Raw genomic sequence first — 144,179 nt, forward strand, 5'->3', positions numbered from 1 at the left:
CATTGATGGACTATACTAAAGTAGGGTCACCACCGATCAGTCACACAAGCACTTTGGGGGAGATTTACTAAGCAAAATGTGCCAAAAAAGAGGCGTACATGGTGTATGACAAATTGAAAATGTGTATTAGACACTTTTTGCACCTTTGGAGACAGTTTTTAAAAGTGTTTAGAAAAAGGGGCGTGGCTGAGAGGAGTCCTAAAATGCGCGTGTGACATTTATTTGCCGCAAATTATTAATGTAAAGGGAATAGAAAAGTGTCACACGTTTCCCAGGATGCGCCAAATTTATCATCCGGCTTCAGTGATGAATCCAGCGCAGGTTCTGCCAGTCTGATCTCGTTTTATCCTCTAATAAATCTCACTTTTTGTGTTTTGTGACCTGCTCCTCATACACGTCACCAGCGGTTCTCTAAATCAGGCAAGATTTCTACATGGAACCTGCTGTGACTGATAATTCTCCAACCAATCTGATGTGAATATATCCAGAAAGGGACAAGGAGAGTAATTTCCCCAGGGACTCACCGCCCCCCCCCCCCCCCCGTTCCTCATCTCGTAACTTCTCCCCGTACTTTATCACAGACTTATATAATACTTCACTAATGCTACAACTATTATACACAGCTCAGTTACATAGCCAACATTTGTTGTTTTTTTTCAGGGACTCTTAGGGTGTGGCTTATCTGGTGGGTGTATCTAATGGGTGTGGTTTATTTAATGGGAGTGGCTAACGGGGCGTGGCTTATTTACCAGAAACCTGTGTACAAATAAACGAACAAAAATGGCTGCTCTAGTTTGGCTGACAATTACTATGGTGGCCGGTGTGTCTGGTTATCTGGTTGTTTACAGGCAGGAGATGTCTCACTTTATCACTAGGGCGAGGTGATATGTGCTGACCACTACTGGCAGCGTAAAAACCAAGTAGATGGTGCCGCACTCAGTGCCCCTTGTAGATGGTGCTTGTAGATATTACCACACACAGCCCCCTGCAGATGGTACCACACTTAGACCCCCTGTAAATAGCGCCACACACACCCCCTTGTAGATCGTGCCACACACAGCCCCCTGTAGATATTGTCACACACAGCCCCCTGTAGATAGTGCCACCCACAGCCCCCCTTGTAGATAGTACCACACCCCCCAAGTATATAGTGCCAACCCCCCGTTGATAGTGCCAAACATTGCTGTAGTTAGCGCCACACACAGCCGCCCTGCAAATAGTGCCACACACTGCTCCCTGTAGATAGTGCCACACAAAGCCCCCCTGTAGATAGCGCCACACTCAGCCCCCTGTAGAAAGCAGCATCCCCTGTAGATAGTGCCACACACAGCCCCATGTAGATAGCGCCACACAGCCCCCCCCTGTAGATAGTGTAACGCAGCCTACCTGTAGAAAGCAGCATCCCCCTGTAGATAGTGCCACACACAACCGCCTGTAGATAGCACCACACACACATCCCCTGTAGATAGAGCCACACACAGCCCCTTGTAGATAGTGCTACACAGTCCCCTGTGGATAGTGCCACACAGCCCCCCCTGTAGATATTGCCACACACAGCCCCCCTGTAGATAGAGCCACACACAGCCCCTTGTAGATAGTGCTACACAGTCCCCTGTAGATAGTGCCACACAGCCCCCCCTGTAGATATCGCCACACACAGCCCCTGTAGATAGCGCCACACACTCGCCCTCTATAAAAGGTGCCACACTCCCCCCTCTGTAGATAGTGGCACACACAGCCCATCTTTAAAAAGTGCCACACACTCCGCCTCTATAGATAGTGCCACACAGCCCCCCTGTAGATAGTGCCCGGGTACCACCCAAACAAATAAAAAAAAACTTATACTTACCTAGCCCCATTCCCGCGAAGAACGGAGCTCTACAGCCTCCTTAGTCCTGCAGCCTAATAGTCGCCGAGACAGGATCCTTGCGTAGGCCGGAATGATCAAGTGACTTCATTGCGACGGCATGCGCAGGGATCCTGTCCCGGCTTCTTATAGGCTGCAGGACTAACGTGGCCTGTAGCCTAGTGAATGGCAGAGCAGGGAGCGGAATGTTTCCTGCTCTGTCATAGTTTTCAAATGTATCTGCGTCCTGAGGACACGTCTGAGACAGTAATTTGCTGGGATTGTCCCTGTAAATTTGGGACAGTCCCATCAAATTCTGGACTTTTGTCAACTATGCTGTTATTTGTGCACTGTACGGCCGTATTATACAGTGTGTGGCAATACTACATGGCACTTTAAAGAAAAAAAATATACAACACAGTATCAGTTTTTTGAAGGATGACTCTACATAGAAAACGTTACTTGGCTTCACTCTTCTATACATCGTAAAAAAAAGGCATAACTACTATTGGCCACTGCATTTTCGGGTGTATATGAAGCTGAAGTATTATAATCTTATTTTCTTTATAAGCGATGCTTCTTTCCATGATGATTTCTCCGTTTTCTGTCGTATTATGCACTTTTTATAGGTGGTGATGTTCACCCTTTTGTTTTGGCTGTGCCCTTATTTGTCATGTTCTTTTACTTCGGGGACACATCGTCCCCACCTGTGTTTGTACTTGTTTGTATTAAAAGCAATAAAAATCTTGAATAAGAAAAAAAAAAAAAAGGCATAACAAATCTGTGTCGGGTGAATGCAGCCCTATGGATAATATATATACCAAACATGTGGCTGAATCGTGATGTAAACAGAGCCATACGTGTACAAAAAGAAAAGCTGTGTACTCACATCATCCAAATCCTCTACTCATTATCCAGAAACTGAGTAAGGAAATAATTGTTTACTTAGGTTATCACTCAATTATAGTAATTTATTACATATATCAGTGATGTCAGTAACAGGGGGCGGGGCTGTGACAACCTCTCACACATGATATACAGGCTGGTTGTCAGTAGTAATAGATGAATAGCTGTTACTGTATATAAGATGTGTGGATCTCATGTCTGATCACAGTGTAATTATATTATGTATCAGTGATGTCAGTAACAGGGGGCGGGGCTGTGACAACCTCTCACACATGATATACAGGCTGGTTGTCAGTAGTAATAGATGAATAGCTGTCACTGTATATAAGATGCGTGGATCTCATGTCTGATCACAATGTAATTATATTATATATTAGTGATGTCAGTACGGGGGCGGGGCTGTGACAACCTCTCACACATGATATACAGGCTGGTTGTCAGTAGTAATAGATGAATAGCTGTTACTGTATATAAGATGTGTGGATCTCATGTCTGATCACAGTGCAATTATATTATATATCAGTGATGTCAGTAACAGGGGGCGGGGCTGTGACAACCTCTCACACATGATATACAGGCTGGTTGTCAGTAGTAATAGATGAATAGCTGTGACTGTATATAAGATGTGTGGATCTCATGTCTGATCACAGTGTAATTATATTATATATCGGTGATGTCAGTAACAGGGGGCGGGGCTGTGACAACCTCTCACACATGATATACAGGCTGGTTGTCAGTAGTAATAGATGAATAGCTGTTACTGTATATAAGATGTGTGGATCTCATGTCTGATCACAATGTAATTATATTATATATCAGTGATGTCAGTAACAGGGGGCGGGGCTGTGACAACCTCTCACACATGATATACAGGCTGGTTGTCAGTAGTAATAGATGAATAGCTGTTACTGTATATAAGATGTGTGGATCTCATGTCTGATCACAATGTAATTATATTATATATCAGTGATGTCAGTAACAGGGGGCGGGGCTGTGACAACCTCTCACACATGATATACAGGCTGGTTGTCAGTAGTAATAGATGAATAGCTGTTACTGTAGTATAAGGAGTGTGGATGTCATGTCTGATCACAATGTAATTATATTATATATCAGTGATGTCAGTAACAGGGGGCGGGGCTGTGACAACCTCTCACACATGATATACAGGCTGGTTGTCAGTAGTAATAGATGAATAGCTGTTACTGTATATAAGATGTGTGGATCTCATGTCTGATCACAATGTAATTATATTATATATCAGTGATGTCAGTAACAGGGGGCGGGGCTGTGACAACCTCTCACACATGATATACAGGCTGGTTGTCAGTAGTAATAGATGAATAGCTGTCACTGTATATAAGATGTGTGGATCTCATGTCTGATCACAATTTAATTATATTATATATCAGCGATGTCAGTAACAGGGGGCGGAGCTGTGACAACCTCTCACACATGATATACAGGCTGGTTGTCAGTGGTAATAGATGAATAGCTGTTACTGTATATAAGATGTGTGGATCTCATGTCTGATCACAATGTAATTATATTATATATCAGTGATGTCAGTAACAGGGGGCGGGGCTGTGACAACCCCTCACACATGATATACAGGCTGGATGTCAGTAGTAATAGATGAATAGCAGTTACTGTATATAAGATGTGTGGATCTCATGTCTGATCACAATGTAATTATATTATATATCAGTGATGTCAGTAACAGGGGGCGGGGCTGTGACAACCTCTCACACATGATATACAGGCTGGTTGTCAGTAGTAATAGATGAATAGCTGTTACTGTATATAAGATGTGTGGATCTCATGTCTGATCACAGTGTAATTATATGATATATCAGTGATGTAAGTAACAGGGGGCGGAGCTGTGACAACCTCTCACACATGATATACAGGCTGGTTGTCAGTAGTAATAGATGAATAGCAGTTACTGTATATAAGATGTGTGGATCTCATGTCTGATCACAGTGTAATTATACTATATATCAGTGATGTCAGTAATAGGGGGCGGAGCTGTGACAACCTCTCACACATGATATACAGGCTGGTTGTCAGTAGTAATAGATGAATAGCTGTTACTGTATATAAGATGTGTGGATCTCATGTCTGATCACAATGTAATTATATTATATATCAGTGATGTCAGTAACAGGGGGCGGGGCTGTGACAACCTCTCACACATGATATACAGGCTGGTTGTCAGTAGTAATAGATGAATAGCTGTCACTGTATATAAGATGTGTGGATCTCATGTCTGATCACATGTAATTATATTATATATCAGTGATGTCAGTAACAGGGGGCGGGGCTGTGACAACCTCTCACACATGATATACAGGCTGGTTGTCAGTAGTAATAGATGAATAGCTGTTACTGTATATAAGATGTGTGGATCTCATGTCTGATCACAGTGTAATTATATTATATATCAGTGATGTCAGTAACAGGGGGCGGGGCTGTGACAACCTCTCACACATGATATACAGGCTGGTTGTCAGTAGTAATAGATGAATAGCTGTGACTGTATATAAGATGTGTGGATCTCATGTCTGATCACAGTGTAATTATATTATATATCAGTGATGTCAGTAACAGGGGGCGGGGCTGTGACAACCTCTCACACATGATATACAGACTGGTTGTCAGTAGTAATAGATGAATAGCTGTTACTGTATATAAGATGTGTGGATCTCATGTCTGATCACAGTGTAATTATATTATATATCAGTCATGTCAGTAACAGGGGGCAGGGCTGTGACAACCTCTCACACATGATATACAGGCTGGTTGTCTGTAATGATAGATGAATAGCTGTTACTGTATATAAGATGTGTGGATCTCATGTCTGATCACAGTGTAATTATATTATATATCAGTGATGTCAGTAACAGGGGGCGGGGCTGTGACAACCTCTCACACATGATATACAGGCTGGTTGTCAGTAGTAATAGATGAATAGCTGTTACTGTATATAAGATGTGTGGGTCTCATGTCTGATCACAATGTAATTATATTATATATCAGTGATGTCAGTAACAGGGGGCGGGGCTGTGACAACCTCTCACACATGATATACAGGCTGGTTGTCAGTAGTAATAGATGAATAGCTGTTACTGTATATAAGATGTGTGGATCTCATGTCTGATCACAGTGTAACTATATTATATATCAGTCATGTCAGTAACAGGGGGCAGGGCTGTGACAACCTCTCACACATGATATACAGGCTGGTTGTCGGTAGTAATAGATGAATAGCTGTGACTGTATATAAGATGTGTGGATCTCATGTCTGATCACAATGTAATTATATTATATATCAGTGATGTCAGTAACAGGGGGCGGGGCTGTGACAACCTCTCACACATGATATACAGGCTGGTTGTCAGTAGTAATAGATGAATAGCTGTTACTGTATATAAGATGTGTGGATCTCATGTCTGATCACAGTGTAATTATATTATATATCAGTGATGTCAGTAACAGGGGGCGGGGCTGTGACAACCTCTCACACATGATACACAGGCTGGTTGTCAGTAGTAATAGATGAATAGCTGTTACTGTATATAAGATGTGTGGATCTCATGTCTGATCACAGTGTAATTATATTATATATCAGTGATGTCAGTAACAGGGGGCGGGGCTGTGACAACCTCTCACACATGATATACAGGCTGGTTGTCAGTAGTAATAGATGAATAGCTGTGACTGTATATAAGATGTGTGGATCTCATGTCTGATCACAATGTAATTATATTATATATCAGTGATGTCAGTAACAGGGGGCGGGGCTGTGACAACCTCTCACACATGTAAATTTTGTCTGTTATGGAATAATTCAATACCATGAGGATTGTACACAATGGACGACATTGATCTATGGGGCGTCCTGCAGCGTGGCCACAGCCTCCAGCTTATGTTGGGGGAAGCATCACAGTCAGCTAAGTTGAATTTTTTTGGTTCATTGCTACTTCCCTTTGGATCAGTCACCCATAGACATGTGACCGCCACATGACCGTCCACTACAGATTACAGCATGCTGTAAATAGTGTCTGTATTCTGCTGATGGCACCAGAATTATAGCTCCAGGTCTTTCCAGTGCAGAAATCCGCAGTAACTCCTCGATATAATAAGAATGAAGCTGTTTGGAAAACCCCGTTCACACCTACTGGAATTGTATTGATGCTTTTTGGTGCAGGACCCGCACTGAATATTTACACATATGAATGTGACCTGACGATGGTTTAATCCACTTTCGTGTCTGCTACAAATACATTGCGGAGATCAATTAACTTCTCTGATGAAGACGCTGGTTCAGCGTTGAAACGCGTCGTCTTTTACAATAAATTATTATTTTTCTGTATTTCAAAACACTGGAACTGCTTCTACTTTTATTACCAGCAGCGCCGTTTATGGTCCACCAAGTTTTTCTTCCTGCAAATGGTCAGCAGATGGCAGTGTCAGTTGATACACAATATACAAGTCGTAAGGTGGCACCTAAACACAACTTTTACCTTAAAGACTATGTACACCATTGAAAACGTTTTTTGTTTTTTTTTAAATAAAAAAGTCTATCAGTGTGTTTGGTGCAACTTTATAATTACTTTTTATTAAAAAATATTTTTAGAATATGGCAGCCTGCTAGCTCCTACACTGTTGGTTTTTATGTGTTTTCCTTCCTCACTGATTGCGGAATCTTCCCCACTCCCATATTTTACAGTTTTTTTATATGCAAGTCTGAAAAATGGTTAAATAAAGAAAAAAAAAGGAACAAAATATTTTTACTTTTTGAGATACAGCTGCTTTATATCCTGTATATAGAGCAGCTGTATCTAGCACAGAGACCTGAATCCGTCATATCCACCTGTTATTAATCACATCTAAGTTATGAACTATCAGAGACACGCAGGACCCGCTGACACTGAACCCGTCAGTGTTACTGACACTGATGGATTCAGGTCTCAGTGCTAGTTACAGCTGCTCTGTATACAGGATATAAAGCAGCTGTAGCTCAAAAAGTAAAAATAATTTTTAATAAAATGTAATTAGAAAGTTGCACCAATCACACTGATAGACATTTATAGTTGAAAAGTTTTCAATGACGTACATAGGATCATAAATATATTAAGTTAAGACGGTGACCGCCCTGCATGAGCCTTTTATGTCAGAGCTACATATTGAATCCAGTTTCAGGAGTTTTCAGTTACGCCTCTGATTATATGGACAGACGTCTGATGGTTCAGAACATTTGAAGTAATAAATTTGTACGTGTCTTTTCCGGCACATTTCAGGTACTGCGACATTCTGCGGACGTCCTGGCTCCGGGATTCTGGTAATATAATCAGCTCAAGCACTTTATCACTTCAGAGCTTCTCATCCCAGCATTAAACAAAGTTCCTTGAAGTTCCCTGGAGATTAATGAGGCCCGACTGGAGTCTATAATCCCCCACCACCATTTATAACAGGACACCCCCTGTGCAGCCATTCAGCTTCCTAATTGAACAGTTTCTACTGCCTCACTGCGAGAGGGATTGTTTTTTTTGGGTTTCAGTTTACATTTTATGGTCAGAGCCCTGGAGGAGACCGGAGTTACATCACTGCTGATCATATACGGACTGACCAACGGAGTATAATACAGGATAAATAATGCAATGTATGTACACAGTGACTCCACCAGCAGAATAGTGAGTGCAGCTCTGGAGTATAATACAGGGTGTAACTCAGGATCAGTACAGGCTAAGTAATGTAATGTACACAGTGACTCCACCAGCAGAATAGTGAGTGCAGCTCTGGAGTATAATACAGGATGTAACTCAGGATCAGTACAGGATAAGTAATGTATGTACACAGTGACTCCACCAGCAGAATAGTGAGTGCAGCTCTGGTGTATAATACAGGATGTAACTCAGGATCAGTACAGGATAAGTAATGTAATGTATGTACACAATGACTCCACCTGCAGAATAGTGAGTGCAGCTCTGGAGTATAATACAGGATATAACTCAGGATCAGTACATGATAAGTAATGTAATGTATGTACACAGTAACTCCACCAGCAGAATAGTGAGTGCAGCTCTGGAGTATAATACAGGATAAGTAATGTAATGTATGTACACAGTGACTCCACCAGCAGAATAGTGAGTGCAGCTCTGGAGTATAATACAGGATGTAACTCAGGATCAGTACAGGATAAGTAATGTAATGTACACAGTGACTCCACCAGCAGAATAGTGAGTGCAGCTCTGGAGTATAATACCAGATGTAACTCATGATCAGTACAGGATAAGTAATGTAATGTATGTACACAGTAACTCCACCAGCAGAATAGTGAGTGCAGCTCTGGGGTATAATACAGGATATAACTCCGGATCAGTACAGGATAAGTAATGTAATGTATGTACACAGTGACTGCACCAGCAGAATAGTGAGTGCAGCTCTGGAGTATAATACAGGATGTAACTCAGGATCAGTACAGGATAAGTAATGTAATGTATGTACAGTGACTCCACCAGCAGAATAGTGAGTGCAGCTCTGGAGTATAATACTGGATGTAACTCAGGATCAGTACAGGATAAGTAATGTGTGTACACAGTGACTCCACCAGCAGAATAGTGAGTGCAGCTCTGGAGTATAACACAGGATGTAACTCAGGATCAGTACAGGAGAGGTAATGTACATGTCTGCCGTTTGCAGCGTGTTTTTCCGTCTCCAATTGATTTCAATGGAGTTTTTGAGGCGGAAAACACCTAAGGACAGGGAATGTCGCTTCTTTTTCCCGTGAGTGTTTTTTTACGCTCACGGGGAAAAAACGCCTCCACCTCGCATTGGAAACAATGGGAGGCAATTTCGGACGCTTTTTGCCGCGGCAAGAAAACTCTGTGTGAACAGAGCCTAATGATGAAAATCTAGATCAGGTTTTAGCACGATACGCTCCTCTAATATCTGAGGACAAGGTGGATTGCAGGACAGGGAAGACCGCTCTCCAATTCTCCCAGCAGATGTGATGGCTACTGCGTCTTAATAGAGAAAGAATTAATCGGCTCAAATGGGTCTTTGGTCGTAGCATCTAAGACTATAGACAGGTCCCATGGTGGAGTCCTTGACACATTACTAGGAATAAACCTGCTCGCTGCCTCAATAAATCTACCCACCCAGGGACGATAAAATAATCTACAATAAAAAAAGAAATAAAGAGCAGATAGTTTAACTTTTAGGGTATGTTCACACGGCCAAATTTCAGACGTATACGAGGCGTATTATGCCTCGTTTTACGTCTGAAAATACGGCTCCAATACGTCGGCAAACATCTGCCCATTCATTTGAATGGGTTTGCCGACGTACTGTGCAGACGACCTGTTATTTACACGTCGTCGTTTGACAGCTGTCAAAAGACGACGCGTAAAAATACAGCCTCGTCAAAAGAAGTGCAGGACACTTCTTGGGACGTTTTTGGAGCTGTTTTCTCATAGACTCCAATGAAAACAGCTCCAAAAACGGACGTAAAAAACGCAGCGAAAACGGCGTGAAAACGCCGCGAAAAATGCGAGTTGGTAAAAAAACGTCTGAAAAGCAGGGTCTGTTTTCCCTTGAAAACAGCTCTGGATTTTCAGACGTTTTTGTTGACTACGTGTGAACATACCCTTAGGGTGGCTGGTTTATATTTGAAACACTTTTCTAGACCTCGCTGGAGAACATCCAATGTGTGAAAAATATTAGAAAAATTTATATCCAGATTTAGGTCTTCTAACTTTTTTAAAAGTTTCCCGAACAAGGAAGTAAATTTGCGACGTTACTAATTTTCTGCTTTTTTGAAAAGTATCAATTAGCGGATCTGATAGACCGTCACTTTGTCATGTCAGCTTTTCACAAGCCAGGCCGTCAGATAGAGATTTTTTTATTTCCAGATGAAACACCAGACCCTGATGGGGAAGGTTTTTGCTTTCCGGGAATACTCATGGGTCTGAGTTAGGGTATGTTCGCACGAGGTCATTACATCCGTAATTGACGGACGTATTTCGGCCGCAAGTACCGGACCGAACACAGTGCAGGGAGCCGGGCTCCTAGCATCATACTTATGTACGACGCTAGGAGTCCCTGCCTCGCTGCAGGACAACTGTCCCTGTAATCATGTTTTCGGTACGGGACAGGTGTCCGGCAGCGAGGCAGGGACTCCTAGCGTCGTACATAACTATGATGTTAGGAGCCCGGGTCCCTGCACTGTGTTCGGTCCGGGACTTCCGGCCGAAATACATTGGTCAATTACGGACGTAATGACCTCGTGTGAACATACCCTTAGAGAGTTCTCAGACAGGAAAACCAAGCTCTCTGCAGCGAAAATGGACCTAGTAATTATACTTGTCCTTGTCCCCCCTGATCTCTCTCCTTGCCAGGGCTAGGGACCAGTGCCGTGTTTGGGGCTAAGCATCGACTACTAGGGGTGATCTGACAGACCTAGCGAGTGACAATTCTCTACCTCATTATTTTCCCTTGTCGCAAACAAATCTATTAATGGGGTTGCCCACTAACCCGATATCATGTGGAAAACCTGTAAAAAGTAGCATCATTCTCTTTGTCGACCTGAGGACCCCTGTACATGACTGTGCCCGTAATCACGGGCCGTGATTATGGGCACGGCCGGCCGCTGACAGCCACCCACATTTGTGGGACGTGCTTCCATATAAAGTATGGGAGCACGGTCCATAAAAGGCAATAAATAGGAAAAAAACTGTGCGGAGGCTTTCTACGGACCGGACAACTTCCCGTAAACATACAGGAAGGTGTCCGTGGGCAATAGAAATGAATGGGTCCATAATTATAGACCGTAATTACGAAGGAATTCTACGGTCGTGTGCATGGGGCCTGAGATTATCTTTTCCTTCCAGGTGGTTATTGAGGTTGTGAAATCCTGTTCTGCCAGGGCAAAAATCTGAAAGTTGAAGCTCATCAGGGACGGGTTTTTGGTCCTCCCGGGCTGTTTAATGGGGCTAATGATGTAGAGTTGTCTGGCAGAATCTTTAGATGTGACTCTCTCAGATTGGGCCCGCTGCCTCAAGACCCCAGAAGACATCAGCTCTTCATAATTCGAGGACCTCTCTCTGATGTTTTGTTCCCAAGAATCCTAAAAATCTAAATCCTTCAAATTGGCTCCCCACCGCCCGGGCCTGGCATGTGTCGTTTGTCAGTATCTGAGGGGTTTCTTGCTTCCAGGTAAGTGCCCTTTTCAGGTTTTGGGTTTTATCCATGGTAGATTCAAATTTTTGCAGACAGGACAATATTTTTGTCTAATCCTAGATTTGACCTATGACCAGTGTGGAAGCACAAATTGACTAATTGAATTCAATTGACCCTTTTTTTTATCAAAGCAAAAAAGGATTTCTAGACCATGGAGTCCAGAAAAAAAATCCTAAGTCGTTTCAGACTTGGGAAGGGTCAGGAAAACCCTTCCCAAGAAAACCTCTCTGAATTTTTAATGTACGAGAGTTCAGACTGGACTAGATCTGGTGACTCCACCAGTAGACAATGGTCTAGATATAGAATAAAAATTCCTTCCCCCTCTCACGTGTCCCACCATCTCTGCGACTACTTTCAAAAAAATCAGAGGGGGGTATGGAGATCCAAAATAGTAGAGGCCTGAACGGAAGGGGCATTATATGGAGTGATACTGAACAGCCGCCCGGGGGAACGTTTGGAAGTCGGGATGAACGGGTACACGCAGGTCAGAGTCTTTTACCATTCAATCGATGCTACAACACCTTTTGGAGAGAGGAGGTTGACAGTAGATTTTAGTGCTTCCTTCTGGAATTTTGAACAGAGCAGAAACTTGTTTAGGGGTTTGAGATTGAGAATTGTCCTGAAAGACCCATTTGGCCTTTTTTTTTTTTAAATCAGGAACAGGGAAGAATAAAATCCCTCATCTGCTGGAACACCTTTCCCTATGAGGGAGTCTACCTCTAATTCCAGAGCAAACCGACCTGGACAAGAGGACTTCACTTTTGTGATTGAGTAAGGGAGGAGTCGCCGCTCTCTTATATTTTATGACTTTGCGACTTCTAGTGATGTTTTCCCAAGCTGGGAGAAAGGTTGCCTGGCGTCTTACGAGCGCTCTTAGGGCTGCTTAACCACAAGAACCATTTATTCTCCTGGGAGAATCTCCATCTCCCACCATCGTATCTCCCTTTAGGCCTTTTCAGAGAGTTGTATACACCCGTGTGCTGTCCGCTACAAAAAATAGACAGCACACAGACCTATGCAATTCAAAATTACGGCCAGCACACGGATGTCACCCGAGCGCTGTCCATGTTTCACGCACAAGTTGCTAAGCAAATGCTGAGGAAAAAAAATAAATGTGCACCAATTATCTCACGAACCCAACATCATCGAATAGAAGTCTTGCAAGAAACCGTGGCGATGGGATCATCAATTTTTAGGGCTTTGTCCCAGAAGACAATCTACACCCCCCCCAGGTATTTTCTGCTTACTGCTCCCGGATGGAAAAGCAAATAGGGTTTTTTCCCATTCTTTGTAAACTAGAGAACAAATATTTTCAGGAATACAAAAATAACTTGTTTATTCTAGACCCCCAACCCCTCAAACATGATTTCCTGCATTGATCAATCCTCCCTTCGATCTCCCACCTTAGTGTAGCTCTGACTGCCTGAAGCAATTGTTCAGTTTCTTTAGGGGGAGAAAACAGGTTTTGCAGTTATTGTCTGAGGAAAAGGAGTCAGAATCTAAAGAGCACGGGCCCGTCATCCAACAGATTCTTATCTTCAGAACCAGATCCTAGAGACCTTAAAGAGGCTCTATCACCAGATTCTCAAACCCCTATCTCCTATTGCATGTGATCGGCGCTGCAATGTAGAGAACAGTAACATTTTTTTTTTTTTTTTGAAAAACGATCATTTTTGACCAAGTTATGAGCAATTTTATATTTATGCAAATGAGCCTTTCTAATGGACAACTGGGCGTGTCTTGTGTTTGTAACATCGGGGCGTGTTTACTTGTTTTACTAGCTGGGCGTTGTGAATAGAAGTGGATGATGCTGACAAACCAGTCTATTCACAACGCCCAGCTAGTAAAACAAGTAAACACGCCCCAATGTTACAAACACAAGACACGCCCAGTTGTCCATTAGAAAGGCTCATTTGCATAAATATAAAATTGCTCATAACTTGGTCAAAAATGATCGTTTTTCCAAAAAATTAAAATGTTACTGTTCTCTACATTGCAGCGCCGATCACATGCAATACGAGATAGGGATTTGAGAATCTGGTGACAGAGCCTCTTTAAAGAGTCTGTGTCACCACATTATAAGTGGCCTATCTTGCACACGATGTGATCGGCGCTGTAATGTAGATTACAGGAGTGTTTTTGATTTAGAAAAACAATCATTTTTGACGGAGTTATGACCTATTTTAGATTTATGCGGAGGAGTTTCTTAATGTACAACTGGGCGTGTTTTACTTTAGACCAAGTGGGCGTTGTACAGAGGAGCGTATGACGCTGACCAATCAGCATCATGCACTCCTCTCCATTCATTTACACAGCACTAGCGATATAGATATATCGTTATGTACACACACACACACACACACACACAGACAGACACACAGTGTTTCCTGACAGTGAATATACATTACCTCCAGCCAGGACGTCATGTCTATTCAGAATCCTGACACTTCTGTAGCGTCTGTGAGATTTACAGCAAGGCAAGTGTAATGTCATTTTAAATGACAGGTTACATCATAATCTCACGAGATAACGCTTGCCTTGCTGTAAATCTCAAACAAACGCTACAGAAGTGGTCAGGATTCTGAATAGACATGACGTCCTGGCTGGACGTAATGTATATTCACCGTCAGGAAACAGTGTCTGTCTGTGTGTACATAACGATATAGCTATATCGCTAGTGCTGTGTAAATGAATGGAGAGGAGTGCATGACGCTGATTGGTCAGTATCATACGCTCCTCTGTACAACGCCTACTTGGTCAAAAAGTAAAACACGCCCAGTTGTACATTAAGAAACTCATTAGCATAAATCTAAAATAGGTCATAACTCCGTCAAAAATGATTGTTTTTCTAAATAAACCACTCCTGTAATCTACATTACAGCGCCGATCACATCGTGTGCAAGATAGGCCACTTATAATGTGGTGAGAGACTCTCACAGCTGGAGGAACCAGGGCGGTCAGAGCGTTTATGGAAAGACTTAGGGGAAGAAGTGTGCAACTCCCTTATCATAAACCTCAGACATTAAATGGACAGGAGACGCTCCAAAAACTGTTTGTTTTTTCTCAAAACAGGCCGAACAGTCGCTCCAGCCCTGGTCAGCGCAACGCCTAAAAATCTTTCTGCCCAACACAGAAGCAGCGGCTACTGCAGACTGCCAGTTCCCCTGTAGCCTACAACACATGGCAGCATTGGCTGGACCGCCAGACACCCTTACTGCCCCAGATGGAGTGCCATGAGGGATCTACGTGATGGGGAGACAGAGTCCACACCAGAATCAACCAATTTGGAGTCATTGATTAACCGCAAACTCACAGCAACAGACATAGGGACAGAAAGCGGGTAAGACTCCCAGTTACAGAACCAGAATTATTTTTATCTCCAGGTTTTCGGACACTGGAAGCAGACCCTCTATCCAGTGGTAGTCATGGCAAGGGGGAAAATAACGTATGTACACAGTGACTGCACCAGCAGAATAGTGAGTGCAGCTCTGGAGTATAATACAGGATGTAACTCAGGATCAGTACAGGATAAGTAATGTAATGTATGTACACAGTGACTCCACCAGCAGAATAGTGAGTGCAGCTCTGGAGTATAACACAGGATATAACTCAGGATCAGTACAGGATAAGTAATGTAATGTATGTACACAGTGACTCCACCAGCAGAATAGTGAGTGCAGCTCTGGAGTATAATACAGGATGTAACTCAGGATCAGTACAGGATAAGTAATGTATGTACACAGTGACTCCACCAGCAGAATAGTGAGTGCAGCTCTGGAGTATAATACAGGATATAACTCAGGATCAGCACAGGATAAGTAATGTAATGTATGTACACAGTGACTCCACCAGCAGAATAGTGAGTGCAGCTCTGGAGTATAATACAGGATGTAACTCAGGATCAGTACAGGATAAGTAATGTATGTACACAGTGACTCCACCAGCAGAATAGTGAGTGCAGCTCTGGAGTATAATACAGGATATAACTCAGGATCAGTACAGGATAAGTAATGTATGTACACAGTGACTCCACCAGCAGAATAGTGAGTGCAGCTCTGGAGTATAATACAGGATATAACTCAGGATCAGTACAGGATAAGTAATGTAATGTATGTACACAGTGACTCCACCAGCAGAATAGTGAGTGCAGCTCTGGAGTATAATACAGGATGTAACTCAGGATCAGTACAGGATAAGTAATGTAATGTATGTACACAGTGACTCCACCAGCAGAATAGTGAGTGCAGCTCTGGAGTATAATACAGGATGTAACTCAGGATCAGTGCAGGAGAAGTAATGTAATGTATGTACACAGTGACTCCTCCAGCAGAATAGTGAGTGCAGCTCTGGAGTGTAATACAGGATATAACTCAGGATCAGTACAGGATAAGTAATGTAATGTATGTACACAGTGACTCCACCAGCAGAATAGTGAGTGCAGCTCTGGAGTATAATACAGGATGTAACTCAGGATCAGTACAGGATAAGTAATGTAATGTATGTACACAGTGACTCCACCAGCAGAATAGTGAGTGCAGCTCTGGAGTATAATACAGGATGTAACTCAGGATCAGTACAGGATAAGTAATGTAATGTATGTACACAGTGACTCCACCAGCAGAATAGTGAGTGCAGCTCTGGAGAATAATTAGTGTGGACTTTGCCCACTATTTTACGGGTTATAAAGAAAATGTACAAAGGATAACTATAACCTTTAAAAGGGAGACATGAAGTGCTTTGGCAAGGGTTAATAGTGGATATATATAACAAGTTTGCGTTTACTACAGGTTTTCAACCTTATGTCATTTACAGAGGTCGTGTTTAGTATCTCAGCTCATCTCTCATTAGCTTCAATGAAGCGGAGCTGAAACACCGTACACAACTTACAGACCGGAATGGCGCCGTTTCTGGAAAAATGCAGCCATATTTTTTAAATCTTGTTTAACTCCTTTAAGCGGAACTGAAGAGTAAAGCCCATTCACATTTAGGACACAACAAATAAACCAACAATTGATGACGTCAATGATCACAGGAGCAAAGGGGCTGCAATTCATTACTGAGCTGAAATATTATGGTCTTAAATGTGTATCCGCATCTGACATTTATGGCATATCCACAGTATAGAGGCTTGTAGGGGCGCAGGTCCCAGAGGTGGTCGCCTCTCCCCACCTGCGTGCAGCTCTCTATTTACTTCTATGGGAGTAACGGAAACAGCCGAGCTAGCCAGGGGGATGGGTGCCACCTGCTCTCCAGATAGGTACACGTCCCAGAGATCCTGTAGAAATGCCGCAAATGTTTGAGATGGGATTACCCCTTTAACCCTAATGGATAGGAACAGTCCCAGTGAATTGTAGAGTAGCAGAGCCGGTCACCACACGGAGAACGCTACAACTGGCAAGAACTGAAGATGCTGGACATAAACCCCCCCATAGACAACGTAAACCGACCACTGAATGAACAAGACCAGAGAGAGTAATGGAGGAAGGCACAGGAACTTTATTTACAGAGTCATCCAGATTTACATAATCGCCTCAGAAGCGGAATGCCGGCATGAGATCTGCAATTATAGCGCGACACACCGGGAGACTCCGCATAGATGAAGTTTGGGGATCCATGTACAAAATGACAACAGGAACGAACAGACGTTTTCCAAATAAGCATTTCAAGGGGTTTTCCGGGGTGATCAAAAATCTGGCCAAGTGAAATAAAACTACAAGAGCCATTATTCACCCGGCAGAGCCGCTCCAGCTCCCCCTGCTGTTTGTAGACAAGGCTGCAGCGATGACGTGCCCGTATACCCACATAACCGTAGCCAATCACTGGCCTCAGTGCTATAAGGTACAGGAACACTGAAGCCAGCGATCATGTAAGAGTACGACCATGTCATCGCTGCAGCTGCAATGCAGGGGAATCTGTGAGCGGAGTAATGGCTCTTATTGTTTTATTGCCTCCCCCCAGACAGATTTCTGATCAACTCTGAAACCTCCTATAATCAACCTGGAAATGATCACAATCTAATTTATTCAGAACTCAATGAGTCGGGAGGATTTTGTAGAATTGGAGATATTGTATGGGTCTAATGTATACACCTCAATGGATCACTGCCCGGGATACAGCAAATGTCACAATGTAAATCTATATAGCATAGTGGCACCTGCACACCCAGCTCTACCCCCCTGTGCAGGTACGGACACCCCAGGAAGACCCAATCTGGGGCTGAGATTCCAACCAAACCATTTAAATGGTAATCCATTTACAATGCGAGACTCAAGTGCAATTGTGCCACACACAGCTCACAGCTAAGCATAGTGCCACAAAGCAACACAACACCCCTGTGATAACGTCAGCACATGGAGAGATCACATCCCCGAGGCCTCGAGCCAATACATTGCAATGGTTCACAATACTGTGAGCTGGAAGCCCCTCCGACGCGGCTGCCAAAGCTGCGGGCTCTCACCCTAATACAAGCAAAGTAGCGGCAAGAACTAATGTGCAGAGAGATCCAACCAATCAGATAAAACCTGGATTTTATAGTTTTGGGGTCAGATGAAGGCAGAGCAGGGTCACTGTACAACACAACACATAGGACGCACACGACTTACATTTCCAGTATGAACGAGACCGTACAAAAATGGTACAAAAAAGGTGCATGGGACAGCCGAGAGAAGTTGATGTTTGCGCCTCCGCAGTTGTGTCAATCAATCTTCCCCACTAGGAGGCAGCCACGTGTCACTAGCATGGGGTTACTAACAATGATTGTTTAATGCTACAATTTGTACAGCGAAATACAAAAAAAAAAAACCCTAATAGCAGCAAATGTCACATGGTAAATACAAGGATTCACCCGGTGCAGAGAAAGTGCTCAAAGTCAAATATACAAGTTTGAGAAAAAAAATAATTATATACAATAAAAATGTACCGAGGTACAAGACCAACAACTGCTGGTGCCAATGTTTCTGCTCTACAGACTCCACTTATCATACAGGGTAACTTACCAGAAAGCAAAAATTTATAATACACATTTACAAGGGGAAAAAAAAAAAAATGTGAAATACCGTATTATTACAATCCGTTGAATTTCAACTAAAGGAACGGTAAACTACAGTAATATCAAGAAGTGTCACATTATATAGAGCGGGCAGCTTTCTCCGGTGCGCCGCTGTCAGCTGGCGAGCGTCTGTTCCGCTAATGACTCCACTTAACTTCATTTCAGAACTTTACCCCTATAGAGGCTAACGAAATGTGGATCCCAAACGGACATCCATTAAATGCTACTTCAACCACGTCACGCCCAGAATGCCACGCATGTGGCATCACAATCTTAGGCCAGTACAAAGCAGCATTCTCCTGGTGCCAAGCTGGAAATGGTGGCAGGAATGGGAGCTGCTGGCCGGGCGACTCATTTTACTACATTCGTCTAAAAAGGTCCTGGAGCAAAAATCGACTGGACCATCATTTCTGATGTATTAAAAATAAGAATTTAAGTCAGCAGGAATACTCCGGATCAGCCCCAGCAGCCGGTCATCACGAGCTACACTAGTATGCAGTCACCAGTCTATATACACATCAATATATAGTTAAGCTGACGGAGCGGTTCATCTTCTTTCCTATCAGGCGGGTGGTTCTGTTCTGTGATGTGGATCGCGTGGTCATTCGGTCAGGAAACAGCGCTCGCTCCTCTGCCGCAGCTTTTGCTATCTGCGCTTTCTTCAGTTCCCTGAAGAGAAAAGATCAGAATGAAAAGGTCTCTTAACATCCGAGTGTTACATACAGAGGCGCAAATACTGACTATAGCACTGCAGACTGTCCACGGATGTATCATTATAGGGGGCAGAATAGTCCTTGGGGTACACAGAGAATGGTAATGAGCCTTACTTCTGTAGAAGGGCATTCTTAAACTTCTCCGCATTGAGCTCTATCCTCAACTGCTCGGCACTCTTTCGTGATGCAGACAGGAGAACAGAATGTCTGACGAGGGCCACGGCTGACGGCCTTTTCTCTGGATCTGGAGAAACCATGAGCTGGAAGGAAAAGAAAAATCCACATATAAAGCGCAGCACATAAGACATCACCAACGACACAGCAGTGGCATCGAGCAAGTCACCCCAATGGATGACACTTGTATCAGAGGACTGCATATCCGTGTATTACCCAGCAGCCTCCACATCTGCATGCTTTTCCCATACACTACAAACAGATTTGCCTTTCTAGGACACCGGCCCTGTTTTGGGGCATTGTGAATCCACCGGGGACTGACCGTACATTCTCTGTAGAGTGCTGTATATATAACAGACATCATAGACACTTACCTTTATTAGGTCCATGAACTCCTGGGACAGCACCTGTGGCACAGTTGGCAGCTTGCCTTGCCTAATTTCATGCCACTGATCCCCATTGGATGGAAGCGGTTCAGCCCCCGCAGCGCACCAGACCGTCAAGGCAAGGGCAAAAATGTCGGCTTTCGGTAATTGAGAATAATCCTAGAAACAAGTGGAAACAAATGATTATTTTACGGTGTGATCCAGACGTAACAGATCTTAAAGAATACCTAACATTTTAGAATAAGAGGTCACGTGGGTACATGAGGAAGAATTTCTGGCCAGTATATGACACTATTTAGCAGTTTTCACCTCTGCAGGTTCTTGCTCTATTTCTCAGTTGTCTGTGAGCTAGCGTGCGGATCCTAAAGGCCATTATGTCTTCTATACACTGCACAGAGATAGGAGAGCAGGATTTTTTTTTTTATCTATCACTTATATAGAAGCTGCATCAGAATGGAGATTATATAGCAGTACTGACTAGTGTAGTTGAGAATCCAGCATTGGTGTGACATAGAAATCTTACCAGCAGCCTGTGTCTTTCTTACTCTGCTCCCTCCTCCAGCTCAACTCTCTCCTCTCCATAGACTTGTATGGGCAGCGTCTGTGTGACTTGCTCACTCTGCTCCTGCCTCCCCTTCCTCTCCCCATAGACTTGTATGGTCTGTATCTGTTGCAGACTTACTCTGCTCCCCTATTCATAAACTTGAATAAGCAAGCAGAGGGTCCCCCCTCCACTTTCTGCAGTAAGTCTAACCAGGGACAGACTTTGCTTAACAGGGGGTGGGCAGCAGTTTACAGGAAGCGAGGCACATAGTGGCAGTAACGTCACACAGACTTTACATGGATAAAACACCTGAAATTGAACAGTAAGTCAATGACATAGTTGATCTAGATCAGGTGTACTATTAGATCAGAATATGTGGTTTGAAAAGTTAGTGTCCATTTAAAGCTTGAGGTTTTTGAAAGCACACTTAAGAGGTATTCCCAACTCAGATATTTATGGCATATCCAATGGATACGCCATAAATATCTGATAGGTGTAAATTGCAGAGGTGGGTCCTGCATCTATCTCCAGAACGGGGTACTGAAAGTAGCACAAAGAGATACCACTAGCTACATGCACTCAAGATATTTAAAACAGGAGTTGTCCGGTTTCCACAAATTAAAGTTTTTCGTATAATTAAAAGTCATACATTTTCCCAATATACTTTCTGTATTAATTCCGCATGGTTTTCAAGATCTCTGCTTATTGTTATTCAGTAGGGACAGTTAGTGTTTACTTCTGGTCAATTCAATTTTGTCCATGGTCATGTAACGGACACGGGTGCTGGGATCGTTCGAATACACAGCTCTGATACATATATTGTAATGAGCCGTGCACCTGTGTGTACATCACATGACCCTGTAACGAGCCATGCACCTGTGTGTACATCACATGACCCTGTAACGAGTCATGCACCTGTGTGTACATCACATGACCCTGTAACGAGCCTTGCACCTGTGTGTACATCACATGACCCTGTAACGAGCCATGCACCTGTGTGTACATCACATGACCCTGTAAGGAGCCTTGCACCCGTGTGTACATCACATGACCCTGTAACGAGTCATGCACCTGTGTGTACATCACATGACCCTGTAACGAGCGCCATGCACCTGTGTGTACATCACATGGCCATGAACAGAATTTCATCCACTGGAAGTAAACAATGAATGTTCCTTCTGAATAACAGCAAGCAGAGATTTTGAAAACCTGTGGGGAATTAATGCAGAAAGTATATTAGAGAATTGTATAACTTTTCATTATACGAAAAATAACATTAATTTGCTGAAACCGGACAACCCCTTCTCAGAGGCATCGCATACATTCTCTCCTAAAAAAGAACAGAATGACAATATACTTGGTCTAAAACTTGGAGGCTTTTATATCCCGAGATTTCTCAAATACTCACCTCCTGTAACACTTCATTGGCCAGAAAACGACTATCACCTTCTTCTACCTGTGGACTGGACATCCGGGTCACATGACCTAGGTCACCTGTTCAAAAGGGCAATTACACTGGTTATTTTTCAAAAAGAACCACAGATATTTCTATGAGCCCATCCACCTAACACTATCGCGTGGGATTGTCTATCCAGCAGTACCACGGGATGCAGTTACCTATTTTATAGGTCACTTTTCGGGGTCCACCATCCTCATCATCAGCTTCATCCATCGTCATGCTGGGAACCTCGGTCCGAGATATGAATATGTTGCCTGGAGGTAAAAACAACGCATGTAATCTCCAGTGACCGAATGAGAAAGCGCATACATAGACGAGGCCGCCGTCACGCAGAGGTAGATTACTCACTTGGCTTTATATCCATGTGCACCAGAGACATGGAATGAATGTACTTCAGACCACGGGCCACTTGGAGCAGCAGGTCCTTCAGTTCTGGCTCTGTCAAGTAGCGCATTGTACGGTAGTTTTCACTAATGGCGTCTCCTAAACTGCCGCCTGGAGATCAAAAAGGTATAGAAAAAAAAAAAAAAGAAGTGGTCAGGCTTAATTTACAAACACCCTTTTAGCTAGAACTTTTTTTTGGGGGGGGGGGGGGGGGGGGGTAGGAAGGGAGAGGTTAAAGGCTATGGACACCTGCGCAGGTTTTTTATTGTATGAATTATATTTAATATAGGATTTTTAAAATATGTATTAAAAAGTTTGCACTGTTGGTCTTCTGCCGCTCGCAGGCACCTCTTCTCGCTCTCTGCGATTCCTGAACACTATTTTGTATAGTTCTAAAGATGTCGGCTTAGAAAAGCGCCAGGAGAGCGGAGAGAGCGGCTAGAGATAGAACAGACAACAGTGTCAGCCTGAGCGGCATCCAGCAGCTTGTATTGTATGACACACAAAAGAAAAACGGTGCAATATTTTTTATTACAACTAATTGTAATGATGTTTTAGTTAATAAAATACAAAGAACGCAAAAACAAAAATCTGCAAAAAGGTTTCCTTAGCCTTTATGGGCCCCCCCATTTCTTGCTAGCGGCTTCTTCTTTCCATCGTCTTCGCTGCAGCAACAATTTCAAAGATGCAGTTTATGCACCAAATCATAATGGGAGGAGAGTGCTGTATATAGTAAGCGGTTATATCCATATAATACTACAGCAGCACATTAATATGAAGGCAATGACCCCTACCAATACAACTCATCATAACGGAGGGTCTTTTCAAACTGCGTTCATAATGCATATTGAGGTAGATGTTGGGAGGATTTCCCAGCATTTACCTTTGATTGAAGCCTCCAATGTATGCCACTCTATAGGCAATACGTCGCTCAAAGGGTCCCATGTTATAAAAAAAAATAAAAATAAAGACCCCGTATACAGCGCTAGGTATTTAGTTCTGCAATGCTATTCCACAGTTGAAAAAATATAAAAATAAAATAAAAGTATGCTGGAAAGGACACTTAGCATCTGTCAGGTCAATGGGGCCCTATAGATAAGTTTGGTGTATGCAGTAAATACACCGCACACAGCAGTGTGTGAGAATAGAGCCCAGCATGGAAGTATCTACAGTGAAGAGCGCTGCCACATAAGCGAATGTTAGGTGGCGACACTGCTGTCAGATGCGCGGCAGCGCTGTCCCCTCCTACATATTTCCACAAGTGCCGCAGCCACGTTTACTCACCATTACAATACTCGTTCTGGATAAGCATGTGATCATCTTCTGCCCACGCTGAATAATAGCGCACCACATGAGGATGTTGTCCCAGTACAGCATGTGCATACACTTCCCGCAACGCATTCTGCCTGAAAAAACAAACAGCATTTACTGGGAATCCCGGCACCCAGTGACGCCCAACTGATGACATTACCCAGCCTTACCAATCACCAAAGTGGCTTGTCACATTGTCGCTCCCGGTCTGGATTAACCCCTAGATACTTACAGCTGTTCCGCACATTCAGTGTCTCTGTTGCACGGATTACTTTGAATGTTAAGAGTTTTCAGAACTTCCAATTAAATTAGATTCACCAGTCCAACAGGAGACAGTGAATGTCGTCATTGCCAGTCCCATTGAAGCCACCAGCAACACTTACTCATCAACTGAGCCGGCCATGGGCTTCTTGGAGCGTTTAATGGCGTAGATGCAGCCGTCGAGCCTCTTGACACATTTATATACGGCTCCAAACTCTCCAGATCCGACCTTCTCCAGCTCATGAAACTCAATGGCGTATCTGGATTTCATGTTACTTTCTGTAATTGTGATTCTCTGTGGAAGGAACAAGACAATTATTCTTCAGTCTGTTTCACGTAACCAAGGATCTCCTAATAGAAGATAAGACGGAGTGGTACCTTAGCGGGCCGGATGCTTTCCTCCAGCAGTTCACAATCACTACCTTCCATATCTTCACCACAGGAGCTAAATAACAAAACCAGTGTGTTATATAGACAGTAAGCATAGACCTAAAACTGCAACGAGGAAAGAGAACGATCCAACCAAAAGACAAATTACCCATCATTAGGTTTATGGGAACTATAGGCGATGCGGCCTAAGACAGGATATAAGCTGCCATCAAAACTAGCTTCCATGGGGAAAATCATTGAAGATATTAGAACGCTGCTCATATATACGAAGCACACTGACCAATACATATAGCCATTTTAAGGGTACTGACTCTTTAGCGCCCCGTCTGGCCAAGGTGCGGCTGTGATGCTACCAAAAACTGTGCCGACGTGTGTTTTTTCCTAATGATAATGAACTGCTGTTTATTTGCAAAATCCGTGCAGATATGATCATGTAAAAACGACATCGTTTTGCGGTAACATGAAGACCGCACTTTGGCCGCTAACTGCATCGTAACTGTATGAAGCGCAATTACATCCCATTTATGGGTCACCAATTCTGCTCTACAAGGACAATTACAAACAGGTGGCATCTTGCAAAATTTCTTACCGTGAAATCGCGACAAAACACTGCGGTTTATCTTTTCTTGCAAACTCATGGCAGAACCGCAGCGTTTGGCTGAGATTTTGCAGTAAATGTAGAAATGAAAAAAAAAGCCCAAAACCCACAACATTAGAACCCAGCAAAAGGGAAAATCCTCACTCATTCCAGTGTGCCCTCTTCCTCCTCTGGTAAGATTCACTGGAGGCCTGTAGATCCACCGATACTGGGGTGAAGGGGTTGATGTTCACTTGGGGGGCTCTGTACACAGAGTTTTGTTTTTCAGATTTTTCTACGTCTTGGAACAGAGAGACTCCTCTATTCCTTAACCCGCTGAAGCCGAGGCCACGAGCTTTGGACAGCAAACTCTAGAGGGGGAAATAAAATACATGATGAGATCTCTGTATATGTCACAGCACACTTATGTACAATGCAAGCTCCTGTAGAAGTCTGAAATACTGCCCCCTACTGGTGAAGAATAAACTGCGCACACCCCATATGTAAATACAGGTGGAATAAACCTATTCTGTACATCATAGCAGTTAACAATAAGGATTATTTATGGGGTAACCGTCCACAAAGTCAGTACATGACTCCTATTATAGCCATAGATCAGCACAATAGGTCCAACGCTTCACAGGCTGCAATGGCAAAGCTTTAGTGGACGCCCTCAGTCTTTGAGATAGGAAACGAGCCCCTTCCCCCATCAAATTCCAGGAGACGAGAGTGGGGGAAGGGGCACAGGAGCCTCGCAAACAAGGTCCTCTAGTCACTGGATTGACTCAGCGAAGGCTGAACAGAGACCCCCCCCCCCCACCCAGTTATATCACCGCCGTGCATTCAAGAGGATTAGAAATGACTGCACAAGTACCGTTTTTGTCCCCTTCCCAATTTCTTAATTTCTGCATCTTTGTCACACTTGAAGGTTTCACATTGAACTGCTTTTAAAGCGGATCTTATCCTAGATTCATCCCATGTGAGCGCAGCATGAAGTGAGCGCACGCTGAAATCACAGTCAGTGTCACTTATTAATGTTCTGTGGTTTAGGACTATTCACAACTTTATACGCCGGCCACACGCAGTGACTATACGGAGGAGTCCAAGTATATTCATGCAGGGAGAAAAGTGTCAGGCAGCGGGACAAAGGTGAACATACCTGACTGGGGTTATCTTTATCATAGTATGAGGTATCAAACACAGAACGCCGTTTCCAAAAAACAATTTCATTTATTGATGGAAAATGCTGTTCAGCTCGACCTGGCCCGATGTGAAGTCGTAATTGCCTCCTTAGCAACTAAATCAACCCGTAAGGCAGGGTTTTCTCAGCACGATTTTGCCACAAATTGTAGCAAAAAAAACACATTTTAACCACGTGTGAACCCAGCCTCAACCAAATTCAATTGGGTTAAATTTCACTAGACGCCCCCAGAAATAAATACTGCCAGACCTGTTGAATCTATACATCATATAGATAAATAGAAGCCGTCCGCAACACGAACCCGGCGAAAAAGGTTCAAACAGCCGCACACGATGCCACGACGCCAAAGTAAGTCACTGGCATCTACCGGTCCGGACAATAGGAATTCCCTATTTGTAGGTTTTAAACAGAGAACATACAGAATGAACCCAGGACCCCAGCGCTGCCAGACAATAGTGCAAACCACTGAGCCACCTACATCATCTACACATGGAGAGAAGCAGCGGTGACCCCTCCAGGAGGCCCCGGCCAAGATGTTACCGAGACTCATCAAGGAGGTCACAAAAGAACAGGGACCAAGATCTGAAGAACCGCCGGCCGCACTCCACTCAGGTCAATGTAGACAAAGACGACACTGAGCAAATATAACGCAAACCACCGCTCACCAAAAACACCACAAGGGGTCGTCTCACAAACATATCTAGATGACCCCAAGACTTGGGATAATATTCTGTGGACTGACTAGGAACTTTTTTTGAAGTGAAGGCGTCTTGTTACATAGTAAAGCCAACGCTGCACTCCACCATAAGAACATCAGAAAAGTCACATGGTGGTGCTAGTGTTTGACGGCGCGACGGGGTGGGGGTCGCAGGGCGCTGTCTGGGGCGGCTTTGCTTCTGCAAGACCTGGACGTAAAAATTGATGGAACAATGAATTCCGCAGAACATCCTGAAGATGAACGTCCACCCGTCAGTTCGTGACTTAGAGCTCTAGCGCAGTTGGGTGATGCCGCAGGACAACGATCCGAAACACACAAGTCCACCTATGAACGGTGCAAAAGAAAATTAATGAAGGTTTTGGAGCAGCCGATGTCCAGATGTGAATCCCATTGAGATGCGGTGGGAAGACTCGGCTGTTATTGCCAAGAGACGCAAGCGGTTACTAGGTTTAGGGACAATTACTTTTCACACGGGTGATCTGGACGGAAAGATCATGTAAAAGCCGCATCTTGTGACTCCTCAGGTCGCCATTAAAATTAGAAAAGATCTGAAACATTTCAATGTGAAAAATAAGTAAAAATAGAAGAAATTAGGAACAACCAAAATGCATACACAAACTATAAATACACACACACACACACACACACGGCAGTATACAGCTATATATACACACACACACTATATTCCTGTACACAGCCGGCAGTATACAGCTATATATATATATACACACACACACGGCAGTATACAGCTATATATACACACACACACTATATTCCTGTACACAGCCGGCAGTATACAGCTATATATATATATACACACACACACGGCAGTATACAGCTATATATACACACACACTACATTCCTGTACACAGCCGGCAGTATACAGCTATATATATATATACACACACACACACACACGGCAGTATACAGCTATATATACACACACACTACATTCCTGTACACAGCCGGCAGTATACAGCTCTATATATATATATATATACACACACACACACTACATTCCTGTACACAGCCGGCAGTATACAGCTATATACACACACACACTACATTCCTGTACACAGCCGGCAGTATACAGCTATATACACACACACTACATTACACAGCCGGCAGCACAGATTTAAAGTGATATAAACCTGTTATTTTCTTGCAGTATATAGCTATAGTCACATACTCCTGTATTCTGTACCGTACAGCAAGGAGCATCTATATTATACACATGTAAACTACGCAACTTGTACATGTCGGGGCCACGACCCGAGAACAAGCGTCCGGTCTATAGTAAACAGTCAGTGGAGATCATCTTCCAGGGACCAAGGCTCAGATGTGAAGATCAAGACAAACTGCCTATGTCCATATACAGGACCCACAATCCACCCACAAGCCCGCCTGACCCTGTACACACCCGCTGAAAGGTGAAGAAAGCCTGTGCCCTCCCCCATGCAACCAGCTGTGTGTACAGTGACCACCACCGACCTCCGCAAATACACCCCCCCCCCTGCAGATGACACGTATCAGTGCTGATCACCAATAGATCAGCGGCGCCATCTCAATGTTGCTGACCTAAAAGCTGCAGAAATACAAGCCAGCAGCGACTTCTACCTATACGCACCGCCCGGAGGTCTCCGGCATCACATATTATACAACCAGACATTATATAAGATCCAGACATCTCCCCCTGCAGCTCTGTGCTGACGTGAACAGGCACATGGCCGCCCCCCCCCCCCCTCCCAGGGACTGGAAACTCCCGTTATTTATATACTACAGCTGAGAAATTCCCACATACAGCTCAACACGACGTATGGCAGGGCGAGAAAATACCAATCAGCACCTCCAGGAGCCGGACAGGAAGAACGGTCATAGGCAGAAAACAACCCGAAAACACTCCAGGCAAACTAATCCACTGTTATTTTTAGTGCACAACCTGAGGGGCGGAGCATGACTGAGTATCTGGTGATCTTTGAATCCGTGTCAGGCACCGCCCCCTCAGGTCCTGTAATAGACATAACAGCGGATCAGCTCTGCCTGGAGCGTTCCTTTAAGATGTGGCCAGCTTCTGCCCTGTGTGTTGAGGTGGCTTCAGACTCCAGCAGTTTTACCATGAATATACCGATCCTCCGCCTCATACAGGTAGTGCGTCCCATGCCAGGCGCCGCTTATTACAGGGGAGGGTCATCATGTTACATCCCTCTGGCCAATCAGGGATCCTCTCATACATTAATGTGATATAAGCTCCAGAGAAAAACAAAACCGACAACAACGTTGAACAAATTCCCATCAGCCACCACAGCACGCGCACCATAATCATTAGTGATCGCCATTCATTGTAGGATCATAACCACAGCAATAGCTTCATACACAGCCAGGACCCCGGTGTCAGTTGGTTGTGTCTCGGCTTATAGGCGACCTCTCCGGTGTATCACGCTGCCCCCCGGGTGTTATTGTAGAGGGACACCCTGGGTCTGGGGTATAAGTAGTACTTGGCGTCATGTAGCAAAGCAGGGAGTTCACTTGAAATGTGGGTGAGCAATACTTGGGTGTCAGGTCCTACTCTGTGGTATCATAGGGGGTCATACACCATTATGGGGTGTCCGTAGTATTCGGGTGTTATACAATTATGGTGCATCTGTAGCTCTCAGGTGTCATGTCCTACAACTGGGTGTCAGTGACTCTGGGGCTTCATTTCTCCCTGGGTGTCAGTAATATACAGGTGATAGGGTGTCATGTATTTCCGGGTGTCTGTAATATACAGGTGATGGGGTGTCATGTGTGGTGGGGTGTCCGTAATATACAGGTGATGGGGTGTCATGTGTGGTGGGGTGTCCGTAATATACAGGTGATGGGGTTGTGGTATTCCCGGGTGTCAGTAATACACAGGTGATAGGGTGTGATGTATTCCCGGGTGTCAGTAATACACAGGTGATAGGGTGTGATGTATTCCCGGGTGTCCGTAATATACAGCTGATGGGGTTGTGGTATTCCCGGGTGTCTGTAATACACAGGTGATGGGGTGTCTTGTATTCCCGGGTGTCAGTGATACACAGGTGATGGGGTGTCAGTGATACACAGGTGATGGGGTGTCAGTGATACACAGGTGATGGGGTGTCAGTGATACACAGGTGATGGGGTGTCAGTAATACACAGGCGATGGGGTGTCAGTAATACACAGGCGATGGGGTGTCAGTAATACACAGGCGATGGGGTGTCAGTAATACACAGGCGATGGGGTGTCAGTAATACACAGGCGATGGGGTGTCAGTAATACACAGGCGATGGGGTGTCAGTAATACACAGGCGATGGGGTGTCAGTAATACACAGGCGATGGGGTGTCAGTAATACACAGGCGATGGGGTGTCAGTAATACACAGGCGATGGGGTGTCAGTAATACACAGGCGATGGGGTGTCAGTAATACACAGGCGATGGGGTGTCAGTAATACACAGGCGATGGGGTGTCAGTAATACACAGGTGATGGGGTGCGTTGTATTCCCGGGTGTCAGTAATATACAGGTGTTGGGGTGTGTTATATCCTCGGATTTCAGTAATATACAGGTGATGGGGTGTCATGTATTCCCGGATGTCTGTAATATACGGGTGATGGGGTGTCAGTAATATCCGGGAACACATGACACCCCATCACCTGGATGTCTGTAATATACGGGTGATGGGGTGTCTTGTATTCCCGGGTGTCAGTAATATACGGGTGATGGGGTGTCCGTAATATACAGGTGATGGGGTGTCATGTGTTCCCGGATGTCTGTAATATACGGGTGATGGGGTGCGTTGTATCCTCGGGCGTCAGTGTGGGCCTCTTACCTTGGGGGTGTGCGGGGTATCGAAGAGTCGAAGCTTGCGGAAGGTCTTGTGGGGCGGGGTGCCAGGACAGTCCGGTATTGGGGAGCTGGAGCCCTCCCGCTGCTGTGTCCGGTACGGGGACGGGGAGCCGCACATGAAGAAGTCTCCGGGTGATTTGACAGGAGAGGAGCCGATACCCTCCTCGTCCTCCTCATCGTCCCAGGGCCGGATCCCGGGGCTCTCGTGAGGTTGCTGTCCGCTAGGGGAGTCAGACTCCTGGAAGGCCGAGTCCTCGCCCGTGCTGTTGCCGTCCTCTTCCTCACAGTCGCTGGCGGAGAATACCAGCTTCTGCCGGAGGTCCGGGAAACTCATGACCGCGGCGCTGTCACCACAAGAACCTGCGGATCACCAGGAGAACCGGGTCACCCTCCTCGCGCGGTGCGTCAGAACACGCCCTGAGGCGCTCACCATGATCCAGGGCCCTAGCGGGTGTGTCCGGTGCGCTGTCCGTACGTCTCCGGAGCTCCGTGCGTCACTCGGGTTTAGATTTAGCGTAATCCGGGTGTTTAGTCAGCCTGGCGCGACCGTTAGTCACAGGGGGTGGAGGACGGGGCGGGGCGGACCAAGGCAGAGAGCGCAGGCGCCTGACGTCAGGAGGCGGGGCCAGGACTGCCCAATGTGAGCGCGCAGTGTTCTGACGATGTGAGGCGGGGCTAGGACTAGCCAATAACCGCGCCCCACTGGTTTCAAAATGTCTACGGCAACAGCCGACTCAGAGCCTCGTGCTCGGCCAGCGGGATTTGGCGCGAAGTGTATGCGAGGAGGGCGTGCCCTAGGGAGTCATGTGACATTGATGATAAACATTCACTACCCCTCCCCCACCGGGACGCGTAGACTGTGACGAACGAGGGAGCCTCCTCCCGACCCTTCCCCCACCGCAAAGTCCAAGTGAGTGACCCGGGGGCAGATGTCACCCCATCCACAGAATGTCCCATTATGCCCTCCCTGAGCCCAGTGTACACCATCTGGAAGGACTTCGGTGTAAACCTTAGCACCCCTTTTATTTTTACGAGCATGGATGTGAAGCCACCCTATAAAACTGGGCGTACGCCCTCTTATTTTACCTCCTGACATTTGGGTGTTCACGCTCAGGTTTGACCTCAGTGTACACATTTATGCCTACGCCCTGTTTTTACCTTCGTTTACACGTTTGAGCGTACACCCTCTTTTTACCTCAGTGTACACATTTGGGTGTACGCCCTCTTTTTTCCTCAGTGTATATATTTGGGTGTACGCCCTCTTTTTACCTCAGAATACACGTTTGAGCGTACGCCCTCTTTTTACCTCAGTGTACACATTTGGGTGTACACCCTCTTTACCTCGGTGTATATATTTGGGTGTTTTCCCTCTTTTTACCTCAGAATACACGTTTGAGCGTACTCCCTCTTTTTACCTCCGTGTATATATTTGGGTGTACGCCCTCTTTTTACCTCAGTGAATATATTTGGGTGTACGCCCTCTTTTTACCTCAGTGAATATATTTGGGTGTACGCCCTCTTTTTACCTCCGTGTATATATTTGGGTGTACGCCCTCTTTTTACCTCAGTGAATATATTTGGGTGTACGCCCTCTTTTTACCTCCGTGTATATATTTGGGTGTACGCCCTCTTTTTACCTCCGTGTATATATTTGGGTGTACGCCCTCTTTTTACCTCAGTGAATATATTTGGGTGTACGCCCTCTTTTTACCTCAGTGAATATATTTGGGTGTTTTCCCTCTTTTTACCTCAGTGAATATATTTGGGTGTACGCCCTCTTTTTACCTCCGTGTATATATTTGGGTGTACGCCCTCTTTTTACCTCCGTGTATATATTTGGGTGTACGCCCTCTTTTTACCTCTGTATATATTTGGGTGTACGCCCTCTTTTTACCTCCGTGTATATATTTGGGTGTACGCCCTCTTTTTACCTCTGTATATATTTGGGTGTACGCCCTCTTTTTACCTCTGACTGGCTCCGTACGGGTGACCCCTGTTCCATCAGGTTTCCGCGTTGCGCCTGCTGACATTTTATCACCCAGTTATAAGCAGATACAATCTTCCTCGTGTCACCCGCTTTTCTTGATTGTTGGGGTGTTTACCCCTGTCATGTTCTCCACCCTCCCCCCATTATTTGCTGACAATCTCTTATGTAACGTGGGGGCCTTGTACCCCGATAATACTGTGAAGAATAAAATATCAGGACCCCTCAGAAAATCCACAGCCCAGACCTGCCCCATTACACCCCGCCGGGGGTCTCGCTCTAATCTCGTATCTGACATCATTATGAGAATTGGACGGAGCCGCTTATGGAAATGATGTCATCAGGGATCCCGTCCGGACACACCCCCTCCTCCCCTCACACCAGCGTCTACAGCGGACCCCATCACTCGTCAGATGGTATCACCCGCTGGTATCAGTCCTGGGGGGGGGGGGACGGTTTACACTGAATTTCTAAGTAAGCGCCATTTTCTACCAGTCACTCCGGTTACGTTTATATAAAGGGGGGGGGGGTCGTCACAGCCTGTTTATAGGATTCTACACAACCATTTCATTGACTCCAATCTAATTTTCAGCAAATATTTTTTGGGGATCTGACAAGGTCGACACGTTCTTCTTCTACATTTTCAAATCATCAACCAAAGCCGGGTGGTGGGCGAGCCGGGTGGTGGGATCCTGCGCCAGACTCACCCTCCAGGGGTGGCACACACAATTGTCACCCTGTGCTCCCTGCCATGCTCTCCTACATGGGGCATTGGGACAAACTAGTGACCGACCCCACTAACCCATAATGGGGGGGGGGGGGCTGTTTTGATTTTTACTATAAGCCCCATTCCCTGTCTCTACACACCTGAAAACCCCTATTTTTTATGGCAGTGGCCCCAACCTATAAAGGTCCTTTACCCAGAAGAGCGGAGTAATGGGAGATCATGACTAAGCAATTCCATAGTGGAGGGTCACTGCAAAATCCGACCTCAGGCCTGTGCCAGTGGAGATGACAGGGGTGATTGTTCCAGCAGTGACCGTCGCAGCATGTTGAGGGTAAGGCTCTGTTCACACGCAGTAGCAAAATACGTCTGAAATGACGGAGCTGTTTTCGCCTGAAAACAGCTCCTGATTTTAAGAAGTTTTTTAACCACTCGCGTTTTTCGCGGCGTATTTTACGGACGTTGTTGTAGCGGTTTTTCAATGGAGTCAATGAGAAACGGCTCCAAAAACGTCCCAAGAAGTGACCTGCACTTCTTTTTCGCGGGCGTCTTTTTACGCGCCGTATTTTGACAGCGACACATAAAATAACACCTCGTGGGAACAGAACATCGTAATTCCCATTGAAAGCAACGGGCAGATGTTTGTAGACGTAAAACGCCCAAATTACGTCTGAAAACAGTGCGTGTGACCATCCCCTTATATCATCCCTTCGGTGTATTACCGGCTCACAGATTCAGTGTTTGACATTTCCAGCTCCTTCATCACCTCCATCTCCCAGATATCTGTGCAAGTCAATGTTCTCGTCACAGGAGCCGCGTCAATTTATGGAGGTCACACCCCCCCCCCCCCCCACAGCAGCAATTCTTCACGTTTCGTTCATGAACAATCCAGAGAAGCGCTCGTCTTTCGGGTTTGTTCACACACTTTTTTTTTTTTCAGGCGTATTTCGGAGACTAAAATCGTCGCATTATGCTGTAAGGGTACGTGCACACACAAAAGTAAGAATGTGTGAAAATACGGAGCGGTTTTCAAGGGAAAACTGCTCCTGATTTTCAGAAGTTTTTTTAAGCCACTCGCATTTTTCGCTGCGTTTTTTACGGCTATTTTTGGATCTGTTTTTCTATAGAGTCAATGAAAAACGGCTCCAAAAATGGCCCAAGAAGTGACATGCACTTCTTTTTCGCGGGCGTCTTTTTACGTGCCATTTTTGGAAAACGAGGTGTAAAAAAAAAAAACACCCCGTCGGATCAGAACGCCGTATTTCCCATTGAAATCAATGGGCAGATGTTTGAAGAAACACTTCAAAAGCGTTTTGCAAATCTGCCTCAAAAACGCCTGGTTTCTGGGAGCAGTTTTTATCCGTATTTTGGGGCGTATTACGAGGTGTAAAATACACCTGCAATATGCCCGTGTGAACATACCCTAAGGGTATATTCACATGTAGTGTTTTCACCCGTTGTTCAGGCCGTAAACGTCCCAAAAAACGGCTGAAAAATCAGAAGCAGAACGCCTCCAAATATCTTCCCATTGATTTAAATGGCAAAAACGACGTTCTGTTCCAACAAGGCATTTTTTACGCGGCTGTTTTTCGAAAAAACAGCAGCGTAAAAGAAGTGCATGTCACTTCTTCAGCTGTTTCTGGAGCCGCTTTTCATAGACTATAGAAAAACAGCTCCAAAAACGGGCGTAAAAACTTCCCTTGAAAACCGCTCCGTATTTTCAGACGTTTTTTATTTTGTGTGTGCACATACCCTAAGGGGTAATCCAGCCTCAAGCGTTTTTCACCTATCCACTGGATACGTTTTCGGTGGGGGTCCGACTGTTGGGACCCCCGATCGTCAGAACGGGGGACGAAAACCCCGGTCCCATCAACCGCAAGATGACGGCTAGGCGGAGTTTGAATGGAGCGGAGGCTGAGCATGTGCTGTCCCACTCCATTCAAACTCTATGGGGCTGACGGAAAACAGCCGAGTGCTACATTTTGCTTTCACAGATACATTGCAGCAAAGCACAGGGCAGGAGAGAGACTTTGTCACAAACCCTCAGCTGTGAGAAGTATTAGGTCTGCACACTTTTTTAGCCTCTGGATGTAAATATGAATGTTCCCAGTCGCTGACAGCAAACAGAGATCTTTAAAATAGTGCCGAATTGATACAAAGTCTATTATAAAGTGTCAGTAGAAAAATTTATTGTGTTTTAGTCATTTCTTTATGTTTTGAAATTTATACATTTGATCAGAAAACGTCATTTTTTTAACAGCTCGTTGTGTCGCAGGGACAGAAGATTCACCTCCTCGTAGTTCAGGGAGCGGCCCCGTCAGTCTCTGGAGATTTTTCCTGACTGATATCAACCACCACAGTAAGTTACCTCCTTTGTGTCCTACTTTATTCCTGATTCCCGGCGTTCCTACAAAAATTATTTGAATGCAAAGTAAGAATTTCCGCGTCGCTCTCCCAGATCATTCCCGCCATGTTTCAGGGTGACGCCTCTTGTAACGAAGGTTCATCTCATCAGTCATAATAATATTATTGTTACATAGACGTATAGGATTGAGCAATGGTCGCGTCTTCTGCAGGCTGGTCATATTAACTCTTGTGTCACCCTGGACTTAGTCATGACCTGCTGCTGTGAGTCACCTGTCTGAGGCTGCGAAGGAGGGGAATTCTATTTATATCTTACTACATTTCCTGTCAACATGACAGTGCAGCTCCGTACAGTCACTATCTCACCTGCCGGCGGTCTACCTGTGTGCACTGGAGCAGCCATTAGTAGGACCCCCTTACGCACGCACGCACGCTTCTGGGAGGCGCACAGCAGACCCTTCAGTGCTACATAAAGGGTCCTTTACACGGGATAATTATCGATGTATATTAAGCAAAGTAAAAACGATCAGCGGGAATTTGTTTGCAGTTAAGCGTGTAAAACGTATGTTTTCCTTATATCCCCTCGTCTAATCAGACACCTGGCAGTCGTAAGGAGAGGAAATAAGAAAATATAGTGATCTCAAAGTCATCTAAATTACAAAAAAGCCATATAAGTTTATTGTTACATATAAATGCATGTCTTTTGAAGGTCAACAACTCGCTATATCGTCTATCGTTTTTACAAATTTCTCTTCACGTGTAAAAGGACCCTAGGGCCCCATGCACACGACCGTAAAAAAAAATCTCTAATTGCGCACCCATTCTGTTCTATTGGCCGCGGACACCTTTCCGTATCGCTACGGATAGGTGTCCGTGCTGTAGAACTGTACCGCAAAAGATAGAAGGTTTTACGGGCCGTGCTCCCATAACGGGCTGAAAATGTGGGCTGCGGCCGGCCACTGAGTGACACCCGCGAGCCGCCCGCAAATCGCGAGCTGTGCACATGGCCGCTTGCATTATTTCCTAGGATGTACCTATAAACAAAGGTCAATTAACACTCAGATAATTAATGGAAAAATTACAAAGCTTTATTAAGACATAAATACACACATAATGAATAGTAAAAGTAGAACCATGCTATGCAGAGAGTGTCCTGCAGTTGGAAGCAAAATGGGAAGACAAAGATCAAAAAGTGTCGTGCAGTGCAGAGATCCGGCGTTTTATAATGAACATATATTTATAGCAGAAGTCAAGTGACACATGTATTATCGCCCAAGGTTGCCTGCATGTAACATTGTGGAGTCTAAACACAGGCCAGATGTAAGGCCAAGAAAAGACTTACCCATGAGTGGTTGCTCCTACAACTGCAGAGACACCAAACCCGACGCGCGTTTCGGCGGAAATGCCTTCGTCCGGGGGTGGCGTCTCTCCAGCGGAACAAGGTATTTAAACAGCCAATATCCAATGAAAATGTTAAGGGCACATACGGAGAGGCAATCAATGTGATTAGCCACTATAGAGCGGCACACGTGAGGTACAGAGCGAACCCGTGACGTACTTCCGGTACCGCGTCATCAGGGAGGACGGAACAGGAGCGCACATGGCGCACATGCTCCGCCCCTCCAGATAAAGACACATGAGCGAAAGACGCCCGAGACACTCCCCCCTGACGTGAGCGCTGGGCTAGTCATCTGTCAAAATGCAGTATGTATATAAGCTCCGCCCTACATGGGATACACGGCTGTTAATGGAAAAGAAATGAGACAGAATAGAAGATGAGGCTAAAAATAGGATATCGACACATATGGATGGAACAGGTATTGAAAAACAATACCGATCATAATGAGACATGGTACAGCATATTATATATAGATCAAAGATCACCTATAAAAAGGTGTTCTTAAAGCTGTAAATAAACAAAATGATAACAAAAAGCAAAAAAGAAAATAGGCATTACATATGCCACAAATGTTCTATATATATATATATATATATATACTGTGATAAACAATAAATATATAGATTCAAATATTTGCCGTACAAAACATTGGTATAATCATAAACAAATAAATACATATATATACAGACCTGTATTGCTGACAGGTGAAAAACATAATACAAGTAAGAGAATTTGATAACAATGATAGTGAAAAATAATGAAAATAAATGTAAAAATGAATAAATAAGATGAATGAAAATGATAACAAATATATATATACATACGCAAAACATATATATACATATATATACACATATAAAAGTATGGAAAAATTATGTATGAAGAATAAATAAATACATAAATAAATAAAAAATGAAAGCCAATGAAAATAAAAATAAAGAAATATATATATAAAATATATAATATAAATATGATACTAAAATACATAAGAAATGTATGTTGTTGTGTATAAATATAAAAATAAAACAGTTATTGCATAGGTGTTATATCCCAAAGTTGCGTGGTGTGAGGCATTGTGAGGTTTAAACAATAATGAAATATAAATATATGTGTGACAAAGTGATATTGTGAAATGAAATGTGCAACATATATATATATAAGCGATATAAATAAAAATACATAAACATGCATATGTGCATAAGTATACAAATTAACTAAATGTGTTTAATAAACAAACATGTTGATAAGAACAATTCTTGTTGTATATAATAGTGAAGTGAAACTGAAATATGTGCCTATGAAAAATTTCATTGGTTTCAAAAAAGTCAGCTATTACAAACAATATGTAACCAATAGTGATTACATAAATAATAATAATGTTTACATTCATATTCCAAAGAAAATACATAAATAGATAAATAAATGAATATAGCAGCTGATCCATATTGTACGTCTTCAACGGGTTGTGTTCCAATATATCATCTCCATCTTTCCAGAAGGAATACAAATCTATGGTGCCTCAACCATTCATCTGTCTGTATATAGGAGATACAAAAAAGTACCATTAAAAATAGATTAAGAACAATTAAAAATGGGACCGCTGGGGATACCATAGGTCAAAGAAACGGCGCAAAGCTGAGAACTTCATTTAAACCTTGTGGACAAAGGGTGTTGAGAGTCCAAATCCATTTCGACTCGCATTGAGCCAACTTTTGGCCAATGTCTCCCATTCGAATGCCCATCCTAATGCAATCAATGCCCTTAACTCTTAAATCTTTTGGATTGCACGCATGGTGTGTTTTGAAGTGACGGGCTATGGGTTTTAGTTTAAGTTGGTCCATAGAGTCCATATTCTCTGCCCCAGCAATATCACGCATATGTTCCCTGACTCTCACTTTCAATTCTCTAGACGTTAGACCGATGTATATTTTTGGGCAGGGACATGTAGCGTAATATACGACAGCTTTTGTGGAGCAATTAATATGTTGCGTGATTTTGTATGTTTTTTCCCCTTTTGCGTCAACAAATGTAGTGGCCCGGTCAATGTTTGGACATGCCACACAATGTCCACATGGGGTGCAGCCCCATTTTGGTCCTTTTGTCCCAAAGGGAAATTTTAAATTTTTCGGTTGATAGTGGCTTCTCACTAAATGGTCTCGCAAATTGCGAGAACGACGAGCCGATACACATGGGAATTGTGTGACATGTCTTTCGATGTTAGGGTCTGCCAGGAGAATGGGCCAGAATTGTCTCAAAATAGCGTTCATCTGAGGCCATCTTGAGTGATAGTTTGTGGTGAACCTTACTCGGGGATCGATTTGTTGTATTTTTTTGGAGAATAGCAGATTCTCCCTTGGGGTTGTTTTTGCACGATGGTATGCTGTTTTAATACACCTTTTGCTATACCCTCGACTCAAGAAACGTTCTGTTAGTTCAAACGCCTGTTTTTCAAAAATTTCTTCTGATGAACAAATTCTTTTGATTCTAAGAAATTGTCCAATGGGTACAGCTCTTATAATATGTGTCGGATGGGAAGACGACGCATGGAGTAATGCGTTGACAGAAGTCGATTTTCTGAAAACGTCTGTAGAAACCCTTGTTGGTCCTTGAACAATTTAACATCCAGAAAGTCTATCTGATCTTTATGATACTGATAGGTAAGTTTGATGTTCAGATTGTTAATGTTTAAACTGTCCATGAAGTGCTTCAAAGAGTCTGGGGTACCCCTCCAGATGATCAGGATGTCATCTATGTACCTGGCCCAAAATGTGACCTGGTCCATAGAGACATCCCGACCACCATCCAACAGGTCCCTCTCCCACAGCCCCAGGAACAAGTTGGCATATGAGGGTGCACATGCAGCCCCCATTGCTGTACCCTGAAGCTGTAGGAAGAAGGACCCGTTGAAGGTGAAAAAATTATGCGTGAGAATATATTCGAGAAGACTCAATAGAAATTCTCTGAAAGATGTTTCCATATTTTCCATCAATAGAAAATAGGACACTGCTCGCAAACCATCAGTGTGTCGAATGCTCGTGTAAAGCGACTCGACATCACAGGTTACGAGCAGCATATCATCCTCCATATTGATGCCATTGATCTTTTGTAGTAGATCTGTTGTATCGCGAGTGTACGATGGTAAATTTTTAACAATGTCCTTCAGATAATGATCAATAAACAGACATGTTTTTTCCGTGAGACTACCCTTGCCTGAAATAATTGGGCGACCAGGTGGAATTGTGGCATTCTTATGGATTTTAGGTAACAGATATAGAGTTGGAATAGTCGGCTCAGAGACGGTAAGTGCTATATTTACGTCCTTTGATATGATATTCCTCTGTACCGCTGTGTTCAGAAGTTTCTGAAGGTCAAGTCTGTAAGCAGAGAGAGGATTGTAGGTCATTTTTTTGTAGCATTCAGCGTTATGTAGCTGGCGATAGGCCTCTGCCTCATACATTTTGCAGGGCCACACAACTATGTTGCCACCTTTGTCGGCCGCTTTGAATACTATGTCGTCCATTTTGGCAATTTGCCGAAGACTTTGACGTTCTATATTTGTGAGATTGTCACATCTTACACTCCTAGATATTTTTTCAAATTCTCTGCTTACAGACTTGACAAACATATCAACAGCCGGGCAAACAGCCAAAGAAGGAAATCGTTTGGACTTTATTTTCAGATGTGCAGGTATTTTACCTGTTGTATCCGTATCTTGTTCATTAAGAAGCTCTTCCAGGGCACGTAAGGTTAGTTGTTCTTCCATGGTGGTAAAGGTTTCCTCAGAAACGGGCCTATAGAAAAATTTCTTGTATATTAAAGACCTGCCAAATATATGCAAGTCCTTGATAGCAGAAAAAACGTCAAAGTTAGCAGAGGGGGAGAACGTTAGCCCCTTCTTAAGAATCTCCAAGTCAGATGTGGAAAAAACATGAGAGGACAGGTTAATTACCTTTAAACTGTTGGATGGTTCCTCCCTTACTGGTTTTCTTTTATTGAAACCTTGTTTTTGTGTGAGTTTTCTTTTTGATCTGGTGCTATATGGTTGATATGGACGTTGTCGGGGTATATCCTCTGATTCACTTTGAGAAGAAAATGATGTTGCCGAAGAGGAACATGAGTGACACCCGCGAGCCGCCCGCAAATCGCGAGCTGTGCACATGGCCGCTTGCATTATTTCCTAGGAGCCTGAAACCACGGTCGTGTGCAAGGACCCATAGGAATGAATGGGGCCGCAATTCTCCCGTGGATTTTCGGGGGAATTGAGGCCGCAAAAGCACGTTCATGTGCATGGGGCCTTAGGCCTCATGCACACGACCGTAGCCATGTGCACGGCCGTGATTTTCGGGTTGGCCGGCAGCGGACTGTCAGCCGCAAGCAGCCCGCAAATCGCAGGCAATGCACATGGCCTCGGCCATTGTTTTCAATGAGCCCGGACCGCAGAAGACGGCCACAATAAGACATGTCCGTTCTTTCTGCGGTGCGGGCTCCCGGGCCATGCACAGACCGTGAAAACTACTAAGTGCAGAGGTGCCACACAAAAAGTGCAGAAGGATGCAGTCTATCACAGCCCTTCTCTTAAAAGAGAGAGGCTCCGCATAACCATGCCCCGACCATCCAAACCATAGGCCTAGAGGATCAATGAACCTCCCTTGCCAAAGCTTAGGGAGACCCAACAACACTCCAAGGCTTCTACCTGGGCTGCCACCCCAGTGTCCACCTTGGAGCCTGCATCTGGTTGCACCTCCCCTCCGAAGAAGGGAGGCCGGGTTGCAGTGGAAAAAGGAACCAGAAAGCCACACATTTTCCCCCTAGACCTTGGAAGGGTCCCAAAAGGCACCGCATCCGAAAATCCTGTGACAAACATACAGTGAAAAACAAAATTAAATAAGTGGATGTGCGCTGTGATACAGCCTGGACATCCGCCAGGTATAAAAATTCCTCATCTCCCAGCCAGAAGATCCCACCCCCAGTGAGTTAGGGCACCCCAGGGTCACCAGCCCTGGGGCACATAGCAACTCGGGCTTCCAAACTACCCGACCTCCTGACCGCGATCCGGCGGTCGCTCGGTCACCTACAAATGGTACCTTAAAACCAAGTCCGAACACTAGAGCGATGACCGTTGTGGTTCCCTGCCCTCACCTCGGTGTTCTGTCATCCCTCCACGATGGTGTCCTATCCACCGGCAGGGATGATTACTGACCTCAGCATGAGCAGATACTACACTTGATCTTAGCCAAAAGGCCGAGAAGCGAGAACTCTTTCCCTATGTATTTCCCAAAATGCATCTGTCGCCCAGGATGCTGCGTGGCGGGCTACTTGCTGGGTCTTAAATATATCACTGCAAGATCAATTTATCTCAATGAGAATTCCATATGAATAAGTGACAATAATGTTCAAATAAAAGGCCAAACTCCTATAGTTTGTAATGAGATTATCATGTAATCCTCTGATGTTAATCCACTGAGTAAAGAAAGAAAATCTAATCCCGATGTGTTGCATTGATAGAAGTAACATCATTGAGACAGTAGAAATCCAGACGCTGCTGCTGATGGCGGAAATTATAGGATCCTAAATCCGTTTCACTCCATTTTCATTGTTTTGTGAATCCACTACTGTGCGACTCAGGGGATAATGAGCCTGTATTGTCTAATTACCGACGACATTAACCCTGGACAGTCATTACAGAGATTAAAGGGCCCTAATAAACCTCCTTCCCCTTCCAATGAGTCCATTCTATACAACGGAGCTGAGCATTGTGCGCAATCAGAATATTGTAACTTAATAAACACTTACAGGAGATAATCAGATCATTTGGGAAGTTTCTGCTGAGGCCGTTACCACAAACTCATTATTATTCAGCTGTGAACAGTCATGTATGAATGAGAAAACTTCACGTTAATGTCTTAAAAACCACTGTGTGGGTGCTATACGCGTGGTATTCCTGTGTGGGTGCTATACGCGTGGTATTCCTGTGTGGGTGCTATACGCGTGGTATTCCTGTGTGGGTGCTATACGCGTGGTATTCCTGTGTGGGTTCTATACGCGTGGTATTACTGTGTGGGTGCTATACGCGTGGTATTCCGGTGTGGCTGCTATACGCGTGGTATTCCGGTGTGGCTGCTATACGCGTGGTATTCCTGTGTGGCTGCTATACGCGTGGTATTCCTGTGTGGGTGCTATACGCGTGGTATTCCTGTGTGGGTGCTATACGCGTGGTATTCCTGTGTGGGTGCTATACGCGTGGTATTCCTGTGTGGGTGCTATACGCGTGGTATTCCTGTGTGGGTGCTATACGCGTGGTATTCCTGTGTGGGTGCTATACGCGTGGTATTCCTGTGTGGGTGCTATACGCGTGGTATTCCTGTGTGGCTGCTATACGCGTGGTATTCCTGTGTGGCTGCTATACGCGTGGTATTCCTGTGTGGGTGCTATACGCGTGGTATTCCTGTGTGGGTGCTATACGCGTGGTATTACTGTGTGGGTGCTATACGCGTGGTATTACTGTGTGGGTGCTATACGCGTGGTATTACTGTGTGGGTGCTATACGCGTGGTATTACTGTGTGGGTGCTATACGCGTGGTATTACTGTGTGGGTGCTATACGCGTGGTATTACTGTGTGGGTGCTATACGCGTGGTATTACTGTGTGGGTGCTATACGCGTGGTATTACTGTGTGGGTGCTATACGCGTGGTATTACTGTGTGGGTGCTATACGCGTGGTATTCCGGTGTGGCTGTTATACGCGTGGTATTCCGGTGTGGCTGCTATACGCGTGGTATTCCGGTGTGGCTGCTATACGCGTGGTATTCCGGTGTGGCTGCTATACGCGTGGTATTCCGGTGTGGCTGCTATACGCGTGGTATTCCGGTGTGGCTGCTATACGCGTGGTATTACTGTGTGGCTGCTATACGCGTGGTATTACTGTGTGGCTGCTATACGCGTGGTATTACTGTGTGGCTGCTATACGCGTGGTATTACTGTGTGGCTGCTATACGCGTGGTATTACTGTGTGGCTGCTATACGCGTGGTATTACTGTGTGGCTGCTATACGCGTGGTATTACTGTGTGGCTGCTATACGCGTGGTATTACTGTGTGGCTGCTATACGCGTGGTATTCCTGTGGGTGCTATACGCGTGGTATTCCTGTGTGGGTGCTATACGCGTGGTATTCCTGTGTGGGTGCTATACGCGTGGTATTCCTGTGTGGGTGCTATACGCGTGGTATTCCTGTGTGGGTGCGATACGCGTGGTATTCCTGTGTGGGTGCGATACACATGGTATCACTAATTGCCTATTACCCTATTAGGAACGCTCATCATATCAGGGGAGAACCTTCACATCTGTGGTCGGCTTTAGTCATGCCAGTTTTGTTTCTTCGCTAATGTGTCATTGGTCTGAGGTGACGACGAGGACGCCTGAGAATGTGACAGTGAAAGGAAACTGCCCCCGTCCTCTGTTCTGCTCATTCAGACATTTCCTGGAATCCGCCTCCATTGTGTCATTTCCTACCTCCTGCTCGTGTGACGGGAGGAAGTTCTGGTTTCATGACCACGGCGACGACATCATAGCCAAAAAGACATAAAGGAATCACGGTGCACAGCTATAGTAAACAATGACAGCAAGCAGAGATCTTAAAAATTTAGAAGAATTGCTACAGAACTTTTCATTATACAGTGATTCAGCTTTATTTCCAGAGGTCTGCAGCGGCCTGTATTCTGTAAGCAGCGGGTGTTTGTATGTCTATGGCGCAGTCTTCAGGCTGCAGCGAGGAGCGGTACATGGCGGTATTCACATTATTCCAGGCTCCTGGGTGCAGACAGAGCATTCCTCAGAGGGGCCGGGTGCTGCCTCGGGCCTCACAATCCATCTTTTTATTTAGCAGATATTAATATTCAGGGATCGCTTCCAGAGTTTGATTTTGTTTCCCCTCCGGCTTTTATTTCACTTCTAATCCAGGACATTCCGCTGCCACGTCCACAAAACTCACCTGCAGCCTCCGATAATCAGACCAGACAAACCGGTTCTGCAGATTCCTGTCGCACATTCTCCTCCATTTACACGACAAACACGGAGACAAAGGAACAACAAAAACCAAAACCACCAAATAATGTCCAGGGAGAGCACACTGATGAGCTGTGTATCTAATCCTAACATGTGTGATACTGTCTGCTTAGCTGTGTATCTAATCCTAATGTGTGAAACTGTCTGCTGAGCTGTGTATCTAACCCTGTCATGTGGGATACTGTCTGCTGATCTGTGTATCTAATCCTATCATGTGTGATACTGTCTGCTGAGCTGCTGTATCTAATCCTAACATGTGTGATACTGTCTGCTTAGCTGTGTATCTAATCCTATCATGTGGGATACTGTCAGCTGTATTTAATCTCATCATTTGTGATACTGTCTGGTCAGCCGCTGTATCTAATCCTACCATGTGTGATACTGTCTGCTGATTTGGTGTATCTGGGCCTGTTATTTGTGACCTAGGGTGTAATAAAACACACAATATACACTACGCGTCTTCCTGGGGGATGGTGTTGCGAGGTTCTCGTTCTCTCTCGTTCTCTCTCGTTCTCTCTCGTTCTCTCTCGTTCTCTCTCGTTCTCTCTCGTTCTCTCTCGTTCTCTCTCGTTCTCTCTCGTTCTCTCTCGTTCTCTCTCGTTCTCTCTCGTTCTCTCTCGTTCTCTCTCGTTCTCGTTCTCTCTCTCGTTCTCGTTCTCTCTCTCGTTCTCGTTCTCTCTCTCGTTCTATCGTTCTCGTTCTCTCTCTCTCGTTCTATCGTTCTCGTTCTCTCTCTCTCGTTCTCTCTCTTGTTCTATCGTTCTCTCTCTCTCGTTCTCTCTCTCTCGTTCTCTCTCTCGTTCTCTCTCTCGTTCTCTCTCTCGTTCTCTCTCTCGTTCTCTCTCTCTCGTTCTCTCTCTCTCGTTCTCTCTCTCTCGTTCTCTCTCTCTCGTTCTCTCTCTCTCGTTCTCTCTCTCTCGTTCTCTCTCTCTCGTTCTCTCTCTCTCGTTCTCTCTCTCTCGTTCTCTCTCTCTCGTTCTCTCTCTCTCGTTCTCTCTCTCTCGTTCTCTCTCTCTCGTTCTCTCTCTCTCGTTCTCTCTCTCTCGTTCTCTCTCTCTCGTTCTCTCTCTCTCGTTCTCTCTCTCTCGTTCTCTCTCTCTCGTTCTCTCTCTCTCGTTCTCTCTCTCTCGTTCTCTCTCTCTCGTTCTCTCTCTCTCGTTCTCTCTCTCTCGTTCTCTCTCTCGTTCTCTCTCTCTCTCGTTCTCTCTCTCTCTCGTTCTCTCTCTCTCTCGTTCTCTCTCTCTCTCGTTCTCTCTCTCTCTCGTTCTCTCTCTCTCTCGTTCGCTCTCTCTCTCGTTCGCTCTCTCTCTCGTTCGCTCTCTCTCTCGTTCGCTCTCTCGTTCGCGCTCTCGTTCGCGCTCTCGTTCGCGCTCTCGTTCGCGCTCTCGTTCGCTCTCTCGTTCGCGCTCTCGTTCGCGCTCTCGTTCGCTCTCTCGTTCGCTCTCTCGTTCGCTCTCTCGTTCGCTCTCTCGTTCGCTCTCTCGTTCGCTCTCTCGTTCGCTCTCTCGTTCGCTCTCGCTCTCTCTCTCGCTCTCTCTCTCGTTCGCTCTCGCTCTCTCTCTCGTTCGCTCTCGCTCTCTCGTTCGCTCTCGCTCTCGCTCTCTCTCTCTCGTTCGCTCTCGCTCTCGCTCTCTCTCGTTCGCTCTCGCTCTCTCTCTCTCGTTCGCTCTCGCTCTCTCTCTCGTTCGCTCTCTCTCTCTCGTTCGCTCTCTCTCTCTCGTTCGCTCTCTCGTTCGCTCTCTCTCTCTCTCTCGTTCGCTCTCTCGTTCGCTCTCACTCTCTCGTTCGCTCTCTCGTTCGCTCTCTCGTTCGCTCTCTCGTTCGCTCTCTCGTTCGCTCTCTCGTTCGCTCTCTCGTTCGCTCTCTCGTTCGCTCTCTCGTTCGCTCTCTCGTTCGCTCTCTCGTTCGCTCTCTCTCTCGTTCGCTCTCTCGTTCGCTCTCTCGTTCGCTCTCTCTCTCGCTCTCTCTCTCGTTCGCTCTCTCTCTCGTTCGCTCTCTCTCTCGTTCGCTCTCTCTCTCGCGCTCTCGTTCGCTCTCTCTCTCGCGCTCTCGTTCGCTCTCTCGTTCGCTCTCTCGTTCGCTCTCTCGTTCGCTCTCTCGTTCGCGCTCTCGTTCGCGCTCTCGTTCGCGCTCTCGTTCGCGCTCTCGTTCGCGCTCTCGTTCGCGCTCTCGTTCGCGCTCTCGTTCGCGCTCTCGTTCGCTCTCTCGTTCGCTCTCTCGTTCGCTCTCTCGTTCGCTCTCTCGTTCGCTCTCTCGTTCGCTCTCTCGTTCGCTCTCTCGTTCGCTCTCTCGTTCGCTCTCTCGTTCGCTCTCTCGTTCGCTCTCTCGTTCGCTCTCTCGTTCGCTCTCGCTCTCTCTCTCGTTCGCTCTCGCTCTCTCTCTCGTTCGCTCTCGCTCGTTCGCTCTCGCTCTCTCTCTCTCGTTCGCTCTCGCTCTCTCTCTCTCGTTCGCTCTCGCTCTCTCTCTCTCGTTCGCTCTCGCTCTCTCTCTCTCGTTCGCTCTCGCTCTCTCTCTCGTTCGCTCTCTCGTTCGCTCTCTCGTTCGCTCTCACTCTCTCGTTCGCTCTCTCGTTCGCTCTCTCTCGTTCGCTCTCTCGTTCGCTCTCTCGTTCGCTCTCTCGTTCGCTCTCTCGTTCGCTCTCTCGTTCGCTCTCTCTCTCGTTCGCTCTCTCTCTCGCTCTCTCTCTCGTTCGCTCTCTCTCTCGTTCGCTCTCTCTCTCGTTCGCTCTCTCTCTCGTTCGCTCTCTCTCTCGTTCGCTCTCTCTCTCGTTCGCTCTCTCTCTCGTTCGCTCGCTCTCTCGTTCGCTCTCTCTCTCGTTCGCTCTCTCTCTCGTTCGCTCTCTCTCTCGTTCGCTCTCTCTCTCGTTCGCTCGCTCTCTCGTTAGCTCGCTCTCTCGTTCGCTCTCTCGTTCGCTCTCTCGTTCGCTCTCTCGTTCGCGCTCTCGTTCGCGCTCTCGTTCGCGCTCTCGTTCGCGCTCTCGTTCGCGCTCTCGTTCGCGCTCTCGTTCGCGCTCTCGTTCGCGCTCTCGTTCGCGCTCTCGTTCGCGCTCTCGTTCGCGCTCTCGTTCGCGCTCTCGTTCGCGCTCTCGTTCGCGCTCTCGTTCGCGCTCTCGTTCGCTCTCTCGTTCGCTCTCTCGTTCGCTCTCTCGTTCGCTCTCTCGTTCGCTCTCTCGTTCGCTCTCTCGTTCGCTCTCTCGTTCGCTCTCTCGTTCGCTCTCTCGTTCGCTCTCTCGTTCGCTCTCTCGTTCGCTCTCTCGTTCGCTCTCTCGCTCTCTCGCTCTCTCGCTCTCTCGCTCTCTCGCTCTCTCGCTCTCTCTCTCTCGTTCGCTCTCGCTCTCTCTCTCTCGTTCGCTCTCGCTCTCTCTCTCTCGTTCGCTCTCGCTCTCTCTCTCTCGTTCGCTCTCGCTCTCTCTCTCTCGTTCGCTCTCGCTCTCTCTCTCTCGTTCGCTCTCGCTCTCTCTCTCTCTCGTTCGCTCTCGCTCTCTCTCTCTCTCGTTCGCTCTCGCTCTCTCTCTCTCTCGTTCGCTCTCGCTCTCTCTCTCTCTCGTTCGCTCTCGCTCTCTCTCTCTCGTTCGCTCTCGCTCTCTCTCGTTCGCTCTCGCTCTCTCTCGTTCGCTCTCGCTCTCTCTCTCTCGTTCGCTCTCGCTCTCTCTCTCTCGTTCGCTCTCGCTCTCTCTCTCTCGTTCGCTCTCGCTCTCTCTCTCTCGTTCGCTCTCGCTCTCTCTCTCTCGTTCGCTCTCGCTCTCTCTCTCTCGTTCGCTCTCGCTCTCTCTCTCTCATATGACCGAGCTCCTCCAGTGTTTATGATTGAAGTGACTTCTTGTGATGTGATAGTTTCATGTCTGTATTTTTAGCCTTTCTGATGTGCACCCTGGGCACAGCTTAGATACGCCGTTTCCTCGCGCTGGCGTGTTGTATGTAACATCCGTGGTCAGTGAGAGTTCCCCGCACATTTCATGGTCTGTAGCTGCAGATGTGAAACCTCCTGCAGGCGACTGATAAGAGTCATTGAAACCAGACAAGCTGCAGGACTGGGGGATGGGGACAATGCACAATGTAAAACAAGCACAGATAACAGGACAATGGCGTCTTCTCAGGACGTTAATCAGCGTTTGTCATCCCAGGAGAATACACAAAACGCGTGTCATTAGCTTTATTACACTAAACAAACAGCTTTCCCTTAATATCCTGAATGACCATTATTTTAAAGATACAAGAAGCAGCATTTACGTCTCCGCTCTGGGGTCATGTGACTGGCTTGTGCCCGCGGTCGTACGGCTGAAGCCGCCATGCACTTCTGTACAAGTCACGCAACTTTCTGAGTCGTTCCCTATTCAGAATGAACAGTAAATGGCACTGGACGGTAAAGGTCACTATTTAGGCCTGGGCCTCACGGTGATAATACGTAATGTTATTATCGCTCTGTCCGTTCGCGGTAGATTGCTGTGCGATATTGTGCATTATCTACCGCTTTTAGACCGGGTTATTTTCACAGTGCGTATTATAATTGTGAACCCGCCACGCTACGACGTCGGATCATTTGTGTCATCCAACCATCAACTTGACGCACTGAATGGCCAGATCAATAACGTGGTAAAAAAAGACAAAAGTCTGTAAAGTAGTGAATGATCAGCTGTTAATCAGCCAATTACAGCAGAAACTTATAGCATCAGCCAATAACCAGAATAAAAAATCCAACCTGACCAATCATGGGAGACGTTGGTCGATTGTCAGCCGTTGCGATTATTTGTTCGTGTAAAATTTTAAAGAGATGATCGCAGAAATAGACAAAATAATTTTCTGAGGAGATTTGTTGGGTGTCGGCATTGTTAAAAATCAGAGGAAAAATTTCTTAAAAAGATAAAAATAAAATCTATATGTTGTTCGCTGTATAATGAAATGTTCTGCCACTTTCTAATAGACTTTGGGAGGAATTTATTAAGCCATTTGCGCCAGTTCTGCATCTTACAAAAGTCAGAAATGATGTCGCACGTCCTATTTGTACATAAATTTGCAACTTTTCTCTCCTCTCGACGCTCCTGAAAAGTGGGCGGATTTAACCTGGTGGGGGTGTGGCCCGCAAGTTTCCAGCAGATTTATCGTTTTTAAAAGACCGAGAAATTGTAGCGCAAATCAACGCGTGATCGTAGCAGACAGATTTAATTTTCTGTTTTTAGAACTTCCCCAGTTGCGCGCACCTCTTAATATATTTGGCGCATTTCACTCTGAGGAACCTCCGTTTAAGACCGGCATGTAAAAAAATGGTCTTAATAAATCTCCCCAATAGTTTATCAATTCCTCCACAGTTTCAAGATTTTTGTTGTGCTTACTGTCAGTGAATGGAACGATTCTTGTTTACATCTAGAGGCTAAAAAACCTGTCCTGATCTAGTCGTGCTCACAGCTGAGGGTTGGTTACATTTGCATCCAGTCTATACAATCCTCTATGATCTATTCTAAACAGGGTGAACATTTAACCTGGACTATCGGGACAGGGAGAGATCTGTGCTGCTGCTGTGTTTACCTCACAAAGCATCGTTCAGACTGGATCCAATTGTAACAAGCCCTCAGCTGTCATACTTTCCACGTGTCTGCTCGGTGGAGCTCTTGTCGCACCCCTCTGACTCACATTAAAAGTATAATCTCCTTCCTTGTGCTGCAGGGTTTTTAACTTTCCCTCTTATTTCTAGACGCTGTGACTCGTTGTTCTTGTTTTTTGGGAATTTTCCAAACCAGTAAAATCCTCTTATTGCTGTTTCCTTGATGATGTCGTGTTCTCATCATGCTGGGTGTGTTGTGTTTCCAGGTGCAGATTTTGCTGCAGAAATGTCTGTGTCTGAAAATCCGTTCCATTCACCTGTATTTGTTGTTTCTGCTGCAGGTGCCGGAATTTCTGCACGTTTTATTTCGATGAATGGAACTGATTTTCAGCTGCAGAAATTTCTACAACAAAATCTGCCGTGTCTGATGGCAACCTAAGGGCGGATTCACACGAAAGTGATTTTCGTCCGTGCAGCCCGCCTGGTTTTCACGCGGGTCACACGGACCTATACAAGTCTATGGGGCAGTGCAGACAGTCCGTGAGTTTTGCGCTTCGTGAGTCCGCTGCGTAAAACTCACGACATGTTCTATATTTCTGCGTTTTTCGCGCATCACGCACCCATTGAAGTCAATGGGTGCGTGAAAATCACGCATGCCCCACGGAAGCACTTCCATTGGAGAAGCGTTTTTCGCGCAACAGCTATAAAAGAATGAATGTAAATAGAAAAGCACCACGTTCTTTATTGTTTACAAACATCCAAATGGAGTGTCATAACGATGGCGGCTGCGCGAAAAGCACGCAGCCGTGCATCCATATGGACAGGACACACGGAGCTGTCACGCTGCTGCCACGCGCGCAAAATGCTCACGTTCGTCTGAATCCGCCCTAAGAATAATGCCACAACACGTAGCAGCGCTAGCTCGGCCGCAACGCATCCAACAACCGCGCTGCCACCATGTTTGGCTCAGCTGTAAAAATAGCTCCATGTGGCCTTCCCCTTACAGTAGGGACGGTATCAGGGTGAACCAGGTGCGAGCTTCGATGTAGACCGGCAGCTGCCGGTTCAGGATGAGAAGCATTCTTCTCCGATGACTAGCAGCCATTGCTGTATTATAATGGTAAAGCTGGACGACGACGACGACAAGTGTGTTTATAAATGGACCATCGAAGACTGAAAGCAGCCCGGACATGTTTATCACCACTTAACATCTATGACCTCCTGTGATCTTCATGACTTCTAAGGACATTGAGTATTTGCTGATGAGAGTGACGAAGAATTATCCTCTCTGGTCCTCGGGAGACCTTCTATCCGGACACATTTTCTTGATCTGCCATGTCTGTACTACGATTTGATTGGTGGAATATGTGACACAACCAATTCAAGGCTTATCATCAAGTTTAAAGGACCAGTCATGGTGACTGCCCCTTTAAATGCTGACCTTTGTAAATGTCCTAATGCAGATAAACTAGCTGGGATTGTCTCCGCTGCAGGGGCATGAATTTCTGCAAGCCTCACTCAGATGAATGAGAAAGTGGCAGAAATAACTGCAGCACATCTGCCGCTTGTGAATACACCCAAGATATTAGTCACTGGATTGCGCTGATTTCCATATTCCTGGGATCCACCTCTATGAGGCAGCCATTGTGGGAAGGTGCCGGCAGTTAATGCGACATGAAATGACTGTGACGTATGGAAGACTACAGCCTCCGGGGGATACCACCATATGCGTTTTTCCTATTGATGCGGAAAGTTGTTTATTGGCGCCATTTTGGCATTGGGTGCAATCCACACATATAGGATATGTTCACACAGGGCGGACGCACTGCGTAAAGGTACACAGCGTATCCATCCTGGTTGCCGCAGGGAATTCCGGCCGAAAAACCACACCAAATTGTGGTGCAGTTTTTCATCCCGAATGTGGAAAACTGCGCACACAAAAAACAACAACACATACTTACCCTCTGACATCCTGCAGGCCGGTCTCCTGGGATGACGTGTTATACCATGTGACCTGGCAGCCAGTGATTGGCTGCAGTGGTCACGTGTTATAAAACGTCATCTCAGGACGAAGAAGCACTTTTTTTTTCTGAGTTGCGCTTTTTGCAGAAAAATCAGTCTCTTTGCCGCAAAAAATACAACATCTGCTATTTGTTGAAGGTTTTACCTCTCATTTGAAGTCCAACCCCGCAACAAAAAGCAGCGATTACACAAATACAATTGACCTGCTGCAGATTAAAAATAACGCACCGCAGGTCAATTTTTTAGTGTTTTTTTCCGCTCCTTATTTACGCGGCGTGTGGATGAGATTTGTTCAGATCTCGTCCACTCTCTGCTATGCTGCAGATTTTCCGCAACAAAATCCGTTACGGATAATCTGCAGTATTTCCGCTATGTGTGAACTTACAGGAAGGACATAGGTGTTTACTGTGAACAAAAAAAGTGGAAAAAAAACGTGAACAATTGAAGTTGTGTGGATATAAGGGTATGTTCACAAGCTTAGGGTATATTCACATGGGCTATTTTTAGCCGTTTTTCGGGCCGTAAACGTTCCGAAAAACGGCTAAAAAAATCGGAAGCAGAACGCCTACAAACATCTGCCCATTGATTTCAATGGGAAATACGTCATTCTGTTCCGACGGGGCGTTATTTTACGCCTCATTTTCAAATAACGGCGCATAAAAAGACACCCCGTAAAAAGAAGTGCATGTCGCTTCTTGAGCCATTTTTGGAGCCGTTTTTGATTGACTCAATAGAAAAACCGCTCCAAAAACGGCCGTAAAAAATGCTAGTTTGATTAAAAAACGACAGAAAATCCGGACTGTTTTCAGCCGTATTTTGTTAAGAGTGTGAACAGACCTTAACAAAATACTACTGAAAATACGGAGCTGTTTTCAAGGGTAAATAGCTCCTAATTTTCAGCCGTTTTTTCACGGCCGTTTTGGAGTTGTTTTTCTATTGAGTCAATGAAAAACGGCTCAAGAAGTGAAATGCATTTCTTTTTACGGGGTGTCTTTTTACGTACCGTTATTGAGGCGTAAAGTAACGCTCTGTCAGAACAGAATGCCGTATTTCCCATTGAAATCAATGGGCAGATGTTTGTAGGCGGTCTGATTCCAAATTTTTCAGCCATTTTTCGGGACGTTTAGGGCTGAAAATAGCCCATGTGAACATATCCTCAGGCTGGGTTCACACTACCTATTTTCAGACGTAATGGAAACGTTGTACGCCTCGAATTACGTCTGAAAAAACGGCTCCAATACGTCGGCAAACATCTGCCCATTACTTTCAATGGGCTTTACGATGTTCTGTGCCGACGACCTGTCATTTTACGCGTCGCTGTCAAAAGGCGGCGCGTAAAATTACAGCCTCATTAAAAGAAGTGCAGGACACTTCTTGGGATGTAATTGGAGCAGTTTTTGATTGACTCCAATGAAGAACAGCTCCAAATTACGTCCGTAAAAGACTCCCTGCAAAACTCGAGTACTTGCAATTACGTCTGAAATTCAGGAGCTGTCTTCTCCTGAAAACAGCTCCGTAATGTCAGACGTAATTGCAGTTATCGTGTGAACATACCCTTACAGCGTGATGAGTCAGGCCTCTCCGGGTGTTGTGCTAAACAACCACCTGGCGATAGTCTGAGAGGACGGATGTAAAGCTTATATGTTCAGAGTCTGAGGCTCCTCTGCTGGATGTGGGAAAGTCTCTGCCCCGGGCCGTGTATTAGACACTCGTATAATTATACTGTAGACGTCACCGCTGAAGACGCTGAGCGCAGCACATCCCTGACTGATGAAGATCACAGGTTATATTATCCAACCGATGAACCTTATATAATGTATATCCGGTTGTAATCATTGTATAAGAAAGTCTGCACTGAGCTGGTTTCACTGTGAAAACCGCATTGCAAACCAAGGTAATTTATGTAGAAACCGCACATTTTTATGTTTTTTTTTTTATTGCACGGCCAAAAACTTCCCATGGAAATGCACCCAAAAGCTCCACCAACAGCAGCTCGTTGATCATTTCTATATAGTCTTAGGGTTTGTTTGCAGTCTGTTACCATGGTGACGTATAGCTCTGCATAGGAGCTGTAGATATAAAACGCTGAGAGATTTTGAATCAAGACTATTGGCAAAGTTGCTTCATTTTTTTTATTTTAAAGGCATTGGAGCAATAAAACAAATTGGTTAAAAAGGCCCAAACACCTCAAAATACCACGGGAATAAAGCGTATATCTCCTCTTAAATTTCTTTCTTCTTGCGGACTAGCTGCCAGAATGGGTGAACTGCTTCACGAAGCTCCAAATGTTATGTATGCTCTCATTTCTTATTTGTTTTATGTATTGTTTTGATGTGTTAGTTAGGCAGTTACGTGAGTTTATGTAACTATGTTTACAGGACTATCCGACATGTGGGGTTAACCCCTTAAGGACACGGCCAATTTTAGCCTTGAGGACAGAGCAATTTTTTTTAAATTTCCCTCTTTGCATCCCGACGCTCATAATGCTTTTATTTTTTGTACGACGTAGTTGTATGAGACTTTGTTTTTGGCGGGACGAGTTGTACTTTATGTACGTACCATTTTTTGGTACAAATACATTATCGTTTAATTTCTATAAATTTTTAATTAGATTAAAATGCAGAAAAAAAGCAGTCGCGCAGCAGTTTTAATATTTATTTTTTTTACACCATACACCGATCATCATAAATAATGTTATACATTTGTTGTACAGGTTGTTACGGTCGTGGCGATACCAAATATGTCTATTATTTCATGTTTTGGGACTTATATTTTAAAAAGTTGATTTATTATAAAAAATGTGTATTTCTGTGTATTTTATTTACTTTTTATTTATTTATTTACCATTATTTTTTTTTTACATTCATTTAACTTTTTTTTTAATCCCATAAAGGGATTTATCATTTAGATTTTTATTTTGTAACTGCAATGTACTGGGATAGATCTATATGCCAGTACATTAGCCTGTTACTGATCGTACACAGGCAGTTGTTAGGGCATACCTCAGCATGCCCTAACAACAGGAAATATGTTCAGACAGCCCTGGGGTCCTTCACTGGACCCTGGGCTGCCTGGCCATATGAGTTGTGGGCATTGATCGCGTCACAGTTATTTTCTGTGACGCGATCAATGTGCAGTCCCTTCTCCTTGAACGCCGCGATCAGCTGTCATCGCGGCGTTCAAAGGGTTAACAGCGGAGAGAAGATGTTTCTCTCCTCTCCGCTGTCAGAGCGGGGCCGTGGCTGTGTATTACAGCCGTTGCCCCGCTCTCGATCGCGCGCAGGGACGGCTGTCACACAGGACGAGTATGCTCGTCCTAATGCGCGAAGTGCTCGCCGCTCAGGACGAGCATACTCGTCCTGTGTCGGCAACCAGTTAAAGGATGGGAAGGACAGCGGAGATGAAGGAGGGTTGATAGCCTCTGGGGAATACCATCCAAGATTAAACCTATTTTGCTAGGAAGCATTTACTATCTCATGCTCATTTGTACATTTTTTTGTAATGCTGATTATTATGGCAATGCATTACTGTATGATTTGTGTTTTTTTTTTGGAAAAATGTAATAAAAATGTTATAAAAAAAAAAAAAAGGCCCAAACACGTTTCATGTGTATGGCCTTATAGGGGTTATTCACTAAGGACATTCATCACCTACCTGCAGGATAGCTGTATGATCACTGCGGGCCCCAACATGGGACCCCCAGCGATCACTAGAAGGGGGCCCGAACCTCGCTTCAAGGATTTTGAATTGAGCGCCAGGGACCATTGTCCGCTGCAGCTCCATTGAACGACTATGGCGCTGACGGAAATAGCTGAGCTTCCTACAGACCCTAAATGGCGCGTACAGCTGTCTTGTTGTGAAGAGCCAACCTTGTCACCAGACCCCAAAAATAAAAAATTCTCTTCTACTCCTCTGTTCCTGTATGTCAGTATTCACTGTAATTCTGGTATTCTATTCATGCACCAGTAGGCTGTTCTATTATCCTAGATGGCAAACAAAAGCCATGACCCAAAAAGTGACCTGCACCCCTGTCAGCATCTGGGGTTGTCTCCCATTGGTCTCCATGGGCACTGCAGTGTTGGGGGCCCTCGGAGGATGGTCTGCTGGACACTGCTCATGACGTGTGTTCTCTGGGTGTCGGGATCCGCTGTTTTCTGAGGGATTATCTCCTTATTGTATGTTTGCTCTGGAGAAGGACGATTTATCTGAGGATTTCACAGTAAATAAACGCAGTCAGATAAGAATCCGATGTGTCCGGCGTGGACCAGTTCACAGACAAAGAGAGTATTGATAATTTATTTATCAATAACAGATATCTTGTTTTACTAGTAGAGCAGGGAGGGGTGATGCCTCCTCCAGATTGTGCCTCGCGCCTCAATATACAGAAACAATCGACCGCAGCCTTGTGTTTATGTGGCATTTGTGTGATGATAAAACAATGCGAGGAAGAGTTCACAGAAAATCATTGTATAATAAAAAGTTCTGCAACTTTCTGATATGCTTTGTGTTTCAATTCCTTACTAAGATCTCGACAAATTTGTTACAATGTATCAATGTAAACAATCCTCTGCGAGCTAAGCACATCAGCATAAATTTATCAACTGCCCTGATAGTTTGTTATAATGTATCAGTGCATGTAAAATGTATCAGTCTTGAGTCCAGGATTGTCAAGACTGTATCCAACCCTCAGCTACGAGACTAAAGAGCCTTTTACATCGGCCGACAATAGTCCGGTGCAGCGAGCGCCGATCCATGAGACATCGTTGATCGGCAGTCATTTGCTCCTATCGCACGGAGCTATGGATGGGGACGAGCAGTCGTTACTCCGATCTCTCGTCCCCATACATTATTATCATCATGTCGGCAGCGCGTCTCCCTGTTTACACACCAAGATGTGCTGCCAACAACGATAATATTTTACTTTTTTAAAACTATATGGCCAGCAGACGATCGAGCGTTCGCACGTTCATCTGCCGATCGTTCCCCAGGGCAATTATTGAAAACGAGCGTTCTAGGAACACTCGTCTGCCAGTGTAAAACCCTCTTAAGGCCCATTGAATCTCATCCGTGTGCTGTGCATGGAAATCACGCACAGCACACGGTCCCATTGACTTCAAAGGGGCCGTTCACACATGCAGGAGTTTTCACACAGCGAGAGTCTGTTGCATGAAACTCACACCATGTCCTATATTATTATTATTTTTTAATTATTTTATTTTTGTTTTCAAAAGAGCAGTACAGCATGGCTCAGCGCAGGGCTGCACCTACATCGGCTCGCAGGCCAACATATAACAGTATATAGGCACTCTATTCACAGATAAGTATAGCACCAACCGCTAACAACATGAAAACTAAAGGCGCTCTGGTATGCATCCTGGACCCGCAGCCATGCATATATTCCTATAGGTGGAGTAGAGCAACGTTGCAATGCAACTAAAGAGAAAAGAGGGCAGAAAAAGGAAAGGAAAGAAGGGGGGGAGGGAACCAACCTGACCACTAGGACCCATTGAATTGACTCAAGACACCATGACGGTCTTGTATTCCTCTGAGGACTGAAAGCGAATCCATTCACGCCACGTCTTGAGAAAGGTGGCATGGGATCCTCTCATTGATGCCGTGAGATCCTCCATTCTCATAATCTCCTGAATTTTACCAAGCCACATGTCCACCGTCGGGGGGCACGATTGTCTCCATAACGCAGGGATACACGCTCTGGCCGCATTCACCAGATGGCGCACCACTGACCGTCGATAGACCGATAGAAGCATCTCACACAGATGAAGCAGGAAGAGACCGGGTGTTCTTGGTAGTAGGAAATCTGTAAATTTTGAGGAAATGCGCCACACCTCCGACCAAAAGTCCGTCAGCTTGGGGCAATCCCAAAAAATATGTAAGTGAGTACCCACATGGTCACCACATCTCCAACACAACGGCGAAACCGCCGGGAACATCACATGCAATCTGGAAGGCACCCTATACCATCGAGACAGAATCTTATACCCTGCTTCTTGAAATCTACTAGCCATAGAGGACTTATGTGTCGTGTGGAACAGGTGTTCCTTATGCTCGGGGGTAAATGTGAGGCCTAAGTCCCTCTCCCAACTAAGCAAGTATGGAGGCGTGGGTAGATCGGAGGGAGAGATCAGGAGAGCATAGAGCCTAGATAACGCGTGTCGGATTTGTGCCCGTACATAATACCTCAAAGGGGGAGTGATCTCGCGCGTATGCCGCTGGCTCCGCTAAGGACACGAGGAAGTGTCTCAATTGGGCGACCTGCCATACAGAAAAAGGGATCGGATCCGACAAGGACGACAGCTGGGTACCACTCATCCACACCTCATCCTGCAAAAAATGGGCCGCACGTCCTCTCCCTGCCTTCAACCAGTGCTGAAATGGGCCTCCCTCCTGCCCCGGGGGAAATGCAGGATTACCCAAAACCGGAAACATCGGGGATGGAGAGGGGGAGACTTCCTTACGAGTAAAAATCCGCGCCGCAACCGCCAGAGTGGGCCCTATTGTCGGGTGCGTCCGTGCTGTCCGAGGGACATGTGTGCCTAACCACGGCAGGGCCTGTAACGGAACTTCCATAAAGACCTGTTCCATGGACACCCACTCTTTAGTCTCCGCATGTCTGAACCAGTCCAGAATTCGTACCAAGTGGGAGGCCTGATGATAGGACACGAAATCCGGAAGGCCCACACCGCCCTCACACTTCGCACGAAAGAGCATGGATCTGGCAATACGAGCAGGTTTCCCCGCCCAAATGAACTTATGAAGCAGGGACTGAAAGAAGGGGCGCGGGATGTGTATCGGCAGAGCCTGTAAGACGTACAGGATCCGCGGTAAAATGTTCATTTTAAATATAGCACATCTCCCGAACCAGGTAAAAGTACCCGATGTCCACAAGTCCAAGTCCCTCTTTACCCTTTGAAGGAGGGGTGGGAAGTTCACCTCATAGAGGCGAGACAGCACACTCGGGAGCCTGACTCCCAGATACTTGAGCGAATCTCTAGCCCACTTGAAGGAGAACGACTCCGCCAGGTCGGCCACCAGAGTTTGTGTCAATGATATGTTAAGCGCCTCCGACTTTGAATAATTGATTTTAAAACTGGACAGTGTCGAGTATTCACCCAACTCCGCCATCAGGTTAGGCAAGGAAATCCTGGGGGCTGTGATAAAGAAAAGAAGGTCATCCGCATAAGCGGCTACCTTGTGGGACCTGCCTCCCAATTCTACCCGCGCAATATCTGGACCATGTCCTATATTGTGAGTTTCACGCAACAGACTCTCGCTGCGTGAAAACTTTAGTTTTTATGCTCGTCTGAATGAGCCCTAAGGCTTCGTTAACATCTGCGTCGGGACACCGTTCCAATCCAAACTGAAACGAACGGAAACCATAGGTTTCCGTTTGCATCGCCATTGATTTCAATGGTGACGGATCCGGTGCAAATGGTTTCCGTTTGTCACCGTTGTGTAAGGGTTCTGTTGTTTTGATGGAATGAATAGCGCAGTCGACTACGGTATTGATTCCGTCAAAACGACAGAACCCTTACACAACGGTGACAAACGGAAACCATTTGCACCGGATACGTCACCATTGAAATCAATGGCGATGCAAACGGAAACCTATGGTTTCCGTTTGTTTCAGTTTGAATTCCGTTCATGGGTTCCCCTGACGGAAAGCTCCAACGGATCCCATGAACGTCTAGAGTCCTGACGCAGGTGTGAACGAAGCCTTGGGTGTGTGTTTCACTTTCCAGAAAATACCCCTGGACCAACTGGAATAGAGCACAAACTTTTCTGCCTGCCATATCACATTTTATTTATTTTTACTGATTCCTCTATAAATCTGGCCATACACTTCAGATCTAACTAATGTTCAGCCGACAGCTATTCCTCCCAACTCCACCATACACCCGCACGCTCAGATCCGCCGAACATGTGTTCTCCATAGGAATAAGGGAAAGAGCTGCTGGCGGCTTATCTACAAATGAACAAAAGGATCGGGCATGGTGAAATTCAACAGACCGATCCTTCTCTCATCCGCCATCTGCGGACAGTCGTGATTCCGCCATACACATATGATGGTCGGGTCGGGTGTTCCAGCCGAAATCTGCAGGTTCAGCCAACATACATCTAATGAGTATAGTCCGCTCTAGCGGCAGCTGTGGATTTTGCAGGAACATTTTACTATGGGTTCTTGATATTCCTGAAGTTTTTCTCCCGTTGATTTTCTATAGACTTTTAAAATGACTGTCCGATAATCCAGAATATCTGATCCCATTGATACCGGATCCTGTGAATGGATAGGCTGTGTTGTCAAAAACTGATGCTTCTGCAGTGCCAGCGCAATGTGTCGTATCTTCGTGAGCCCATCAGGTGCAATTAATGAATTGTTTATGGCCTATGATGGGATATGGGAAGACCTCGCATCCAGTCACAGCAAACACCCAACTTTCGGGAGACCCTGACAGGGAATGGTGGTGATCTGTAGTCTGAAGTGTCTGACCTGTGGTGACCTGCTCAGTAAATATACTCAGACTATACTTCTTGTTTACTTGCTAAAGGTCACGGGACAAATCAGTTTACAAATAGCTCTGGCTGGGGACAAATTCTCTTACCATTTATAGTCACCATTTCCTTGTCCTCCCACAATTCCCTGCCCTGCATCATGACCCTATCCTGATCTTCAATGTTCATGAATAGAATGCCAGAATTACAGTGCAGACTGAGACACAGGCGGAACAGAAGGAGACGAGAAGGGCATGCTGTCATTCTACAAAACAACATTCCAGTTTTAAGGGTCCTTAGAATTGGGTGGGTGCTATAATGATGGCCATAGTGATGGTCACCGAAACAGAAGATAGGGCTCTGGCCAGCAAGCCAAGTACCAGTATTAGGGGAGGGGGGGGGGGGGGTATGCATAAAAAAGGATAAGATACAAATAATATACACTGTAATAAAATCTACAATCAGGTAAATCTGTAGGTAAACCATAAGGACTTGGGGAGCATTCACACATGGCGGATTTTGTTGCAGAAATTCCTGCAACTGAAATCAGCACCAATCATGTGAAGCGGTTGATGGATGAATGGAAATTATTTCAGTTACAGAAAATCTGCTGCATGTGAATCCACCCTTAGAGCTTGTCCACACGTAACGGAATCGCTGCAGAAAATTTCTGCAGCAATTCCGCAGAGGAAAAACCGCACCATTTCCTGCAGTTTTAAATGCGGAAAATAGTGCGTATTTTGCTGCGTTTTTCTCAATGCTGGAAGATGGTGACATCTCTGAAACGCAGCAATTCAGTCCACCTTCCGCAGCAGGAATTGTCACGCTGGGGTCCGAAAAATACGCACCGCAGGTCCATTTCTTCAAGGAAATATTACGCAGCGTGTGGATCAGATTTGTTACATCTCAGCCACATTGCTGCTACTGTATTCCACTAAGGGTATGTTCACACGCAAACGCAAAATACGTCTGAAATTACGGATATGTTTGCAGGCGAAAACAGCTCCTGAATTTCAGACGGAATTTCAAGTACTCGCGTTTTTCGCAGCGTCTTTTACGGACGTAATTGGAGCTGTTCTTCATTGGAGTCAATGAAAAACGGCTCCAAAAACGTCCCAAGAAGTGTCCTGCACTTCTTTGATGCGGGCGTATTTTTACGCGCCGTCTTTTGACAGCGACGCGTAAAATTACACCTTGTCTGTACAGATCGTAAAACCCATTGCAAGCAACAGGCAGATGTTTGCCGACGTATTCGAGCCGTATTTTCAGGCGTAATTCGAGGCAGAATACTCCTGAATTAAGTCTGAAAATAGGTCGTGTGAACATACCCTAAGTATTTTCCGTCTGCAATTCCGCCACGTCTGGACAAGCCCTTGGTGCAGAATTTGAACATAGTTTTTAGGCTAAAAACAGGAACGGAGCCTAAACAGCAGAAATATATAAAGAAAGGCCTTAGGCTGGGTTCACACGAGCATGTTACGTCCGTAAAGGACGGAACGTATCTCGGCCGCAAGTCCCGGACCGAACACACTGCAGGGAGCCGGGCTCCTAGCATCATAGTTATGTACGACACTAGGAGTCCCTGCCTCGCTGTGGAACTACTGTCCCGTACTGAAAACATGATTACAGGGACCGTTGTCCTGCAGCGAGGCAGGGACTCCTAGCGTCGTACATAACTATGATGCTAGGAGCCCGGCTCCCTGCACTGTGTTCGGTCCGGGACTTGCGGCCGAAATACGTTCCGTCCTTTACGGACCGAACATGCTCGTGTGAACCCAGCCTTAAAGTGACCGCAGCCTACATGGTTATTTTTGGCTCTCGACCCTCTCCCCCCCACCGCTCAGCTGTGATGTTTGCTCCGGGTCTCGTCACTGACCCCGGGGTGGAGGCACTTTAATAAAGAGGGCAGGAGTATTTCTGGTAATGCGGTGAAGTCATTTCACCTTTGTCCTGCTGAGCTCAGCGTTCTGTAATCCTCCAGGAATGTGGAGCCTATAGACGGTGACTCACGCCTGTACGAGTGCGGACAATAACCACAAGGCCGCAAACACCGGCTGATCGTCAAGATGCAGCCAATATCTTAAGTGTTTAGTCTTTTGTGTTAATTTTTTTTCATTTTTTTATACTCCATTCACCGATCACCATAAATTATAAGCTACATTTATTATGCGGGTTGTTACAATAAAATCAATATATGTATGTTGTTTTGTCATTTAGTTCTTGATTTCAATTTCGCTCTTTATTTTAATAACTATAATGCACCTGCATGTATCTATATATAATTATATACGTGAGAGATTTGTACAGCAGATCAACCATACAGACCTGATACTCCTCACAGTTGTATCCAGTCTAGACAGTCCTCTGTGGACGCCAGACAATACATTTTACCTGCACCGATACATTGTAACAAACTAGCAGGACAGGAGAGATATGTTTAGCTCACAGGGGATTGTCTAGACTGGATACAATTGTAAAAAAATCCTCTGCTATGTGAGCAGGACAAGTTCTCAGTCTGTTAATGTAAACAATGAATGCAATGTAATTCTGCCTTCTCCCTTTTGTATTGTTCCAAAAACTCAGCTGTGAGCAGGGTTAGGTTGGGATAGGTATTTTGGCCTCTTCATGACCGCTCAGTAAAAATCTTTGTTTTATGGCGAAGTGAATAAAAGTTCTAAAGCTTTTTATTATAAGATGATATTCACATGGAAAACTCAATATCACTGCGACTGATATGGTCCGTGGTCTTGAAAGGATTAAAGGGGTTTTCCAGCCACTACAAATTGATGGTCTATCCTCAGGATAGGCCGTCAATAGCTGATGGGTCGGGATCTGACTCTCGGGACCCCCGCTCAGCTGATTTGAAGGGGCCGCAGCGCTCGTACGAGCACTACTTCCCCTTAATTTCTTCTTGCTCACTGTGAATGTTTGACACACATTTAGCGGCGATTCACACATATTGCAGCCTTCTTCTCCCATTTAGGTAAACGGAAGAAGGAGACTGCAATACTTATGAATCGCCGCTACTTCCGTATGGACGGCTCACAATGAGCAAGGAGAAACGAAGGGGAAGCAGCGCTCATACAAGTGCTGCGGCCCCTTTAAAACAGCGGATCGGCGGGGGTCCTGAGACGGGCCCCGACCCATCAGCTATTGACGGCATTTCCTGATTTTAGTGGCTGGAGAACCCCTTTGGTGGGAGTTCACACTGAGTTTTTTGACGCGGAAACCACGCCGCAAAATGCGCCAAAAAACAGCCGAAGATGCCTCCCATTGATTTCAATGGGAGGCAGAGGCGTTTTTTTCCCGCAAGCGGAAAAACTGGCTCGCGGGTAAAAGAAGGGACATGCCCGATCTTCGGGCGTTTACGCCTCTGACCTCCCATTGGCATCAATGGGAGGCAGAGAAAGCGTATCTCGCGGCGTTTAATGCCTGTGGCGCTCAATGGCCGCGGGCTAAAATCGCAGTGAAAGTGTCTCACGATTTTACACTGGCGTGGCCTCTGTATGCCGGCTTTAGCCGATCACATGGATTCATTCACTTTGTTTTATTGTAAATAATTGGCACTGTATTGCGTTTCTGTTTCTTTAGGAAATGACGACTTTCAGCGCAGTCTGTATTTGGTTTCTGTCCTTCGACTAGGTCTTAGGTTAAGGCCCCATGCAGTGGCATTGATGCAGCCAACAACCGTGTTGGCACCCCGGCTATCAAATTGCTTGTTAAGGTCTGCGCTTTGTTGCAGATAAAACAGCTGTTTACCTGCAAAATCGTGCCGCCATAAAGAGTGTCGCCAGCTGTTACCGATCACATCTGAGTTTATAACTTAGATGTGATCGATTACAGGTGAATCCTGCATGTCAGAAACGCAGGACCCGCTGCCACTGAACCCGTCAGTAACGCTGACCTGACGGATTCAGGTCTCAGCGCAAGATACAGCTTCCCTATATACAGCATACAAAGCAGCTGTATCTCACAAAGTAAAAATAACTTTTAATAAAAAGTAATTAGAAAGTTGCACCAAACACACTGATACATTTTTTTAAAAAAAGTTTTCAAAGATGTACATAGTCTAACAGTTTGACAACAGCACCAGATAGGGTGCGGGCGTGGCTGTCGGCCGCATCAATGCTGCTTTATGGGGCCTTAAGGGGGTTTTACATCGGGCGATTATCGGACAGACAAGTGTTCATATAACGCTCGTTGCCATTAAGTGCCCTATGTACGCTCGATCATCTGCTGATCGTATTATTTTTTAAAAGTAAAATATTCTGGTTGTCGGCAGCACCTCTTGGTGTGTAAACAGGGAGACGCGCTGCCGACATGAGAATAATGTATGGGGACGAGCGATCGGAGTAACGACCGCTCGTTTCCATCCATAGCTCCGTGTGACAGGAGCAAACGAGCGCTGATCAATGATGTCTCGTTGATCGGCATTCGCTGCATCGGCCAAGTGTCAGATGGCGTAAAAGGCCCTTTACTTTTACCCTTCGTCTGAGGCACAAGGTGACAATCACATGTAGAAGTCCAATCATGGACACATAACATTGCATGTAGACACGTCATCGCGTCACATAGGCTAACATTGCATGAGATATCGCTACGTAATTTAGCGTGCGTGTGTTTTAGACCAGGGGGTAACTAACGGAAGGTAAAATCTCTTGGTCAGGGGCTTCTCACGAGGACGGGCCTGCGGTCTGACATCACCTGACAGTGCCGGCTGCAACCATTAACACATGGGAAGAGTCACACAGCTGCTCTGGTACATATGTGACCCCAGGAGGACGTTCTTATAGTCTGAGCCTCTCATTAGACAAACAGGTGGTCACTCTCCGAAATAGAATGACCACAGGAATGAGAGGGTGAAGGGTCTAACACTAGTCTGAGGAGAACGGAGAGATCACATTATTCAGTCTACAAATTATCCACCATATACAGAAACGTGGAGTAGACGGAGAAGAGAGGGACTTGTCAGAGGTCTCAAGGACGTCGCACAGACATTTTTGTGAATAGGTCACAAGCTGGAGACAAATCTGAGACATTGTTCATTTTCCAGATTTTATGTGTGTGTTATACAGGGATCCGTCTTCTAGCTTCATCCCCTGCTGTCCAGTGTATATTGTATCATGTGGTGTAGACAACGTCCATCTTCTGACACTCAGCATCCAAAGGGTTAGCGCTGAATGAATGGAGACTTGGCTTCACATATATTTCCCAATCTAAAATGCCCAGTCCAGTGCCCCATTAACCTTCCACCAGGTGGTATATACAGCGCTCACTGACATAAGGCCTAGTGGTATTGGCACTGCCCAGAAGAGTAACCAAGGACCATTAGGTTCAGCCACAGTGGCCATGGGTATATATTCCTGCCCAGTCACGAGCGCCGATCGACAATAACAGCACGTTAATCGGCGCTTGTTTGCTTCAAATTACATGGATCAATGATCGGGAGTGCAGGGCCGGATTAATGCGATTGTTCTCTCAGTTTCCAGTTTATCGGCAGCACATTCCGTTTACATGGGGAGATGAGCTGCCGACAAACAATCATTTTTATGGAATAAAAGAAGCGATCAGCCAACAATCGAGCGTTTGAACATTCATCGGCTGATCGCCCGCCGCATGCACGGCTTTTCATTTTATCAAGTCTGCCGGGAATACTGATTGGAGCCTGTAACGGCAGTGTGAACGTAGCCTAAGAGCCCTCAGCCTGGCGTTCAGGAAGAGATTGGAGGTGCTGCTTTGTTTAGCTCAGAGGATTGTATACAGTGTAACAAACCCTCAGCTATGCGAGTAGGACTAGGCAAGATCAGGCTTCATTGACAGCACACAGATCTTTAAAGTGGTATAAAGTTAAAACAGAAGGTCTATTAGAAAGTTTCAGAACTATTTAGAAATATCGAAATCCACAATTTCTTGCAGTTGTAGATTTGTCACACAAAACGCAAACATGGGATGAAGGTTTTAAAAAAAAAAGCAAATGTTTATTGCATCGTTGTACAAATAAAATCAGTGCTTATAAATAAACGGAAGCTTGTGTACATTATCCCCTCCCCTGACCCGTCAAAATAATCAAATGTTGTGGACAAAAATAAAAAAATATACATTTATATAAATAAAAGAAATCATCGCAAACAGCAGAAGCGAATGCTTTATTATTTCATTAATTTCATGCATCCTCAGGCCCCTGCGGACTGGATTGGCGCCACGTGGAGATCGCAGCGTTTATTACAGAGACGTCACAATGGTTGTGAATGGTTTGTCTGATTCTCCGGTCCATAGAACCCAATGGGAGAACAGATTCACCTTTTTCTTCTCAAAATGGACAAATCGATTCGCCAGATGCTTTCTAACAGCCGGAAAACCGCAAACCGGACAACTAATGCGATCAGTCGCATTATTATGAGGTCAGGATTCCTGCACTGGTCATATATGAACTGCCGCTGTCTGGGCACCTTGTCTAGTCGTATTTATACCCAAAATTGCAACGAATTCAACCAAGGAGACGTACGCAGGCTCTATACACAAGGGAATGGGGGAGGGGATTTTGTACATAATTTGCGGCAAAGATAAAATAGTATTAACAATTTCGGCATTAACAATCTCTATTTACAAATAATACAGGGCGGCTACGAAAAACAAATACATACGTAACCCCCAATGGCGAGGAGCCGGGGACACGGCACTGAAATGTATCCGGATTTTCATCGCAGCCCCCGGAAAATGTTCAATGTTTTACAAGTCCTGTTATAAGATCTCTTTATCCGATGCAGATCGGGTTCGTGAGGTCTACACGCGTCACTGGTGAAGGGCCAATACAAAACAAGATGGCGGCAGGGATTCGTTATTCGTCCATCCCGGGAGATTCCCCCTGCTGTATTCGTGAGGCTATCCTGATTGCTTCTTCCAAGGATTGCTGCTCGCCCAACTAACGGGGAAAATACAAGATAGATGACATCATAACATAGAACCCAACTATCATTGGCTGCAAAACAGGATACAGCACGGGGGTCCCCAGGAAGTTCAAGTCCTGGAGTCGATATTTGTCAATTTTCAAAACCATATTAATAATTTTTTATCTCCCAGAAAAGCGGGCAACCAATTTGGCCTCCCTTTGTCACCCAGCTTTTTCACACTCCTAAATGGCTTATCTACCAAGCTAAGTAGGGACACATCCCCTGCTCTATCACTGCAAACTTGCCATTCAGAGGTCTAGGTGACGATCCCCATGGAAGTTGTTATGGCATCCATATTGGTTGCCACCCAGCTTTCCCATAAACAAGCTCTCCCGGCTTTCTCATGGAGAAGATTGACTTTAATGGATGTCAAAACAAATCTCTCCATTCTATGTGTAATGATTACTATGTAGCGGTGTAAACTGGACAGGCTCATACCGTCACTGCAATTTGCGTCCCATTGGCTGTGGCCAGCAGTGTGACCGGCCGGGTCTCGGTGGTGACCAGATGGTGACTGTGTTGCTGCTGCACCATTTCTGCGGAGGCATGAAAAGCCGAAAGATCCTGCGCCACTATGGCTACCTGTGGAAAGAGAAAAAAAGATGGAGAATGAGAGGACAACGGAGGGAGATAATTAAACAAAATGTGCCAAATGTATTATTGTGAGATTTTGACACTTTTTATTCTCACTTCAACAGTCTCGAAAAGTGTTAAGAGAAAAAAAGCGTGGCTTACGATAGGTTTCCGTTTGTCTCAGTTGTGAAAGGGTTCCGTCGTTTCGCCGGAATCAATAGCCTAGTCGACTACGGCATCTAAATGACGGAACCCTTACACATTGGAGACAAATGGAAACCATTGGGACCGGATCAGACACCATTGAAATAAACGGTGATGGAAACGGAAACCTACAGTTTCCAATTGTGTTTGTCAGGGCTCCGTTCCGAAGGAAAGCTCAGTCGGAACGGAGCCCTAGCGCAGATGTGAACGAAGCCTAAGAGGAGTCATAATATTCACCAAATGTATTAAGAACCATAGATTGCTGTAAATGTGCGGCAGACAAGAAGTGGAGTAAAAAAAAAAAAATCTAATACGCCTAGCGTCAAATATCTTATGCAGTGTACAGGATTTTGCACCATTTTTATAACTCCTGAAGTGACAGAATGCAAACCAACCGAAAGGGGGCGGCCATACTGATGACTAGAGGACGCTATTTACATCTGTGGCTACCTGAAGCATCCTGATCCCCTTACTGATGACCCTTCCCCTACCAAAGTTCACACTTACGTGTTGGGTGCCGTCCTGTGCTATGAGAGCCAGCTGTTGTCCTGACTGTGTCACTGCTGTAGGTATGCCGTCTTCCCCTTCCACTCCGGTGACATATGTTATCTGCGAGCTTTTCAGGACATCTTCCGCTGTAAGACACAGAATGGACAATGCGGCATTAACTGAAATACATCCTCTCCTGTGTATGCCCACCCCTGATAACCATGATACACAAATACAATGAATCTACATAAAAAGCTGATTGACAGTGTACATACATTACTTATCCTGTACTGTCCTCCTGTATTATACTCCAGAGCTGCACTCACTATTCTGCTGGTGGACTCACTGTGTATATACATTACATTACTTATCCTGTACTGATCTGGAGTTATATCCTGTATTATACTCCAGAGCTGCACTCACTATTCTGCTGGTGGAGTCACTGTGTACATACATTACATTACTTATCCTGTACTGATCCTGAGTTATATCCTGTATTATACTCCAGAGCTGCACTCACTATTCTGCTGGTGGAGTCACTGTGTACATACATTACATTACTTATCCTGTACTGATCCTGAGTTATATCCTGTATTATACTCCAGAGCTGTACTCACTATTCTGCTGGTGGAGTCACTGTGTACATACATTACATTACTTATCCTGTACTGATCCTGAGTTACATCCTGTATTATACTCCAGAGCTGCACTCACTATTCTGCTGGTGGAGTCACTGTGTACATACATTACATTACTTATCCTGTACTGATCCTGAGTTACATCCTGTATTATACTCCAGAGCTGCACTCACTATTCTGCTGGTGGAGTCACTGTGTACATACATTACTTATCCTATACTGATCCTGAGTTACATCCTGTATTATACTCCAGAGCTGCACTCACTATTCTGCTGGAGTCACTGTGTACATACATTACATTACTTCTCCTGTACAGATCCTGAGTTACATCCAGAGCTGCACTCACTATTCTGCTGGTGGAGTCACTGTGTACATACATTACTTATCCTATACTGATCCTGAGTTACATCCTGTATTATACTCCAGAGCTGCACTCACTATTCTGCTGGAGTCACTGTGTACATACATTACATTACTTCTCCTGTACAGATCCTGAGTTACATCCAGAGCTGCACTCACTATTCTGCTGGTGCAGTCACCGTGTACATACATTACTTATCCTGTACTGATCCTGAGTTACATCCTGTATTATACTCCAGAGCTGCACTCACTATTCTGCTGGTGGAGTCACTGTGTACATACATTACATTACTTCTCCTGTACTGATCCTGAGTTACATCCAGAGCTGCACTCACTATTCTGCTGGTGGAGTCACTGTGTACATACATTACTTATCCTGTACTGATCCTGCATTAAGTTTCTGGGACAGGAAGTAGTTTAGGATAAGTACCATTGTCAGCCATATTAGCTCTCTTGGGTGTAGTTTCTCGGTCACCTGGACACTTCTGCTCTTTGACAACCTTTTCTTTTATTTAGATATTACAGTGAGGTACTCAACACTTTACCTTGGGGAGGCCCAGAAGCGAGACCGCACCCTTTGTGATCAGCCCTGGTAAGGGGACAGGCCCTTTATTGGGGAATTACTTATCTTTTGACATGTAATTGGAGAGTTCTCAGCCCCCCCTCCCCACCTATAATTCCCAGTACAAAGTCGCACATCATTGGAAAGGCATGCCAACCCCTGTAAGTGCTGGCTAGAGCTGGTTTTCATTGGTTCCCTCTAATGTGTTATCTAACGCGCCATTCGGCTGCTGTGTGAATTTAGGTCACAGTTTATTCCCCTCTAACAGTCTAGAAGATTTAGTTCTACAATCACAACCAAGAAAATCAGCGACTAGTTAAATATTAACCTGCCGCATATAATAAAACACTCATGTCCCGGCTGCTTAGAAGAAGCCGCCATATTAAACGGCTGATGGAGCTGTTCCCCTGGCACCGACACAATGAGAGTTCTGTTTACACAGTGAAGTCACAATCAATCATTCACAGACTGCAAACACTGCCGCAGTGATCAGTACCCGCGATAGGGACTAGGGCGCTCTAATAGCGACACGCTCGTGGACGGTCTCATTCATCCCACTGCATCATCTGTGGATCAGACAATTAAAACGTTTCACTGAGGACCCAAAAAACAGTCCAAAAAGTCAATATTAAAATGATGCTCTGAGTTCTTAAATGTTCCTGCGCCAATAATGAATGACATGTATATATTTTATGTACTGAATCAGGGGCGTAACTAGGAAAGACTGGGCCCAAAAGCAAACTTTTGACTGGGGCCCCCCCTCCGCTGGGTATCACACAACCCCCCCTTTATAGATAGTGCCTCCCTATAGATTCCACCACACAGCGCCCCCTATAGATAGCACCATACACAGCCCCCTGTAGATAACGTCTTACAGCCCCAATCCCCCCTGTAGATAAGGCCATACAGAGTCCCCTGTAGATAACGCCATATAGCCCCCCCCCCAAAAAAAAACGGCCTATAGTTTGTCCTACAAAAGAGATGTATCCCCTATCCACAGGATAGGGGATTCATGTGTGATCGCTGGGACGCCCAAGACCCCTCAAGTTCTCCATGACTAACCTGTGACTTCCGGAGTCTGCGCAGCTCAATAAAAATGAAAGGAGCGCTGGTCACGCATGCGCACAAGTGCGACCGGTGCACAATTCATTTCTATGGAGTTGCACAGACCCCGGAAGTCCGAGGTTTGTAATGGAGAACTTCGGGGGACTTTCGGTCCCCCGTTCTCCTTGTCGCTGGGCGTCCCAGCGGTCCCACATGCATCCCCTGTCCTGTGGATAGGGGATGCATATCTTTTGTAGAAACAACCCCTTCAGTGGCGTCATGCTGTAGCAGCCATAGCGGAGCCTACGGCTGATATAGCGGTAGTTACGCCACTGTACTGAATGTAATTGGTTGTATGGCAGCAACGTCGGGGAGAACATGAGCTCTCCCTGGTGTTCAGGAGAAGGACTACATTCGAACAATCCCTTGAGATTTCCATGTTATGTAAATAAAACAATCTTGCTGTCAGTGAATGGAAACATTCTTATTTACATCCACACTCAACACTAATCTAATACTTTTCATAGCAGTCTTTGTCACAATTCTATCCAGTCTAGACAATCATCAGCACAAATCTCTGTTCAGTCCTGATTTTGTTACAATGTATCAGTGCAGGTAAAATGTATCAGCATGAGAACGAGACTGATTTTTTGATCACATGGAACTGACTAGACTGGAGATCTTGAAAATGGTGAATCGAAAACACAAAAGGGGCAGATTTATTAAAACTGAAAAGAATATATCAAAACATTTACGCCATTATTTTGACCAAAAAAAACTAAATTGTAAAAATTAGTTGCGAACGCCAAAGTTGTACTAAAATTTCCGACTTTCTACTTCTATCGCCAATTTCCAAAAGTAGAAAAAAAAGGGGGGTGGGGTTTAACCAAAGTTGACGGCAGACCATAATTTATGGCAGAACCGGTCATACGTTGTGGTGCGAATTTACACCTGCTCATAGCAGGCGTAGATTTGCATCTCTGTAGGACGGACAGCCAAAGATGCGCCAAATATACTAAGAGATCTTTTTAATATATTCGGTGGATTTTCCACCAACGTACATTAGTTTAAACGTCAGACTTGCTATATTCTCCCCATTGTCTTAAATTGACATGGAGTTGATTTATAAAGATTGGCGCTTCATATAAAGAGCTGGAATAAGACGCGCCCCTAATAAATTAGGCACATCTCTTGCCGTGCGAGCCGGAGTAGACTTCCGCTATCATTTATGCCAGTTAAGTTTCTAGAAAGTGCCACTGATCGCCCGTGCAGCTTTGACTGTGCCCACCCATAGTGAACCATCCTGTAGTGAGGACGTTATTCTGCGATTCATCGTAATGACTCCTCACATTGGCGCAGGTTCGGTCTATTAAAGCCGTTGTCAGTTTTGGCTGTTTCAGTACAAACAATGGAAGCCGCAAAATGTTGGATTGTGAGCTCGGCAGCTGTTCCAGATCAGTGGTTCTGAATGGAAGGAATGTATGAATGAGCGGCCCCCTCCCCACTTTTCAGTGCTGATTCTGTGCCAGGTAAAACTCGCCAGGTTGACTATTCAACGGACGCTGCCCGGGCCTCTCCACGCTCATTAGCAGCCCCTTTGTGAAGTTACGGGGTGATGGGCTGGCAGCTTCCCAAACCACCGCGCTCACCAGGTGTCCTGGGCACACAGATTTGCTGCGTGTGCATTAGAGCTTTGTTCTTAATAAACGGACACTTCATCGAGATCCAGGTATCAATGACAAATCAACCACCAGCTGTGAGAGAGAACACTCTGAACGTCAACCACCAGACGGGCAGCGCCCCAATAATGTCATCTCAATTAACCCCTTCCCGACATTTGTCATATGGATACGTCATGGAAAGCTAGTGCTTCCCGCATTTTGCTGTATCCATACGCCAAATGCTGGGCACCGGCTCAGAAGCGGAGCCGGTGCCATCATCGCCGGATGTCAGCGGTATCTTACAGGGTTCCGGTGGCTGCAATGGCAAGCGGAGGCCTAATACTGGCTTCCCGGTCTGCATAGCACGGAAGCCGGTCATGACCCGCCCGGCGGCGGAGCCTGATCGGCTTCCGTAGCCGCCGGCAAGATGGCGCCGGCTCAGGAGCTGATCCGGTGTCATCAGCGGTGGAAGTCAGCTGTATGTTATAGCGGACATCCACCTGTAACGGCAGGAACCGGAGCTAGCTTCGATCCCTGCCATTAGCATCTTAACGGTTGCTAGCAGATCGCCAATCCTGACGAGCAATCAGGACTGGCGACTGCTGCTATGGCAACAGGAGACACAATGGGCTCCTGCTCTGCCATTACGGAAGCCGATTAGGCCCCGCCGGGAGGCAAAGCCTAATTGGCTTGCTGTCAGTGAATAACTGACAGATCTAATACATTGCACTACGTAGGTAGCGCAATGTATTAGAAAAAAATAAATCTGACAGTTGGACCTTCAAGTCCCCCAGTGGGACTTGAAAAAAAGTGTAAAAATAGAAGTTTGAAAACATAAGTTTCAAGTAGTAAAATAAAAAACAATCGCCCTGTTCCCTTATCAAGTCCTTTATTATTGAAAAAATAATAAACCATACATATTTGGTATCGCCGCGACCGTAACTGCCGGAGCTATAAAAATATATTAATTTATTGCACGCGGTGAACATCGTAAAAAAAACCTGTAAAAAACGATACCAGAATTTCTGTTTTTGGTCACTTTGCCCTACAAATATTGGAATAAAAAGTGATCAAAAAGTCGCACGTATCCAAAAATGGTACCTATAACTATAGCTCGTCTCGCAAAAAACAAGCCCTCATACACCTCCGTCGACAAAAAATGTAAAAAAGTTATGGTTCTCACAACTTGGCGACAGAAAAAATACATTCTTTTTACAAAAGTAATTTTATTGTGCAAAACGTGGTAAAACATAAAAAAGTGCTGTAAAATATGTATCGCCGGAATCGTACTGACCCACAGAATAAAGGTAACATTTAATTTATAACGCATTGTGAACGCTAGAATTGCTATGCCAGAATTGCGTTTTTTTGGTTACCTGGCCTCCAATAAAATAGGATAAAAGGTGATCAAAAAGTCGCATATCCCGCAAAATGGTACCAATAAGAACTACAGCTCGTCCCGCAAAACAAAAGCCCTCATACCGCTACATCTATGAAAAATAAAATTAGTTATGGCTCCAATAAGTCAGGAAATAAACAATATGCAGTTGTGCAGCCCGAGGGGAACGTTTCTTCTGTTTCAGGAGGCGATTTATCAAGGCCCTAAAATTAGTGAACCAGGAAGGGGATGGTCCAAACATATCTGCTGAAAGCGAGGGCGCCTGTATTATACCAGGACAACACTGCCCAGCAAAATTCCCCAAACAGCAAAGGTGCGGAGTGTGGACCAAAAGTGGGATAAGAAAGGACGCCATATATCAGTGCGACACCGGCCTGTGCAGAAATGATTGTGTCACAGCGTAACATACATCTATGGATCATTTTATTGTTTTATTACCCCATTATTATACCACCTGACTATGCCCCTGATGTACCCCCACATTATAAACGGAAACGCCAGCAATACTCAAACAAATCTACTACCAAGCAAAATCCACCCTCCAAAAGCGAAATGGTGCTCCCTCCGCTCTGAGCCCTACAATGTGCCCAAACAGCAGTTGTCATACCCAGGAGAACACTTAACAATTTTTGGGGTGTGTGTCTCCAGTGGCATAAGCTGGGCACAACATATTTGCCACTGAAATGGCTTATCTAGGGAAAAATATTAATTTTTAATTTGCACCATCTGCAATGCATTCATTTATGGAAAAGACCTGTGGGGTGAAAATGCTCACTACACCCCTTAATAAATGCCTTGAGGGGTGCAGTTTTCATAATGGGGTCACTTCTCAGGGGTTTCTTTTTATTATTTCACATCAGAGCCTCTGCAATTGTGAACCAATACTTTGTAAATCGCCAAATTAGGCCTCAATTTTACATGGTACTCTTTTCACTCCTGAGCCTGGTCGAATGTCCAGGCAAAAGATTAGGGTCACATGTAGGGCGTTTCTAAAACCGGGAAACACAGCATAATAATTAGAGAGCTGTCTTGTTATGGTGGCACAAGCCGGGCACCATATATTGGCATATCTATGGAAAAAATCCCATTTTCACCATGCAACATCGAGTGCACACTCATTTCTACAAAACACCTGCAGGGTTAACATGCTCACTACACCCCTAGGTGAATGCATTGAGGGGTGTAGTTTCCAAAAATGTGGTCACTTCTGGGGGGTTTCCACTGTTTTGGTCCCACAGGCGCCCAGAAACCAATTCAGCAAAATCTGCATTACAAATGGCGCTCCTTCCCTTTTGAGGCCCGCCGTGTGCCCAAACAGCAGTTTAGTCAATAGAAAGAATGCCTGCAGGCAAACGAACCCTTTTTCTAATTGTTCTAAGTCCTTCTTTTCCCTCACTGCGCATGCACGCACTTTCTGGACTATTTCCGTAATCTTTTGCAGTGCGCGGTCCCTTACCCGTCATTGGCTTTTGCTACGCCACCCCTTATAGGACAATCCGTCCCTTCCGACGGCTGTGCTCTTTTGTTCCACCCGATTGGCTGTGTGTTCCGACACCCCCCCCCCCCGACACTTACGTCATCATACACTCCCTTAAGAGTAGTTTTTTCGCTGCGCCGCCATTAGCCCCGTGTACCCTGGAGGACGCTACTAGTTAGCGAAACATGTCGGGGGGGGGGGGGCTCTGTCTGTTTTAATTCCTGCCTAAGCCGTATCCACTGCCTTTTCACTTAGTCAATTTAACTTGCTAACGCTATTCAATACGGCCTCATGGTTGCTGACACAGTGCTGTAGTTGTATCAGCAGTTCACTTTCATGTCCGGCTTCTGGCAGTGACAATTTTAATAACATATATGTGGTCTGTCTTGTTTTGCTATACGTAGCACAATAAAATATATCTTTTATCGCATTTTGGGGTAGTTGGGAAAAAGGGTTCGTTTGCCGTACTCGGGAGAAATTGCTTTACAAATGTTGGGGTTCTTTTTGCCCTTTATTTGTTGAGAAAATTAAAAATTTTGAGCTAAAGCTACGTCTTATTGAAGAAAAAGGATTGTTTTTATTTTCACTGCCCAAATCTAATAAATTCTATGGGGTCAAAATGCTCACTACACCCCTAGATGAATTCCTCAAGGGGTGTAGTTTCCAAAATGGGGTAACTTTTGGGGGATTTCCACTGTTTTGGCCCCACAATTATCCTTCAAACCCGACATGGTGCCTAAAATATATTCTAATAAAAATAAGGCCCCAATATCCACTAGGTGCACCTTTACTTCTGAGGCCGGTGCTTCTGTCCATTACCGCTCTAGAGCCACATGTGGGATATTTCTCATAACTGCAGAATCTGAGCAATAAATATGGAGTTGTATTTTTCTGGTAAAATCTTCTGTGTTACAATTTTTTTTTATTAAAAATGAATTTCTGCAACAAAAAAAAAACAACGAAATTTGAAAATGTCACCTCTACTTTGCTTTAATTCCTGTGAAACGTCTAAAGGGTTAAGAAACTTTCTAAATGCTGTTTTGAATACTTTGAGGGGTGCAGTTTTTAAAATGGGGTGACTTATTGGGGGTTTCTAATATATAAGGCCCTCAAAGCCACTTCACAACTGAACTGGCCCCTATAAAAATGGCCTTTTGAAATTTTCTTGAAAATGTGAGAAATTGCTGCTAAAGTTCTAAGCCTTGTAACGTCCTAGAAAAATAAAAGGATGTTCAAAAAACGATGCCAATCTGAAGTAGACATGTGGGGGATGGTAATTAGCAACAATTTTGTGTGTTATAACCGCCTGTCTTACAAGCAGATACATTTAAGTTGAGAAAAATTGTAATTTTTTGCTACATTTTGGTGTTTTTCACAATTAAATACTGAACGTATCGAGCAAATTTTGCCAGTAACAAAGTCAAATGTGTCACGAGGAAACAATCTCCGAATCGCTTGGATAGGTGAAAGCATTCCGGAGTTATTACCACATAAAGTGACACGTCAGATTTTAAAAATGAGGCTGTCAGGAAGGTCAAAAGTGGCCAAAGAGGGAAGGGGTTAAGGGTCTTACTTAAATAAAGCTCAATTAATGGAGATTAAAAAGTTCTTTACATTCAGAGGCTGAACATTTCTCACAGCTGAGGGTTTGCTACAATTCCTGTCTAGACAGGTAAGTAGAAGCAGAATTCTCTCTGGTGTCCTGTATCAGTGCTGGTAATGTATCAGTAGTGCAGCCTGCTCAGCTCACCGCAGACTGTCTTCACAGACATGGCATCAAGCCCATCAATTACGTGAGTGCGAGTAAATATGTATGAGTTCTAAGCGTCCGGTTGTAACCAATTAAGATATTAAGTCACTGACAGCAAGAAGAGATCTTTAAAATAGTGGTGGACACCTGTAATCCTAGCTAGTATGGGAGACTATAATGCCCCCCCCCCCTAGCCACTGCGGTGACATCATTATAGATGACAAGGAGCGGCGGTAAGGGAAGTATGTTGGAAAGTTTATTATTTTTGTGTTTTAGGCACTAAAAACAAATTAAAATTGTGTTCCCTGGAAAACTCTTCACCTGCTTCTTTAGCGGAGCCCCAGTCAGTGCTGGTACACGTTACAGGGGTTCACCCTCTTATAAGCCCCATTAGGGCATATAGACGTTATAGCGGGGACAGCTGCTCTGTATGGCCGCCGTGTAACTAGAGACTGGTAGGGGAACATAAGGCCGGCACATTTTCCTCCTGTGGCTTTAACACACCCAGAGTAGAGAATCCAGCTTGAAGTAAACCTGCACTACATGGGGTGCATATATACGTGGCAAACGGCTTGAGCTTTCTATCTGGGGGGGTAGTTGGCACTTACGTGGCTGTGGTACATAGAAGCCTTCCTGGTCCTCCTCGATGGGCTCCGTGTCATTGTGCGCCGTCCTCTTGTGCATGGCCAGCGTGGAGATCTGCTTGTACGTTTTGCCGCAGTGGTTACAGTTGTACGGCTTGGAGTGAGTGTGAACCACGTGATGTTTATACAAACTGGAATATTCTGTGAAACGTTTATCGCACCCCGGCACCGTACACACGTATGGCTTCTCTCCTGACCGTAGAGACAAGATCAAATGTTATAAGGGGAGCAGCAGATATCAGTCACATCTGGTGATCATGGGGGACACTCATACTATTAAAGGACACTACAGTCAGCCCCTCCCCAGCCAGAAATGGTTGATAACAGGGAGCAATAGACTATCTTCCCTTTAGTTACTGTGTAGGTGAATACAGACTACAGGCAGTGTCCCTCCTCAATAGAATTTTTCCACATTAGCTCCCCTGCCTCATTAGGACATTCTCTTATATTGCAGCGCTCCCTTCAGCGCAATTACCATGCAAGACAATGATCTGAACAGCAGCGCAGGGGGTGGTACCTGTGTGTATCCGTACGTGGTTCTTATAATTGGTGGCGCTGGCGAACGCTCTACCGCAGCCTGACTCTGAGCAGTAATATGGCCGCTCTCCTGTGTGAGTGCGGATGTGAACTTTTCGGATGTTGGATGTGGTGAACGACCTCCCGCAGCCTTCAAACGGACATTTAAACGGCCGCTCTCCTGCAGGAAAAGAATGAGAAATGGTTTAATGGAGAACAAAGTAATTTTACCCAGAAAACGTATAGAACCTGACTGACAATCCACGAACCTCCTGGAAAATTACAGGAATTTCAATTCCTGTAATCCAGCATAATAAGGACCGGATATGCGCCAGATGATCTAATATTCTGCATTATCGGACATTTACAGAGGAGTTTATAAAACAGACTTTTTCTCATTAAGGCCAAGAGCTCAGAAGTCACTTTATTAATCTGAGAAATTTCCACATAAAACCGTGTTCACACGCTCAGGATTATGTCAGGATTTAGCCGACAGTGCACATGAATGGGATATGAAGTGCCACATTCACATGCTCCGGAAAAAAATCAACGTGGAACAACGAATCATTTCAAACACCACAGCATGTTCATTATTGGTGCGGATTCCACTCAGAATAGCCGTGGATTCGCTTCTTTAAATACAATCCGCGTGCAGATCCACATACCAATCCACGGCAGAAATCCGAGTGTCAGACTATCTTTAAAATCAATGGCGGACTCGCCTAGCGCAAATCCCGACCATGTTAAGACACCCCACTACTGCATTTCAGGGCTGGAAACAAGTGCTGAATTAACAGGCTTTCTGGATTATCCGATGACAGATTAAAGGAATTTGACTGTAATTCCTTTCGACATGTGGGCTCCTTGTAAGGTTGGAATATTCTCAAATCTCATGTAACTGCAACGACTAACAGCTGAGAAAAAACAACTAATGTGACATTATGATACAAGGAAAGCTACAAAGCGCTGCCACCTGCTGGTCAACTGATCACGCTACACACTGACACACTATATCAGGATAACAGGAAGCCGTTACTGGGTTTTTCAGGATTTTTTTTTTTTGTATTTCAATTTTTAATTTTGTTTGTTAAAAAAACTCCCTCCGGCGTCTACTGAACGGAGCGTTGCTCCACGTAAACATTGTCCATACACGGCCCCTCAAAGTCTGTGCAATGTATGGGACAGTGTAAATTCGCCATTTTATAATCTCAAAAGTCTGATAATCCGGCTAAAGTGAGCGCCACAGAATTTGGGCTTCTGGTATTCCTGTAGGTTTTTTGCCCTTAAAAGTGTCTTATATGTTTTTCCATTCCTGTTTGATAATCTAGAATACTTGATAATCCATAATCTATTATGTCACATTGATACTGGATTAAAGGAATCTCCATCTACAGGTATAACACAGGCGTGATGATCAGTATGTGACGTCTCCTGCGCTCCATCATGTGACATCCGCATTCAGCCAATGATAAAGTTTGGCGTCTTTTTTAAAGTCTGCTGAGCCACTTATTTGTGTTGCGGTTCCTCGGTGAGATCACGACATTCGCTTCTTCTCCGTTTCTCTGCTTTCTAAGGATGGGGCGGCCCCGGCAGAGGACACGATGTTCTGTTCTAGCTCCCGCCCAGTGCACACTGCCCTCGATCCCTGCCAAGCTGCCGCCGCCGTCTGTTGGAGAATATTATGTAACCAGATGTTTCCAGGGAGACAGGAAACGCCCATTCTAAACACTGCAGGCGATGAGGCCGGTGGCGGGAGTCACAGGATATTTAAATAAAAATAACGGCAGAAATGACATAAGGGAACAATAGCTGCAGCCCGGCCCGCACAGGGCAGAAACCAGAGGAGAAGAAATACTGCTCCATTCATAACGGACAGCAGCTCCAGCTCACAGAGTCCGATAAAGTTATGGCTGCAGAAATTAACCATTTACACCCTGTACACACCCCCACCCCCAACCGTGGGCATTTAGGGCCACATGTCTGAATTAAAATAAACTTCCTGTTCTCAAGAGAAACTTGAATGAAAAGTTCTGCAACTATCTCATATACTTAGTCTTTCAATTCCTTACGATTTTCAAGAGCTCTGCTTTCGGTCAGAAAATGTGAACATTCCTTTTTACATCCAGACCAAATACTTCTTACAGCTGAGGGTTTGCTAAACAGCCTGGACTCAATATTGAATGTAAACAAGAAAATTTCCTATGTAGTCTAAGTCTTCAAAAACAGTCTGAAAACACTGCACCCGACACAAACAGTTAAACTACTGCGGAGATATATATATATATATACACACACACATACATACATAAATACACACATACACATACTTGTGTGTTTCAGGTAAGCTGAAGGTGCAGGGGATTGTTACCTGTGTGAGTTCGGATGTGTTTCTGCAGGTCTCCTGATGTCTTGAAGGACTTGGTGCAGTTTTCCTCTGTGCACCTGTAGGGCTTCTCCCCTGTGTGCGTCCGTACGTGGCTTTTTAAACCATAACCTGCAGAAATGAAACGAATGTTCTAATCCTAAACTCTGCAAAAGTTTATTTTACTTATCCAGAGTTATATCATACTCCAGTCACCTCCAAAGTACCATTCATAGTGTCTTCCTCCACCAGTCACATCGAGAGCTGCATTCACAGTTCTGCTGGTTTCCTTGTAACAATCTAGTTGCAGGATCTCACATCTCTCTGCTGTTTTCTTTTGGTGTAATATTTATATAATGCATGCTCTGCTGTGATGCATTGTGGCAGATGTAGCTTTTACATCAAATACCAACAATGCACTCTAGGTTAAATTGTTATCTTCTGACAGATTCCAAGTGGATGCAGCTTTGGATGCGATTGGAGTATAAGTCAGGAAAAGAAAAGCAATGCATCTGCCACTTTCTTTAAAAGGTAAATCTACATTTTACCACTGGGTTCCCATCTCATACACTTGCACTACTGCTGGCTGGACACAAACACAAAGAGCAATAACATAGGTTACCGGACCTGTTGCAAATGCTTTCCCACAGCCGCCATGTTCGCACTGGTACGGCCGATCCCCAGTGTGCGATCGTTCATGAACCTATTAGACACAGATCAAAGTTACATTGTGTAAATGAATTACTTTTTTAACATTTTTTTAGGTGGAAATGCCCCTTAAGCTGTGAATGGAGAATGATCAGCAACCAAAGTACCTCCAATATTCACACTCCGGCTCCACTAAAATATGTGCAAACAATAGTCTATAGTAACGTTCTTGAAGAGGAATAACGGTTTGACAGTCATTTATCTAATAGTGCCCCCTGTCTGCCTCACTGGGAATAGTATAAATCAATACAATTATTAAAGGACCAGTGACCCTAACAACGCAGCAGCGTTATAATACGGCTGATATCAGTCACATATACGGATGTAAAGGTTCTCAGCACTGGAGATATGTGACAAAGTAGTGATCGTCCCTCATCCCATTTAAAAACAGTACAGTCGCAGCCCCTACCCAGCCTTAAAAGGGCTGATATTAGAGAACAGAAGATCGCCTCTGTCCCACATTCAATCTCTCCGCAGTCTTTTGTAGCGGATAACGGAGCAGTAGAATTAGTCTCCCCGGATACCTTAAGGTGATGAGCTGTAGTGTAAAGTTTCCCGCAACCATCATAGTCGCAGCGAAATGCTTTCTCATTCGTCTGTGGAGCTTTAATAGTCACTCTGGGCACGTGTCCTTGTAAAACAATCTGTGAAGTAAAAAAAAAAAAAAGTGTCAGCATTTTAAAAAATACTCCAGAGCAAATACCAGCACATACTGAAGGCACCAAATGATAAGATAAAAAAAAAACAAAGTGATCTGGTATAAGGCACCGACCTGCATTTTCTTCTCTTGCTCGGACTCACTGATTAGCGCGCTGCTGCTCACATTATCACCTCCTTCAATAGAAACCTACAGTACAGGAAACACGGACATCACTACAAGGACCATCAACGTTCAGTGGCTGCTGGGAATTGACACTTATTATTTTTTACCTTGGCCGCATACTGCTCCAGAGCGCTGATCGTGTCCGGGTCAATGGTGGCCTCCCCTGTGTGCAGTCCAGCCACCGTGCCGTCGGCCTGAATAGCCAGGATGGTGTCCGGTTGTGGGACCTGGACGGCATGGTGGATGTACGCCGTTGTGCCATCTTCTAACTGCACTGCCTGAACCGAGCTCTGGTCATAGGAATCTGAGAACGAAGAGCGATTATCACTGCGGGGGATGTGAGAGAAGTGCGACCGACCTGCCCCGGATCTACAAGACGCAATCATCACTGAATCAAGAAATGCAATTCACCCCAGAAAGATTTATTTTGGTCTTTGACCCTCTCTAGCGTTACCATTGCCATTACTATTTTATTTTTCTGTCCATGTCGCTGTATGACATCTTGATTTTTTTTAAATGTGATTATAAGTCTGGGAACCTCGTCAGCAGGTCCAGGCTGCCCCAACTATAGTAGAATAGCGACGACAGGTGCCCCACTACTCTAGGTTTTACTCTGATTGACAGGTCTCTCCCTATTTGTGCCTCTATATAAGTGTGAACACAGATGACCGCGATGCTGGGGATCACAATGAAGGAACAATGACGCTGGGGATCACAATGAAGTAACAAGGATGCTGGGGATCACAATGAAGTAACAATGACGCTGGGGATCACAATGAAGTAACAATGACGCTGGGGATCACAATGAAGTAACAATGACGCTGGGGATCACAATGAAGGAACAATGACGCTGGGGATCACAATGAAGTAACAATGACGCTGGGGATCACAATGAAGTAACAATGACGCTGGGGATCACAATGAAGGAACAATGACGCTGGGGATCACAATGAAGTAACAATGATGCTGGGGATCACAATGAAGTAACAATGATGCTGGGTATCACAATGAAGTAACAATGATGCTGGGGATCACAATGAAGTAACAAGGATGCTGGGGATCACAATGAAGTAACAATGATGCTGGGGATCACAATGAAGTAACAATGATGCTGGGGATCACAATGAAGTAACAATGATGCTGGGGATCACAATGAACAATGACGCTGGGGATCACAATGAAGTAACAATGACGCTGGGGATCACAATGAAGTAACAATGACGCTGGGGATCACAATGAAGGAACAATGACGCTGGGGATCACAATGAAGTAACAATGATGCTGGGGATCACAATGAAGTAACAATGATGCTGGGGATCACAATGAAGTAACAAGGATGCTGGGGATCACATTGAAGGAACAATGATGCTGGGGATCACAATGAAGTAACAATGATGCTGGGGATCACAATGAAGTAACAATGACGCTGGGGATCACAATGAAGTAACAATGACGCTGGGGATCACAATGAAGTAACAATGACGCTGGGGATCACAATGAAGGAACAATGACGCTGGGGATCACAATGAAGTAACAATGATGCTGGGGATCACAATGAAGTAACAATGATGCTGGGGATCACAATGAAGGAACAATGACGCTGGGGATCACAATGAAGGAACAATGACGCTGGGGATCACAATGAAGGAACAATGACGCTGGGGATCACAATGAAGGAACAATGACGCTGGGGATCACAATGAAGGAACAATGACGCTGGGGATCACAATGAAGGAACAATGATGCTGGGGATCACAATGAAGTAACAATGATGCTGGGGATCACAATGAAGTAACAAGGATGCTGGGGATCACATTGAAGGAACAATGACGCTGGGGATCACAATGAAGTAACAATGATGCTGGGGATCACAATGAACAATGACGCTGGGGATCACAATGAAGTAACAATGACGCTGGGGATCACAATGAAGTAACAATGACGCTGGGGATCACAATGAAGTAACAATGACGCTGGGGATCACAATGAAGGAACAATGACGCTGGGGATCACAATGAAGTAACAATGATGCTGGGGATCACAATGAAGTAACAATGATGCTGGGTATCACAATGAAGTAACAATGATGCTGGGGATCACAATGAAGTAACAAGGATGCTGGGGATCACAATGAAGTAACAATGATGCTGGGGATCACAATGAAGTAACAATGATGCTGGGGATCACAATGAAGTAACAATGATGCTGGGGATCACAATGAACAATGACGCTGGGGATCACAATGAAGTAACAATGACGCTGGGGATCACAATGAAGTAACAATGACGCTGGGGATCACAATGAAGGAACAATGACGCTGGGGATCACAATGAAGTAACAATGATGCTGGGGATCACAATGAAGTAACAAGGACGCTGGGGATCACAATGAAGTAACAATGACGCTGGGGATCACAATGAAGTAACAATGACGCTGGGGATCACAATGAAGTAACAATGACGCTGGGGATCACAATGAAGGAACAATGACGCTGGGGATCACAATGAAGTAACAATGATGCTGGGGATCACAATGAAGTAACAATGATGCTGGGGATCACAATGAAGTAACAATGACGCTGGGGATCACAATGAAGTAACAATGACGCTGGGGATCACAATGAAGTAACAATGACGCTGGGGATCACAATGAAGGAACAATGACGCTGGGGATCACAATGAAGTAACAATGACGCTGGGGATCACAATGAAGGAACAATGACGCTGGGGATCACAATGAAGGAACAATGACGCTGGGGATCACAATGAAGTAACAATGACGCTGGGGATCACAATGAAGTAACAATGATGCTGGGGATCACAATGAAGTAACAATGATGCTGGGGATCACAATGAAGTAACAATGATGCTGGGGATCACAATGAAGTAACAATGATGCTGGGGATCACAATGAAGTAACAAGGATGCTGGGGATCACAATGAAGTAACAAGGATGCTGGGGATCACAATGAAGTAACAAGGATGCTGGGGATCACAATGAAGTAACAAGGATGCTGGGGATCACAATGAAGTAACAAGGATGCTGGGGATCACAATGAAGTAACAATGATGCTGGGGATCACAATGAAGGAACAATGATGCTGGGGATCACAATGAAGTAACAATGATGCTGGGGATCACAATGAAGTAACAATGACGCTGGAGATCACAATGAAGTAACAATGACGCTGGGGATCACAATGAAGTAACAATGATGCTGGGGATCACAATGAAGGAACAATGATGCTGGGGATCACAATGAAGTAACAATGATGCTGGGGATCACAACGATCACTGTGCGCAGCTCTCTTCTGATTCTTATGGGATTTACGGAAACAGCTGAGCAAGTTAGGCTCAGCTGTTCCTGTATCTCCTATAGATGCAGCTGCCTTTCTATTCATTCTCTGCATGGATGCGCAAGCTGCTAGTCTGGACAGGGATCGGATAGCCCCCACCATCGAGAAAGGTGCGGGTCCGATAGCTGGGACCCACATCTATCAGACATTTATGACATATCACATCAGTGTATAAGGACCTCAAACATAAAGCAGAGCTCAGCGTTTACCTTTGGTAGAGTGATGGATGTAGGCGGTGGTCCCGTCTTCTAGCTGTACTGCCTGCCCATCCTCCAGACGCAGGGAGTCTACAGGGAAACAAACATTATTACTGCTCACATGGACGCCTTGTTTTGGTGCAGTTTCTGAAGACTGCCCTGTGTGAACAAGGTCTTAAAGGCTCAAAGAGCTACTGGATGACACCGTCACGGGACTGGTGTAAATTTGGCACATCTACCCACTGTGGATGAACCCTTACTGCGGCCTTATCATTACACAGGACCAGGAGGTAACGGGGTTCAGACAGGAAGTATATCAGAAGGTCTTTACGGTCATGAAGGTCTTCGGCTACATTCACACAAGCGTGACGGATGTATGCACGTAAATCTGTCCGTGTGCGTTGCGCATCAGTGTACTTTACATGTGGCTTGTTTTTCACGCACCCGCAAGCACTTTTTTTTTTTCAATGTAATTGATGCGTAAAACACGCACAGCACACGGATGTGCATCAATGCGCTGTACATGGTTTTTAAGCACCCATTGACTTCAATGGGCCTGTAGGTGCGTGAACTACACCAATATGGGACATGCAGTGAGTTTCACACAACGGACTTTCGCTGCATGAAAACTCATGCATGTGTGAACAGCCCCATTGATATCAATAGGTCCGTGTGCTGTGCGTTCTTTCTACACACAGCACATGGACGAGTCACGCTCATCTGAATGAGCCCTTAGTGTGACAACACTTACCACTTTTAGGGACATGTTGGACGTAGGCAGCGGAGCCGTCCTCCAGCTGAATCACTTGTCCTTCCATGAGTTTACCATCTGCAGATAAGAGAGGGTGGGGATCATTAGTCCGGTCAGCAGGCCCCGGTGTAAGCGCACCCAGCGGCTGGACTCATACCTTTTACGTTGTGCTGTATATACGCCGTAGAACCGTCTGCCAGGGTCACGGCTTGTAAGCTCACACCTTCCATGGTGTCCATGCTTTCCCCATCTGCACAGGTACAAGCACCAGGATTATAATACAGACATCTTTATGTATCACCCCATCTAGCATCCAATCACCACTCTCATTATCTCCAGAACTGGGGGGATCCTGGTGCTTTACCCATTCAGGCTTCTTGTATGATGTTCTGCTACACTGGGGTACAAATACATGTTCCTCCCAAACAGCCGCTGTTTTGTATTTTTTGACCTATGTAATCAACAGGTCGAGAGACGGTCAGAGCTGGAGTTTTCTATTGTAATTTCTCATCATAGATTCCTTCATACACTGCGCGGGCACCAACAAAGTTACCCGGTCTGGACCCGGCAGTCTTATGGTCACTTTCCATATAGCACCAGTGCCCAGGAAAAACAATGGGGCAGATGTCACATCGTCGTGTTATTATAGCGCAGCGTGCTTCATATTCCCCGGGACAGGGCAGCAGATTGAGTAATAGAGCGCTCCAGGGTGCACGGGGCCCAGCTCACAGAATTTTTTTTGGGGGCTGAACATTTGGGGTTAATGGGGGAGGGTCGGTCCTTTCTTTAGAAGACTTAAACCTTTCCCCCTTTTAATCTTTTCCAGCCCATTGGATAATTTTACCTATTCTGCCGCATCCAAGTCATATGTACTTGATCCAGTCAGCCCTGATAAATGGCGCCATCCGGACAAGTTGTGACTTTGCTCGCAGTTTTTACCTCCCACAGACGTCAAACATTAAAGATGAATAGAAATAAACATGAATTACCATCACCGGTCACGGCCTCGGTCAGACACAGAGTGACATGGCCACCGTCGCTGCCTCCTCCGGCAAACTCAGCCATTCCTTGGGAGTCGCGGTTTATCTGGGCTAGCAGCATGGTTTTACCTGCAGAGAAGTAGGAACTGGTCATTATCACTGCACCGTCTGATCAACACGGATAATGATGTCGTCCAGTCTTCTGTAAATAAAGTGCTAACATTGTAAACCTTTTCAACTTCCTCATGGACTACTAATTCCTCAACATTTTCAAAAGCTCCTCTTGCTGTCAATGAATAGACATTCAATGTTGCTCACACAGCTGAGGGATAGTTACTATGTATCGGTGTAAACAATTCAATTGAGCTAAGTACAACATTAAGACCTAGTTCCCACAGTTTTTTGGCCCTGTTTTTGACCCGAAAACCGCGTCAAATGACAGAAAACGCCTCCCGTTGATTTCAATGGGAGGTGGAGGAGTTTTTTGCCTGCCCGCAGGAAAAAGAAGCGTTGTGGCCTTTCTTCAGGCGTTTCCTTCTCTGACCTCTCATTGAAATCAATGGGAGGCAGGGAAAGCGGTTTTCGCTGCGTTTTTTGCCCCCAAACACTCAATGGCCGTTGTTGAAAAACGCGACAAGTGTTCTGCCGGCAGGTCAAAATCTGCCTCAAAATTCCTGAAACAATTTTGAGGCAGATTTTTCCGCCTGAAAAAAACTCTGTGTGAACAGGACCTAAGGGTATGTTCACAAAATTCCTTCCTCCATTGAGCGGCGGAGGCAAAAAAAACGCCATCTCTGCCTCCCATTGATTTCAATGGGCGGTCAGAGACGGAACCGTGGGAAGAGCATGTGGCTCTTTTTTCTCACGAGCGTTTTTTCCCACTCGCGGGAATAATCTGCCTCCATCTTCCATTGAAATCAGTGGGAGGCAATTTTAGCCGTTATTTTGGCGTGGTTTCAGCGTCAAAAACAGCACCAAAAAACTCTGTGTGAACTAGACCAAAGGATGGATTCACACGCAGCAGATTTTTTGTTTGCAACTGAAAATCCATTTCATTTATCTGAATGTGGTTGTTTCTGCAGCAGGTACTGGGATATCGGCAATTTCCATTAAGGGCCCATGCACACGACCGTAGTGGTGTGCACGGCCCGCGATTTCTGGCTCGGACAGCCGCAGAGTGCCACCCGCGGGTCGTGCACACGGCCGTATACATTCAATTCAATGAGCCTGGACCGCAAAATGCGGCCATAATAAGACATGTCCTATCTTTTTGCAATCCAGGCTCCCGGGCAATGCACGGACTGTGGAAACCACGGTCGTGTGCATGCGCTCATAGAAATTAATCGGACCACAATTCACCCGCAGATTTGAGGGTGAATTGCGGCCGCAAAAACATGTTTGTGTGTATGAGACCTAAGATAAATAAATTTCAGTCGTAGAAACTTCTGCAACAAAATCTGCAGCGTGTGACTGCACCCTAATACCAATGCCATACAATGTATCAGTAGAAAGGGGGGTTTGTTACAGTTCTTTGTGAGCTTAATAGTCTGGATCCCAGGCTGATAGTTTGTTGCAATGTATCAGAGCAGGTAAAATCTATCAGGACAGGTATTTGTGCTACTGTTTATATATTACCGTGGCTAGTCTAGACCGGATACAACTGGACTAGGACTATGATACAACAATTAAAGGGTTAATCCCATCACACAAAGTATTGTCTTATAGCTAAGATATGCCATTACTTTGTGATTGTTGGGGGCCCGAATGCCGGGACCCCCAGCAATCTTGAAAACTGGTTTAGCACTGCGTCCCCTTCTCAGTTTCTCCCTGCACAGCAGCGATCCCGGCCACAGCTGTCCCCATTATGGAGCAACAAAACTAAAAGAGATCGGTCGGGGTCCCAGCAGTCGGACCTCAGGGATCACAAAATACTGACATATCCTAGCCCTGTACCATCACTTTGTGTAATGGGTATAACCATTTATCTCTAGAACACGGCCCCCTGATCCCCATCCTACTGTTTTTGTACTCCCGACCACCTCGTCGGACAGTGGTCAGAGAGTTGGGAGCGGGATAAGCTAGGATGGGGGGGTCTGGGGGCACCATTCTAGACATAGGAGCGGACCTGCATCTATCGGACATTTATAGCATAACCTGTGGATATGCCATAAAGGTCCAAAATCCCCTTTAAATGGGTTGTCCATTTAGAAATTGATGGCCTATCCTCAGGATAGGCCTTCAACATGTGATCGGTGGAGGTCCGACAGCTGTTTTGAAGGGGCCGCGGCATTCGTACTAGAGCTGCTTCCCCTTCATAACTTATCTGCTCGTTCGGTGAATCACTGACACTTGTAGCGGCGGTCACAGTATTACAGTCGTCTATTCAAGTGAATGGGAAAAGGCTGTAACACTGAACTGCCGCTACAAGTGTCAGCGATCCACAGCGCGAGCAGTGAGGGTACGCGTTACGGCCCAAAATAAGCCTGACAGTAATGAAGAAGAAGCAGCGTTTCCACGAGTGCCGCGGCCCCCTCAAAACAGCTGATTAGCAGAGTTGCCGGGAGTCAGACCCTTACTGATCAATTTCTTATAACTGGAAAACCCCTTGAACTGTGGTATGGGCTAAAAACACTTTAGTAATTGTTATTAGAAACGATGCTCCGCTTAGAGCAGCTTTCTGTCGGGTTGTCTGTGAACGGGATTGTGCAGCCTCCAATATACTACAATACATGTCTATAAGAGCCGACGATATAACAAGATAAAGAAATGATGTATAATGTATATATTCTATCCATTGGCTGCGCAGGTGAATAGTCTATTGCTCTCTGTTATCAAACATGTTAGACTGCGAAGAGGCTGACTTTAGGATAGGTAAATACAATCTATTGTTCCCGGTTATCAGCCATTTCAGGCAAGGCCACATATACATTGCTGAGAACCTGTGTGACTGATATCAGCCGCTCCTCTTATATCACTGCTGTACTATTATATCCTCCAGTCCTTACATCTATATATGTGACTGATATCAGCCGCTCCTCTTATATCACTGCTGTACTATTATATCCTCCAGTCCTTACATCTATATATGTGACTGATATCAGCCGCTCCTCTTATATCACTGCTGTACTATTATACCCTCCAGTCCTTACATCTATATATGTGACTGATATCAGCCGCTCCTCTTATATCACTGCTGTACTATTATATCCTCCAGTCCTTACATCTATATATGTGACTGATATTAGCCGCTCCTGTTATATCACTGCTGTACTATTATATCCTCCAGTCCTTCCATCTATATATGTGACTGATATCAGCCGCTACTGTTATATCACTGCTGTACTATTATATCCTCCAGTCCTTACATCTATATATGTGACTGATATCAGCCGTTCCTCTTATATCACTGCTGTACTATTATATCCTCCAGTCCTTACATCTATATATGTGACTGATATCAGCCGTTCCTCTTATATCACTGCTGTACTATTATATCCCCCAGTCCTTACATCTATATATGTGACTGATATCAGCCGCTCCTCTTATAACACTGCTGTACTATTATATCCCCCAGTCCTTACATCTATATATGTGACTGATATCAGCCGCTCCTCTTATATCGCTGCTGTACTATTATATCCCCCAGTCCTTACATCTATATATGTGACTGATATCAGCCGATCCTCTTATATCGCTGCTGTACTATTATATCCCCCAGTCCTTACATCTATATATGTGACTGATATCAGCCGCTCCTGTTATATCGCTGCTGTACTATATCCTCCAGTCCTTACATCTATATATATGACTGATGTCAGCCGCTCCTCATATCACTGCTGTACTATTATATCCTCCAGTCCTTACATCTATATATGTGACTGATATCAGCCGCTCCCCTTATATCACTGCTGTACTATTATATCCTCCAGTCCTTACATCTATATATGTGACTGATATCAGCCGCTCCTCTTATATCACTGCTGTACTATTATATCCTCCAGTCCTTACATCTATATATGTGACTGATATCAGCCGCTCCTCTTATATCACTGCTGTACTATTATATCCCCCAGTCCTTACATCTATATATATGACAGATATCAGCCGCTCCTCTTATATCACTGCTGTACTATTATATCCTCCAGTCCTTACATCTATATATGTGACTGATATCAGCCGCTCCTCTTATAACACTGCTGTACTATTATATCCTGCTGTCCTTACATCTATATATGTGACTGATATCAGCCGCTCCTCGTATAACACTGCTGTACTATTATATCCTGCTGTCCTTACATCTATATATGTGACTGATATCAGCCGCTCCTCTTATATCACTGCTGTACTATTATATCCTCCAGTCCTTACATCTATATATGTGACTGATATCAGCCGCTCCTCTTATATCACTGCTGTACTATTATATCTCCCAGTCCTTACATCTATATATGTGACTGATATCAGCCGCTCCTCTTATATCACTGCTGTACTATTATATCCTCCAGTCCTTACATCTATATATGTGACTAATATCAGCCGCTCCTCATATCACTGCTGTACTATTATATCCTCCAGTCCTTACATCTATATATATGACTGATATCAGCCGCTCCTCTTATATCACTGCTGTACTATTATATCCTCCAGTCCTTACATCTATATATGTGACTGATATCAGCCGCTCCTCTTATATCACTGCTGTACTATTATATCCTCCAGTCCTTACATCTATATATATGACTGATATCAGCCGCTCCTCTTATATCACTGCTGTACTATTATATCCTGCTGTCCTTACATCTATATATGTGACTGATATCAGCCGCTCCTCTTATATCACTGCTGTACTATTATATCCTCCAGTCCTTACATCTATATATGTGACTGATATCAGCCGCTCCTCTTATATCACTGCTGTACTATTATATCTCCCAGTCCTTACATCTATATATGTGACTGATATCAGCCGCTCCTCTTATATCACTGCTGTACTATTATATCCTCCAGTCCTTACATCTATATATGTGACTAATATCAGCCGCTCCTCATATCACTGCTGTACTATTATATCCTCCAGTCCTTACATCTATATATGTGACTAATATCAGCCGCTCCTCATATCACTGCTGTACTATTATATCCTCCAGTCCTTACATCTATATATATGACTGATATCAGCCGCTCCTCTTATATCACTGCTGTACTATTATATCCTCCAGTCCTTACATCTATATATGTGACTGATATCAGCCGCTCCTCTTATATCACTGCTGTACTATTATATCCTCCAGTCCTTACATCTATATATATATGACTGATATCAGCCGCTCCTCTTATATCATTGCTGTACTATTATATCCTCCAGTCCTTACATCTATATATATGACTGATATCAGCCGCTCCTCTTATATCACTGCTGTACTATTACAAATTTAGGATAATTAGCGTTACTGGCCCTTTAAGCTCTTACATTCCCCATGTTTGTATAGTTGATCATCAGGAGTACAATTAGGAAACAGATTACAGGATTTTTACTTTTATTTTTTCATTCACGTTTATGTAAATAAGAAATGTGCAAGAGATGAGCGGCACTGCTGCTGCTTATCTCTCCTGAAAGGAGGGAAAGCAGGAATACAAAAGTTACGTGTGAGCACCTGCTGCATTTTTTGGGCACATTGTGACAGGTTTGGGGGGCGACAGTGAGACATTGTATGGGGTGGAGGAGGGGTGGCTGTCACTTTATTAGGGTGGACATTGATTTTGATATTATGGGGTAGAACGACTGGCACCGTATAGGAGTTTGGTGGACACAGTACGGAACGGAGGAAACTACAGCGGACACTGTAGAGGATTGATGATCAGTCCCCCGCTTGGGACCCCCCTCTATGATCCAGAGCTGATAAATACGGAGGCTAGCGCTCTGGGGGACGGGCTCGCTGCAGGACAAACATATGAGCAGCCTCAGCAATAACAGCTAAACGCCGGTCCAGCGTCACTATAGAATCTCCGATGGGGTGCCATGGCAGCCGGGGGCCAGCGGCACGTCTTAACAGATTGCCTGCCAGTTTGACATTATACTACGTATACCAAAGATCGCACAGTGAAGTCCCCGAGTGGGACTGAAAAATAAGTAATAAATGTTAAATAAAAACTACAGTTAAAAAAAAACAAAAAAAATGTTTTCCATTAGAAAGTGGTTTTATTTAGTAAAAGCGTAAAAAAAATAAAATAAACCTACACATATATGGTATCGCCGTGACCGTAATGACCCAAATAAAGTTAACATGTCATTTAAAACCGCCGTAAAAAAAACGTACAGAAAACTATGGCGAATTTTCCATTGCCCCCAAAAAAGTAATACAAGTTTATCAAGTCCCATGTAGCCCCAAAAAAGTACCAATGAAATCTGCGTCTCGTCCCACAAAAAACAAGCCCTCCTATCACTACAATGGCGGAAAAATAAAAACGTTTCGGCTCTTGGAAAGCGACGATGCAAAAACAAATAATTTTAGTTCATTAGTGTTTTCATTGTGCAAAAGTCGCAAAACATAAAAAACCTAGAAATGTGATATCACCGTAATCGTACCGACCCAGAGAACAAAGGAGACGTGTCAGCACGTGTTCACATCAGCGTTAGTTTCCGTTGGAGGTTCTGTATCCCTCACCATTGAACTCAATGGTGACAGAAATCTAGCTAATGGTCGACTGCGCTATTGGTTCCATCCGAAACATCGGAACCCTGTCACAACGGTGACAAACGGAAATCATTAGCTAGGAATTGGTCACCATTGAGTTCAATGGTGAGGGAAACGGAAGCTGAGGTTTCCGTTTGCCTTTGCGTTGAGGGGTTAACCAGACGGAACCCCTCAACGGAAGGGCAACACTGATGTGAACAGGCCCTTTTTTACAACGCACGGTGAATGGCGTAAATTTAAAACGCATAGAACAAGGGCAGGATTGCTGTTTTCCTTCTATCCCTCCCCCAAAATGGTGCCATTAAAAAATACAACTAATCCCACACAGAAAAAAAAAAGTTCTCATACAGCTGTGGACGGAAAAAGAGAAAGTCTATATAGCCCTTTGAATGCGACGATAGAAAAAAAATAATAATAATTGCTTGGTCACTAAGGGGTTTTCTGGGCAGACATACATACATATATATATATATATATATATATACACACACACACACACACAGTATGAGTAGTCAGTGTATATAATAGTGCAGGGTGTTCTGTAATATATATATAATAGTGCAGGGTGTTCTGTAATATATATATATAATAGTGCAGGGTGTTCTGTAATATATATATAATAGTGCGGGGTGTTCTGTAATATATATATATAATAGTGCAGGGTGTTCTGTAATATATATATAATAGTGCAGGGTGTTCTGTAATATATATATATAATAGTGCAGGGTGTTATGTAATATATATATAATAGTGCGGGGTGTTCTGTAATATATATATATATATAATAGTGCAGGGTGTTCTGTAATATATATATAATAGTGCAGGGTGTTATGTAATATATATATAATAGTGCAGGGTGTTCTGTAATATATATATAATAGTGCAGGGTGTTCTGTAATATATATATAATAGTGCAGGGTGTTCTGTAATATATATATATAATAGTGCAGGGTGTTCTGTAATATATATATATAATAGTGCAGGGTGTTATGTAATATATATATAATAGTGCGGGGTGTTCTGTAATATATATATATATAATAGTGCAGGGTGTTCTGTAATATATATATAATAGTGCAGGGTGTTATGTAATATATATATAATAGTGCGGGGTGTTCTGTAATATATATATATATATAATAGTGCAGGGTGTTCTGTAATATATATATAATAGTGCAGGGTGTTATGTAATATATATATATAATAGTGCAGGGTGTTCTGTAATATATATATAATAGTGCAGGGTGTTCTGTAATATATATATATAATAGTGCAGGGTGTTCTGTAATATATATATAATAGTGGAGGGTGTTCTGTAATATATATATATAATAGTGCAGGGTGTTCTGTAATATATATATAATAGTGCGGGGTGTTCTGTAATATATATATATATAATAGTGCAGGGTGTTCTGTAATATATATATAATAGTGGAGGGTGTTCTGTAATATATATATATAATAGTGCAGGGTGTTCTGTAATATATATATAATAGTGCAGGGTGTTCTGTAATATATATATATATAATAGTGCAGGGTGTTCTGTAATATATATATAATAGTGCAGGGTGTTATGTAATATATATATAATGGTGCAGGGTGTTCTGTAATATATATATAATAGTGCAGGGTGTTCTGTAATATATATATATAATAGTGCGGGGTGTTCTGTAATATATATATAATAGTGCAGGGTGTTATGTAATATATATATATAATAGTGCGGGGTGTTATGTAATATATATATATAATAGTGCGGGGTGTTCTGTAATATATATATAATAGTGCAGGGTGTTCTGTAATATATATATAATAGTGCAGGGTGTTCTGTAATATATATATAATAGTGCAGGGTGTTCTGTAATATATATATAATAGTGCAGGGTGTTCTGTAATATGTATATAATAGTGCAGGGTGTTCTGTAATATATATATAATAGTGCAGGGTGTTCTGTAATATATATATAATAGTGCAGGGTGTTCTGTAATATATATATAATAGTGGAGGGTGTTCTGTAATATATATATAATAGTGGAGGGTGTTCTGTAATATATATATAATAGTGGAGGGTGTTCTGTAATATATATATAATAGTGCAGGGTGTTCTGTAATATATATATATATATAATAGTGCGGGGTGTTCTGTAATATATATATAATAGTGCAGGGTGTTCTGTAATATATATATATAATAGTGCAGGGTGTTCTGTAATATATATATAATAGTGGAGGGTGTTCTGTAATATATATATAATAGTGGAGGGTGTTCTGTAATATATATATATAATAGTGGAGGGTGTTCTGTAATATATATATAATAGTGCAGGGTGTTATGTAATATATATATAATAGTGCAGGGTGTTATGTAATATATATATAATAGTGGAGGGTGTTCTGTAATATATATATATAATAGTGGAGGGTGTTCTGTAATATATATATAATAGTGCAGGGTGTTCTGTAATATATATATAATAGTGCAGGGTGTTCTGTAATATATATATAATAGTGCAGGGTGTTCTGTAATATATATATAATAGTGCAGGGTGTTCTGTAATAGATATATATAATAGTGCAGGGTGTTCTGTAATATATATATATAATAGTGCAGGGTGTTCTGTAATATATATATAATAGTGGAGGGTGTTCTGTAATATATATATAATAGTGGAGGGTGTTCTGTAATATATATATAATAGTGCAGGGTGTTCTGTAATATATATATATAATAGTGCAGGGTGTTCTGTAATAGATATATATAATAGTGCAGGGTGTTCTGTAATATATATATATATATATATAATAGTGCAGGGTGTTCTGTAATATATATATATATAATAGTGCAGGGTGTTCTGTAATATATATATATATATAATAGTGCAGGGTGTTCTGTAATAGATATATATAATAGTGGAGGGTGTTATGTAATATATATATAATAGTGGAGGGTGTTCTGTAATATATATATATAATAGTGGAGGGTGTTCTGTAATATATATATAATAGTGCAGGGTGTTCTGTAATATATATATAATAGTGCAGGGTGTTCTGTAATATATATATAATAGTGCAGGGTGTTCTGTAATATATATATAATAGTGCAGGGTGTTCTGTAATAGATATATATAATAGTGCAGGGTGTTCTGTAATATATATATATAATAGTGCAGGGTGTTCTGTAATATATATATAATAGTGGAGGGTGTTCTGTAATATATATATAATAGTGGAGGGTGTTCTGTAATATATATATAATAGTGCAGGGTGTTCTGTAATATATATATATAATAGTGCAGGGTGTTCTGTAATAGATATATATAATAGTGCAGGGTGTTCTGTAATATATATATATAATAGTGCAGGGTGTTCTGTAATATATATATATATAATAGTGCAGGGTGTTCTGTAATATATATATATATAATAGTGCAGGGTGTTCTGTAATAGATATATATAATAGTGGAGGGTGTTATGTAATATATATATAATAGTGGAGGGTGTTCTGTAATATATATATATAATAGTGGAGGGTGTTCTGTAATATATATATATAATAGTGCAGAGTGTTCTGTAATATATATATAATAGTGCAGGGTGTTCTGTAATATATATATATAATAGTGCAGGGTGTTCTGTAATATATATATAATAGTGCGGGGTGTTCTGTAATATATATATAATAGTGCAGGGTGTTCTGTAATATATATATAATAGTGGAGGGTGTTCTGTAATAGATATATATAATAGTGGAGGGTGTTCTGTAATATATATATAATAGTGCAGGGTGTTCTGTAATATATATATAATAGTGGAGGGTGTTCTGTAATATATATATATAATAGTGGAGGGTGTTCTGTAATATATATATATAATAGTGGAGGGTGTTCTGTAATATATATATAATAGTGCAGGGTGTTCTGTAATATATATATATAATAGTGCAGGGCGTTCTGTAATATATATATAATAGTGCAGGGTGTTCTGTAATATATATATAATAGTGCAGGGTGTTCTGTAATATATATATAATAGTGCAGGGTGTTATGTAATATATATATAATAGTGCAGGGTGTTCTGTAATATATATATAATAGTGGAGGGTGTTCTGTAATAGATATATATAATAGTGCAGGGTGTTCTGTAATATATATATATAATAGTGCAGGGTGTTCTGTAATATATATAATAGTGCAGGGTGTTCTGTAATATATATATAATAGTGGAGGGTGTTCTGTAATATATATATAATAGTGCAGGGTGTTCTGTAATATATATATAATAGTGCAGGGTGTTCTGTAATATATATATAATAGTGCAGGGTGTTCTGTAATATATATAATAGTGCAGGGTGTTCTGTAATATATATATAATAGTGCAGGGTGTTCTGTAATATATATATATAATAGTGCGGGGTGTTCTGTAATATATATATATAATAGTGCAGGGTGTTCTGTAATATATATATAATAGTGCAGGGTGTTCTGTAATATATATATATAATAGTGCAGGGTGTTCTGTAATATATATATAATAGTGCAGGGTGTTCTGTATATATATATATATATAGTGCAGGGTGTTCTGTAATATATATATAATAGTGCAGGGTGTTCTGTAATATATATATAATAGTGCAGGGTGTTCTGTAATATATATATATATATATATAATAGTGCAGGGTGTTCTGTAATATATATATAATAGTGCAGGGTGTTCTGTAATATATATATATAATAGTGCAGGGTGTTCTGTAATATATATATAATAGTGGAGGGTGTTCTGTAATATATATATATAATAGTGGAGGGTGTTCTGTAATATATATATAATAGTGCAGGGTGTTCTGTAATATATATATATAATAGTGCAGGGCGTTCTGTAATATATATATAATAGTGCAGGGTGTTCTGTAATATATATATAATAGTGCAGGGTGTTCTGTAATATATATATAATAGTGCAGGGTGTTATGTAATATATATATAATAGTGCAGGGTGTTCTGTAATATATATATAATAGTGGAGGGTGTTCTGTAATAGATATATATAATAGTGCAGGGTGTTCTGTAATATATATATATAATAGTGCAGGGTGTTCTGTAATATATATAATAGTGCAGGGTGTTCTGTAATATATATATAATAGTGGAGGGTGTTCTGTAATATATATATAATAGTGCAGGGTGTTCTGTAATATATATATAATAGTGCAGGGTGTTCTGTAATATATATATAATAGTGCAGGGTGTTCTGTAATATATATAATAGTGCAGGGTGTTCTGTAATATATATATAATAGTGCAGGGTGTTCTGTAATATATATATATATAATAGTGCGGGGTGTTCTGTAATATATATATATAATAGTGCAGGGTGTTCTGTAATATATATATAATAGTGCAGGGTGTTCTGTAATATATATATATAATAGTGCAGGGTGTTCTGTAATATATATATAATAGTGCAGGGTGTTCTGTAATATATATATATATAATAGTGCAGGGTGTTCTGTAATATATATATAATAGTGCAGGGTGTTCTGTAATATATATATAATAGTGCAGGGTGTTCTGTAATATATATATATATATATATAATAGTGCAGGGTGTTCTGTAATATATATATAATAGTGCAGGGTGTTCTGTAATATATATATATAATAGTGCAGGGTGTTCTGTAATATATATAATAGTGCGGGGTGTTCTGTAATATATATATATAATAGTGCAGGGTGTTCTGTAATATATATATAATAGTGCAGGGTGTTCTGTAATATATATATAATAGTGCAGGGTGTTCTGTAATATATATATATATATAATAGTGCAGGGTGTTCTGTAATATATATATATATAATAGTGCAGGGTGTTCTGTAATATATATATATAATAGTGCAGGGTGTTCTGTAATATATATATAATAGTGCAGGGTGTTCTGTAATATATATATAATAGTGCAGGGTGTTCTGTAATATATATATAATAGTGCAGGGTGTTCTGTAATATATATATATATAATAGTGCAGGGTGTTCTGTAATATATATATAATAGTGCAGGGTGTTCTGTAATATATATATATAATAGTGCAGGGTGTTCTGTAATATATATATATATAATAGTGCAGGGTGTTCTGTAATATATATATAATAGTGCAGGGTGTTCTGTAATATATATATATATAATAGTGCAGGGTGTTCTGTAATATATATATATAATAGTGCGGGGTGTTCTGTAATATATATATAATAGTGCAGGGTGTTCTGTAATATATATATATAATAGTGCAGGGTGTTCTGTAATATATATATATAATAGTGCAGGGTGTTCTGTAATATATATATATATATAATAGTGCAGGGTGTTCTGTAATATATATATAATAGTGCAGGGTGTTCTGTAATATATATATATAATAGTGCAGGGTGTTCTGTAATATATATAATAGTGCGGGGTGTTCTGTAATATATATATATAATAGTGCAGGGTGTTCTGTAATATATATATAATAGTGCAGGGTGTTCTGTAATATATATATAATAGTGCAGGGTGTTCTGTAATATATATATAATAGTGCAGGGTGTTCTGTAATATATATATATATATAATAGTGCAGGGTGTTCTGTAATATATATATATAATAGTGCGGGGTGTTCTGTAATATATATATAATAGTGCAGGGTGTTCTGTAATATATATATATATAATAGTGCAGGGTGTTCTGTAATATATATATATAATAGTGCAGGGTGTTCTGTAATATATATATATATAATAGTGCAGGGTGTTCTGTAATATATATATATATAATAGTGCAGGGTGTTCTGTAATATATATATATAATAGTGCAGGGTGTTCTGTAATATATATATATATAATAGTGCAGGGTGTTCTGTAATATATATATATAATAGTGCGGGGTGTTCTGTAATATATATATAATAGTGCAGGGTGTTCTGTAATATATATATATAATAGTGCGGGGTGTTCTGTAATATATATATAATAGTGCAGGGTGTTCTGTAATATATATATAATAGTGCAGGGTGTTCTGTAATATATATATATATAATAGTGCAGGGTGTTCTGTAATATATATATATAATAGTGCGGGGTGTTCTGTAATATATATATATATAATAGTGCAGGGTGTTCTGTAATATATATATATAATAGTGCAGGGTGTTCTGTAATATATATATATATAATAGTGCAGGGTGTTCTGTAATATATATATATAATAGTGCGGGGTGTTCTGTAATATATATATATAATAGTGCAGGGTGTTCTGTAATATATATATATAATAGTGCAGGGTGTTCTGTAATATATATATAATAGTGCAGGGTGTTCTGTAATATATATATATAATAGTGCAGGGTGTTCTGTAATATATATAATAGTGCGGGGTGTTCTGTAATATATATATATAATAGTGCAGGGTGTTCTGTAATATATATATAATAGTGCAGGGTGTTCTGTAATATATATATAATAGTGCAGGGTGTTCTGTAATATATATATATATAATAGTGCAGGGTGTTCTGTAATATATATATAATAGTGCAGGGTGTTCTGTAATATATATATATAATAGTGCAGGGTGTTCTGTAATATATATATAATAGTGCAGGGTGTTCTGTAATATATATATAATAGTGCAGGGTGTTCTGTAATATATATATAATAGTGCAGGGTGTTCTGTAATATATATAATAGTGCAGGGTGTTCTGTAATATATATATATAATAGTGCAGGGTGTTCTGTAATATATATATAATAGTGCAGGGTGTTCTGTAATATATATATATAATAGTGCAGGGTGTTCTGTAATATATATATAATAGTGCAGGGTGTTCTGTAATATATATATATATAATAGTGCAGGGTGTTCTGTAATATATATATAATAGTGCAGGGTGTTCTGTAATATATATATATAATAGTGCAGGGTGTTCTGTAATATATATATAATAGTGCAGGGTGTTCTGTAATATATATATAATAGTGCAGGGTGTTCTGTAATATATATATAATAGTGCAGGGTGTTCTGTAATATATATATATAATAGTGCAGGGTGTTCTGTAATATATATATAATAGTGCAGGGTGTTCTGTAATATATATATAATAGTGCAGGGTGTTCTGTAATATATATATATAATAGTGCAGGGTGTTCTGTAATATATATATAATAGTGCAGGGTGTTCTGTAATATATATATAATAGTGCAGGGTGTTCTGTAATATATATATATATAATAGTGCAGGGTGTTATGTAATATATATATATATAATAGTGCAGGGTGTTATGTAATATATATATATAATAGTGCAGGGTGTTCTGTAATATATATATAATAGTGCAGGGTGTTCTGTAATATATATATAATAGTGCAGGGTGTTATGTAATATATATATAATAGTGCAGGGTGTTCTGTAATATATATATATATAATAGTGCAGGGTGTTATGTAATATATATATATATAATAGTGCAGGGTGTTCTGTAATATATATATAATAGTGCAGGGTGTTCTGTAATATATATAATAGACAGGTAATGTTCCCGCGTTTCTGTCCATCATGTGGTGACGTAGTGAGAGGTTTGTGATGTCATACACTGCATGGACTATAATATTATATAATGTTACAGAATTCTCGTGTGATAATCGCCCGGAACACGTTTCTATCACGCCGCGTGCTGGGACAGGCGGATGGGCCGAGCTGAGGGGATGTGGGCCGCGGCCTGCGGGGAGGCCTCGGATGGAGCGCGGCCTGGGAGTCGGGCTGTGAGGAGGCCAGGATCTAAAGCCGCACAACCGGCCGGCACACAGGGAGAAGCGGGGATTGTAACCCGGCTGCTGGGAGTCGGCTGTGGTTGCGGCGGTGACAGGAGCGGCGCCCCCGGCCCAGCACTGCGCTCCCCGGGCTGACTGCTGGAAACAAGGCACACTGGGTAAAAACACATTTATATACCAACCTCCGACACAATTTTCCAACAATTCCTCCGTCCGACCACCATGCATCAGGGCAGGAAACAGCCGCGCGGTACCGCCCTGCGCCCGGGATACCCACATAACAGGGCCGAGAGGAGGGGCACAGGCCAGGGCTCAGCCTCAACATCCGCTTACACATTGGCTGAGGCGGACGTTCACGGCTGGATGCCGCCCGGTGATTGGTGGCCTTCGACATGCGAGCACTTCTTATTTTATTACACAGAGCACAGGGCTCCTCTGAGGAGCCTGGAGAACCCGCCCACATCATAGATTTGCTGCTCATTGGCTGTGAACGACAAGACGTCCCATCATCTAGTCTGCTGATTGGAGAGCTGAGCTGTCAGGTGAGGGAGGACCCGCCTCCTGATGCTCGGAGAGGCGCTGGTTCTGGGGCTGAGGGAAATGGGCGCCATTTTGTGCAGTGTCAAGAGGCGGGTAATGGAGGTGGACCCGGGGAGACCCTAAAAGCTTGATGTCGGTGTTACTGGTGGGTGAGGGGGACACATATGGCGGCTTCTGTGCCGCTATACACTCTGCGCGTATCATAGCTGTCGGTATAATAGCGGGACTCCCGATGTAACGGCCCATATGTCCTGCCTCCCTGCTCCACATAGTCCCCGAACTGCCGGCAATAATGTCTCCAAATATACGGATATTATATAGTGTGAAAACCATGGGTGATGCTCTGAACGAGGCCTTCCACAAGAGAAACACTGCGCCTGAAATACTCTGTGCTGCTTACTCAACTATGTAACTGTCCGTCTGTGACATAACACAAGAGCGACATACTCCTGAAATACTCTGCGCTGCTAATTCCATTATGTAGCTGTCATCTCCCATAAGATCAACACACTCCTTTCCTGAAATACTCTGTTCTGCTAATTCCACCATGACTATCGGTCCGTGACCTTCCACAAGAGCGACATACTCCTGAAATGCTCTGCACTGCCAATTCCACTATGCAACTGATCTCCAATAAGATCGACACAATCATCTCCTGAAATACTCTGTGCTTCTGTGGGCTTTGTTCCTTACACTATGTAGCTCCTAGTTTCTAATCCACACACTTTTTCCCCTAAAATACTCTGTGCTGCTGGAGGACCCTGCTCCTTAACTGTGTAATTCTTCGTTTTTGACCACCCACAATATCTACGGACTCCGCTCCTGAAATACTCTGTGCTGCTTGAGAAGCCTACTGCATCCTTTTAGTAAACGTACATACCATGCCGTGCTAGAGACACGTGCGTCCGTAACCACCCAAACTAAAAAATGAAACCGTTACGGCGACACAAAAAAAACTTTCCCCCAATAAAAAAAGAAACCGTGAGAGAGATGGACGAGACGCAAAGCCGAGTCCTAGAGGGAGAAATGCCAAAAAAGGAAATAAACGCAAATGTAAAACGATGAAAAGTGCGGAAAATTGGCATCGCTATAAAATCGTCACGATCTGAAACCAGAAACAATAAACACGAGGCCGGAAGCGCGAAGTTCTATGTGCCCCAAAATGGAGCCAATGAAAACGTCAGCTCGTCCCCCCAACCATCAGGTCGTCATACGGCGACGGAAGGATAAAAATATCCGCTACCGGCCCGCAATAAGGGTAACGCCATTTATACTGCGCGGTGGACGCCGCAAAGAGAAAACCCTAAACAATGGCGGAATTGCTGCTTTTTTTTTACCCCCCCCAACAAAAAAATAATAGAAGCAATTCCATATATTTCATGTGCGCCAAAGTGGTGGCGTTAAAAACACAATCCGTTCCGCAAAAAACAAGTCCTGATGCGGCTGCGAGGACGGAAAATAGAAACGTTTTGACTCTTGGAATCTGACGAGCCACGATGGAAACATGAAACATATCGCCGCGCCCTCAAGGCGTTAAAGAAGGAAAACGTGTCGATAAATGATTACGTTTTATTTTGAGTCGGCGTTCTCCGGTGGTGGCGGCCGCGTGCGACCGCCGCTCTATCCCCCCCACCTGCGATCAGACATAACCGCAGAGAAACGGCGGCAGACTTCACTCCTCAGGAGAACGCCGCCATCTTTCCCACAAGGATAATGTCAGATCTCCGGTGAAATTGATTAACCCCTTCCCGCCGCAGCCCTTTTTCAGATTTTCGTTTTTTCCTCCCCACATTCCAGAAGACATCACATTTTTATTTTTCAGTCCATATAGTCCTACGAGGGCTTGATTTTTGCGGGACGAGTTGTAGTTTTTCGTAGCACCATTTATTTTGCCGTATAATGAACTAGGAAACGGGAAAAAATATTTGTGGGGTAGAAAATTAAATAAACTGCGATTCCTCCATTGTGTTTTTTGCGCGCCGTTTTTACAGAATTCTCTGCAATTAAAACAACGTGTGTAAAGGATCTGCCAGGCACAGCTTCGGGGTTAACTCCCAGAACTAATCAGTCAGCACCTGAGAATACATCCCTGAGACTGACTCCAGCTTCCACCATTCAGGCTGGCAGGCTTAGGAGTGGGAGAGCCTATCGTAACCTGGCCAGACTCCGCTAGCTCCCGCCCTCGGTCTATTTAAGCCTGCACTTCCTGTCCCTCGGTGCTTGTGACTCTTTCCTTGTGGTTTCCTGGCCCAGCTACAGCTCCTGCTATTTTTGATCCTGCTCCATACCGACCCTGGCTTACCGACTACTCTTCTGCTTTTCGTTTTGTACCTCGCACACTCCTGGCTTGACTCGGCTCGTTCACCACTCTGGTTGCTCACGGTGTTGCCGTGGGCAACGGCCCCTTTTCCTTGCTTGTGTTCCTTTGTATGTTTGTCGTGCACTTACTGAGCGCAGGGACCGCCGCCCAGTTGTACCCCGTCGCCTAGGGCGGGTCGTTGCAAGTAGGCAGGGACAGAGTGGCGGGTAGATTAGGGCTCACTTGTCCGTCTCCCTACCCCCTGCCATTACATAATCACAAGCCCATACCTAGTCTACCCCTGGTCCCTGACACCACTATGGATCCCCGTGAGACCCTGGCTCAGCAAATGCAGGGTCTCTCCCTACAGGTCCAGGCCTTGGTTCAGAGGGTCAACCAGCCTGATGCTACCCTGGTAGTTCCCCTCACCGCACCTCTTGAACCCCACCTCAAGTTGCCCGACCGGTTCTCAGGGGACCGGAGTGCTTTTCTCTCCTTTCGGGAGAGTTGTAGGCTTTACTTTCGTTTAAAGCCTCATTCCTCAGGTTCTGAGAGCCAGCGGGTGGGTATAATTATGTCCCGGCTCCAGGAAGGGCCCCAAGAGTGGGCCTTCTCCTTGGCTTTTGACGCCCCTGAACTTTCCTCCGTTGATTGTTTCTTTTCTGCTCTCGGACTTATTTATGACGAGACTGACAGGACTGCCTTTGCCGAGAGTCAGCTGGTGACCTTAAGTCAGGGTAATAGACCTGTTGAGGAGTATTGCTCTGACTTTCGGAAGTGGTCCGTAGCTTCTCGGTGGAATGACCCTGCCTTAAGGTGCCAGTTTAGGTTGGGTCTGTCGAATGCTCTGAAGGACCTGCTAGTTAGCTATCCCTCTTCTGACTCCCTAGACCAGGTTATGGCTTTAGCGGTACGACTTGACCGACGTCTCAGGGAACGACAACGTGAACGTTTATGTGTTTTCTCCTCCGACTCCCCCATGATGCCTCCCGAAGCTCCGTTGCTTCGTTCCTCCCCGAAAGATTCAGAGATACCTATGCAACTCGGGGCCTCCGTGTCCCCCCAACAACGTAGAGAATTCCGCAGGAAGAATGGTCTCTGCTTCTATTGTGGGGACGACAAGCATCAAGTGAACAACTGTCCTAAGCGTAAGGTTGCAGCCAGAGAACTTCCGCGTCTAAGTGATCATCGGGGAGGTCACTTGGGCGCACAGGTATTTCCCGTAAATATGAAACATACTAAGATCTTGCTTCCCTTTCAGGTCTCTTTTGGGGGTAGGTCTTCTACCGGCAGTGCCTTCGTGGATTCAGGGTACTCTACTAATATCATGTCTGTGGAATTTGCTATGTCTCTAGCTATGCCTCTGATTGATTTGCCTAAACCTGTCCCGGTAGTGGGTATCGACTCCACTCCTCTTGCTAATGGTTATTTTACACAGCATACCCCTGTTTTTGAACTCCTTGTTGGCTCCAGGCATTTGGAGCAATGCTCTGTACTGTTGATGCAGGGATTATCGTCCGATTTGGTTCTAGGCCTTCCCTGGTTGCAGTTGCATAATCCTACGTTTGACTGGAATACTGGGGAGCTAACCAAATGGGGTAATGAATGTTGTACGTCATGTTTTTCTGTTAATTCTATTTCTCCCCCTGAGGAGGTGAATACGCTACCTGAGTTTGTTCAGGACTTCGCTGATGTTTTCTCTAAGGAGGCCTCCGAAGTGTTACCTCCTCATAGAGAATACGATTGCGCTATCGAATTGGTACCAGGAGCTAAGCTTCCTAAGGGTAGGATATTTAATCTTTCTTGTCCCGAACGTGAAGCTATGAGAGAGTATATCCAGGAATGCCTGGCCAAGGGTTACATTCGTCCCTCTTCTTCTCCGGTAGGTGCTGGCTTCTTCTTTGTGGGGAAGAAGGATGGTGGTCTTAGGCCATGCATTGACTACCGTAACTTGAATAAGGTCACGGTAAGGAACCAGTATCCCCTTCCTTTGATTCCTGATCTCTTTAATCAGGTTCAGGGGGCCCAATGGTTTTCTAAATTGGATCTACGGGGGGCGTATAACCTTATTCGCATCAAAGAGGGGGATGAGTGGAAGACTGCGTTTAACACGCCCGAAGGCCATTTAGAATACCTCGTCATGCCCTTTGGGTTGTGTAATGCCCCTGCGGTCTTCCAGAATTTCATAGATGAGATTTTGAGAAATTACCTGGGGATTTTTCTGGTAGTGTACCTTGATGACATACTGGTGTTTTCCAAGGACTGGTCCTCCCACATTGAGCATGTCAGGAAGGTGCTCCAGGTCCTTCGGGAAAATAAACTGTTTGCCAAAACCGAAAAATGTGTGTTTGGGGTACAGGAGATTCCAATTTTTGGGTCAAATCCTCACTCCTCATGAATTCCGCATGGACCCCGCCAAGGTTCAGGCTGTGGCGGAATGGGTCCAACCTGCCTCCCTGAAGGCGTTACAGTGTTTTTTGGGGTTCGCTAATTATTACAGGAGATTTATTGCTAACTTCTCGGTCATCGCTAAGCCCCTTACGGACCTCACTCGCAAAGGTGCTGATCTCCTCCGCTGGCCTCCTGAGGCTGTCCAGGCTTTTGAGGTCCTTAAGAAGTGCTTTGTCTCTGCCCCGATGCTGGTTCAGCCCAACCAAATGGAGCCATTTATCGTGGAAGTTGACGCATCTGAGGTGGGAGTGGGGGCTGTCTTGTCCCAGGGTACCAGGTCCCTCACCCATCTCCGCCCCTGTGCCTACTTCTCCAGGAAGTTTTCGCCAACTGAAAGTAACTATGATATTGGCATCCGCGAACTCTTAGCCATTAAATGGGCATTTGAAGAGTGGCGCCACTTCCTGGAGGGGGCTAGGCACCAGGTAACGGTCCTTACCGACCACAAGAATCTGGTTTTCCTAGAATCTGCCCGGAGGCTAAACCCGAGACAAGCTCGATGGGCGTTATTTTTTACCAGATTCAACTTTTTGGTTACCTATAGGGCTGGGTCTAAAAATATTAAGGCTGATGCACTGTCGCGTAGCTTCATGGCCAGCCCTCCTTCGGAGGAAGATCCTGCTTGTATTTTGCCTCCAGGTATAATCATTTCCTCGATCGATTCTGATTTAGTCTCTGATATTGCTGCTGATCAAGGTGCAGCTCCCGGGAACCTTCCTGAGAACAAGCTGTTTGTTCCCCTGCAATTCCGGCTAAGGGTACTTAGGGAAAATCATGACTCCGCACTATCTGGTCATCCAGGCATCCTGGGTACCAAACACCTCATTACCAGAAATTATTGGTGGCCTGGGTTGCCTAAAGACGTTAAGGCCTACGTCGCCGCTTGTGAGGTCTGTGCTAGGTCCAAGACTCCCAGGTCCCGACCAGCGGGCTTACTGCGTTCGTTGCCCATTCCCCAGAGACCTTGGACCCATATCTCCATGGATTTTATCACCGATTTGCCTCCATCCCAAGGCAAGTCGGTGGTGTGGGTGGTGGTGGACCGCTTCAGTAAGATGTGCCACTTTGTGCCCCTCAAGAAACTACCCAACGCCAAAACGTTGGCTACCTTGTTTGTCAAACACATCCTGCGCCTCCATGGGGTCCCGGTCAATATTGTTTCGGACAGAGGGGTACAATTTGTTTCATTGTTTTGGAGAGCCTTCTGTATGAAGTTGGGGATTGATCTGTCCTTCTCCTCTGCCTTCCATCCTGAAACCAATGGCCAAACGGAGAGGACTAATCAATCTCTAGAACAATATTTAAGGTGTTTTGTCTCTGACTGTCAATTTGATTGTGTCTCTTTCATTCCCCTCGCCGAATTTTCCCTTAATAACCGGGTCAGTAACTCGTCAGGGGTCTCTCCTTTTTTTTGTAATTTTGGGTTTAATCCACGGTTCTCCTCCGTTTCACCTGGTAGTTCCAACAATCCCGAGGTAGAGGTCGTTCATCGGGAACTGTGCACAGTCTGGGCCCAGGTTCAGAAAAACCTAGAGGTGTCCCAGAGCGTCCAAAAAACTCAGGCTGATAAAAAACGTTCTGCTAACCCCCTGTTTATGGTCGGGGATCTGGTGTGGTTGTCGTCTAGGAACTTGCGCCTTAAGGTTCCGTCCAAGAAGTTTGCTCCCCGGTTTATTGGGCCGTATAAGGTCATTGAGGTCCTCAATCCTGTCTCCTTCCGGCTGGAGTTACCCCCGTCTTTTCGGATACACGACTTGTTTCATGCCTCCCTCCTCAAACGCTGCTCCCCGTCCTTGGCTCCCTCGAGGAGACCTCCTGTTCCCATCCTCACCCCGGAGGGGGTGGAATTCGAGGTGGCCAGGATTCTGGACAGCAAGATGGTCAAAGGCTCCCTCCAGTACCTGGTCCATTGGAGAGGATACGGGCCCGAGGAGAGGACTTGGGTACCCGCCCGGGATGTTCACGCTGGGGTATTGGTCAGGAGGTTCCACCTGCGTTTCCCCAGTAAGCCAGGTCCACTTAGAAAGGGTCCGGTGGCCCCTCATAAAAGGGGGGGTACTGTAAAGGATCTGCCAGGCACAGCTTCGGGGTTAACTCCCAGAACTAATCAGTCAGCACCTGAGAATACATCCCTGAGACTGACTCCTGCTTCCACCATTCAGGCTGGCAGGCTTAGGAGTGGGAGAGCCTATCGTAACCTGGCCAGACTCAGCTAGCTCCCACCCTCGGTCTATTTAAGCCTGCACTTCCTGTCCCTCGGTGCTTGTGACTCTTTCCTTGTGGTTTCCTGGCCCAGCTACATCTCCTGCTATTTTTGATCCTGCTCCATACAGACCCTGGCTTACCGACTACTCTTCTGCTTTTCGTTTTGTACCTCGCACACTCCTGGCTTGACTCGGCTCGTTCACCACTCTGGTTGCTCACGGTGTTGCCGTGGGCAACGGCCCCTTTTCCTTGCTTGTGTTCCTTTGTATGTTTGTCGTGTTTGTCGTGCACTTACTGAGCGCAGGGACCGCCGCCCAGTTGTACCCCGTCGCCTAGGGCGGGTCGTTGCAAGTAGGCAGGGACAGAGTGGCGGGTAGATTAGGGCTCACTTGTCCGTCTCCCTGCCATTACAACGTGTTAACTTTATTCTGCGGGTCAATGCGATTACGGCGTTCACCGTGCGGGTTAAATAATGATATATTGTGATAATTCAGACTTTTACGAACAATTATGTTTATTTATTTTTTTACTCTGCTCTAGGGGGGGGGATGGGAAAAGGTATTTTTTTTTAACTTTTTATATATATTTTTTTACTTAAAAAAACAACTTCATTTGACTAATTTGTACTTTTTTTATTAGTCCCCCTCAGGGACTTCAACCAGCGATCGTTAGATCACTTGCACTCTACACCGCGTTCCACATTATTATGCAAATGTTATTTTTGGCTGATTTTCCTAAATAGTCGATGCAATGACAGTCAGAATAATCTTCAGCATCAACCGTTGGAGGATAATGCGAATTTTATTGAACAAATCTCCTAATGAGAACAGATTTTTTTTGTTTCACATTATTATGCACAACAGAGATCAGAACATTTTACAGGTTGTAAAGAGAAGTAAAATTGTCATTTGTATAATTTGCAGCATCAGGAGGTCATATTTACAGAAATCAAAAGCTCTTTCAATCAAAAAAAACTGACCAAGCCAAGTTACATGTTACACAGGACCCTTCTCTGATATCACCTGCACAGCACAAGTTACATGTTACACAGGACCCTCCTCTGATATCACCTGCACAGCACAAGTTACATGTTACACAGGACCCTTCTCTGATATCACCTGCACAGCACAAGTTACATGTTACACAGGACTCGTCTCTGATATCACCTGCACAGCACAAGTTACATGTTACACAGGACCCTCCTCTGATATCACCTGCACAGGACAAGTTACATGTTACACAGGACCCTTCTCTGATATCACCTGCACAGCACAAGTTACATGTTACACAGGACCCTTCTCTGATATCACCTGCACAGCACAAGTTACATGTTACACAGGACCCTTCTCTGATATCACCTGCACAGCACAAGTTACATGTTACACAGGACCCTTCTCTGATATCACCTGCACAGCACAAGTTACATGTTACACAGGACTCTTCTCTGATATCACCTGCACAGCACAAGTTACATGTTACACAGGACCCTTCTCTGATATCACCTGCACAGCACAAGTTACATGTTACACAGGACCCTTCTCTGATATCACCTGCACAGCACAAGTTACATGTCACACAGGACCCTTCTCTGATATCACCTGCACAGGACAAGTTACATGTTACACAGGACCCTTCTCTGATATCACCTGCACAGGACAAGTTACATGTTACACAGGACCCTTCTCTGATATCACCTGCACAGGACAAGTTACATGTTACACAGGACCCTTCTCTGATATCACCTGCACAGCACAAGTTACATGTCACACAGGACCCTCCTCTGATATCACCTGCACAGGACAAGTTACATGTTACACAGGACCCTTCTCTGATATCACCTGCACAGCACAAGTTACATGTTACACAGGACCCTCCTCTGATATCACCTGCACAGCACAAGTTACATGTTACACAGGACCCTTCTCTGATATCACCTGCACAGCACAAGTTACATGTTACACAGGACCCTTCTCTGATATCACCTGCACAGGACAAGTTACATGTTACACAGGACCCTTCTCTGATATCACCTGCACAGGACAAGTTACATGTTACACAGGACCCTTCTCTGATATCACCTGCACAGGACAAGTTACATGTTACACAGGACCCTCCTCTGATATCACCTGCACAGCACAAGTTACATGTTACACAGGACCCGCCTCTGATATCACCTGCACAGCACAAGTTACATGTTACACAGGACCCTTCTCTGATATCACCTGCACAGCACAAGTTACATGTTACGCAGGACCCTTCTCTGATATCACCTGCACAGCACAAGTTACATGTTACGCAGGACCCTTCTCTGATATCACCTGCACAGCACAAGTTACATGTTACACAGGACCCTCCTCTGATATCACCGGCACAGCACAAGTTACATGTTACACAGGACCCTCCTCTGATATCACCTGCACAGCACAAGTTACATGTTACACAGGACCCTTCTCTGATATCACCTGCACAGGACAAGTTACATGTTACACAGGACCCTTCTCTGATATCACCTGCACAGGACAAGTTACATGTTACACAGGACCCTTCTCTGATATCACCTGCACAGCACAAGTTACATGTTACACAGGACCCTCCTCTGATATCACCTGCACAGGACAAGTTACATGTTACACAGGACCCTTCTCTGATATCACCTGCACAGCACAAGTTACATGTTACACAGGACCCTTCTCTGATATCACCTGCACAGGACAAGTTACATGTTACACAGGACCCTCCTCTGATATCACCTGCACAGCACAAGTTACATGTTACACAGGACCCTTCTCTGATATCACCTGCACAGCACAAGTTACATGTTACACAGGACCCTCCTCTGATATCACCTGCACAGCACAAGTTACATGTTACACAGGACCCTCCTCTGATATCACCTGCACAGGACAAGTTACATGTTACACAGGACCCTCCTCTGATATCACCTGCACAGCACAAGTTACATGTTACACAGGACCCTCCTCTGATATCACCTGCACAGCACAAGTTACATGTTACACAGGACCCTTCTCTGATATCACCTGCACAGCACAAGTTACATGTTACACAGGACCCTTCTCTGATATCACCTGCACAGCACAAGTTACATGTTACACAGGACCCTTCTCTGATATCACCTGCACAGCACAAGTTACATGTTACACAGGACCCCTTCTCTGATATCACCTGCACAGGACAAGTTACATGTTACACAGGACCCTTCTCTGATATCACCTGCACAGGACAAGTTACATGTTACACAGGACCCTTCTCTGATATCACCTGCACAGCACAAGTTACATGTTACACAGGACCCTTCTCTGATATCACCTGTACAGCACAAGTTACATGTTACACAGGACCCTTCTCTGATATCACCTGCACAGCACAAGTTACATGTTACACAGGACCCTTCTCTGATATCACCTGCACAGGACAAGTTACATGTTACACAGGACCCTCCTCTGATATCACCTGCACAGGACAAGTTACATGTTACACAGGACCCTTCTCTGATATCACCTGCACAGCACAAGTTACATGTTACACAGGACCCTCCTCTGATATCACCTGCACAGCACAAGTTACATGTTACACAGGACCCTTCTCTGATATCACCTGCACAGCACAAGTTACATGTTACACAGGACCCTTCTCTGATATCACCTGCACAGCACAAGTTACATGTTACACAGGACCCTCCTCTGATATCACCTGCACAGCACAAGTTACATGTTACACAGGACCCTTCTCTGATATCACCTGCACAGCACAAGTTACATGTTACACAGGACCCTTCTCTGATATCACCTGCACAGCACAAGTTACATGTTACACAGGACCCTTCTCTGATATCACCTGCACAGCACAAGTTACATGTTACACAGGACCCTTCTCTGATATCACCTGCACAGCACAAGTTACATGTTACACAGGACCCTCCTCTGATATCACCTGCACAGCACAAGTTACATGTTACACAGGACCCTCCTCTGATATCACCTGCACAGCACAAGTTACATGTTACACAGGACTCTTCTCTGATATCACCTGCACAGCACAAGTTACATGTTACACAGGACCCTTCTCTGATATCACCTGCACAGCACAAGTTACATGTTACACAGGACCCTTCTCTGATATCACCTGCACAGGACAAGTTACATGTTACACAGGACCCTCCTCTGATATCACCTGCACAGCACAAGTTACATGTTACACAGGACCCTTCTCTGATATCACCTGCACAGGACAAGTTACATGTTACACAGGACCCTCCTCTGATATCACCTGCACAGCACAAGTTACATGTTACACAGGACCCTTCTCTGATATCACCTGCACAGCACAAGTTACATGTTACACAGGACCCTCCTCTGATATCACCTGCACAGCACAAGTTACATGTTACACAGGACCCTCCTCTGATATCACCTGCACAGGACAAGTTACATGTTACACAGGACCCTTCTCTGATATCACCTGCACAGCACAAGTTACATGTTACACAGGACCCTCCTCTGATATCACCTGCACAGCACAAGTTACTTGTTACACAGGACCCTTCTCTGATATCACCTGCACAGCACAAGTTACATGTCACACAGGACCCTTCTCTGATATCACCTGCACAGGACAAGTTACATGTTACACAGGACCCTCCTCTGATATCACCTGCACAGCACAAGTTACATGTTACACAGGACCCTCCTCTGATATCACCTGCACAGCACAAGTTACATGTTACACAGGACCCTTCTCTGATATCACCTGCACAGCACAAGTTACATGTTACACAGGACCCTTCTCTGATATCACCTGCACAGGACAAGTTACATGTTACACAGGACCCTTCTCTGATATCACCTGCACAGGACAAGTTACATGTTACACAGGACCCTTCTCTGATATCACCTGCACAGGACAAGTTACATGTTACACAGGACCCTTCTCTGATATCACCTGCACAGGACAAGTTACATGTTACACAGGACCCTTCTCTGATATCACCTGCACAGCACAAGTTACATGTTACACAGGACCCTCCTCTGATATCACCTGCACAGCACAAGTTACATGTTACACAGGACCCTCCTCTGATATCACCTGCACAGGACAAGTTACATGTTACACAGGACCCTCCTCTGATATCACCTGCACAGCACAAGTTACATGTTACACAGGACCCTCCTCTGATATCACCTGCACAGCACAAGTTACATGTTACACAGGACCCCTTCTCTGATATCACCTGCACAGCACAAGTTACATGTTACACAGGACCCCTTCTCTGATATCACCTGCACAGGACAAGTTACATGTTACACAGGACCCTTCTCTGATATCACCTGCACAGGACAAGTTACATGTTACACAGGACCCTTCTCTGATATCACCTGCACAGCACAAGTTACATGTTACACAGGACCCTTCTCTGATATCACCTGTACAGCACAAGTTACATGTTACACAGGACCCTTCTCTGATATCACCTGCACAGCACAAGTTACATGTTACACAGGACCCTTCTCTGATATCACCTGCACAGCACAAGTTACATGTTACACAGGACCCTCCTCTGATATCACCTGCACAGCACAAGTTACATGTTACACAGGACCCTTCTCTGATATCACCTGCACAGCACAAGTTACATGTTACACAGGACCCTTCTCTGATATCACCTGCACAGCACAAGTTACATGTTACACAGGACCCTCCTCTGATATCACCTGCACAGCACAAGTTACATGTTACACAGGACCCTTCTCTGATATCACCTGCACAGCACAAGTTACATGTTACACAGGACCCTTCTCTGATATCACCTGCACAGGACAAGTTACATGTTACACAGGACCCTCCTCTGATATCACCTGCACAGCACAAGTTACATGTTACACAGGACCCTTCTCTGATATCACCTGCACAGCACAAGTTACATGTTACACAGGACCCTCCTCTGATATCACCTGCACAGCACAAGTTACATGTTACACAGGACCCTTCTCTGATATCACCTGCACAGCACAAGTTACATGTTACACAGGACCCTTCTCTGATATCACCTGCACAGGACAAGTTACATGTTACACAGGACCCTCCTCTGATATCACCTGCACAGGACAAGTTACATGTTACACAGGACCCTTCTCTGATATCACCTGCACAGCACAAGTTACATGTTACACAGGACCCTCCTCTGATATCACCTGCACAGCACAAGTTACATGTTACACAGGACCCTCCTCTGATATCACCTGCACAGCACAAGTTACATGTTACACAGGACCCTTCTCTGATATCACCTGCACAGCACAAGTTACATGTTACACAGGACCCTTCTCTGATATCACCTGCACAGCACAAGTTACATGTTACACAGGACCCTCCTCTGATATCACCTGCACAGCACAAGTTACATGTTACACAGGACCCTTCTCTGATATCACCTGCACAGCACAAGTTACATGTTACACAGGACCCTCCTCTGATATCACCTGCACAGCACAAGTTACATGTTACACAGGACCCTCCTCTGATATCACCTGCACAGCACAAGTTACATGTTACACAGGACCCTTCTCTGATATCACCTGCACAGCACAAGTTACATGTTACACAGGACCCTTCTCTGATATCACCTGCACAGCACAAGTTACATGTTACACAGGACCCTTCTCTGATATCACCTGCACAGGACAAGTTACATGTTACACAGGACCCTCCTCTGATATCACCTGCACAGCACAAGTTACATGTTACACAGGACCCTTCTCTGATATCACCTGCACAGGACAAGTTACATGTTACACAGGACCCTCCTCTGATATCACCTGCACAGCACAAGTTACATGTCACACAGGACCCTTCTCTGATATCACCTGCACAGGACAAGTTACATGTTACACAGGACCCTCCTCTGATATCACCTGCACAGCACAAGTTACATGTTACACAGGACCCTCCTCTGATATCACCTGCACAGCACAAGTTACATGTTACACAGGACCCTTCTCTGATATCACCTGCACAGGACAAGTTACATGTTACACAGGACCCTTCTCTGCTATCACCTGCACAGGACAAGTTACATGTTACACAGGACCCTTCTCTGATATCACCCGCACAGGACAAGTTACATGTTACACAGGACCCTTCTCTGATATCACCCGCACAGGACAAGTTACATGTTACACAGGACCCTTCTCTGATATCACCTGCACAGGACAAGTTACATGTTACACAGGACCCTCCTCTGATATCACCTGCACAGCACAAGTTACATGTTACACAGGACCCTTCTCTGATATCACCTGCACAGCACAAGTTACATGTTACACAGGACCCTTCTCTGATATCACCTGCACAGCACATGTTACACAGGACCCTTCTCTGATATCACCTGCACAGCACAAGTTACATGTTACACAGGACCCTTCTCTGATATCACCTGCACAGGACAAGTTACATGTTACACAGGACCCTTCTCTGATATCACCTGCACAGCACAAGTTACATGTTACACAGGACCCTTCTCTGATATCACCTGCACAGGACAAGTTACATGTTACACAGGACCCTTCTCTGATATCACCTGCACAGCACAAGTTACATGTTACACAGGACCCTCCTCTGATATCACCTGCACAGGACAAGTTACATGTTACACAGGACCCTTCTCTGATATCACCTGCACAGCACAAGTTACATGTTACACAGGACCCTTCTCTGATATCACCTGCACAGCACAAGTTACATGTTACACAGGACCCTCCTCTGATATCACCTGCACAGCACAAGTTACATGTTACACAGGACCCTTCTCTGATATCACCTGCACAGGACAAGTTACATGTTACACAGGACCCTCCTCTGATATCACCTGCACAGCACAAGTTACATGTTACACAGGACCCTTCTCTGATATCACCCGCACAGGACAAGTTACATGTTACACAGGACCCTTCTCTGATATCACCTGCACAGCACAAGTTACATGTCACACAGGACCCTCCTCTGATATCACCTGCACAGCACAAGTTACATGTTACACAGGACCCTCCTCTGATATCACCTGCACAGCACAAGTTACATGTTACACAGGACCCTTCTCTGATATCACCTGCACAGCACAAGTTACATGTTACACAGGACCCTCCTCTGATATCACCTGCACAGCACAAGTTACATGTTACACAGGACCCTTCTCTGATATCACCTGCACAGCACAAGTTACATGTTACACAGGACCCTCCTCTGATATCACCTGCACAGCACAAGTTACATGTTACACAGGACCCTCCTCTGATATCACCTGCACAGCACAAGTTACATGTTACACAGGACTCTTCTCTGATATCACCTGCACAGCACAAGTTACATGTTACACAGGACCCTTCTCTGATATCACCTGCACAGGACAAGTTACATGTTACATAGGACCCTTCTCTGATATCACCTGCACAGCACAAGTTACATGTTACACAGGACCCTTCTCTGATATCACCTGCACAGCACAAGTTACATGTTACACAGGACCCTTCTCTGATATCACCCGCACAGCACAAGTTACATGTTACACAGGACCCTTCTCTGATATCACCCGCACAGGACAAGTTACATGTTACACAGGACCCTTCTCTGATATCACCTGCACAGGACAAGTTACATGTTACACAGGACCCTTCTCTGATATCACCTGCACAGCATAAGTTACATGTTACACAGGACCCTTCTCTGATATCACCTGCACAGCACAAGTTACATGTTACACAGGACCCTCCTCTGATATCACCTGCACAGGACAAGTTACATGTTACACAGGACCCTCCTCTGATATCACCTGCACAGCACAAGTTACATGTTACACAGGACCCTCCTCTGATATCACCTGCACAGCACAAGTTACATGTTACACAGGACCCCTTCTCTGATATCACCTGCACAGCACAAGTTACATGTTACACAGGACCCCTTCTCTGATATCACCTGCACAGGACAAGTTACATGTTACACAGGACCCTTCTCTGATATCACCTGCACAGGACAAGTTACATGTTACACAGGACCCTTCTCTGATATCACCTGCACAGCACAAGTTACATGTTACACAGGACCCTTCTCTGATATCACCTGTACAGCACAAGTTACATGTTACACAGGACCCTTCTCTGATATCACCTGCACAGCACAAGTTACATGTTACACAGGACCCTTCTCTGATATCACCTGCACAGGACAAGTTACATGTTACACAGGACCCTCCTCTGATATCACCTGCACAGGACAAGTTACATGTTACACAGGACCCTTCTCTGATATCACCTGCACAGCACAAGTTACATGTTACACAGGACCCTCCTCTGATATCACCTGCACAGCACAAGTTACATGTTACACAGGACCCTCCTCTGATATCACCTGCACAGGACAAGTTACATGTTACACAGGACCCTCCTCTGATATCACCTGCACAGCACAAGTTACATGTTACACAGGACCCTCCTCTGATATCACCTGCACAGCACAAGTTACATGTTACACAGGACCCCTTCTCTGATATCACCTGCACAGCACAAGTTACATGTTACACAGGACCCCTTCTCTGATATCACCTGCACAGGACAAGTTACATGTTACACAGGACCCTTCTCTGATATCACCTGCACAGGACAAGTTACATGTTACACAGGACCCTTCTCTGATATCACCTGCACAGCACAAGTTACATGTTACACAGGACCCTTCTCTGATATCACCTGCACAGCACAAGTTACATGTTACACAGGACCCTTCTCTGATATCACCTGCACAGCACAAGTTACATGTTACACAGGACCCTTCTCTGATATCACCTGCACAGGACAAGTTACATGTTACACAGGACCCTCCTCTGATATCACCTGCACAGGACAAGTTACATGTTACACAGGACCCTTCTCTGATATCACCTGCACAGCACAAGTTACATGTTACACAGGACCCTCCTCTGATATCACCTGCACAGCACAAGTTACATGTTACACAGGACCCTCCTCTGATATCACCTGCACAGCACAAGTTACATGTCACACAGGACCCTCCTCTGATATCACCTGCACAGCACAAGTTACATGTTACACAGGACCCTCCTCTGATATCACCTGCACAGCACAAGTTACATGTTACACAGGACCCTCCTCTGATATCACCTGCACAGGACAAGTTACATGTTACACAGGACCCTTCTCTGATATCACCTGCACAGCACAAGTTACATGTTACACAGGACCCTTCTCTGATATCACCTGCACAGCACAAGTTACATGTTACACAGGACCCTCCTCTGATATCACCTGCACAGCACAAGTTACATGTTACACAGGACCCTCCTCTGATATCACCTGCACAGCACAAGTTACATGTTACACAGGACCCTTCTCTGATATCACCTGCACAGCACAAGTTACATGTTACACAGGACCCTCCTCTGATATCACCTGCACAGGACAAGTTACATGTTACACAGGACCCTTCTCTGATATCACCTGCACAGCACAAGTTACATGTTACACAGGACCCTCCTCTGATATCACCTGCACAGCACAAGTTACATGTTACACAGGACCCTTCTCTGATATCACCTGCACAGCACAAGTTACATGTTACACAGGACCCTTCTCTGATATCACCTGCACAGCACAAGTTACATGTTACACAGGACCCTTCTCTGATATCACCCGCACAGCACAAGTTACATGTTACACAGGACCCTTCTCTGATATCACCTGCACAGCACAAGTTACATGTTACACAGGACCCTTCTCTGATATCACCTGCACAATTCTTGCATCCATTGAATTTGTGAGTATTTGGACAGTTTCTGCTTGAATATCTTTGCAGGATGTCAATCGCCTCGCAGAGCCTCTGTTTTGATGTGAACGGCCTCCCACCCTCATAGATATTTTGCTTGAGGAGGCTCCAAAGGTTCTCAATAGGGTTGAGGTCAGGGGAACATGGGGGCCACACCATGAGTTTCTCTCCTTTTATGTCCATAGCAGCCAATGACACAGAGGTATTCTTTGCAGCATGAGATGGTGCATTGTCATGCATGAAGATAATTTTGCTACGGAAGGCACGGTTCTTCTTTTTGTACCACAGAAGAAAGTGGTCAGTCATAAACTACGTAATTTGCAGAGGTCATTTTCACACCGTCAGGGACCCTAAAGGGGCTTACCAGCTCTCTCCCCATGATTCCAGCCCAAAACATGACTCCGCCACCTCCTTGCTGACGTCGCAGCCTTGTTGGGACATGGTGGCCATTCACCAACCATCCACTACTCCATCCATCTGGACCATCCAGGGTTGCACGGCACTCATCACTCATCAGTAAACAACACGGTTTGAAAATTAGTCTTCAAGTATTTCTGAGCCCACTGCAACCGTTTCTGCTTGTGAGTATTGTTTAGGGTAGGCTGAATAATAGCTTTATGCACACTTGCAACCCTCTGAAGGATCCTACACCTTGAGGTTCGCGGGACTCCAGAGGCACCAGCGGCTTCAAATACCTGTTTGCTGCTTTGCAATGGCATTTTAGCAGCTGCTCTCCTAATCCTATTAATTTGTCTGGCAGAAACCTTCCTCATTATGCCTTTATCTGAATGAACCCGTCTGTGCTCTGAATCAGCCACAAATCTTTTCACAGTACGATAATCACGCCTAAGTTTTCTTGTAATATCCAGTGTTTTCATACCTTGTCCAAGGTATTGCACTATTTCACGCTTTTCGGCAGCAGAGCGATCCTTTTTCTTTCCCATATTGCTTGAAACCTGTGGCTGCTTAATAATGTGGAACGTCCTTCTTAAGTAGTTTTCCTTTGATTGGGCACACCTGGCAAACTAATTATCACAGGTGTCTGAGATTGATTACAATGATCCAAAGAGCCCTAAGGCTGGGTTCACACGAGCACATTAACGTCCGTAATGGACGGACATATTTCGGCCGGAAGTCCTAGGAAGTGCTAGGAGTCCCTGCCTCTCCATGGAACTACTGTCCTGTACTGAAAACATGATTACAGTACGGGACAGTTGTCCTGCAGAGAGGCAAGGACTCCTAGCGTCGTACATAACTATGATACTAGGAGCCCGGCTCCCTGCAGTGTGTTCGGTCCGGGACTTCCGGCCGAAATACATCCGTCCATTACGGACGTTAATGTGCTCGTGTGAACCCAGCCTAAGACACAAAACCATCCATGAGTTTCATTGAAAAACGAATAATTAAATGTTTATGACACTTAAATCCAATGTGCATAATAATTTGGAACACGGTGTATATACATAGTGTGTGTGTGTGTGTGTGTGTGTGTGTGTGTGTGTGTATATATATATATATATATTGTGTGTATATATATATATATTGTGTGAGTGCAGAACGCTTTTGCTGTTGTATTTATTTCACTCGTTTAATTGCTGCAGATTTTACCGATGGATTTCCTTGTGGATAATCCGCATTATAAGCGCTCGTCCACACGTATTGGAATTGCTGCAGAAAATGGTGCAGATTTTGCTGCGTTTTTCTCAGTGTTGCGGGATGGTGACGTCTCCTCTGAAAAACGCAGTGATGCAGTCACTTTCCTCAGCGGGGATTGACATTCTGCGGTATGTAATATACGCACGGCAGGTCAATTTCTGGTCAGACATTTTCGGCAGCGTGTGATCAGATTTGTTAAATCCCCCGCACTTTGCTGTACTGTATTCTGCTGCATATTGTCCGTCAACAATTCCGGAAGGAAAATACGCAGCAATTCTGTTACGTGTGGACGAGCCCTAATACAGTAGCAGAAGAGCGGGGGACATCTGAACAAATATCCTCCACACGCTGCATAAATTATAAGCAGAAAAAACGCTCCTATTTGTCTGCGGTCCGTTTTTTTTATTCCGCAGCATATCAATTGTATTTGCGTAATTGCTGCTTATTGTTTCGGGTTTTCCCCATTTAATTCAATAGGGAGGTAAAACCCACAACAAATAGCAGATGTTGTTTTTTTGCGGCGGAAAAGCAGCGATTCCGCTGCAAAAAATAACGCAAATCAGATTTTTTTTTAAATCTTCTACTTACCCAGAATTTTGTTTCTTCATCCGGGCCGGCCTCCTGGGATGACGCTGCAGCGGTCACATGGGATGAAACGTCATCCCAGGGCTGCAGGATGTAGGAGGGAAGCGTCGCCATGGTGAGTATCCATTTTTTTTTAAATTTCTTCTCCGTTTTCGGCAGCGGCAATTCCTGGCCGAAACACTGCACCTCCATTTGGTGCGGTTTTTCAGCTTGAATTCCCTGCGGCGCACAGGGCGGATATGCTATGTGCTTTTACAGAGCATATCCGCCCTGTGTGAATATACCTGTACAGTATATACATATAGTAGCTGCCGTCTTACAACATTACAGCTGCAAACCACGTCCACATGCTGCGTTCCCACGAGTCAGCGCAGTTTTCAAATGATTGTTAATGTCCATAGAGTTTTTTGCAGACGTTAACAATCATTTAAAAACTGCACCGACTTTGGGTAAAACTGCGTGTCGTACTGGACAGTGGTTGTTACCATCTGATTGTTTGCCGTAAAGGCCATGTACACCTTTCAAAGGGATTTTATATATATATATGTAAAAATGTCAGTCAGTGTATTTTGTGCAACTTTATAATTCGGTTTTATTAAAAAATCTTTTTACTTTTTGAGATATAGCTGCTTTGTATCCTGTACACAGAGAAGCTGTATCTTACGCTAAATCCCGAACCCGTCAGGTCTGTGGGATTGATGGGTTCAGAGTCAGCGGGTCCTGTGTGTCTGACACGCAGGATCCACCTGTAATACATCACATCTAAGTTACATGTGATAGATTACAGGTGGATACAGTCGACCTATATATTGATACTGCCCAAAAAATGGAAACCTTCGCGAAACGGAAACCATTAGCAACGGAAGCGTTACCATTGAAATCAATGGTAATTCAAACGGAAAGCTGTGGTTTTTGTGTGCGTGCGTGCGTGCTTGGTTCTGGTGATGTATATATGTACTAAGCTTGGTTCTGGTCCTGTAATTATATAGGATATATTTATAATGCAAAATTGCACAGCAGATGGCATTGTTGCAATTCATTGTATGTTTAATCGGAAACCTGTCTGCTAGTTTTAACCCCTTGAACCGCCACCATTCAGTAATACATGACTTGACCATATTTCCCCTGTATGTTTGTTTCAGATACAGTAAAATCAAAGATCTGGGGGGCGCCATTTCAATTTTCGCCTCAGGCAGAAGAAAAGCTAGAATTAGCCCTTGGTGGAGGCACCACTGAAACCAGCCGCTGCCACCCCCTCTTGCGTTATTTGTACCTGCCTTACAATGACCCGCCAATCAGCGCCTTTCAACGATGCACGTGGCACGATGACATTATGTGGGGCACTATATACAGGGGGCGCTATATGTGGGGCACTATCTACAGGGGGCTCTATGGGGGCACTATCTACAGGGAGCAGTCTGTGTGTGGGACACAGTGTATGGTGCGGTTATAATCAGGGACACAGTGTATGGTGCTATTATAATTAGAGGTGCAGTGTACGGAGCTATTATATTTAGGGGTACAGTGTGTGTCACCATGAGAATTTTATCTTCATTTATAGGTGCAGAAATGTTTGAATAGTGAGAAGCTGAAGACATCTGAGTGGCAAACTGCAGAAATGGGTTGTGGCCGAGAGAAGTCATCACAGAGGTCTGGACCGGATGGAGAAGAAAAGAAAAAGAACAACTAGAATCTGAGATCGTCACCAGTGAGTCACTTAATATAAATGTTTATTCTGCCTCTAATCAGCACTGTAGTTACTGTATGATCTGCAGTGAGATGATGGGTGGTATGTGTTTTTTTTTTTTTTTGTGAAACAGCAACTCCCAGCATATCCTTACCATTGTTCAGTCCATGCTGGGAGCTGTAGTTTTACGCCGTACAAACCTATACGGCAGGGGTTGCACTAAATTGAGCTGTATTTGTGCTAGTACTGGATGTATGTGCTGAGCTTTGTTCTGGTGCTGTATATGTGTACTGAGCTTTGTTCTGGTGCTGTATATATGTAGTGAGCTTGGTTCTGGTGCTGTATATATGTACTGAGCTTGGTTCTGATGCTGTATATATGTACTGAGCTTGTTTCTGATGCTGATATATGTATGAGCTTCGTTCTGGTGCTGTATATATGTACTGAGCTTTGTTCTGGTGCTGTATATATGTACTGAGCTTTGTTCTGGTGCTGTATATATGTATGAGCTTTGTTGTGGTGCTGTATATATGTACTGAGCTTGGGTCTTGTGCTGTATATATGTATGAGCTTTGTTCTGGTGCTGTATATATATATACTGCGCATGTGTCCTAGGTGTGAGTGCGCATGTGTCCTAGGTTGTGAGTGGCACGAATGCAGCACGTGTCCAGCTTCTGGGTTGCATCTGTGCATCATGTTTCCAGGATGTAAGGCCTCATGCACATGAACGTAAAAACGCCCGTAATTACGAGCCCATAGACTTCTATTGGCCACGGGTACCTCCCCGTATGCTTACGGGAAGGTGCCCGTGCCGTTGAAAAATATGGAAAATGTCCTATTTCAGGCCGTAATTAGGGTACGGGCAGGCCCATAGAAGTCTATGGGGCTCCCGTATTTACGGGAGCGTTGCTAGGCGACATCAGGAGATAGTCACTCTCCAGGGTGCTGAAAGAGTTAACTGATCGGCAGGAACTTTTTCAGCACCCGGGACAGTGACTACCGCTGGAGTTAATAGTATTAAAAGTTAACTTACCTGCTTCTTCCTCCAGTCTGACCTCCCGGGATGACGTTTCATCCCATGTGACCGCTGCAGCCAATCACAGGCTGCAGCGGTCACATGGACTGCCGCGTCATCCAGGGAGGTTGGACTGGATGTCAGAAGAGGGACCCGTCACCAAGACAACGGCCGGGGTACGTATGAACTTTTTTTTACTTTCAAACGCTGCGGGAACTCTGCCCGAAAGGTCTGCCCCTTCCCTCTATCCTGATAGAGAGAAGGGGCCGCCGTTTGGTGCAGAGAAAACGGGTCCGTAAATACTGGTGGAATACGGGTTGAATACGTGTGACCAAGGACCCGTATTTACGGACAGGAAAAAATAAGTTTGTGTGCATGGGGCCTAAGTGTGTGTGTATATGAAATTGAAATCATACTATTTAGTTACAGTGTGGTGATATTGTAGCATTGTATACTGGTATAATTTGCAATCTTTATACGTCAGTATTAGGCCGGATTTACACGAGCGCGCGCAAAAGGTACTTAACAGCTCCGTGTGTCAGCCGCGTATAACACTCTGTATGTTTGTAGCACGCGGTGCTTTTCTGTTTTCATTCATACTTTTCACTGCTGTTTCACGAATCACGGGCGTGACACGAAAGTGCTTCCGTGTGCTGCGCGTGATTTTCACGCACCCATTGACTTCAATGGGTGCGTGATGTGCGAACAACGCACAAATATCGGACATGTTGTGAGTTTTACGCTGCGTGAAACTCACGGACAGTCTGCACGGCCCCATAGACTAATATAGGTCCGTGCGAGGCGGGTGAAAATCACGGACGTATATCACATTCGTCTAAATAAGCCCTTAGGCCATGATCACGCAATCAGGATTTGATTAGGACTAAGTCCCTGATTCCACACCCAAATCCCTTTCAAATCTACTAACATTCTGCATCCATTAATAGTGAATGAGCTATGTTATACCCCATTCACATGCAGCAGAAATAAGTCTGCTTGAATTTTTTTCCGTTCCGCAAAAAAAAATCCTGTAGAATAATGAGCGCGTTCATTATTCTCGTGGGAACGCAGTGGGTTCGTTGGAGTTGGCGCTATCAGGACTAGTCCTCGTTTAATTTACACCTGTTTTAATAAAACTCCCCGTTGTATAGCTGAAAGGTGGTCCCAGCCCAACACTGGCGGCTGCGTATGGCCTGCAGTGGGCCTGTGTGCTTAAAAATGCCAGGGCTGATTTTAAGTCCCAGTCCGGCCCTGTCTGGGACTCTCACCATTTATGGGATCATCAATAACTTCAAGAAGAAAGGTTCGATTGCTGTGAAGAAACTTCAGGGCGCCCAAGAAAGTCCAGCGAGTGCCAGGACGTCTCCTAAAGAGGATTACGCTACGGGATCGGTTCTACACCGGTGCAGAGCGTGCTCAGGAATGGCGGCAGGCCGGTGTCAGCGCATCTGACCGCACAGTCAGGTGAAGGCTTACGGAGGCCGACCTGGTGTTAAAGGGAACCCGTCACCAGCATTTCACCATTTATTTTTACTTATCCCTCATTGGCCGCTGCTATCAAAAGTTCATTGCCATTATCCCCTCTCCTGAACTCCTCCAATTGTAAATAACGGTCTGCAAACAATTTGCGCCTTTTATTGTAATAATCCGGTGTCCCTTTGTGCGCACACACCAGAACAGGACATCAATGCGCAAGCGCAGGATTTTGTGTGCTGGGGAAGGCGAGGAGCTGTCAATCAAAAGTAAGGAGGCGGGGTAAACTCGGAAAGACTTGAGGAACGAAGATTTGACTCTTTTATAGTCATTTGCATACGGTGCGGGAACACTAAAAAACGGAATACTAAAGCTACAGAGCCGACTAAGAAGACAATTATAGGTTATATAGAAATGATTTTTCACCCACTACCACCAGGTATTGCCGGTTTAATAGGTGAAATGCTGGTGACAGGTTCCCTTTAAGGAAGGCAGCAAATAAGCCACTTCTCTCCAAGAAAAACTTTGAGGACAGTTCTCTTCAGGAAGTTCCGGGATTGAACTGCAGAGGACTGGGGTAAAGTTATTTTCTTTGATGAAGCCCCTTCAGACTGTTTGGAACATTTGGAAGAATGATTGTCCAGAGAAGAAAGGGTGGGCGCTACCATGAGTTCTGCGTCATACCAACAGTAAAGCATCCTAAAAACCATTCATGTGGGGGGTTGCTTTTCATCCAAGGGAGTGGGCTCGAAACGTTGTCTAAGAACACTACCATGAATAAAGAATGGTATCTAAGCATCCTCCAAGAGCAACTTCTCCCGACCACCGAGGAGCAACTTCTCCCAACCACCCGGGAGCAACTTCTCCCAACCATCCAGGAGCAACTTCTCCCAATCACCCAGGAGCAACTTCTCCCAACCACCGAGGAGCAACTTCTCCCAACCATCCAGGAGCAACTTCTCCCAACTACCCAGGAGCAACTTCTCCCACCATCCAGGAGCAACTTTTCCCAACCATCCAGGAGCAACTTCTCCCACCATCCAGGAGCAACTTCTCCCAACCATCCAGGAGCAACTTCTCCCACCATCCAGGAACAACTTCTCCCAACCATCCAGGAGCAACTTCTCCCACCATCCAGGAGCAACTTCTCCCAACCACTGAGGAGCAACTTCTCCAAACCATCCAGGAGCAATTTGGTGATGGACAATGCTATTTCCAGCATGATGGACCATGTCACAAGGCAAAAGTGAGAACTAAGGGGCTCGGTGAACAAAACTTTGAAATGTTGGGTTCATGGCCAGAAAACTCCCCAGATCTCAATCCCATTGAGACCCTGTGGTCACTCCTCAAAAAGTAGGTGGACAAAAAAAAAAACCCACAGAGATTGCATGACAGAGCGAATTTCCGAAGTCTTGAATAAGGAGGGTCAACACTGTAAATATTGAGTCTTTGCATAAACTTGATGTATTTGTCAATAAAAGTTAAAAAACTTATGAAATGTTTATAATTGCACTTCAGGAACCAGAGAAACATCCGACTAAAAGATCGAAAACCCTGAAGCAGAAAACTGTGAAAACCAAAATCTGTGTCCGTCTCAGAACTGTTCTCCGATGTGTTATCAGTGGTGACCCGGCTACAACAAGTGGCACAGAAAGTTCGTTTAGACGAAATCCCTTAATCCGTTTTTCCACCTTCTGACAACTGATCACCTCACCACCGGATACCCGGTGCACCCAGACCCCGCACCGTTAAAACGCTCCAGTGGCCTGCGGGCACCGGATGTTATGGCACATAATTTGATAAAAACACGGGAGGATACAGTTCATATAGGAGCTTTAAGAAACGAAAAAGGAGAGAAAATAACACACATTAAAGGAATAAATCAAATTATCACAGATTATTATAAGAAATTATATGAAGGTAAATGAGTGTCTATGGAAAACATGAATCAATATCTCGAAAATGTAGAGATGCCTCTAATAACACAAGATCAATAACTAAAGAGGAGGTTTATGAGACCATTAAAAAATCCCCAAAACAAAAGGCTCCGGGACCAGATGGGTGCACTTCAGAGTTCTTCAAATTAATGCTTTCCAAGGTAGGAGATATTTTGATGGAAGTATATAACAAACTTTTTAAAGATGCAGATATAATGGAAACGGGAAACATAGCCTATATAAAGGTGATACCCCCCCAAAAAAGGTGACCCATTAGACCCAGCCTCATACAGACCAATATCATTAATCACTGTAGATGCTAAGATATATTCAAGACTACTAGCAGATAGATTGTCAGCGGTACCTCCTAGCATCATCCATGATTCACAAAATGGATTTATAAATGAAAGACACGGGGTGAGAAATATAAGAAAGGTATTGGGGCCAAGGTCAGTCCATCTTCAATGAAAAATGCTGCAATAATATCTTTCTCAGCTGCCGGCTTTCTAGGAGGAGATCCTGAGGATAGAACCCGCATGTTCCTGACTCATCTAATTCATCAGCAGAGAACGTTACCAGTGTACTACTTCTGCTGGGGAGAGGCCGCTGCAAATTCGTCCAATGATGACTTGTTCTTATTCCTGCTAGAAGTGACGTTTACATTTGGTCTTATGGAGACAATAAGAGACCCAACTGAGCATAATCCATGTGGTATGGTGATTAAGTGGTGTCTAAACAGTGGGTGTCTTCCGTGTTCAAATCCTGATGTGTTTCATTGTCTAAAAGGGAACTCTGCTGGGTGTGTTTATAGTGGTGTGGAGGCAGTGCAGTTAGAGTGTTGCTGCATAAGAAAGTTACTTATACAGCTGTCTCTTTTAAGATGTGTCTGTGGGTAGATTATAGCAATATACTCATCAGTCAAACAGGTATCATAATCCATCACTTTGGGAAAGGGGGAGCAGCCCAAGGAAGACAACATGGGGATTAGAACCCACATTGTAGAGAAGTGATTCCTTCACGCAAGCTGTGAGCTATCTCTACGAGGATGCATTTTTCATCTCTTAAAAAAGGGTAATCGGACCTTCAACAAGAAAAACTTTAGATCACATTGGGGAGGGCAGCAACATGACAGCCTGGTGCCTTGGGGCTTAAGTGCCTAGGCCTGGTTTGCTATGGAGTTAGCCAATGTCCCTAGGTTCAAAGCATCCTGCATGCTGCTTGTGTGGTAGATGGCGGTCTCCTCACTTATACGACGAGTTTGTTACTTGTGTTTGGTGATGTTTTTCCAACAATTTTGGCAAGCGGCTGATGCTCAACAGGGCAATGCATTTCTCCTTTAAAAGAATGCCTCGCCTTGTGAACCTGCACTGGTGAAAGACTTTCAAAACTGAGACACAGGGAGGAGATCCTGGGGATAGAACCAACACATCCCTGACACCTCTAGTTTATCAGCAAAGAACATTACCAGTGCGCTACCTCTGCTGCCAAGAGGCAGCCACAAACTCTTCCTAAGATGAAATGTTCTTATTCCTGCTGGAAATAATGATTACATTTGGTCTTATGGGGACAATAAGAAAACTAAGATGTCAACATGAGCTGGTGGTGTGGTGATTAAGTGCTGTCTAAACAGTGAGTGTCTTCTGTGCAGCCCCTGGTTCAAATCCTGATGTGTGGATTGTTGGAAATGGTGGTGTGGAGGCAGTGCTGCATAATAAAGTTAATTGTGTAAAGAAAGTTACTTATGTAGCTGTCTCTTTTGAGACAGCTGTATTTATATAGTAGATTATTGCAGATTATTGCAGATTTCAGCAATATACTTATGACTCAAACAGGTATCATAATCCATTCCTCCATGGCTAGAAAAGGGTAGAAAAAACACAAAGCGCACAATAGTGCATGACACTGTGATGGTACACGTGTGAACAAGGTGTTAAATGGTGCTCACCTGGTGCGGTTATGCTGGGAGCATAACATCCAGTGTAGTAGATTCCAGATAGGTAGCCTCCACGGTGTATTGGTGGCAGGATCAAATTGCAGCATAGAACCCGATTTGAGAACTTGGAATGCAAAGTCTCAATAATGAATGGAGGAATAAAGGCAAAAAACGGGCGTTTTCCATGCGCTACTGATCAGTATGGTTATCCATAACACGTAAATCCAAATTCCTCAAGGGTACCAATGTGGTCGGTAATATAAGGATTTTATTGGTACATATAGAAAATATAAAACCCAACTGTTTAACAGCGAACAGTTTCGAAACCGTTCGCTGTTAAACAGTTGTGTTTTATATTTTCTATATGTACCAATAAAATCCTTATATTACCGACCACATTGGTACCCTTGAGGAATTTAAATTTATGTGTTATGGATAACCATACTGATCAGTAGCGCATGGAAAATGCCCGTTTTTTGCTTTTTTGCCTTTATTCCTGGCACTTTGGCAAAGGGGAAGCAGCCCAAGGTCACCAGGAGGACAATGTGGGGGTTAGAACCCACATTGTACAGAAGTGATTCCTGCACTCAACTCAGATCACACAAGCTGTGAGCTAGCTGCACAGCAGCCTTACCAGAACACATTTTTCACATCTTTTAAAACGGGTAAGCGGACCTTCAACAAGAAAAACTAGATCACATTGGGGAGGTGAGCAGCATGACAGTGTGGTGGCTTGGGGCTTAAGTGCCTAGGCCTGGTTTGCTATGGCGTTAGCCCATGTCCCTAGGTTCAAAGTATCCTGCTTGTATGGTAGATGGTAGATTCTGCTTGTGTGGTAGGTGGTGATTTCCTTGCTTATACAATTTTGTTGCTTGTGCTTGGTGATGTTTTTCCAACAATTTTGGCAAGCGGCTGACGCTCAACAGGGCAATGCGTTTCTCCTTTAAAATGATGCCTCGCCTTGTGAAACTGCACTGGTGAAAGACTTTCAAACTGAGACACAAGGAGGAGATCCTGGGGATAGAACCAACACATCCCCGACACTTCTAGTTTATCAGCAGAGAACATTACCAGTGCGCTACCTCTGCTGTGGAAAGCCAGCTGCAAACTCTTTCAAAGATGACATGTTCTTACTTCTGCTGGAAGTGACGATTACATTTGGTCTTATGGGGACAATAATAAAGCTAAGATGCCAACATGAGCTGGTGGTGTGCTGCTTAAGTGTTGTCTAAGCTGTGAGTGTCATCTGTGCAGTGCCAGGTTCAAATCCTGATGTGTGGATTGTCCAAAATGGTATTTTGCTGGTTGGTGTTTATAGTGGTGTGGAGGCAGTGCAGTGAGATTGTTGCTGCATAAGAAAGTTATTTATGCAGCTGTCTCTTTTGAAACAGCTGTATTTATATAGTAGATTATTGCAGATTTCAGCAATACACTCATCACTCATCACTCAAACAGGTATCATAATCCATCCCTCCATAGGTGGCACTTCGGGAAGGGGGGAGCTGCCCAAGGTCACCAGGAGGACAACATGGGGACTAGAACCCACATTGTATAGAAGGGATTCCTGTGCTCAACTTGGATCATGCAAGCTGTGAGCTAGCTGCACAGCAGCCTTATGTGGACATGTTTTTTTTCACCTCTTTTAAAAACGGGTAATCGGACCTTCAACAAGGAAAACCTTGGATGGCATTGGGGGTCATTGGACATGACAGCACGGTGGCTCGGAGGATATCTGCTTTTAAGGCTGATGACCCCAGGGATTGAACTCACATGGTCCTCAAACCTCTAGTTTATTAGCAGAGATCTTTACCAGTGCGCTACCTCTACTTTCAGCTGTTGGCAACAAATTCTTCCACAGATGACAATTTTTTTAAGTGACGTTTACATTTGGTCTTATGGGGGACAATAAGAAAACTCAGAGATCACTGTGAGCTGGTGGTCTGGCGCTTAAGCAGTCTCTTCTGTGTGGACCCTGGTTCAGATCCTGAAGTGTGGCCTTGTCTGAGAGGAGACCTCGCTGGGTGGAGGTGGTGGAGTGAGGAGGTTGCTGAATAAGAAAGTTACTTATGCGGCTGAGCCAGTTCTCTTTTACAGAACATTATTGCAGATTTCAGCAATATACTTATCACTCAATCAAGTATCACGTTCCGTCACCCCGGAGGTGCTGCTCTATGGGGAAGGGGGAAAGCTGAATGTTGAGCACATAAGCTGTGACCTCGCTGCTCCACCGGAACGCATCTCCACCTCTTAAAAAAGTGCGGTAACCTGACATTCAACAGAAATCATTTTGGAACGAATTGACCGACGAGCGCTGTGACTGGGGGGCTTAGGGCCAGGGCTGGTTTTAGACAGAGTGTGTCGGCTGCTGGGGCTTGTGTGCCGGGGCTGCTTTTTTTTGTCTCAGTCCGGCCCTGGTCTACACCAAGATCGTCATAGCCCTAGCAGAAGACGAGGCATCGACTTAGTCCACTACCCAGACGATTGGCTCCTGAGATTTTATCTAGACACCATGCTCTCGTTTCTAGATTAGCTCGGATCCTGATCAACAGAAAACAAATCTCAACTTGTTCCTTCTCAATGAATAACTTTCCTGGGATTCCTGATAGACACAAGGTCTTTACCATCACTCTATCCAGAGGAGAATCCGGAATATAAGGCAGATCTCTGGTCCTCCTTGCTCATCTCAGCTCCCTTTGGATACAGAACAGTTGGTCTCCCATGGAGAGAAGAATTTCATCCAACTTTAAAGAACTTAGGGCGGTGAAATTAACTCGTCAACGTTTCCAGCCTCTCCTCAAAGGGAACGCTGTACTTATTCAGTCCAACAACTCTCCCACAGTCTTCTACATACAGAGAAGGGGAACCAAGTCAGCTTCTATTGAAGGAATGCAGAACCATCATGGCATGGGCAGACAATGATGTGGCAGATCTCCCAGCCGTACATACAGTGAAGGAAATAAGTATTTGATCCCTTGCTGATTTTGTAAGTTTGCCCACTGTCAAAGTCATGAAAAGCTCTGGAGTATAATACAGGATATAACTCAGGATCAGTACAGGATAAGTAATGTAATGTATGTACACAGTGACTCCACCAGCAGAATAGTGAGTACAGCTCTGGAGTATAATACAGGATGTAACTCAGGATCAGTACAGGATAAGTAATGTAATGTATGTACACAGTGACTCCACCAGCAGAATAGTGAGTGCAGCTCTGGAGTATAATACAGGATGTAACTCAGGATCAGTACAGGATAAGTAATGTAATGTATGTACACAGTGACTCCACCAGCAGAATAGTGAGTGCAGCTCTGGAGTATAATACGGGATATAACTCAGGATCAGTACAGGATAAGTAATGTAATGTATGTACACAGTGACTCCACCAGCAGAATAGTGAGTGCAGCTCTGGAGTATAATACAGGATGTAACTCAGGATCAGTACAGGATAAGTAATGTAATGTATGTACACAGTGACTCCACCAGCAGAACAGTGAGTGCAGCTCTGGAGTATAATACAGGATGTAACTCAGGATCAGTACAGGATAAGTAATGTATGTACACAGTGACTCCACCAGCAGAATAGTGAGTGCAGCTCTGGAGTATAATACAGGATGTAACTCAGGATCAGTACAGGATAAGTAATGTAATGTATGTACACAGTGACTCCACCAGCAGAATAGTGAGTGCAGCTCTGGAGTATAATACAGGATATAACTCAGGATCAGTACAGGATAAGTAATGTAATGTATGTACACAGTGACTCCACCAGCAGAATAGTGAGTGCAGCTCTGGAGTATAATACAGGATATAACTCAGGATCAGTACAGGATAAGTAATGTAATGTATGTACACAGTGACTCCACCGGCAGAATAGTGAGTACAGCTCTGGAGTATAATACAGGATGTAACTCAGGATCAGTACAGGATAAGTAATGTATGTACACAGTGACTCCACCAGCAGAATAGTGAGTGCAGCTCTGGAGTATAACACAGGATGTAACTCAGGATCAGTACAGGATAAGTAATGTAATGTATGTACACAGTGACTCCACCAGCAGAATAGTGAGTGCAGCTCTGGAGTATAATATAGGATGTAACTCAGGATCAGTACAGGATAAGTAATGTAATGTATGTACACAGTGACTCCACCAGCAGAATAGAGTGAGTGCAGCTCTGGAGTATAATACAGGATATAACTCAGGATCAGTACAGGATAAGTAATGTAATGTATGTACACAGTGACTCCACCAGCAGAATAGTGAGTGCAGCTCTGGAGTATAATACAGGATGTAACTCAGGATCAGTACAGGATAAGTAATGTAATGTATGTACACAGTGACTCCACCAGCAGAATAGTGAGTGCAGCTCTGGAGTATAATACAGGATGTAACTCAGGATCAGTACAGGATAAGTAATGTATGTACACAGTAACTCCACCAGCAGAATAGTGAGTGCAGCTCTGGAGTATAACACAGGATGTAACTCAGGATCAGTACAGGATAAGTAATGTTTGTACACAGTGACTCCACCAGCAGAATAGTGAGTGCAGCTCTGGAGTATAATACAGGATGTAACTCAGGATCAGTACAGGATAAGTAATGTAATGTATGTACACAGTGACTCCACCAGCAGAATAGTGAGTGCAGCTCTGGAGTATAATACAGCATGTAACTCAGGATCAGTACAGGATAAGTAATGTAATGTATGTACACAGTGACTCCACCAGCAGAATAGTGAGTGCAGCTCTGGAGTATAATACAGCATGTAACTCAGGATCAGTACAGGATAAGTAATGTAATGTATGTACACAGTGACTCCACCAGACAGTAGCATAACTACTTTGTTATTGCAGCCCTTCAACATACAGTGGCTACATAATTTCACACCCTTGTCAACTGATCAGCTAATAGACACGGTTCTTGTAAACTATCCTGTCAGGCGAGAGATCATAATCTGCATATTACAAAACCAAAACAACTCCATCTAATCAATGACACCAGGACGCAGTTAGAAAACAAGGAATCAGACTGATGGGTAAAGTCAGTGATGAGACGTCCTGGGCCCGAATTCACAGAAGATACATTTTCCTGTATGTTGGAGTCCGATATATACGATGCCGTTGTGGTGTCTGACTGTAATCCACTAATGGACCGACCTCAGTACAACAGCAGGAACATATGGACTGAAGATGTGGTATGAATGATCTCACTGTGATGTAACATCTCATAGTTAGAGGGTTTTCCCACGGCCGACGCGTGATTCCCGACCATGACCACGCTGCTTACGTATCTGCCATTCACTACTGTGGAATTACGGAAACAGCACGGCTCAGCAAGCTACGCTGTTTCCGTAATTCATGGTAGGAACCCGCATCGGCCACAACACCGGGCAGTGGAACAGGGTTTAGGGGGACCCTGTTCTAGGGATAGGTGCGGGTCCCAGAGCTGGCGCCCATATCTATCGGACATATCCTGTGGATGTTATAAATGTCTCTGATGGGAAAACCCCTTTAAAGAGCGCGATCATCCAGCTAACAATCTATATATGTTACGATAGCCACGGACTGTGATGGATCGGGAAACACTGGCTGAGATATTAGCGCGATGCGTTGTATAAATAAAGGGGTATAGTCCATTTTCTGTATAATTAAAGGTTATACAAGCTTCCAATGTACTTTCTGTATTGTTTCCTCATAGTTTAAGATCTCCACTTGTTGTTTTCCAGCAGAACTATTCATTATTAGTCGATATAATTCTGTCCATGATCATGTGACAGACTCACAGGTGCATGATTCGTTACATTGTGTATTAGGCCTCATGCACACGACCACGTTCTGTCTGTGATATACGAACCAAACCCAGTTCAGCGAGCCAGGATCCTAGTATTAGGGTATGTTCACACGCGGTGGTTTCAGACGTAATTCGGGTGTTTTACTCCTCGAATTACGCCTGAAAAACGCCCCCAATACGCGTACAAACATCTGCCCGTTGCTTTCAATGGGAATGAAAGAACGATGTTCTGTTCCCACGAGCCTTTATTTTACGCGTCGCTGTCAAAATACGGCACGTAAAATGACGGCTCGACAAAAGAAGTGCATGTCCCTTCTTGGGACGTTTTTGGAGGCGTTTTTCATTGACTCCATTGAAAAACAGGTCCAAAAACGGCCGTAAAAACGCTGCGAAAAACATGAGTTGTTAAAAAAAACTTCTGAAAATCAGGAGCTTTTTTTCGCCTGAAGAGCGCTCTGTATTTTCAGACGTTTTTGGTCACTGCGTGTGAACATACCCTTATAGTTATGTATGGCGCAGGAATACTATCCAGTAATGAAACATGTTTTTAGGGGAGGCAGTGACTCTGCGCCATACAGAACTAGGATAGTAGGAGCCCGGCTCCCCGAACGGTGCTCAGTCCCTGAAATATGGCTGATATATGGTCCATATATCATGGACCAAACACGATAGTGTGCACGAGGCCTAAGAGTTCTGTTTTATAACTATCCCAGTGTCCGTGTCCATCACATGACCCTGTAACTATCCCAACACCTGTGTATCCATCACATGACCCTGTAACTATCCCAACACCTGTGTGTCCATCACATGACCCTGTAACTATCCCAACACCTGTGTGTCCATCACATGACCCTGTAACGATCCCAGCGCCTGTGTATCCATCAGAAGTACACGATGAATTTTCCTACTGAATAACAAGCAGCACAAATCTTCAAAACCGCAAGGCATTAATGCAGAAAATATAGTGGGAAATTGTACAACTCTTATTTATACAAAAAAAGAACATTACTTTACTGAAGCCGGACTGTACCTTTAAGATCTGCTTTTTACTGTTTTCTGCCTCCCATCAGTGAATGGAAATATTAGTGTTTAAATTGAGACTAAGTGCATCACTGCTCCCCCACGACTGGCCAGGTAAGACGTAGGAGGATCACACGCAGGTTTAGAATTGGACCCGCGCTCCATGTGTTGTACAGTTGCCACAGCAACCACCGCCCGGCTTACAGGGGCTTCTCTTTATGTCCAATGTCATATCCGGCAGAAGAACACAAGTGAAGAGTAAACTTTAAAACTCATCCTGACGTAATACTTCGTATAGATAAGGATTTGTTACAATGTATCAGTGTAGACAACTCACTGAGCTGAACCGGTAAGACTATGTTCACACCTGTATCAGCGCTTTCCACTCTGCTGCTCCATCAGAGAAGCAGAAGAGAAAACTGAAAGCAAGCGTTCCACTGCACCACGACGGTCGACGGAATCCATGGACTTCTATGGTTTACCTGAAATAGCGCAGCGGATCTCCAGGGAACTGCCGACCCTCCAACCCCTAATGGCCCCTCCAATGCAGATGTGAACAGAGCCCAACACAAACCTTTCCACTGTCCTAAAGTCCAGACTGACGGCTCTTCCCTGTTCTTATGCAACAAACCCTTCAGCTGTGACGTTCAGGAGGGGCGAGGAGCTTCACAATGATTTGGAATCGGTCACTAGACTGACGACGACTTTCTAATACAGCGTGAAAATAAAAGCATTAACCTCAGGGTCTCCGCACTTCACTGCGCCCGATTATCAAGAGATGCCACTAGTTGGACACGGCCTTAATATCTGCCGATGTGAATTGTAGCAATCAGATCCTCACAGATGCTGGAAATAAATACCAGACCCATTTTTCTTAATGTCAGAGGGCGCCACGCTGGTCTATCTTGTATCTGGATGTCACAGCACAGAGGTTCATCACCCACGAGCCTAGGGGGATGTTCACATGCTGTGTTTTCAGGCGTAAATGTCCAAAATACACCTAAAAAACACCTGCCCATTGAATTAAAAAAAAAAGAAACTGCACATAAAAAAAAAACGCCCTTAAGGAGCGTCACTTCTTGAGCCATTTTTAGAGCGGTTTTTCATGGCGTCAATGGAACAGATCCAAGAAAACTCAAAAACAGTTTTCAGCTTCAGAAATGGCTGAAGATCAGAGGCTTTTCTCTCTGAATTTGTCGCTTTATCATTTTCAGCCGTTTTTGACTCCGCGTGAACTTCGCCTTCTACAAAACAAAAACGGTCTGAAAATCCACACGTGGTTTCAAGGCTTTGAACACAGATTTTGACTTGTAACTACAAATAGCAGAAAATCTCAGTGAAACCAGAGTCCCGTACAGACGGCCGCCAGGATCACGCTATTCCCTGCAATGCGGTCAGCACCGAAACGTTCACGTGAGAACTTCAGATTATACCAGACTTCACCAGTATTGCAGCCGGTAGAAACCATTGATTTACATCAGACCTTGTGTCGCCACCAACAATCACCATCAGGAGCGGAACGAGAAGGCAGCAAAACATGGAGAACGTGATGAACATTCAAGAGGAACGAGGTGCGCCGAGCCTCGCGCCTCCCGATGTTAGTGACCGGAATCCACACCGTTCCATAGAATAATTAACTCTGAAAAGAAGTCAAGAAACGAGGACAATTCATCTGGATATCTTTTTTCTTTTTTAATAGATTGCATATACAGATGTTTCATCCACACACTTCAAACTCTTTGAGAGTAGAGATTCATGTCCAATTATAACATGCGTCAGAAGATCAAGGCCGTCCGTCTCCGCGCTTACGTGACCGCTTTGTATCCAAATTTAATCGTACATCTTAGAGGTTTAAGAAAAATGGAAGAAAAAAAACAATACAAAGGACAGAGGGCATCGCCAAATGTAGCAGCAATGAAGTATTACTGACCCCTTATTACATAACCAAATTCAAGTTACACCCAGGGAGCGACTTGTGTCACCAAAACAGAACCAACTGCGTAATGCCGATCCCCGTCCGTCCCTTCTAGAATGCAGAAACAATGAATTCAGTTAAGTATTATTATTTTTGTACATGGGGCGGGAAGGTCACATATAAAAGTGCTGATCATTTCCATAATTCATCATTATTCGTGTAGTGCTACAAGTTCAACATTCTACATTAGGACCGGTCAAGTCTATCCGGTCAGGGAAGTCGCCAAACTAAGGCTACAATTCATTTGCCTCTTTTTTTTTTATTTTTTTTTTTTGTTTTTTTTACAATAAAAGAATGAACATTGATCTGAGGCAATAAATGTGTTATAGCTAAAGACACTAAAACTGGTGAAGTAAAATTGGCCCGTGAGTAATGGAAGATATTAAATAGTCCCGCGCGTCCACCAAATTGTGGTGTTTTATGCCCCTCCCACAGAAAAAAAAAAAAAAAGCTGCCACGATGACACCCCCCCCATGAGCTTCAGATCTCCTCAGTTTGGAAGTTGAGCTCAAAAAAACAAAAACAAAGAAGGAAGAAAAACAAAAAAATATATATAAAAGGAAACCCCTGTGTTTGCTGTTCCAGGGCCGAGTCGCATGATCCGCTCTCACTCTCCAGAATCCTATGTCATAGTTCAGAACGAGCGTCAGAGAACCGGTTCTGGATCCACTATCGGGAGGAACACAAGCTTTTCTCACTACAATCAGTCACACGTTAGCAGGAAAGAAAGCGACCGCTCAATTCATGCCGGGGGCCGGGCCACCAAAATTAAATGAACTTGGCACAACTGGAGCGTTGAACTTGTATCCTCCATGTTTCTCGATCATTTTGGATTCTGCAGAGGGAAGAAGAAAGAATCAGCAATCGCAGCAGAGACGTCGTCACATTCACTCGCTGCAACGCTGCAGAACAGGGCCGGTCACATCAGCGTTGGCTTTCCGTTCAGGGGTTCCATCTGAGGTTTCCGTCGTGGAACCCGCAACGGAAAGTCCAACAGAAACCACAGCTTCCGTTTGAATCACCATTGAGTAGACTCCGCTATGGATTTCGTTGAAAAAAACGTAATCCTGCCGGAACGGTGACAAACCGAGACCATTAGCAATTTTTCCGTCACCATTGAGATCAATGGTGATGCAAACGGAAGTTACGGTTTCCGTTTGACTTTCTGTTGCGGGGTTCCACGATGGAAACCTCTGACGGAACCCCTGAACGGAAAGCCAACGCTGATATGAACCGGCCACAAGGGCTCTAAATGATAATAAAATGTAGTCATAAGATGAGAAGTCCCTGTGCAATATAAAACCTGGTTCCAATTTTGCATCGTTCTACAGTTTCCTGGATACAGCCTGCAGTGTAAAGAATGGAGGTGTGCATTCTCCTATTAATATAGACACATGTACCAGACATAATACACTATTATACAAGGGAGAGGTTTAGTTCATGGTTTTTCTTAATAAACAATTACACTAGAGATGTAGAAATCCACAGAGGTAGCCATGATCGATGGGATGAAAACCTCCATTCTTTACACTGCAAGCTGCACCCAGAGAATAGTGCAAAAGAAAAATATGCTGCTTAGCGAGTCCCGGGGCAGTTTAATCCGCGATGCTGCCGCAGATCTGGGTCCTTACCGTGAGCTGCCCGCCTCTGGTCCGCCAGCGTTGCGATGTCTTGTAACTGTTTGCCTTGGTCTTCATTTAGTCCTTGAGTGAGAGCCTGATACCAGGCCGGGTCCAGACCCTGCAGCTCTAAAATAAAGCACAATTAACCAGTGATTAACAGGAAGAAGAGACTCGGACAGTCATTCACCTAGTACCAGATCCAGCACTTCTAGCCTATAGGCGGATGAACAAACGTACAGATTATTCCCACGAAACGCAGGACGAGGGGGGGGCAGGGCGTAGCGAGCACGGGTCAGTGACGTGGAGGACAAACATTAACACTCACTCTGAAATATAGCTTTAAATATCTGATATTCATCTACAAGGTTATCCTCATCGTCGATCAGAGTCGTATAACCCTCCAGTGCCGTTTCCTCAGCATCATCTTCCTCCCAATCTTCATCATCCCCGTCCTCTCCTGCTTGCTTGGCCAACATTTCCAGATATTCCTGACCGTCTTCATCTATGTCATCATCATCGCTACCAAGTTCTGGAATCAGAGAACGGAGAATGTTTACTCTGCCCGGTCACAAAGCAACGACACCCCCCCTAGG

General features: G+C 44.4%; 3 protein-coding genes, 1 long non-coding RNA gene and 1 pseudogene across 7 annotated transcripts in view; 1 reads left to right on the forward strand and 4 right to left on the reverse strand.

The window, feature by feature from the left end:
- Window positions 1-17,698: 17,698 nt before the first annotated feature.
- Window positions 17,699-31,679, reverse strand: WEE1 (WEE1 G2 checkpoint kinase). The gene is made up of 11 exons (XM_075838167.1): window positions 30,995-31,679; window positions 25,408-25,613; window positions 24,654-24,720; window positions 24,398-24,570; window positions 23,988-24,109; window positions 22,668-22,814; window positions 22,478-22,573; window positions 22,269-22,354; window positions 20,305-20,475; window positions 19,871-20,016; window positions 17,699-19,712 (listed from the first exon to the last, which is right to left on the reverse strand). Exons 1-11 carry the CDS (start codon window positions 31,343-31,345, stop codon window positions 19,562-19,564), a joined length of 1,716 nt encoding a protein of 571 aa, XP_075694282.1. The 5' UTR covers window positions 31,346-31,679; the 3' UTR covers window positions 17,699-19,561.
- A 95-nt stretch (window positions 31,680-31,774) lies between these two features.
- LOC142661007 (uncharacterized) lies at window positions 31,775-89,276 on the forward strand. 3 transcript variants are annotated; one of them, XR_012850614.1, is made up of 4 exons: window positions 31,775-31,921; window positions 33,889-34,053; window positions 35,980-36,078; window positions 88,904-89,276. It is a non-coding gene; the product is annotated as an uncharacterized LOC142661007 (long non-coding RNA). The 3 variants fall into 3 exon arrangements; XR_012850615.1 differs by lacking the exons at window positions 33,889-34,053; window positions 88,904-89,276 and adding an exon at window positions 67,792-69,673 and having other exon boundaries at window positions 31,777-31,921; XR_012850613.1 differs by lacking the exon at window positions 33,889-34,053 and having other exon boundaries at window positions 31,779-31,921.
- Window positions 42,647-42,735, reverse strand: LOC142661322 (U2 spliceosomal RNA; annotated as a pseudogene).
- ZNF143 (zinc finger protein 143) lies at window positions 67,571-104,919 on the reverse strand. 2 transcript variants are annotated; one of them, XM_075838165.1, is made up of 15 exons: window positions 104,731-104,919; window positions 89,067-89,186; window positions 88,235-88,327; window positions 88,078-88,155; window positions 87,339-87,416; window positions 83,882-84,078; window positions 83,724-83,798; window positions 83,476-83,595; window positions 82,871-82,946; window positions 82,250-82,375; window positions 79,883-80,062; window positions 79,330-79,557; window positions 69,849-69,976; window positions 69,003-69,146; window positions 67,571-68,536 (listed from the first exon to the last, which is right to left on the reverse strand). In XM_075838165.1, exons 1-15 carry the CDS (start codon window positions 104,825-104,827, stop codon window positions 68,453-68,455), a joined length of 1,824 nt encoding a protein of 607 aa, XP_075694280.1. In that variant the 5' UTR covers window positions 104,828-104,919; the 3' UTR covers window positions 67,571-68,452. The 2 variants fall into 2 exon arrangements, with proteins under 2 accessions (XP_075694280.1, XP_075694281.1); XM_075838166.1 differs by having other exon boundaries at window positions 89,067-89,259; window positions 104,731-104,810.
- Window positions 104,920-141,662: 36,743 nt separating this feature from the next.
- The window catches only part of IPO7 (importin 7), a 24,192-nt gene continuing 21,675 nt past the window's right edge, over window positions 141,663-144,179 (reverse strand). The window contains exons 23-25 of the mRNA XM_075838168.1: window positions 143,912-144,115; window positions 143,596-143,712; window positions 141,663-142,799 (exon numbers count right to left, since the gene is read on the reverse strand). Of these exons, the coding sequence (XP_075694283.1) occupies window positions 142,702-142,799; window positions 143,596-143,712; window positions 143,912-144,115 (419 nt within the window). The 3' untranslated portion in view covers window positions 141,663-142,701. The remainder of the gene's footprint in view (window positions 142,800-143,595; window positions 143,713-143,911; window positions 144,116-144,179) is intronic.

Source organism: Rhinoderma darwinii, chromosome 9 (genome assembly GCF_050947455.1).
Source record: "Rhinoderma darwinii isolate aRhiDar2 chromosome 9, aRhiDar2.hap1, whole genome shotgun sequence".
Classification (NCBI taxonomy): domain Eukaryota; kingdom Metazoa; phylum Chordata; class Amphibia; order Anura; family Rhinodermatidae; genus Rhinoderma; species Rhinoderma darwinii.

Bases quoted from the DNA above. Each gene is read 5' to 3' on its own strand.
- WEE1 (XM_075838167.1), bottom strand. From the start codon at position 31,345: ATGAGTTTCCCGGACCTCCGGCAGAAGCTGGTATTCTCCGCCAGCGAC. The intron at 22,815-23,987 runs GTGAGTAAACGT...TTTGATCTCCAG, and splicing joins CCAGAACGAGTATTGTAATG to GCGGCAGTTTAGGAGACGCC. The intron at 19,713-19,870 runs GTAAGGCTCATT...TTTTCTCTTCAG, and splicing joins AAGAATGCCCTTCTACAGAA to GGAACTGAAGAAAGCGCAGA.
- ZNF143 (XM_075838165.1), bottom strand. From the start codon at position 104,827: ATGTGGGTATCCCGGGCGCAGGGCGGTACCGCGCGGCTGTTTCCTGCC. The intron at 83,799-83,881 runs GTAAAAAATAAT...CCTGTACTGTAG, and splicing joins TGGAGCAGTATGCGGCCAAG to GTTTCTATTGAAGGAGGTGA. The intron at 69,977-79,329 runs GTAAGTGCCAAC...TGTGTCTTACAG, and splicing joins CTTCTATGTACCACAGCCAC to CGGAAGATGTCCTGAAAAGC.